Source organism: Oncorhynchus masou, chromosome 6, assembly GCF_036934945.1.
Source record: "Oncorhynchus masou masou isolate Uvic2021 chromosome 6, UVic_Omas_1.1, whole genome shotgun sequence".
Taxonomy (NCBI): Eukaryota; Metazoa; Chordata; class Actinopteri; order Salmoniformes; family Salmonidae; genus Oncorhynchus; species Oncorhynchus masou.
The window spans coordinates 63,023,859-63,168,037 of NC_088217.1; the positions used below are offsets into that span (position 1 = coordinate 63,023,859).

The 144,179-nt window shown below is 43.7% G+C and overlaps 3 protein-coding genes and 2 long non-coding RNA genes across 8 annotated transcripts in view; 2 read left to right on the forward strand and 3 right to left on the reverse strand.

The window, feature by feature from the left end:
- The window catches only part of LOC135542381 (zinc finger protein OZF-like), an 8,124-nt gene extending 7,138 nt beyond the window's left edge, over positions 1-986 (forward strand). Inside the window, exon 2 of the mRNA XM_064969307.1 lies at positions 1-986. This exon is cut by the window's left edge and continues 1,229 nt beyond it. The gene's annotated coding sequence lies outside the window, so the exon portion shown is untranslated.
- A 7,567-nt stretch (positions 987-8,553) lies between these two features.
- LOC135542416 (uncharacterized) lies at positions 8,554-16,567 on the reverse strand. 3 transcript variants are annotated; one of them, XR_010456073.1, is made up of 3 exons: positions 16,042-16,567; positions 13,651-13,840; positions 8,554-10,384 (listed from the first exon to the last, which is right to left on the reverse strand). It is a non-coding gene; the product is annotated as an uncharacterized LOC135542416 (long non-coding RNA). The 3 variants fall into 3 exon arrangements; XR_010456074.1 differs by lacking the exon at positions 13,651-13,840; XR_010456075.1 differs by lacking the exon at positions 13,651-13,840 and having other exon boundaries at positions 15,847-16,567.
- A 22,577-nt stretch (positions 16,568-39,144) lies between these two features.
- On the reverse strand, positions 39,145-56,257 carry LOC135542387 (zinc finger protein OZF-like). The gene is made up of 2 exons (XM_064969314.1): positions 55,667-56,257; positions 39,145-42,340 (listed from the first exon to the last, which is right to left on the reverse strand). The coding sequence occupies exons 1-2, from the start codon at positions 56,040-56,042 to the stop codon at positions 41,211-41,213; spliced, it is 1,506 nt and encodes a 501-aa protein (XP_064825386.1). The 5' UTR covers positions 56,043-56,257; the 3' UTR covers positions 39,145-41,210.
- Positions 56,258-87,246: 30,989 nt separating this feature from the next.
- LOC135541056 (zinc finger protein 391-like) lies at positions 87,247-91,069 on the reverse strand. Its single transcript, XM_064967188.1, has 3 exons — positions 91,047-91,069; positions 89,822-90,093; positions 87,247-87,774 (listed from the first exon to the last, which is right to left on the reverse strand). Exons 1-3 carry the CDS (start codon positions 91,067-91,069, stop codon positions 87,326-87,328), a joined length of 744 nt encoding a protein of 247 aa, XP_064823260.1. The 3' UTR covers positions 87,247-87,325.
- A 2,851-nt stretch (positions 91,070-93,920) lies between these two features.
- On the forward strand, positions 93,921-126,042 carry LOC135542418 (uncharacterized). Of its 2 annotated transcripts, none has more exons than XR_010456077.1 (3): positions 93,921-94,162; positions 124,640-124,731; positions 125,183-126,042. It is a non-coding gene; the product is annotated as an uncharacterized LOC135542418 (long non-coding RNA). The 2 variants fall into 2 exon arrangements; XR_010456078.1 differs by lacking the exon at positions 93,921-94,162 and adding an exon at positions 94,482-94,637.
- Positions 126,043-144,179: the final 18,137 nt, after the last annotated feature.

Below are 144,179 nucleotides of genomic sequence, written 5' to 3' on the forward strand. Positions count from 1 at the left end.
ATATCAATGTAATGTCACTGTCACTGTTTTTAACATTGTTGTAGGATAATTGTAATGTTTGTTCAATTGATTTGAGATTTTTGTTGTAAAGGGTTTTAACACGGTTTCCCATGCTTGTTCAATGAACCATAAACAATTAATGAACATGCACCTGTGGAACGGTCCTTAAGACACTAACAGCTTACAGACGGTAAGCAATTAAGGTCACAGTTATGAAAACTTAGGACACTAAAGCGGCCTTTCTACTGACTCTGAAAAACACCAAAAGAAAGATGCACAGGGTCCCTCACCATATGCGTGAACGTGCCTTAGGCATGCTGCAAGGAGGCATGAGGACTGCAGATCGGACCAAGGCAATACATTGCAATGTCCGTACTGTGAGACCTGTGCTGGCTTGTCCATCTCGTTAACTGGAAGGCGTTTCACCTGAGCTGGCCCATCTATTTAAGATTGGCTGGCCCAGGTGCTATTTAAGATTGGCTGGCCCAGGTGCTATTTAAGAGTGGCTGGCCCAGGTGCTATTTAAGAGTGGCTGGCCCAGGTGCTCCGGATGCTATTTAAGAGTGGCTGGCCCAGTGCTCCAGGTGCTATTTAAGATTGTCTGGCCCAGTGCTCCAGATGCTATTTAAGAGTGGCTGGCCCAGGTGCTCCAGATGCTATTTAAGAGTGGCTGGCCAAGTGCTCCTGGTGCTATTTTAGAATGTCTGTCCCAGATGCTCCAGGATCTATTTAAGAGTGGCTGGCCCCGTGCTCCAGATTATAATTAAGAGTGTCTGGCCCAGTGCATCACCCATAGAATCATATTGTTGATATTTTAATCAATGGTATTTCCTTAGGATGCTCATTAGTCTTTCAATTTCTGTTTTTTATCATCTTATGTTGTGTACTAAATATTTCTGTTTATTCTTGTTTGTTTTTTCCCTGTGAAGCCATTGTGTTGCATCCATGTCTGAAATGTACTATAGAAATAAAGCTTGATTTAAACATATTGCAAATCATATTAACCCAATGACCGACAATCAACAGATTCTTGCAAAACCAATTAACAAATATGTGCAAAAGCAACACATATCTTGGTCCATCTTAGTATGAAAAACGGTATATCTTCCACTATGTCAAAATAGTGCACGTGATGTAAGTTTAGTATCACTTTTCAACCACCCATTAAATCACACTTTTCCAGCCTGCTGAAGGCGTGGTGGGGTAATAAACACCACCCCCAGCTCTACCAGGGGCTTGAGGTGGTCTCCCACAGCTCTGCTTATGTCATGTTCTGTGGCCTTGCCATTCCATTTCTTGACTGCCCCTGCAACACATTTAGTCATACTATATAAAACACTCAAAGTAATGTATATGAAGCATCTATGGCCACAGTTACACCTGGCACTTAAATGTGACTTCTGTCATCGGATCACTCCAAGCTGCATTAGGTTCAGATCTACCGGGATGGGCCTTTGACAGTCTGGATGCAGTCAGGCCACCAAATATGCACAAGCAATGTAATGAGGTGGGGGAAAAGTAAATTCTACACATTTGACCTTCATAATATCAAAGAACAAATGTGTCTGTATGAGGGGAAATTAACTTTCATACAGCCAAAAGGGGTGAGAAATTACACCAATATCAGTGGACAATTTGCACTAATGTAAATAAACATAGATGTTACGAATCCCTTTGGCCCTACAGTCTAGGGGGAATGGAAACAAGACTCATAGCATAACTCAAGCAAATCATAATAGTGAAAAACCACAGACAACTTAAATCTACCATCAAACACTCATGGTTTATTTTAAACACACGGTAAAGGGGGGGCGGGAAAAGGGGCTAAGCTGAACCCAAGGAAAGAAATAATAAAATATCCAAAAACACCCCTAAGCTAGACTAGCCTACTCCAATACAGTTAACTAACTAACCAATAATACAGTGGGGGGTCCGCCCAGTTCTAACTAGGGTATTTAGACAAAGGTTTTCCTACAGGTAATGTATGCCCATGGGTGACTTGTCCTGGTACCCCCTTTTCCCACCAACAAACATTAAGAAAGCACAACAATACATAATAACATAATTCCAGACAAATGTGACATGTAGGAACAAAAACCAAAAGAGAGCTCAATGCAAAGAGAGTGAGAGAGATTGAGACAGAAAATTGAGCTCCAGAGAAAACAACTGACTGGGTTTTTAAACCAAGGGAAAGGGGATGTGATTTGGTAAGGGAAAAGGAGCAGGTGTATTCTGATTGCCGACTGATTGACGACACACGTGAAGGGGAAAGAGGGGAAAGAAAGGAAAGAAAATACACACAGGATACGAGTTGTCAGTGGCCGCGTTATTATGAGAATGGCTGTAACCGTTCAACCAAATCTCCTGGTGTTTGTACTTCAACACCCTCAGTGGCTTTCGAGGCATATCAGTCCCCACCGCGTCCGCGTGTGGTAACCTCTTCGGTACCTGCAAACTGAGACGAGGATATCGGTCTGTGATATCACAAAGTGTTTCACCAGTGGGAGTCATCGGGTCAGTTGCTGGACTGACGCCATTAGTGTCATTGTAAGGGTTGACTGTCCCCCACAAAGCGGAAGGTGTATCATCGGAAGCAGAGTATACACAGGGCATCAATGCTTTTCTTGCTGAGACGGCCGCAGTGCTTGCGGAAATGTCTGAAGGGCAAGAGAAGTTCATCTCAACTACCGTATTGCACGACTGGACTTCCTCCAGATGGTTCATACGGGTGGTATTCTGCTGCATTGCAGAGTCCACTTGAGCGCTTAGAGTACTGATTTTGGACACGTGAGTGTCACACTTGCTCCTATCGGTCTCAAATTTATGTCATGGTTTGCAGATAGAGGTCTTGAGTACGGAGCGAGAGATTCAGTGATGAGATTTCCTCCGCTTGCTTAGAAATCAATATTTCCATCTTCATCACCTGAGTTCTCTCATCATTCATTTGGTCATCAACTTCAATGAGTTCTGCTGATTTGTCATCCAACTTTGTCGTTATATTCATTACTGATGATCGTCTTTGGTCTGCAGCATTTTGAGTAGAACCGTGTTACTCTGAGTAACGTTCAACAAAACTGCATGCATTTTATGAAGTTGAGCTCACCTGTTTGTAGATAACTCTTCAGATTTATCTAGTTTGGCATGAAAATCATCGTATTTAGTTTTGGCTAAATCGAGTTGTTCCTGTAGCATATGATTTTGTTCCTGTAGAAGGTGATTTTGTTGAAGAGCTTGTGCTTGTTCATTGTCATACATTTTTGCAATTACATTTAATTGTTCAATTTTCAAGTGCAGTTCCATAGCTAGCAGAATTTTTCAATTTTATGCATTTGTCATTGGTTTCCCGGTTCTCTCCACCTGCCCCTTTATGTCTACCATTACCTATTCGTGCTTCAGCTGTGCACTGCGGAATTGGACCGATCTCGGATGGCAAGACATCAGGGCTAGACTGGAGAGAACCTTTACGAGGCCTGTGCCCGATGGTTGATTTTGGAAAGCGTTGTTGTCTGCTTTTCCACTAATGGCATCATTAGGGTTGGTATCGCTGCTGAGGTCAGAGATCAATCCATTTATCGGTGGAGGTTCACTAATTAGCGGGCGAGTGGGGACTCCCCCTCTGATAGCTTGCACATTATTGGAACATTTGAAAGGAAAAATGTTATTCCTAATTTTCCAAAGTTTGGTTTTGGAATATATTGGGAGCTGCAAAGACGATTTTAATCTATTTATAGACGTTAATGAACCATCAGTACTGGACAGTACTGTGGAAGTTGGACGTGAATGAATTTGCAAAAGCAAATTGAATTAATCAATGATAATGATTAATCATACCTGGATAGGCTATCTGGGAATTAAACGTTAAAATAACCTGGGAAGTTGGTTCATCTAGGTTACTATTGCAAAGCTTAAAGTGTCTCATTTAACTGGAAGAACCTAGTAAGGTATGTTCGACAATTTAAATAAATAAATTGAATGAGAAGATAATACCCAAGCAATTGAGATTGCTGGATTATCATAAAGGTAATGTTAGGTACATTTACCACTATGGTACACTTTCCCCTCAAGCCAAAGCCATATGGGATTCCCGCTGGAGGCGGGACTGATTGATTGTGATTTGCAGAAGCAGATTTTATTGATTGATCAAATATAATGAATAATCAAACCTGAATAGGCTAACTGGGAATTGAGCTTTACATTAACCTGGGAAGTTGGTTCATCTAGGTTACTATTGCAAAGCTTAAGGTGTCTCATTTAATTGGATGGTATGTCCAACAATTTAAATAAATAAATTGAATGAGACCCAAGCAATTGAGATTGCTGGATTATTTTAACGTGATCCACGTTTGGATTTCCAACACTTCTTTTAAGAGATGTACTTGCGATTCTTCACCGCCAGTGATGCAGAATGCTGAAATCAAACGGAAGTACAAAGGGGCGGGACTTCCGTCGAACGCCGAAGATCTATCCTCTAATTCCGAACCTTCCTGGCTCTATGAATTAATATTGACTGACAGAAGTAGTACCGTTTGGCCTAACGGACTAAATCTGGAATTTATCACTTATTGCTCTGACGCTCAAAACTACTACCGGAGGCGCTCTGTAGCCTCTTCAAATGGGAAAACACACACACAACCAATTTGAATGTATACAAAGCAGTCTGTTTGTACAATTCTGTTTGCACAATTGATATATAGAATTAGACTTTGCTGTGGAATTCTATCTTAGATTCCTCACACGAGGCACCATAAATGGCTTGTCTTTACTATCATTAAATTGAAAACTTATAGTTTTTATCAAAGATTCTCTGTAATTAGTATTACGAGATCAACTGATTAATCATGTAACTGTAATTAACTAGGACGTTGGGGCACCAAGGAAAAATATTCAGATTACAGTTATCATTTCCTAAAATAACTTTTCAGATATTTTATCTGATCAGTTAGTCTTCAAATTAATGAATTATTTACTTTAGTCTCATTCCAAACGTCGTAAATTATTGTTTATCTGCACGAACCCAGTCTTCACTATGAGTCATCCATACATCAATTGTCTTAAATCATTTATTTATTACTAACTAAGTAATTCACAGAAATGCATAAACAAAGAAACAAACAAGGTAAATGTGGTTACAAGAGATGATAGGGGAATGTGCCCTAGTGGGCTAAACCGGAAGTGGGGGTTGACTAAGAAGTCACTACTGAGTGATAATTATAACAATTGAAATGCTAATCCTTTGCACATGAACGCTCAATCATTTGGGAACAATTGCAATCAATATATATATATATATATATATATATATATATATATTTACGCTCAGTGTGTCGTCTTGATCGCTGGTGAAACGTTTGTTTCTTTTGGAGAGTTTCGTCCTCTCCCTCTCTCTCTCTCTCTCTCTCTCTCTCTCTCTCTCTCTCTCTCTCTCTCTGTCTTGGTCAGAGGGGATAGTTCAAAGTGACATTCATTCATTTGTTATGTCATCTACAAAATAGAAAAATAGCTTCCAATACTCTACTCAGCAAACTGGATGCAGTTTATCACAGTGCCGTCCGTTTTGTTACTTAAGCACCTTATACCACCCACCACTGCGACCTGTATGCTCTAGTCGGCTGGCCCTCGCTACATATTCATCGCCAGACCCACTGGCTCCAGGTCATCTACAAGTCCATGCTAGGTAAAGCTCCGCCTTATCTCAGTTCACTGGTCACGATGGCAAAACCCACCCATAGCACATGCTCCAGCAGGTGTATCTCACTGATCATCCCTAAAGCCAACACCTCATTTGGCCGCCTTTCGTTCCAGTTCTCTGCTGCCTGTGACTGGAACGAATTGCAAAAATCGCTGAAGTTGGAGACTTTTATCTCCCTCACCAACTTCAAACATCTGCTATCTGAGCAGCTAACCGATCGCTGCAGCTGTACATAGTCTATCGGTAAATAGCCCACCCAATTTTACCTACCTCATCCCCATACTGTTTATATTAATTTACTCTTCTGCTCTTTTGCACACCAATATCTCTACCTGTACATGACCATCTGATCATTTATCACTCCAGTGTAAATCTGCAAAATTGTAATTATTCGCCTACCTCCTCATGCCTTTTGCACACAATGTATATAGACTCTCTTTTTTTCTACTGTGTTATTGAATTGTTAATTGTTTACTCCATGTGTAACTCTGTATTGTCTGTTCACACTGCTATGCTTTATCTTGGCCAGGTCGCAGTTGCAAATTTACATTTACATTTAAGTCATTTAGCAGACGCTCTTATCCAGAGCGACTTAAAAATGAGAACTTGTTCTCAACTAGCCTACCTGTTTAAATAAAGTTGAAATAAAAAAAATAAAAAAATAGAATGGTTGTTTTGGCGGTTGTTGTTCTTCGCGTTCGATGGTACCGAATTCCTAGCTGCAGACTAGTAATTAATTTCAAAGACTTGTTCTTATTCTGTCGGTATCGATAGTCTAAGAGTTTAACCACGTGGTATGGTTAAAAGAATGGTCAGCAGCAATGGTCTACAACCTTTGTCTTCTCCTAATGGAGAGAAACATGGAGAAAAACATGGTCTGGTGATCATTTCTCAAAGTTGGGTTTTATTCGGAATTGCAGAATAAAATCCGGAATTGCAGAAAAGGGCTGTCCCAGGACCCCTGACCCTAACCGGGCTCAGGGGCGGTCCTCTAATTTAGCTAGACTCCAACGCCAAACTTTTTTCCAAATGAACTCCATAATATCGAATCAATCCTCAAGGTGTTTTTCACATATCTATTCGATGATAAATCATTCGTGGCAGTTGCCTTTCTCCTCTGAACCTAATGGAAAAGTGGACGCAGCTGGAGATTGCGCAATAATTTCGACGGAGGACCCCAAGCGGACACCTGGTAAATGACCATAAGAGACTACAATCTTCCAATGATATGCCTACAAATACGTCACAATGCTGCAGACACCTTGGGGAAACGACAGAAAGTGTAGGCTCATTCCTGGCGCATTCACAGCCGTATAAGGAGACATTGGAACACAGCGCATTCAAAATCTGGGGCATTTCCTGTATGAAATTTCATCTTGGTTTTGCCTGTAGCATTAGTTCTGGGGCACTCACAGACAATATCTTTGCAGTTTTGGAAACGTCAGAGTGTTTTCTTTCCAAAGATGTCAATTATATGCATACTCAAGCATCTTTTCATGACAAAATATCTTGTTTAAAACGGGAACGTTTTTTTATTTTTTTATCCAAAAATGAAAAGAGCGCCCTCTATATCGAAGAAGTTAATCACACTGTCATCTCAGATTTTCAAAATATGCGTTACAGCCAACACTAGACAAGTATTTGTGTAAGTTTATCATGGCATAATGCTGTGCTCGGTTCTGCTGGCAGCAGGCAACATTTTCACGAAAATAAGAAAAGCAATCAAATTAAATCATTTACCTTTGAAGAACATTGGATGTTTTCACTCAGGGGACTCCCAGTTAGATAGCAAATGTTCCTTTTTTCCAAAAATAATATTTTTGTAGGCGAAATAGCTCCCGTTTGTTCATCATGCTTGGCTGAGAAATCGACCGGAAATGCTATCACTACAACGCCAAACTTTTTTCCAAATTAGCTCCATAATATCGACAGAAACACAGCAAACGTTGTTTAGGATCAATCCTCAAGGTGTTTTTAACATATATATCCATCCAGGCAATTGGTTTCTCATAAGAAGCGATTGGAAAAATGGCTACCTCAGTATTTTACGCAAGATTTTCTACGGGAGACACCATGTGACCACTTGCTAAATATGGTCCCTTACGGCTATTCTATAACAGAAATGCGTAAAAAGACGTCACAATGCTGTAGACGCCTTGGGGAATACATAGAAAACGTAAGCTCATTCGTAGCTCATTCACAGCCATATAAGGAGTCATTGGCATGAGGCGGTTTCAAAAAATGCGGCACTTCCTGATTGGATTTTTATCTGAGTTTCACCTGTAACATCAATTATGTTGCACTCACAGACAATATCTTTGCAGTTTTGGAAATGTCAGTGTTTTCTATCCAAAGCTGTCAATTATATGCATAGTCGAGCATCTTTTCGTGACAAGATATCTCGTTTAAAACGGGAACGTTTTTCATCCAAAAATTAAAATATCGCCCCCTAGTCCCAAGAAGTTAAAGTTAATTGTTTGGTTTACAATAAATAACCTTTTTGATTGGCCTATACCTGTTGTTCGTGTCCCCTCATTTTTGCCACAGGCTTTGAGCCTGCCTGTGACAATAGGCTGCAAGTACCTTGAAATTAAGTTGTTTTAAAGTCATTGAAAAAAAAGACCCAAAACAGTATTTTCAACTTTCACATTCAACTACAACTGAACGCATATTGGACGTTGGGCATAGCCTTCTTTTCAATGTCTTTCCAATTACATGTTTTTTCTTACAAGTTTCCAAATCAATAACTGTCACAAGAATTTCTAGTTCCAATGATGTTAACTCAAAACTCACTATATACTTTGACCAATTCCCCAGGGGTTGTAAAGCCTTGGTCAATAGAAAAATTTGACAAAGTCCCAGAATTTCTGCAAAAGGTAAGTTCTTTATTCAGAGAGCTCTGAAAATCATACAAGCACATAGCCTTTTAGACCTCACATTTGGTCATATAAAATGCCCCTCTTCGCAAACACTGTCAATGCTGTTCACAAGTCTTCTCCAACACATACATTGCTTATCATATCCTGCAACATGTTACATAATCTACTGCAAGCCTAACGGTTTCTCCCCTCCCTGGGTGGGGAGACCTCCTTCCTGTTATCAGTTTCACAGTGGTCACAAGTTGTCTGTTAACAGTTCCTCTTTTCCTTGAATGTCTCACTTGAATTGCTAAATAGTAAAATCTTAATGTGTCCTATGCACACACATTAGAGAATTACAGTCTGTTAATTCTTTACAGTTATACGTTTCTGGGCGGAATCCTTTAGTCAATACCGTAAACATATAAATTCCATTCTCAATAACCAATATGCAGAAACAGTTTGTGGTATATTGAAAGCCTAAACATAAAATGTGCTATATACACAAACATCTGCCACAATAATCATATTACTTGAATTTTTCTTAAACAAGCACCTTAATGAACTGCACAAGCACCAGAAACGCTGTTGTTTTGACAAGTTGCAATAAATCACTGATATCGATTAGGGGGGAAAATCAGGTTGCATGTGATGTTGAAACGAACACAACTAAAAAAACAAATGGAAATGGGAGATATATTTCACATCACTGGTTAGAGGACAACCTGCAGAAGACAGTCAGCTACATTTTAGAGTGATGCATTTAATTTTAGGGTTTGCTAAACAAAGGAACACAACACTTATTTGTCATCACTCATCGATATCATGTTGAAATCAACTGTGCGAAAGGAGGGAGATGAGGTTGCACGTCCTGTTAAAACTAACAGCTCAAAAACCACACAGAATCTGGGAATAATGTGTACATCACTGGTTAGAGAACAACTTGTAGAAAACAGCTAGCTATATTTTGAAGTGTTGCATTTTGATTCAAGTGGATCACCAACGTGGTAAAAAGCTAGCTACATTTTGATGTGTTGCATTTTGATTCAAGTGGGTCACCAACGTGGTAAGTGTAACAAATTTGTGTTAGTCACTTTTTGTTAAATCACATAAATAGTACTCTTCCATTTCAGAGCCTGGATTTCCCCCTGAGGCTAATATCCATATCATGCTGAAATCAATAGAACAGGGGGCAAACCTTTAGGGTTCTACATTGTGACATCATTAAAATACTCCTTCAACAATGTTAAAACATTCTACATTGTGACATGATTTCATTGATATCATGAAACAACTCCTTAATGTATTTTCTGATGTTTGATCAGATAACTTTTATCAGAGTATCTATTCCCACATTGAACACAGCTAAAAGGGTTCTCTCCTGTGTGTCTCCGCTGGTGTATAGTCAGATAGCTAGATGTAGCAAAACTCTTCCCACAGTCATCACAGCTATAAGATTTAACTCCGGTGTGTGTTCTCTGGTGTACAACAAGATCGCCAGAACTAGTACAAATGTTCCCACATTGATCACAGCTGTAAGGATTCTCTCCTGTGTGCGTTCTCTGGTGTGATATCAGGCGGGTTGATAGAGTAAAACTCTTCCCACAGTTAGAACAGCAGTAAGGTTTCTCTCCCCTGTGATTTCTCAGGTGTATTTTAAGTTCTGATGAAGATTTTAAACATTTCCCACAATCAGAACAGCAGTGAGATCTCTTCCTTGTGGATCTACACCGGTGTTTCTTGAGGTGTTCTGATGTGGAGAGACTCTTCTCTAACCTGTCAACATCATGATGTTGTTGAGGCTCCCCAGAGGATCCACGGTAGTTCTGTCTCTCTCCTGTGTGAACAACAAAGTCAGACAGATGGTTAAAGGCCCACAACAGCGAAAATCCACTGGAAACGTGATGCCAACAGCGTAGCCATGATGTTGTACAACAATTGACAACCATATTGAATGTAATGATTATTTGACATTTGTCTTAAAATGAGTAAGAATAGTCATATTGTCTTGTTTTCACATTAGTAGTAACATCAAAGATTGTAGACTAGAAATAAGTTATTCATGTTGTTGAAACTCTAAGCATTGTGCCAGATGACTTTTGGTCTCCAAAATAGGCCCCTTTCTGTGTTTGCTAAAATTGCGGCATGAGAGCGATAAACACACAATTTGATTGCAGAAACACCTCCCTGCTAATGAGGAAGCCGATAGTTATGGATGTAGTGCCTGGAGCAAAAATGATGAGCAAAGATTTTAGTTTTTTTTACAATGTATTCTAAATGTGAATCGAGGAAAACTCAGGGGAGTAACCTCCATTTCCAGGTTGCTTATGAGTGCATCTCACACTACTTTGGATTATAATCGTAAGGCTCGTTTGAATGTCCTGCTTAATATAATGTTTGTGTCATCATTGCAAATCAACCGCTTCGTACTTATAAAAGGCACTTCAACCAGTAAAATGCTCTTTGGCTAGCTTTTCCTTCAGCCTGACAATGAGGGATTGTTCACGGTTTGCCAAATTGGCCCATAACTTCACCTAACAACAAAATAAAGGAAAATATACATGTGTTGTACAATAGCCTATCCATCAAGGAACAGTTCTCTACACATTATGTTGGATCCAACGTGGAGCACGGCATAACTGTCTCTACCAGAGTAATGAATGAAGAAGCACTTTGGTTGTTGTTGCATATCGTGATGTTTGTCATGCGACTGTCATTCAGAAAAGGATTTCCTGGATCAGCTGATGATAGCTGAACATGTGACTAAAATAAAGTTACAATATTTTTTTCACCTTTATTTAACCAGGCAGGCAAGTTGAGAACAAGTTCTCATTTACAAATGCGACCTGGCCAGATAAAGCAAAGCAGTGCGATAAAAACAACAGAGTTACACGTGGATTAAACAAACTAACAGTCAATAACACAATAGAATAATCTTTAGTGTGTGCAAATGGAGTACGAAGGTAAGGCAAAAAATAGGCCATAGTAGTGAAGTAATTACAATTTAGCAAATTAACACCGGAGAGATAGATGTGCAAGTAGAAGTACTGGTGTGCAAAAGAGCAAAAAAATAAACATGGGGATGAGGTAGGTAGTTGGATGGGCTATTTACAGATGGGCTGTGTACAGCTGCAGCGATCGGTAAGCTGCTCAGATAGGAGATGTTTGAAGTTGGTGAGGGAGATAAACTTCAACTTCAGCAATTTTTGCAATTCATTCCGGTCATTGGCAGCAGAGAACTGTAAGGAAAGGCGGCCAAAGGAGGTGTTGGCTTTGGGGATGACCAGTAAGATATACCTGCTGGAGCGCGTGCTATGGGTGGGTGTTGCTATGGTTACCAGTGAGCTGAGTTAAGGCGGAGCTTTACCTAGCAAATACTCATAGATGACCTGGAGCCAGTGGGTTTGGCGACGAATATGTAGCGAGGGCCAGCCGACAAGACAGGTCGCAGTGGTGGGTGGAACATGGGGCTTTAGTGAAAAAACAGACGGCACTGTGATAAACTACATCCAGTTTGCTGAGTAGAGTATTGGAAGCTATTTTGTAGATCGAGCATCGGTAGGATAGTCAGTTTTACTAGGGTAAGTTTGGCGGCGTGAGTGAAGGAGGCTTTGTTGCGGAATAGAAAGCCGACTCTGGAGATGTTTGATATGAGTCTGGAAGGAGAGTTTACAGACTAGCCAGACACTTGGGTACGTGTAGATGTCTAACTTGTTAGCGGGGTGCGTGCTAATAGCGTTTCAAACGTCACTCGCACTGAGACTTGGAGTGGTTGTTCCCTTGCTCTGCATGGGTAACGCTGCTTCGATGGTGGCTGTTGTTGTTGTGTTGCTGGTTCGTGCCCAGGTAGGGGTGAGGAGAGGGGCGGGGCGGAAGCTATACTGTTACACTGGCAATACTAAAGTGCCTATAAGAACATCCAATAGTCAAAGGTTAATGAAATACAAATGGTATAGAGGGAAATAGTCCTATAATAACTACAACCTGGGAATATTGAAGACTCGTGTTAGCTTTCTTACATAGCACCTATTACACTTTTACTTTCTTCTCCAACACTTTATTTTTGCATTATTTAAACCAAATTGAACATGTTTTATTGTATATTTGAGGCTAAATCAATTTTATTGATGTATTATATTAAGTTAAAATAAGTGTTAATTCAGTATTGTTTTAATTGTCATTATTACAATTTTTTTTTCAATTGGCCGATTAATCAGCTTTTTTCAACGCCGATATCAGTATCGGCGTTGAAAAATCACAATCGGTCAACTTCTAATTATGACATCATGGATGAATTCTATAATATACTATGTAGCCTAGAAACCTGGTTAAACTATCATTATGACATCATGGATGAATTCTATAATATACTATATAGCCTAGAAACCTGGTTAAACTATCATTATGACATCATGGATGGCCAGTCCTTGTAATCATAGTGTAGTGAATTCAGGGGGAGCCTTGAGCTGAACTCAAACCTGTGTACAGCGACTGTCAAGCTAACACCTTATAACTGTTACGCCAAGATGTCTGAACTTCTTGACGAGGTCGCTAGGTGTTGGGTTACGGTTTCTACAATAGCTTTTCCTATGATTTTGAGAGTGGTTACACTTCTCCTTCCCCCATCACTCAGCTGTTTACCAAACCAAGTATCTGGGCAGCCATTTTGTTGCTGTTTAAAAAACACAACCCAGCAATCTGCAGTTCAAACAATAATACCAAATCTGTCATTCCTCCACTGTTTTGGTAATAAGATGATTATGGGATGTGAGAAATGTAACTACAGACTGACAGGCCTATGGATGCAAGGACTGACCATCCAGGATATCAACATTATAGTTTTAACCATGTTTTGAGGCTATACAGTGTTGATTTACATTGTTTCTAGACATTGGAGTAAAAAAAGCTTATTTGGGGTTCTGATGGGGTACAACAGTTGAACTAAGCTCATGAGGCATGTGCTATATTCTTCAAGAATCAATGGCTATAAATAATTAATTTAAAAGTCACAATATGGATGTAGCAATTGCAGATTTCCGCTTTAACACCAAACATCAGTTCAACAACTGCAGAGTTTGTGCCAGTTTTTAAGACAATACTTACTAGTGTTAATCAGGGAACGGTTTTTCAAAACCATCTCATGGCTAAAATTCATCGTTAGAACCATTGGATTCCTTAAGAAGCGTTTGGGAAACTGGGCCCAGGTATCCAGTTTCCTCATCTTTTTCCTCCTCCTCTTTCACTCCAAAAACTGCATCCTCCTCCTCTTTCACTCTGAACGTATCTTCATTTTCTTTAAGGAGGAGAGTATCTTAGTGAACTCATGGTCGGGGATGTTAGCTAACTAGGCTAATGCTAACTTAACCAGTCCACTAGCTGAATAAATCAAATCAAATTTTATTTGTCACATACACATGGTTAGCAGATGTTAATGCGAGTGTAGCGAAATGCTTGTGCTTCCAGTTCCGACAATGCAGTAATAACCAACAAGTAATCTAACTAACAATTCCAAAACTAATTTCTTATACACAGTGTAAGGGGATAAAGAATATGTACATAAAGATATGAATGAGTGATGATGCAGAGCAGCATATGCAAGATACAGTAGATGGTATCGAGTACAGTATATACATATGAGATGAGTATGTAAACAAAGTGGCATAGTTAAAGTGGCTAGTGATACATGTATTACATAAAGATGCAGTAGATGATAGAGTACAGTATATACGTATACATATGAGATGAATAATGTAGGGTATGTAAACATTATATTGGGTAGCATTGTTTAAAGTGGCTAGTGATATATTTTACATCCTTTCCCATCAATTCCCATTATTGAAGTGGCTGGAGTTGAGTCAGTGTGTTGGCAGCAGCCACTCAATTTTTGTTGTCTTTCAGTGGCTGTGAACGCAAGAGGAATGAGTCTGCCCTTTCTGTCGTTTCCCCAAGGTGTCTGCAGCATTGTGACGTATTTGTAGGCAGATCATTGGAAGATTGACCATAAGAGACCACATTTACCACGTGTCCGCCCGGTGTCCTGCGCCGAAATTGGTGCGCAAAGTCACCTGCCAGTATTTTTCCATGGGGCACAGAGAGAAGCTTCCACGAACTGCATGTCAATGATGTTAGTGGTGTTTAACAGTCTGATGGCCTTGAGATAGAAGCTGTTTTTCAGTCTCTCGGTCCCAGCTTTGATGCACCTGTACTGACCTCGCCTTCTGGATGATAGCGGGGTGAACAGGCAGTGGCCCGGGTGGGTGTTGTCCTTGATGATCTTTGTGGCCTTTCTGTAACATCGGGTGGTGTAGGTGTCCTGGAGGGCAGGTAGTTTGCCCCCGGTGATACGTTGTGCAGACCTCACTACCCTCTGGAGAGCCTTACGGTTGTGGGCGGAGCAGTTGCCGTACCAGGCGGTGATACAGCCCGCCAGGATGCTCTCGATTGTGCATCTGTAGGAGTTTGTGAGTGCTTTTGGTGACAAGCCGAATTTCTTCAGCCTCCTGAGGTTGAAGAGGCGCTGCTGCGCCTTCTTCACGACGCTGTCTGTGTGAGTGGACCAATTCAGTTTGTCTGTGATGTGTATGCCGAGGAACTTAGAACTTACTACCCTCTCCACTACTGTTCCATCGATGTGGATAGGTGGGTGTTCCCTCTGCTGTTTCCTGAAGTCCACAATCATCTCCTTAGTTTTGTTGACGTTGAGTGTGAGGTTATTTTCCTGACACCACACTCCGAGGGCCCTCACCTCCTCCCTGTAGGCCGTCTCGTCGTTGTTGGTAATCAAGCCTACCACTGTTGTGTCGTCCGCAAACTTGATGATTGAGTTGGACGCGTGCGTTGCCGCGCAGTCGTAGGTGAACAGGGAGTACAGGAGAGGGCTCAGAACCCCCTTGTGGGGCCCCAGTGTTGAGGATCAGCGGGGTGGAGATGTTGTTGCCTACCCTCACCACCTGGGGGCAGCCCGTCAGGAAGTCCAGTACCCAGTTGCACAGGGCGGGGTCGAGACCCATGGTCTTGAGCTTGATGACGAGCTTGGAGGGTACCATGGTGTTAAATGCCGAGCTGTAGTCGATGAACAGCATTCTCACATAGGTATTTCTCTTGTCCAGATGGGTTAGGGCAGTGTGCAGTGTGGTTGAGATTGAGTCGTCTGTGGACCTATTTGGGCGGTAAGCAAATTGGAGTGGGTCTAGGGTGTCAGGTAGGGTGGAGGTGATATGGTCCTTGACTAGTCTCTCGGAAGTGAGTGAGTGCTACGGAAGTGAGTGCTACGGGGCGGTAGTTGTTTAGCTCAGTTACCTTAGCTTTCTTGGGAACAGGAACAATGGTGGCCCTCTTGAAGCATGTGGGAACAGCAGACTGGTATAGGGATTGATTGAATATGTCCATAAACACACCAGCCAGCTGGTCTGCGCATGCTCTGAGGGCGCGGCTGGCGATGCCGTCTGGGCCTGCAGCCTTGCGAGGGTTAACACGTTTAAATGTTTTACTCACCTCGGCTGCAGTGAAGGAGAGACCGCATGTTTCCGTTGCAGGCCGTGTCAGTGGCACTGTATTGTCCTCAAAGCGGGCAAAAAAAGTTATTTAGTCTGCCTGGGAGCAAGACATCCTGGTCCGTGACTGAGCTGGATTTATTCTTATAGTCCGTGATTGACTGTAGACCCTGCCACATACCTCTTGTGTCTGAGCCGTTGAATTGAGATTCTACATTGTCTCTATACTGACGCTTAGCTTGTTTGATAGCCTTACGGAAGGAATAATAACAACAACACCGCACATATGAAATTAAATCGGACAACTAACTAGACGACAGAAGTTGGATTAAAACACAGTGTCTAATATACACTAAAGCTGGATTAAAACACAGTGTCTAATATACACTAAAGCGTCTAAAGAGCTTTATTGGTTCGGCTATTATGTCTAGCAAGCTACCAAGGTGGCTGACTAATGGTTGCTGCTGTTGAAAGAAGCATTCCGTCCCCTAGATTATTCATCACACTAACAGCATTGCCTTAAATTCCCAAACCGCCATCTGCTGACTGGAGTGGGTAATGCAGTTGACTAAAATGTATATTCTAATGTTCAGAAAAGGTTCAAGGGTATGAAGCGTGAGTTTTTACTCACCAGTGGAACAGTACAGTGTGGTTACAGACGTATTAAGCTAGTTGTAGTCACTTTATGGTTAACTATAAGTACAAACAATTATGTTTTTGCGTTATTAAATATTTATTAATTTATTTCGGGAAATCTTCTAAACTACCCACAATGCACTATTTCATAACGTCATATGGATGATCAACTTTGTGCTACTGAGTTTGTATGCCAGTGTAACGGTGTAATGAAGTGACATTTTTAAATATATTTAACCTTTATTTAACTAGGCAAGCCAGTTAATGACAAATTCTTATTGACATTGACAGCCTACCCCGGCCAAACCCTAACCCAGACAATGCTGGGCCAATTGTGGGCTGCCCTATGAGACTCGAAATTATGACCTGTTGTGATACAGCCTGAATTTGAATAAGGGTCTGTCGTAACGCCTCTGGAGTACTGAGATGCAGTGCCTTAGACTGGTGCGCTGCTCGTGTGTTTACATTGCACTCAGTGGTATGGGATTCTGTGCAATCCACAGCAGATTTATGGAGAATTTGAAAATTGACTGGTCCTGGGATAGAAATGTATAAAGTTGACATTAGCAATTTATGTTCTAGCAACTACTGTTGTTGGGTTGGCGTCAAATAAGCCTCTCTTTATATGTTACTTGCCGAATCTCAGTTTTCCATGTGGGTTTTATGCTAAAGTTCCCTCTTTCAAGTTGGTAGCTAACTGGAAAATGCATCTTCTTTCGGAGTGCTATTTTTTACCCTGTCGACTACTGATCATTCATCCACACTGTGTGTCTCATCAATGCAGGTCATTTATGACAAATGTATAAAGTACACATTTTATAAACTCATGAACACCAGCCAGTTTTTGCCCGGTTATGTTAGTTTAGGTGTATTATACTTATTCACCCCCTGAGGGGGACATTGAGTAGTTTTTCCAGGTTAATTTGATATATGTTGATAGTAAAATGGATGACAGTTTATTATGATGTAGTGAATATGAAACACGTGGAAACAATGGATTAATTAACGAAGGAATTAGTAGGAATGGTTAAATCCACTATAGGACAATACCTTTGATAGACATTTCAATTGTTTTTTTGTTCGTATATTATACGGCAGATTTATGAAGAATTGCTGTGGGAGCGCTATTTATATCCCGTCACTACTAATCATTCATCCATACTGTGTGTGTCCCATCATTGCAGCTTTGGAAATAAATTAACTATCCATCCATTGCTCCTTCCTGTGTTGACTCACTGACTTGAGGGAGATTTGACTAGGAATTAGCTCGATATCTAGGAAGGTCACGCTAGGTTGATATCTAGCTCAAGCTTCACCTCATGCTTTTCATTAACTGTGTGATTGTGTTATCTAGTGGGAACCCGTTAGCACAGTAGGCTCTAGTGCCTTCTTGCCGTGGGCTCAAAACAAAAGACAAAATCATACCTGCTTGCTCCTTTTTGTTTTGTCAACTTTTTGGTAGGGCTGTTACGTTTGATACTGGAGCTACGAGGCATGAGTCCAAATTGCTAAACTGTAAAATTCAAAGCAGTGTGCCGATGCCTGGAAAGCCTCAATATTTCAGGAAGTCACCACTGCCTTAGCATGATACGGTGGCAACAATTGAGCAAGACAAAGGAGATGATCGTGGACGACAGGAAAAGGAGGGCCGAACAGGCCTACATTAACATTGACAGTTTAAAGTTCCTTGGTGTCCACATCATCAACAAACGTTTGTAGTCCAAAAACACCAAGACAGTCGTGCAGAGGGCATGACGACACCTTCTCTCCCTCAGGAGACTGAAAAGATTTGGCATGGGTCCCCAGATCCTCATAAAATCCCACAGCTGCACCTTCGAGAGTATACTGGAGTCGCCTCTTCACTGTTGACGTTGAGACTGGTGTTTGCGGGTAATATGAGGCCTATGTTTCTCAAACGAGACACTCTGCTTTTCCTTCAAACATGTTCGATCCTGTATTTTACATTATAGCAATTACCATATATATTATTGAATATTATCTGCTGTTGGCTTGTGTGGATGTATGTATGTGTTATGCAACATAGCTGACTTAAAACATTGTTAAAAGTTTCAGGGCCATGGGACTTTCTCATGATGGAAAAATACAGAGAAGCCTGAAGACAGGAACTTTTCAAATTAGTTGGGAGGGGGGCTCATTCAGAGCAGGGTGTTGCGAGAACAAGTGGTCTTTTGTTAGATAACAGGAGCCAGGTGCGAGATAACGGTATGGAGCATGAGAACCTGGATGTTCTTCACAAGCAAGTTACATCTATCAACAGAAGCGCCAAGAGGCGGGGACCCGCCTGAGCGCCTGCAATAGGCTGGACAAGTTTAAACCACGCCCAGTCTCTACTGTGATAGACAGTTCCAACCCGTCTGTTGGCCTATCACAGTATAAAGAATACTGTTTTACATACGTATTGTCAGTTCTCTGTTCTGCCCTGCGTGCTATTACAGAGAGCCCGTATATACGAAAGTTGCATTTGCCATTTATTACTTAGCTAATAAAAATACATAGTATAAAATCGGTGACTCATTGTTATATTTATCCTGATACCAGATTTGAATTTACGCAACTCTAACATGGTGACCACCGACGTGATCTGGTAAAAGGACTTCGCTGGACATTGGTGTGCCAGCCGATTGGCCAGTACTGTCGTCGGACGGTGTGTCTCACAAATCCTGACCGGTCAACTAAAAGAGGTAAGCAGACACCTGTTGTGAAAAACTAAAGTTCTGCACATTGGACTTATCCAAATTTAGTTTTGTGAGACACCTGTTTGATGTAAGTTACTAAATTTAAACTATTATGATGTGTGAGATTGGAAAATAGTTGAGAAAGTAATATCTCCATTGGCAACTGCAATTTTGTTATTCATCAACAATACTTAATGGTGCATTGTGTATGGGATGTACTAGTATGCCTGGCTAGTGGGTGGTAACAGAGAACACTTACTACATGTATGAGTGGTGGGTAACGGGTGACCACCAAAGCTTGAATGGATAGTCTGGGACTACATGTATGATTCATTCTAGCTGATTATAAAAGTGTGGCTGGATAGTCTGGGACTACATGTATGAGTGGTGGGTAACGAGTGACCACCAAAGTGCCAATGGAAAGCCATATGATGCGAATGTGATGTACTAGGCAGGGCCAAGTGTGAATGATGGATATTTAAATTGATTACTTGGACTTGAGACCGATTTAGCCTTAAGGAGAGGGTCTCTCTAAGGTCCTGACAAAGCATAGGTGTGTGTGAAGTACATCTGGGAGTAAAGTCGTCGCACTGACTACCAAGTTTGAATGAGGCATTAAGTTGTACTAGAAACGTGATCCGGTTGACACGTTAGTCATATGGAGTGATTGTATTTTTTATTTTGTACATTTGGTATTGAAGTAAAGGTGATAATCCGGGGGACACTAGACTACTTAATACCCTAGGGGACCTACAGTGCATAATTGAGTTCTTACTTTAGACCTAATTGGGGGCCGATTTAGCCGTAAGGAAAGGGTACCACTTGGGTTTTAGTAAAGGCATAGGTTGTTGACAGTATTGTAGTGTACATAAAATGTCGTAGGAAATAGAAAAGGTGTTAAAAACGCTGAAGTCCACTCTAGAATTGAATGGAGGCAGAGAGGGTGAGGAGTGGAAGAGACGGGGTGAGAAGCTGTACAGAGAATGGACAGAAGGCGGGGCCATTGCGTATCCCACTGGTCTGCTTGCTGGGGTGAATGAAGATTTGTGTGTGTATGGTGTAAATTGAAGCTTACTGGCGTGAATGAAGATTTGTGTGTGTATGGTGTAATTTGAAGCTTACTGGCGTAAATGAAGATTTGTGAGACTCAAATCGTGTGCATGAAATATGCTTGATATTCAGTCGGGGACTAATATCGGTATGAATGAGGTCGGGGACCAAGCGAGTGTCGTACATTAGGTATTTCAGTTGGAGCTGGTACCGGTGAGAATGTTGAAAAAGTCGTAGGCTTGCTGATGTGATGTTTGCACAGAGTTATATCATAGAATATTGAGTGGGTGTGCATGACTGTTGGAAAAAGTGTTAAACTCTATTAACGTAAAATTCTGTGTGTAGATTTATATTATGAGGTTTGAACTATACTAATATTGTAGAATTACATAATCAACATCTGAACATATTTACGTTAAACATTAATTGAGCCACTGAGTAATAGATAAGATATACACTAGGTACGGTGTGACGGGTGTGGTCAATGAAAGAAGGGAGTGGTGTTCTAACCAAGTGCTGAGAAATAAGGTAGATTTATTTTGTTCTTTTAATTAATTTACACAAGTACTTCCTGGTTATTGATTTTGGTTTGATTGTTCAGATAACACCATTGAAATTAAACAAGAGGTTAAGGTATACTAACATTAGAATCTGTTTTCATTATGGGGAACAATGAAAGGCTCGCAGAGTGGATTGCAGGCTGAGTTTTTATGTAAAAGGGACAGTATACGTTTATCACAGTTGTGTGTGTGTCTAATGGCTGGGTAGTTTAAGAATAATTTTGGGGAGACAATTTGGAGAAACACGAATAAAACATGAAACATCGAAACAAATTATTTGAGTTTGAGGGGATTATCATAATTATTAGGTTTTGTTTTTGTAGTAAACTTCTGGGTTAAGGGGATTTCCATGTTCCCAGAGACAAGATATCTTAAAGAGTGTACTGATATATGGATTATTTAGGAGTTTTAATTAGACAAGGGAATAACGTATTGGGAATAGAGTCGTAATTAAAATGCTAAGTCAAAGACGATACAGTTATTTAAATCAAAATTAATTCTACAAAATAACGAAGAGACAATTACGATTTATGCCCATCAAAATGTTTTATGAGCTTTTCCCCTGATACGTAGACATCTGTAACAGGGGCAAGTTTTGTTTGTTTTTTTCTTGAGGAACTAGCAGATGTAAACGTGATGGTCAATTTTGGGGTTTGATTTAATTTAGGTAAACATTGTGTTCTGGCGTGTTTAAGTAGGATTCTTTATTCCGGGACGGATGGAAGTTATCTAAAATAAGTAAATTAAAAGAGCCATGGGAGAATGCGACTGCATTTTTATTAAATATCTGGGATTAAATTACGGATTTCTTACACTGAGAAATGTACGACATTTGCGGCAGAGGGGAAAAGTAATACATTGGATAATAATGTTATCGGGTTAATTGTATCTAAGGGTAGCATGTTCATTGAAGTAAACATATACGTAGACGATGTTTAGTTATAGTTCACTTTTGAGTTTCTGAATCGAAGTAGCATAGTGAATGTTAGTTAGGCGTGTTGTGTCTCACTTTCAGAAGTTTCCTGGGTTTATAATCTTGGGGAGAATGGGGGAGATAAAGCCAAACAGTGAGACATTTAGTTCAAATTTGGAAACATGAGAAAAAGAGCTACAGACAGATAGGGGGAAAAGGCAGACAGAAGAGCCCCCCCCGCACAGCAGAGACCTGGAGAGCAGAGAGGAGAAGTTTTAGAAGGGGGGCCTTGATGAGCAAAGATAACAGAATGTGTAGATAACAGTTACTGAGTGGAGACAAATGGAGGAATTGGACATGGGGAGAATGAAAGGGGCGCTCCTACATGATAATGTCAGAACAGAAGGATAATATACTAATCTTACCTAAGTCATTATTTAGAGTAGGTAAGGTTGTTACCTGGGCAGAGCCAGGTATCAAAAGGGGGATGAATAAATTGTGGTCGAGGATAGGATGGGGCCTATTGGATAAGAAACTAAAGATATAATCAGATAAAACATATGAGAAACTGTTTGTTAACCAAGCCTGTATGTCCAGGATTTTATGCATTACAGGTGAACTACAGGTGAAGTCACTCAATCCAGTCCCAGAGGCTTGTTGGGGGGACCATACCAAGGACTCCTGGTGACAGCTAGCTGAAAGAGCTACCCGGATTCATATCGCACGGCGGGAGGGTAAGACATTCTGACACTGTCGAACAATAAACAGTGTTCGAGAGGAGAACTGGAATTAACAGAATTCCGGGGGCCATCTCTCGAATTAAGTATTCCTGCCTGTCCTATCACCCCTGTTTTTGTTCATAGAAGTGAAGATGTGTCTGGCTCTTGCTAAGTGATGTGTTCTCGGGGAAAGGGTGGGGCTTCACATGGAAGTTGTTCGTCTGAGCTGTCTTATCGTGGGTGACATATTCCTGATACAGCACATCCTACTTGAGTATGCGGAGAGTGGTAATTTGACCCATGGTTTAGACAATGAGGATTTTGTTCCAAAATAAGCATAAGAGATCCCTAGATCTGGGTAGACTGGAAGTTAGAGTAGAGGTTGGGAAGGATCTCTCAATGGAGTTTTATGTAGACCAAAATGGAGTCTCTAACTACATGGCAGTCTAGGACACTGAGCCATTATGGGATATGTCGGTGCAGGTTCCCATATTGATCGTGGACACAGGTCATAGCTCATTTGGAGAGAGAGGGCTATATGAATCCACTCACCCAGTATGGAAGGACAAAGTATACATTGATAACATTGGGGTTCCACGGACGTGGACTGGATTAATTATATTTATTATAATCAACAGCGCTTTAACAATTATACCAGAGATGCTATTAAAGGTTTTGCAGAACAGACTGAAGCAACCAGCCTGATGGCTTAGCAGAATAGAATTGCATTAGATATGTTAATGGCTGAAAAGGGAGAAGTATGCGTGATTATCGGGACCATGTTTGCGCTTACATCCCAAATAACACAGCTCCGGACGAATCAGTGCCCGAAGCCTCAGCTGGTTTGACCATCCTGGCTCACGGTTTGGCAGAAAACTCTGGGGTGGATACTTCTCTGACTAATTGTTTTGATAAGTATGTTCGGAGAATGGGAAAAAATATTATGATCACTGTATTATGGGCTACATTCACCTGTGTGACTGTTTAGTTTTATGGGGCTGATGTCTAATTCCCTGTGTATGAGGCCTTATTTCCAGGACTCTGGAGAAATCGATGGGAATAGATGGTGAGGTACCAGCGGATTCCGGGTTCTGACCCGTGGAGTGCTGAATGTATGTCTACAGAACAAGTGGACGAAAATTATAAATTAAATTATATTCAATTGGGAGGGTGTCCATATGGGGATTACATGATAACCGACTTGGGACAGTTCTGGGATTGGAGAAGAGGGTATCCTTATAGCATAGGGGATCCCACAAAGGTGGATAGGTTTTCCATATGGGGGAAACCTGGGAGCACTGTTGAACTTTGTAAAGGTGATGAAATCCTACTAACCATCAAAACCATTCAGCTCTCTGATGCAGGTACGTACACCCTTGGACAGGAAAGGGTTGGGGCCCGACACGATGGGTGTGTTTTCTATTAAGGTGCTGCCAAAACCAGAGGTCCCAGACGAACCAGGGCCAGACACACTCCTCTACCACCCCTGGACCGAACCTGCCACCACTGTGATAAAAATCCCATTCAGGTAATTGTTAGAGACTATTCAGCTATTGATCAATTAGGCACTGAGACTGGTTTTGATGGTAGGGACAATTTGTGGCTGTCTTATATGAGGTATACAGCTAAGACCCTGAAAAGAAAGGACTGCATGAGTTACATGAAACATTGGTCACGCTAGACCTGTTCTGGCTACATACCTATTTACTATAGGAGAAGGAGAGGGGTGGTTGTTTATTCTGAAAGGTTTTTACCAGGTTCAGCCCAATTCAACTCTCTGTTCCTCTTTGAGCCTTGTGTTTCCTACAGTACCTCCTCATCGGGCCCCTTTGGGGTGTTAAGGCATATGGGGGCAATTACAGTTGCATCACAGGTACAGGTAATAGCATTGATTATGGGAGATTGCCTGAAGCTGATTGCAGTAGTAACATAACCATTAATGCCACTTGGCCAGTTACAGGCCTTAACCAAACTAGTGGTCTGGCTGATGTGTGGTGGATCTGTGGACAAAAGAGTGCTGAGACCCATTCTTAGAGGAGACTGGCAAGGTACGTGTGCTCTGACCAGTTTGATAATTCCACTGACCATTGTTGATGTTACTGCTGAGCAGCTGTTGGGTTCTGTATCCAGGGGACCTGAAAACATTCCATCCCATGGGAGACATAGACGTAGTGCTCCATGGACAGAGGATGTAGTTGACATACACGCTAACCTGTTGGGAGTGCCAGTGGGGGTTCCTCATGAGTTTCAGGCTTTAGGTAGGAATGATGGACTCTGGCACTTACTACCTATTATAGGTCCAGTGGATGCAAGACAGACTGCATGGATTAATTATATCTACTATAATCAACAGCGTTTTGTGAATTACTCCCGTGATGCACTCACTGGTATGTCTGAACAGCTTGAGGCCACATCTAGGGTTGCCAGATAGAATAGACTTGCTTTGGATATGCTTCTTGCCAGTCAGGGGGGCGTCTGCAAGATGTTCGGTGAACAATGTTGCACGTATATTCCTAATAACACCAGTCCAGATGGTGGTATATCTCAGGCCCTTAGTGGGCTTGATGCACATCTGCTGAGATGAGGACCATGGCGGGGGTGGAGGAGTCTGGACTGTTCTCTTGGTTGGGAGCCTGGTTTGGTAAGTACACTAGTATGGTGGTAACTGGATTTCTGACCCAAATTCTTATATTTTTGTTATTGATGTGTTGTGCTGCTTGCATCATACCGTGTTTGAAGAAGTCTGTTACAGATGTGAAGGTTTCAGGCATGATGCCTTTGCTTGATGCTCCAGTTGGAGATGCTGATACTGAAGCATGCTTTCAGGGGAGGATGAGACTGACTGAGGATGACCCATGGTATGCTGTGGGTGAGGTAGTAGAATACATTTTACACTACCACAGTTCCTTGTTATAACATTTTTTATGATAGGTTCTCTTTCTAGTATGTTTGTTCTCCCTGTTGTGAAGGTTTGGAGTCCCTGGGTGGTATGGTGCCCACCTGGTGCAGGATAGGAGTAGCTGAGAGGACCAGATGGTTTATAATAATGCTTTGCTTTCCATGACCAAAGTTTTTCCTACATCTTACACGTCAATAAACAATAAAGTCTTATCCTGTTTGTCAACAGGGGGAGACATAAGCATATATTTTTTATTTAACCAGGTAGGCTAGTTGAGAACAAGTTCTCATTTGCAACTGCAACCTGGCCAAGATAAAGCATAGCAGTGTGAACAGAGAGTTACACATGGAGTAAACAATTAACAAGTCAATAACACAGTAGAAAAAAACAGAGTCTAAATACATTGTGTGTTACGAATCCCTTTTGGCCCGACAGTCTAGGGGGGATGGTAATGAGATCCGTAACATAACTCATGCAAATTATAAATGTGACAAAGTAAAAGTGAGAATGAAATAACCACGACAACTGAAATCTACCGTCAAACTCAAGGTTTATTTGAAAACACACGGTAATGGGGGGAGCAGGAAAAGGGGCTGAGCTGGACCCAAGGAAAGAAACAATAAGTATTCAAAAAAAAACCTAAGCTAGACTAGCCTACTTTAACAACAGCTAACTAACCAAAAATACAGTGGGTGGTCCGCCCAGTTCTAACTAGTGTATTTAACAAAGTCTACCTACGGGTAGTGTATGCCCATGGGCGACTTGTTTTGGTTTCCCCTTTTCCCACCAGCAATCAATCACAAACACCATAACCAAAACAATACTCACAGGTGATGACAAAGTGCTATGGAGGTGCTCAAACAAAAAGAGAGGTTAATACACACCGAGAGCGTGAAACACAGAGTCCTACAGACATGGCATTTACAGAGAGATTGAGCTCTAGAGCAAACAACTGACAGGGTTTTTAAACCAAGGGAAAGGGACTGTGATAGGGTAGGAAAAGAGGAGGAGGTGTGTCTTCTGATTGATGATTGATTGGTGACTGATTGGGGAGTGATGATTTTCACCTGTGAGGGGAGAAGGAGAGCAAACACAGGATACATACACACACACGAACACACACACACACCCCCACACACAGGATACCTGTATCCGTAACAGTGTGCAAAAGGCATGAGGAGGTAGGCAAATAATTACAATTTTGCAGATTAACACTGGAGTGATAAATGATCAGATGGTCATGTACAGGTAGAGATATTGGTGTGCAAAAGAGCAGAAAAGTAAATAAATAAAAACAGTATGGGGATGAGGTAGGTAAAATTGGGTGGGCTATTTACCTTTACTATGTACAGCTGCAGCGATCAGTTAGCTGCTCAGATAGCAGATGTTTGAAGTTGGTGAGGGAGATAAAAGTCTCCAACTTCAGCGATTTTTGCAATTCGTTCCAGTCACAGGCAGCAGAGAACTGTAACGAAAGGCGGCCAAATGAGGTGTTGGCTTTAGGGATGATCAGTGAGATACACCTGCTGGAGCGTGTGCTATGGGTGGGTGTTGCCATCGTGACCAGTGAACTGAGATAAGGCGGAGCTTTACCTAGCATGGACTTGTAGATGACCTGGAACCAGTGGGTCTGGCGACGAATATGTAGCGAGGGCCAGCCGACTAGAGCATACAAGTCGCAGTGGTGGGTGGTATTAGGTGCTTTAGTGAAAAAACGGATGGCACTGTGATAAACTGCATCCAGTTTGCTGAGTAGAGTCTTGGAAGCTATTTTGTAGATGACGTCACCGAAGTCGAGGATCGGTAGGATAGTCAGTTTTACTAGGGTAAGTTTGGCGGCGTGAGTGAAGGAGGCTTTGTTGCAGAATAGAAAGCCGACTCTAGATTTGATTTTCGATTGGAGATGTTTGATATGAGTCTGGAAGGAGGGTTTACAGTCTAGCCAGACACCTAGGTACTTATAGATGTCCACATATTCAAGGTCGGAACCATCCAGGGTGGTGATACTAGTCAGGCGTGCGGGTGCAGGCAGCGAACGGTTGAAAAGCATGCATTTGGTTTTACTAGCGTTTAAGAGCAGTTGGAGGCCACGGAAGGAGTGTTGTATGGCATTGAAGCTTGTTTGGAGGTTAGATAGCACAGTGTCCAAGGACGGGCCGGAAGTATATAGAATGGTGTCGTCTGCGTAGAGGTGGATCAGGGAATCGCCTGCAGCAAGAGCAACATCATTGATATATACAGAGAAAAGAGTCGGCCCGAGAATTGAACCCTGTGGCACCCCCATAGAGACTGCCAGAGGATCGGACAGCATGTCCTCCGATTTGACACACTGCACTCTGTCTGCAAAGTAGTTGGTGAACCAGGCAAGGCAGTCATCAGAACAACCAAGGCTACTGAGTCTGCCGATAAGAATATGGTGATTGACAGAGTCGAAAGCCTTGGCAAGGTCGACGAAGACGGCTGCACAGTACTGTCTTTTATCGATGGCCGTTATGATATCGTTTAGTACCTTGAGCGTGGCTGAGGTGCACCCGTGACCGGCTCGGAAACCAGATTGCACAGCGGAGAAGGTACGGTGTGATTCGAGATGGTCAGTGACCTGTTTGTTGACTTGGCTTTCGAAGACCTTAGATAGGCAGGGCAGGATGGATATAGGTCTGTAACAGTTTGGGTCCAGGGTGTCTCCCCCTTTGAAGAGGGGGATGACTGCGGCAGCTTTCCAATCCTTGGGGATCTCAGAAGGTATGAAAGAGAGGTTGAACAGGCTGGTAATAGGGGTTGCGACAATGGCGGCGGATAGTTTCAGAAATAGAGGGTCCAGATTGTCAAGCCCAGCTGATTTGTACGGGTCCAGGTTTTGCAGCTCTTTCAGAACATCTGCTATCTGGATTTGGGTAAAGGAGAACCTGGAGAGGCTTGGGCGAGTAGCTGCGGGGGGGGCGGAGCTGTTGGCCGAGGTTGGAGTAGCCAGGCGGAAGGCATGGCCAGCCATTGAGAAATGCTTGTTGAAGTTTTCGATAATCATGGATTTATCGGTGGTGACCGTGTTACCTAGCCTCAGTGCAGTGGGCAGCTGGGAGGAGGTGCTCTTGTTCTCCATGGACTTCACAGTGTCCCAGAACTTTTTGAAGTTGGAGCTACAGGATGCAAATTTCTGCCTGAAGAAGCTGGCCTTAGCTTTCCTGACTGACTGCGTGTATTGGTTCCTGACTTCCCTGAACAGTTGCATATCGTGAGGACTATTCGATGCTATTGCAGTCCGCCACAGGATGTTTTTGTGCTGGTTGAGGGCAGTCAGGTCTGGAGTGAACCAAGGGCTATATCTGTTCTTAGTTCTGCATTTGTTGAACGGAGCATGCTTATCTAAAATGGTGAGGAAGTTACTTTTAAAGAATGACCAGGCATCCTCAACTGACGGGATGAGGTCAATGTCCTTCCAGGATATCCGGGCCAGGTCGATTAGAAAGGCCTGCTCACAGAAGTGTTTTAGGGAGCGTTTGACAGTGATGAGGGGTGGTCGTTTGACTGCGGCTCGGTAGCGGATACAGGCAATGAGGCAGTGATCGCTGAGATCCTGGTTGAAGACGGCGGAGGTGTATTTGGAGGGCCAGTTGGTCAGGATGACGTCTATGAGGGTGCCCTTGTTTACAGATTTAGGGTTGTATCTGGTGGGTTCCTTGATGATTTGTGTGAGATTGAGGGCATCTAGCTTAGATTGTAGGACTGCCGGGGTGTTAAGCATATCCCAGTTTAGTCACCTAACAGAACAAACTCTGAAGCTAGATGGGGGGCGATCAATTCACAAATGGTGTCCAGAGCACAGCTGGGAGCAGAGGGGGGTCAGTAGCAGGCGGCAACAGGAGAGACTATTTCTGGAGAGAGTAATTTTTAAGATGAGTAGTTCGAACAGTTTGGGTATGGACCAGGAAAGTATGACATTACTTTGCAGGCTACCTCTGCAGTAGACTGCAACTCCTCCCCCTTTGGCAGTTCTATCTTGACGGAAAATGTTATAGTTGGGTATGGAAATCTCAGAATATTTGGTGGCCTTCCTGAGCCAGGATTCAGACATGGCAAGGACATCAGGGTTAGCAGAGTGTGCTTAAGGAGTGAGTAAAACAAACTTAGGGAGGAGGCTTCTGATGTTGACATGCATGAAACCAAGGCTTTTTCGATCACAGAAGTCAACAAATGAGGGTGCCTGGGGACATGCTGGGCCTGGGTTTACCTCCACATCACCCGCGGATCAGAGGAGGAGTAGTATGAGGGTGCGGCTAAAGGCTATCAAAACTGGTCGCCTAGAGCGTTGGGGACAAAGAATAAAAGGAGCAGATTTCTGGGCATGGTAGAATATATTCAGGGCATATATCACTTGATTTTTATTTTTTCTTGGTTGATTTTTATTTTCAGTTTTTCTGTAAAAAATAAAAAATAAAATTAATAATAATTATGTTTTAGTAATAATAAGTTTTTGATATTTTCATGAAATGCTATTAACACATTTCTATGTTGGGACAGCTGAAATAAGGATAATGAGTGACACCCTGGCGGGTGTCAACAGGGGGATTGTTGGATCCTGTATTTTACATTATAGCCATTACCATATATATGATTGAATATTATCTGCTGTTGGCTTGTGTGGATGTATATATGTGTTATGCAACATAGCTGACTTGAAACATTGTTAAAAGTATCGGGGCCATGGGACTTTCTCATGATGGAAAAATACAGAGAAGCATGAAAACAGGAACTGTTCAAATTAGTTGGGAGGGGGGCACATTCAGAGCCGGGTGTTGCGAGAACAAGCGGTCTTTTGTTAGATAACAGGAGCCAGGTGCGAGATAACGGTATGGAGCATGAGAACCTGGATGTTCTTCACAAGCAAGTTACATCTATCAACAGAGGCGCCAAGAGGCGGGGACCCGCCTGAGCGCCTGCAATAGGCTGGACAAGTTTAAACCGCGCCCAGTCTCTACTGTGATAGGCCAACAGATGGGTTGGAACTGTCTATCACAGTATCAAGAATACTATTTTACATACGTCTTGTCAGTTCTCTGTTCTGCCCTGCGTGGTATTATAGAGAGCCCGTATATACGAAAGTTGCATTTGCCATTTATTACTTAGCTAATAAAAAATACATAGTATAAAATCGGTGACTCATTGTTATATTTATCCTGATACCAGATTTGAATTTACGCAACTCTAACATACACAAGGACATTTTTCTATGTGACCCCAAACTTTTGAACGGTAGTATATACAGTACCGGTCAAAAGTTTGTACACACCTGCTCATTTAAGGTTTTTTCTTTATTTTTACTATTTTCTACATTGTAGAATAATAGTGAAGACATCAAAACTATGAAATAACACACACGGAATCCTGAAGTAACCAAAAAAGTGTTAAACAAATCAAAATATATGTTATATTCTTCAAAGTAGCAACCCGTTGCCTTGATGACAGCTTCGCACACACTTGGCATTCTCTCAACCAGCTTCACCTAGAATGCTTTTCCAACAGTCTTGAAGGAGTTCCCACATATGCTGAGTACTTGTTGGCTGCTTTTCCTTCACTCTGCCGTCCAACTCATCCCAAACCATCTCAATTGGATTGAGGTTGGGTGATTGTGGAGGCCAGGTCATCTGATGCAGCACCATCACTCCCCTTCTTGGTAAAATAGCCCTTACACAGCCTGGAGGTGTGTTTTGGATTGTTGTCCTGTTGAAAAACAGTGCAAACCAGATAGGATGGTGTATTGCTCCAGACTGCTGTGGTAGCCATGCTGATTAAGTGTGCCTTGAATTCTAAATAAATCACAGACAGTGTTACCATTAAAGCACCCCCACACCACCTCCTCCATGTTTCACAGTGGGAACCACACATGTGGAGATCATACGTTCACCTACTAAAAACAATAGTGTTTTTTACTCCATACATTTTCCCTGACTACCCAAGGTATCTGTTACATTTTGAATGCTTAGCAGGACAGGAAAATGGTCCAATTCATGGACCAAGAGAACACCCCTGGTTATCACTTATCAAGAGAACATCCCTGGTTATCCCTACTGCCTCTGGTCTGGTGGACTCACTAAACATAAATGCTTTGTTTGTAAATCATGCCAGAATGTTGGAGTGTACCCCTGGCTGTCTGTAAATTATGTCTGAATGTTCCCCTGGCTGTCTGTAAATTATGTCTGAATGTTGGAGTGTTCCCCAGGCTGTCTCTAAATTATGTTTGAATGTTGGAGTGTTCCCCTGGCTGTCGTTAAATTATGTCTGAATGTTGGAGTGTAGCCCTGGCTGTCTGTAAATTATGTCTGAATGTTCCCCTGACTGTCTGTAAATTATGTCTGAATGTTGGTGTGTAGCCCTGGCTGTCTGTAAATTATGTCTGAATGTTCCCCTGGCTGTCTGTTTATTATGTCTGAATGTTCCCCTGGCTGTCTGTAAATTATGTCTGAATGTTCCCCTGGCTGTCTGTAAATTATGTCTGAATGTTGGTGTGTAGCCCTGGCTGTCTGTAAATTATGTCTGAATGTTCCCCTGGCTGTCTGTAAATGATGTCTGAATGTTGGAGTGTTCCCCTGGCTGTCTGTAAATTATGTCTGAATGTTGGAGTGTTCCCCTGGCTGTCTGTAAATTATGTCTGAATGTTCCCCTGGCTGTCTGTAAATGATGTCTGAATGTTGGAGTGTTCCCCTGGCTGTCTGTAAATTATGTCTGAATGTTCCCCTGGCTGTCTGTAAATTATGTCTGAATGTTCCCCTGGCTGTCTGTAAATTATGTCTGAATGTTCCCCTGGCTGTCTGTAAATGATGTCTGAATGTTGGAGTGTTCCCCTGGCTGTCTGTAAATTATGTCTGAATGTTCCCCTGGCTGTCTGTAAATTATGTCTGAATGTTCCCTGGCTGTCTGTAAATTATGTCTGAATGTTCCCCTGGCTGTCTGTAAATTATGTCTGAATGTTGTAATGTTCCCCTGTCTGTCTGTAAATTATGTCTGAATGTTCCCCTGGCTGTCTGTAAATTATGTCTGAATGTTCCCTGGCTGTCTGTAAATGATGTCTGAATGTTCCCCTGGCTGTCTGTAAATGATGTCTGAATGTTGGAGTGTTCCCCTGGCTGTCTGTAAATTATGTCTGAATGTTCCCTGGCTGTCTGTAAATTATGTCTGAATGTTCCCTGGCTGTCTGTAAATTATGTCTGAATGTTCCCTGGCTGTCTGTAAATTATGTCTGAATGTTGTAATGTTCCCCTGTCTGTCTGTAAATTATGTCTGAATGTTCCCCTGGCTGTCTGTAAATTATGTCTGAATGTTCCCCTGGCTGTCTGTAAATGATGTCTGAATGTTGGAGTGTTCCCTGGCTGTCTGTAAATTATGTCTGAATGTTCCCCTGGCTGTCTGTAAATTATGTCTGAATGTTCCCCTGGCTGTCTGTAAATTATGTCTGAATGTTCCCCTGGCTGTCTGTAAATTATGTCTGAATGTTCCCCTGGCTGTCTGTAAATTATGTCTGAATGTTGTAATGTTCCCCTGTCTGTCTGTAAATTATGTCTGAATGTTCCCCTGGCTGTCTGTAAATTATGTCTGAATGTTCCCCTGGCTGTCTGTAAATGATGTCTGAATGTTGGAGTGTTCCCCTGGCTGTCTGTAAATTATGTCTGAATGTTCCCCTGGCTGTCTGTAAATTATGTCTGAATGTTCCCCTGGCTGTCTGTAAATTATGTCTGAATGTTCCCCTGGCTGTCTGTAAATTATGTCTGAATGTTGTAATGTTCCCCTGTCTGTCTGTAAATTATGTCTGAATGTTCCCCTGGCTGTCTGCAAATTATGTCTGAATGTTGGTGTTCCCCTGTCTGTCTGTAAATTATGTCTGAATTTTGGAGTGTACCCCATGGCTGTCTGTAAATTATGTCATAATATAAGGAATGTGGAATGATATATACTTTTATATATTTTAGCAATTATATTTACTTTTGATACTTAAGTATATTTAAAACCAAATACTTTTACTGAAGTAGTATTTTACTGGGTGACTTTCACTTTAGCAACTTTCTATTAAGGCATCTTTACTTTTACTCAAGTATGAGAATTGGGTACTTTTCCCACCACTTTTATAACGATCCCTTGCGTCATCGAGCCATACCTCTGGGTAACCCCGCTGTCTGAAACACTCATCCAGCCATTCCTCTGGGTAACCCCGCTGTCTGAAACACTCAAACAGCCATTCATCTGGGTAACCCCGCTGTCTGAAACACTCATCCAGCCATTCATCTGGGTAACCCCGCTGTCTGTAACACTCATCCAGCCATTCATCTGGGTAACCCCGCTGTCTGAAACACTCATCCAGCCATTCATCTGGGTAACCCCGCTGTCTGAAACACTCATCCAGCCATTCATCTGGGTAACCCCGCTGTCTGAAACACTCATCCAGCCATTCATCTGGGTAACCCCGCTGTCTGTAACACTCATCCAGCCATTCATCTGGGTAACCCCGCTGTCTGAAACACTCATCCAGCCATTCATCTGGGTAACCCCGCTGTCTGAAACACTCATCCAGCCATTCATCTGGGTAACCCCGCTGTCTGAAACACTCATCCAGCCATTCCTCTGGGTAACCCCGCTGTCTGTAACACTCATCCAGCCATTCATCTGGGTAACTCCGCTGCCCGAAACGCACATCCAGTCAGCATGTTTGTGTTGGTCACTCTTTGTACTTCAAATCCTGTGTATACGACTGCATTGGCTGATGGGGACTCTTTTTTAGGGGTGAAGGGTGGAAGCTGTCTCGGTGTAACAGAGAATACCTGTCCATTCATAATTAGATGCAATTGTTTTTATACTAATCTTACATTCCATTCACTACTTTGACATAGTGTAAGATATATTGAATTTATACTGTTTTTCATACTAAGATGGAGAAGGATAAGTTGGTTTAGCAAGAGTCTATTGATTGGTCAGTCATTGGGTTCATGTATTTTGCAATATGTTAAAATCAAGCTTTATTTATACAACACATTTCAGACATGGATGCAATACTGACTTCACAGGAAAATAAACAGAACAATTTAGTAGACAACAAACATGAGGATAAAATCAGAAGACTAACAACTGAAAGACTAATGAGCACCCTAAGGAAATGATATTGGATGCAATATCCAACCAAACATACAAGCTTGTTTTTTAGGAGGGGCTCTGAAAGACACTATGGGGGTGTCCACTGAAAGTTGACTCGTAACAACTGGGACGTAAAAGACACCCACCACATCTGCCCAATAAGAGGCAAATAAAAGAAAAACCCACAACAAACTTAAAGACAGGAAGCAAAACAAAAAGGTGGTTAAAATAATTTATTACCACCAATACCATTCATACTATTACAAAATCATAATTCTCATTCATTAATTAATTCTATTTACAAAAACATCAAACAAAAACAAACCTCAGGGGAGCATCGTCCCTCCCCGTCATACCTAACCAATACCTAACCCTTTCCCTATCTCCCCTTCCCTAATCTATCCCCTTACCAAACTCACTCTAACACTCCCAGCCCTAAACCCCCTTTCCACCTCTCCCGTGCCACATGCTTCCCCCACTTCCTCTCCTCCCTCTTCATCCTCCCCCTCAAATCACCTTCCACCCTTCTCACTATCCCTTCCACCCCCCAATTTCTCCCCGTCTTGACTAAATTCTTCCTGGCTTCCCACAGTCCCTTTTTAAAGAAACCTGTCCCTATCCGTTCCCTTTGCTCTCCCTACGCCTCTCTCTAGCCTAGCCCATGTCAAAACAAAATCCCTCCTAACCACACCTAGCATCACCCGTGCCCTAGCCCATACTAGTCAGGCAAAGGCACAGTCCCAGAAGGCATGGCGCACAGTTTCTTCCCTGCCACAAGCAGATCTTGGACAGGTGGGGGATCGCACCACACTATACCGGTACAAGATGGAAAGTACCGGCAAGCACTTATGGAGGCCCAACCAATTCAGGTCCTTGAGCCCGTTGTCCAGGCCCCGCGCCTGCACTCCCTCCCAGACCACTGACGAGATGCCCGCTACAGGCGCAGGACTCCCTGCCTGCCTGACCTCTTCGTACAGGTGCCTGTGATCTAAACCTACTCGGGCAACTTCAACCTCGGGGTGCACACGCAGCCACTTTGCCACATGGCCAAAGTGCCACAGCAGCTGTTCCGCCCGAGGACCCATGTTAGACCACACCATTACGCTTCTTGCCTGGTACGAGAAGAACACCCGCAGGAGGTAACCGGACAGGTGTATCACTGGCTGAGCAAGCTCCGCTAACAAGAAAGAAACAAAAATTGAGTCCAGCTTGAGTGGGAAATGTGGCACCCCCCTACCTCCCTCCCCGATGGGACAGATCATGCGTGCCCTGGCGACCCACTCGCACCTGCCACTCCACATAAACTGAAACACAAGCCTCACTAGAGGCCTCCTCAGACAAGCCGGCAACGGGTAGATGTATGCCAAATACAAAAGAGACGGCAACACATCCACCTTTAGGACCAGGACTTTGCCCATAAAAGAAAAATACCTAGCCTTCCACATTGCTAGCTTCCTCTGTACCACTGCAATACGCATGTTCCAGTTTAGCGTCGCTGAGCCAGAGGTCTCAAAATGGACCCCGAGAATCCTCAGGGCCCCTTCACAGAGAGATAACCCCCCGGGCACATCCGTCCTACCGCGCCATCTTCCGAAATACTTAACGGAAGATTTTGCATGATTCAGAACTGCCCCCGACGCTTGGGTGAAATCCCCAATGATGGCAAGGGACCTTGTCAGGCACGAGTCCTTACATAACAGCAAGGAAGTGTCTTTGGCGTCATCTTAACACGCAGCCCACCGCTCCCAGGGATCAACAAGGCTCCATGTACAGTACGAAGAGGAGGGCCGAGAGTGGGCATCCCTGCCTGAACCCAGACGAGAGGTCAAAAACGTCACCTAAGTGACTATTTACACTAACTCGACACCCCGCTCCGACATATAATGTACGGATCCATCCTATAAACTTCTCCCCAAATCCTAATCTACCTAACACCCTGAATAGAAAAGATCTATTCACGCGATCAAAGGCTTTCGCCTGATCTAGCGCTGCTACCATTAAAGGCAGCCCTCTATCTTCAACCCAGGCGATGGAGTCCCTGATCAACTGTAGGTTCCATCTTATTGAGCGGCCCTCTACCCCGCACATCTGATCCTCATGGACGACGTAGGGAAGGGCTGTGCGCAACCGGTCTGCTAAAACCTTTGCAAGAATCTTGTAGTCTACACACAGCATGGTCAACGGCCGCCAGTTGCCAAGGTCAGTTGCTTCCCCCTTCTTATAAAGAAGTGACAGCACACCAACAGCCATTGATCCCCCGGGACCCCCGTCTCAATGATGGCCTTCAAGACTTCGAGGACCACTGGACCAAGTATACCCCAAAACTTGAGGTAAAACTCAGCCGGCAGCCCATCCATCCCAGGCACCTTCCCTTTTCCCATCCTCCTAAGAGCGCTCTCAACCTCTTCTAGTGAGATCTGGGCCTCCATCACGTCTCTAATGTCCTCTGGCAACCGCCGGGACAAGTGTTCTAAAAACACGTTTCCCTGCTCTACATCTATCTCCCTTTCTTTAAAAAACCCTCGGAAAATGATCAGTTGTCTCCCTGACCATTTCCTCTGGTTTTCTAACTATACTACCATCTTCTTTTCTAATGCCATGCATTACCTTCCTACTCTGCCTGGCCCTAACCGACTTAAAGAACATAGCGGAACAGGTCTCATTATGTTCTAGAAAGCCACTATGCGCACGCTCCAGGAAAGCTCGAGCCTTCTGCTCCTGCAGCTCCCTGAGCTGCGCCTTTAGGGCTGCGAATCTCTTCCAGTCAATCGACCCGCCGAGGTTGCCTGCATCGTACTCGAGTTCAATTAACCTTTGGATACGATCCACCTCCCTCCTTTCCTCCCTTTTTTTCCTTCTACAATATCCTATTATAAAAGCCCTTATCCTCCCCTTAACTAAATCCCACCACTCTAACACCCCCTCGCACATGGACCAGAGGCCGTCAAGCCTCCGAAAGAAACAAAAAATGCGTCAACGAAAGCCTGCTCCTCCAGTATATCCCGATCTAACTTCCAGTACCCCCTACCGAAGAGGCAGACTGGCGACCCCACCTGCAGGAACACCCCGTCGTGATCCGTGAAGAAAACAGGCAACAGCCGCCCAGACAACTGACCCAAAGACCTGGATACAAAAATGTAGTCGAGCCTCCGCGCAACCCCCTGGAGTTGCGCCATGTAGGACCGACCATTGCCGGAGTAGTGTGCAGGCCACCATCAACCAGACCATGGCAAGCCATTAGCCCAGAGATGGCACCTGCACTGCTATCACCGCCTACCCCTAAATCTATATTAAAGTCTCCTCCTATCACCAAGTGCCTGTTTGTAACACACAGGGGCGCCAGACAGTCCACCATCTCCCTCCTGTCTGCCGCCACCTGTGGCCCATACACCCCAATTAACCTATATCTAGCTTCTCTAAACTTAACATCTATCCCCAAAACTCTACCCTGCATTATTACAAAAGTGTTCTCTATTTTAACCTCTCTATGCCCACACAAAATCCCTACTCCTGTTGAGTGCACCCCTCCTATGCCCCAAAAAGATTCCCCCTTATCCCACTCCCTCTTAAATCTACACACATCCCCACCATCCCTCAGGTGAACCTCCTGTAAAAAACAGAAATCAAACCCCACACCCTCTAAATAACAGAAAACCGCCCTCCTTTTAACATTATTCCTTAACCCCCTAACATTTAAACTAAAAAAAGAAACAGAACTATTCATTTAAATATTAACAACAAATAAAACCCTCAAAAACCAAAGAAAAAACAGGAGACTCACAAGATGCTCCCCTGGTCCATCTCCACCGGCGGGGACGTCCTCTCCTCTCCTGACGCCCCCCCGTCCTCCATCCCAACCCATGACCCAGGGAGTGTGTTGGGTCCTCCCTCCCCACCCACCATCCCCCCCTCCCTGTTTGCCTCGGGGCTGCATGTAGGGGACCCCATCTCCTCAAACAGGAGTTGGGATCCCTCTAACAAACAGCCCACCGACCCCTCACTGGAGTCATCCACTAAAATGCAAGGGACTGAGGCAAACCGGGAGGACAAATTACCCTCCCCCCCCCCCGCCACTCTCTTAGCCCCCCCCTCCCCCTCCCTCTCACTCCCTGCCAAGCTCCCCCTCTTCATCCCTTTCTTCTTTGGTGAAGGAGGTAGCGGGGAGACACAACGTCCCATCCCCGCTAACTCCTCCACCAAATCCCTCATTTCAACCTCGAGGAAGCCTGGCAGGCTGTCCCCCCATCTCCCCCCCTCCCACCCCCTCCCCTCCCACCTTCTCCGTCACTGTCCCCGTTCCCTCTTCCACTCCTTCTCGTACCACTGTCCCCTTCTCTTCTCCTCCACGTTCTTCCACCTTTTTAATCTCTCCTTTTTCCTTCTTTCCATCTTCTCTCCTCTTTCTTTTCGCCTCTTCCTTCTTCCCTTCTTCGTCCTTCTCCGTCCTTTCCCCTGTGCCATCCGTACAATCCGCACGCGTCCTTTCTTTTCTCCCCCATCCCCCGCTCCCCCCAGCTGCAGACGCGTATGACCTGTGACGAGCCGGGCAATCACGCCACAGGTGTTCTCTGGAGCCACACCCGTGGCAAGCCTTGGGCTCGTCACACTCCCTGGCCTCGTGCTCTTCCGACCCACGACATTTCTTGTTACTGCACGAGGTCAGGGTATGACCGTAGGCCATACAACGCCTGCAGAACGGGGGCTGATGTGCATAGTAGAGTGTTCCCCTGTCAGCCCCCAGGGAGAACATCGCCGGAGGATGGAGGTAGCCATCCACACTCTTCGGGGACTCCCTGAGTAACGCCTGGAAACCTCTCTTTCCGTTCCAGAAACCCAGGGAGTCCCTGAGGTACCTCGCTGAGGAGTCATTGTCCATATATCTCCCCAGAAAGGCCCTCACCTCTTCATCCTTCACATGCGGATTGTACATGGTTACGGTGACCACCCTGAAGTTGTTCTTCGCCAGGCTGGTCACCGCATAATGGCACAGGGGTCCCGTTTTCTCCGCTTCCTTTGCCATCTTCATCACTTCTTCATGTTTTTCTTCTTTTTGAAACGTCACATCGAAAGCCTTCTCAATCGGGTTCCCTTGAAGGCAGAGCACTTCCTTCACCTCTATCCTGAGGCATCCCATCAAAATGGTCCTTCCAAATGTCTCTCTACTCCACGGCTCCATCTCCTTTTCAGTCCAGGCAAATCGTAAGGTATTTGCCATACCAACCCCCGGAAACGATCTGTATTGATTCATTTAAAAAAATAAGCTATCTTCAAAAAGAAGCTTTAACCTGAAATTAAAAACATCTTTAATAGGAAAAGGTGGAGCAACTAAAGGTGCTGCCTCTCCACATCTATCAAGACCACTGTAGCACTGGTCCAGACACTCTTAAATAAAACCTGGACCAGCTCAGGTGAAACACCTTCCCACTAACGAGATGGACAAGCCAGCACAGGTGTAACACATACTGACTAACGAGGTGACACCAATCATTGCGTCCTACGTGCTAATGAGCTATAGGTGCTAAAGTCTTCAAAACATAAAAACCAAACTAAATTTATATATATAGATATATTTCTGTAATTATTTGATTCTCAAACTCGTCCCCTTGAAAAGAGCCCAAACAAAAATAATCTCCAACATGGAAAAACATGTCAAAATAAATTGGGATCCATGGTAACGCACTGGCTAAACGCAAATCTTTTTGACTGCCCACCCTTGAGACAATCAGCAACCAAGTTGTCCTTACTACGGACATATCTGATTTCAAAAGGAAACTCCTGCAATGTCCGTAGTAACTTTCCACCTCACTGCTTTCCACCTCACTGCTGATCTTCTCTCTCTTTTCAGGGTTCACTCGATAGGTATGTTGTTGGATCGGGGCCCTGTCCCCAATGTCATACTCTAGTACTCTCTCATTTGGGTTAGCACATCTGAGAATGAACCCTGATATTCTAAAAGCAGGGCAACAATGTCAGTATAATTATACCCAAAAATTGTCAGTTGGTTGCATAAATAATTCTGATTACTAAATGTTACATGAATTGTAAATATGATTTGGCAATAATTCACTTAATGGTGAGGCATGGAATAATAAAACATGACAATCAGCTACATTTGGGAGTGATGCATTTACATTTAGGTGTCTCTAAACAAAGGTACACAACACTTATTTGTCATCATTCATCGATATCGTGTTGAAATCCATTGTGCGAGAGGAGGGAGATGAGGTTGCACTAACAGCTCAAAAACCACACGGAATCTGGGAATAATGTGTACATCCCTGGTTAGAGGACAATTTGCAGAAAGCAGCTAGCTACATTTTGAAGTGTTACATTTTGATTCAAGTGGGTCACCAACATGGTAAGTGTAACACAGCTCTTTTAGTGTTAGTCACTTTTTATTAAATCACTCTTTCAATTCAGAGCCAGGATTTTTCCCGAGGCTAATATACATATCATGCTGAAATCAATTGAATGGGGCAAACGTTTAGGGTTCTACAGTGTGAAATTCCTTAAAATGCTCCTACTACAATGTTAAAAACATTCTACATTGTTATTTCATTGATATCATGAAATATCTCCTTCATGTATGTATTTTCTGATGTTTGATCAGAGATCTTTTACGAGAGTATCTCTTTTCACACTGATCACAGCTATAAGGTTTCTCTCCTGTGTGTGTTCTCTGGTGTACCGTCAGATCACTAGATGCAGTAAAACTCTTCCCACATTGATCACAGCTATAAGGTTTCTCTCCTGTGTGTACTCGCTGGTGTCTGGTCAGATGGCTAGATGCAGTATAACTCTTCTCACATTCATCACAGCTATACGGTTTGTCTCCTGTGTGTACTCTCTGGTGTGTAGTCAGATGACTAGATGTATTAAAACTCTTCCCACATTGATTACAGCTATAAGGTTTCTCTCCTGTGTGTGTCCGCTCGTGTATAGTCAGATTGCCAGATGTAATAAAACTCTTCCCACATTGATCACAGCTGTAAGGTTTCTCTCCTGTGTGTGTTTTCTGGTGCAGCTTCAAAGTCTGTGATGTTGAGAAGCTTTTCCCACAATTTGAACAGTGGTAAAGTTTCTCTCCTGTGTGTACTCGCTGGTGTGAAGTCAGCTGGCTAGATGTAATAAAACTCTTCCCACATTGATTACAGCTATAAGGCTTCTCTCCTGTGTGTGTCCGCTGGTGTATAGTCAGATTGCTAGATGCAATAAAAGTCTTCCCACATTGATCACAGCTAAAAGGTTTCTCTCCTGTGTGTGTTCTCTGGTGTACTGTCAGATCACTAGATTGAACAAAACTCTTTCCACATTGATCACAGCTGTAAGGTTTCTCTCCAGTGTGAATTCTCATATGTACTTTTAGTGATTTTAACCTTAAGTAACTATTCCCACATTGATTACAACTAAATGATTTCTCTCCTGTGTGTGTTCTCTGGTGTATAGCCAGATTGCTAGATGTAGTAAAACTCTTCCCACATTGATCACACCTATGAGATTTCTCTCCTGTGTGTGTTCTCTGGTGCAGCTTCAAAATATGTGATGTTGAAAAGCTTTTCCCACAGTCAGAGCAGCAGTGAGATTTCTTTCCTGTGGGTCTACACTGGTTTTTCTTGAGGTGTTCTGATTTGGAGAGACTCTCTTCTGCCTCATCAGCATCATGTTGTTGTTGAGGCTCCCCAGAGGATCCACGATAGTCACATCTCTCTCCTGTGTGAACAACAAAGTCAGACAGATGGTTAAAGGCCCACAACAGCAGAAATCTACTGTTTATTTGAGGTAAAAGATGATGCCCAGAGCAGGGCCATGAAGTTGTACAACAATTGACGTTTGTTAAATTATTTGACAACTATTTGCCGCCGTATGAAAATCAACCCAGAGGACCCCTGGGTGACTATACAGAGATCTACCCTCTGACAGAAGAAAATGGAGATGTTACCACAATTATCCTCAAGGGGACTCCAATGGAGGAAGTGGAAGACAACAGCAGCAACAAGCAGCATGAGAACAATAGAATTGGATGAGAAAAGAAAGCACAGTTCCTGGAGCGAGTTTTCCCTCGCCACCCCAAATCACTCCACAAAAAGGAACAGACTGGAAGATCCTAGACATATGGCCACCTGTAGAAAACACAAACTACTACAGAAGCAAAAGAAAAGTACAATGTGCCACCATCCATGGGTGAACTATTCAGAGAGCAGGAAAAGGAGGACACGACACTGCACTGTAGAAGGCCCAGCTCGCACAGATGGAGACAGGAAGTGGTGGTTTTACTCAGAACATGATGGTAGCTCAAAGTTGTTTCTACAGGCTCACCACAACCACAGCCTGCAGCTCCCGCACAGTCACATCAGTCACACCCATGAACCTGGTGCCTGCAGGGTATGTGCTTTTCAGCTTGTGAATTGGGGGAAGGCCCTTACTGTCTACTCAGACTCAGCATATGCTAGTGTGGTTTGGAAGAGGGTTTACAAATAGGTCTGGCTTATGGCTACATATTTTGTCTGGCATGCCCTATTTACCATCAATTATGACCTCTACTGTTTGCTGATTAGCTCATGGTGTGAGCCATTCGTCAATGGGGGATATGGTGGAGAAGATTTCAGTCCAATGGTTTTGCCAAAATCAGCACGTGAAAAAAAAAATATATAAAGTTAATATATTTTTGCACGACATATTTGTTATATAACATAGACAAGGGAACTCCACTGCAACCAGGGAAGTTCCCCACTCCAAAATGACCTCTTGCCCACCTTGCTATGGATTTCATAGACATGGTAGAGCAAAAAAAAGAAAGCGATACTGCCTGGTGATAATTGACAGGTTCACCGGGTTGGTGGAAGCATTTCCCTCCACCAACTGCGATGCGAAGTGTTGCAAAATTGCTAGTCAGGGAAATTATACTCAGGTTGAGAGTGCCTGTGAGGTTTTGTATGCAGACAATGGGACCCATCTCATAGAAGATGTGGTTGCCCAAATGATGGGTGTTGACCAGATGTTTGTGTCCATCTATCACCCGTGGAGTAATGGGATTAGAGAGAGGGTTCATTAAATGATCAAAGGGGGGGCTTGCAAAAGCCTGCCATTCCACAAAAATGATCTGGGTGGAATGCTTGCCTATTGTCCTCATGAAATTGCGCAGCAGCATTAACAAAGGTATTGGGTGTACACCTTATGAGATATTAACAAGATGACCAATGAACACTCCAGGGGTGAAACCTATGACTGACCAACAGATAGAAATAACTGAGACACAGTGTGACCCTCTTGAGTACATGAAGGAACTAACCTCTGTTGTAAGTTTTCACCACTCTCACACTTGCAAAGCAAACGAGGTTCCCCCAGGTGAAGACCCTGATGAGCTTTCCATAAACGTTGGAGACTAGGTGAAACTACGAGTCCATTCGAGAAAATGGAACCAGCCAAGATGGATTGGACCCTTCCAGGTGACCATGGCAATAAGAGGCTGAGGAGCCAGAGGAGAAACGGGGAAGCCCAAAGGCCAGAAGAACCAACAGAGGGTTCAGCCACAGAACCCAAAGAGTCATCAGATGTCGAGGACACCATCATACACACACTATGATTGTGAAACAAGAAAACCACAACCATGGAAACACACATGTAGGGTATTTATTGCTCTCCAAATCCTACTCATTCCCTTTGTGGACGGGGATGTGGAGAATAATAAATGGGTGAAAGCAGTGACATACATAGGATTACAGGGGAAGGGGAACACATCTGGAACACGGGTAATGCAACAGGTGACAGGTGTAAACTTTTCCTGGATGGAGGAAGGCATGGGAGCACCTTTTGGATGGATGTGGGTATGCAGTGACAGGGGGCACCTCACTTTACCTCCTGGATGGGGGGGGGGGGGGGGTGTTGTACATTTCTGTTCACCTCAAATAACATGTTAAGAATTCTGGTCACCGATCTTTTCAATAAAACAGGTAAAAACCAACTCTGGGGTACTGAAGCGTGCCAAACGACTCATCCCAGGCAATCAGGAAGCCTATGGTCATGTCCTACGCCCCGGGTGAGATTTTTGGTACGTCAGTCATACCCTCCCGGGGTGTGGCTGTCCGGGGAAAGTGGGTAAACAATTTAACCAATTCTTTACTGGGTTTAACGATACCAGGATTTAGCCAACTCTCATTAGATGTCGTCAGCCGCCATGAGTTGGCTTTAGATTATCTTTTGGCGAAGGAAGGACGACACTGTAACGTACCAGGTGTTATTGGTCCTGATAATTGTGTTATGCTCCTCCCTGACTCCTCTGAGAATATGACTGCGATAATTGATAAGATTACTGATCTTAGAAAACTCTCTCAATCTGAAAAATCTGTCTTTCAAAATTGGTGATTGGTTAATTGTTAAATTTGGAACTGTAATGGGGAAAGTTATGTTAACTTTGTTTTCATTGTTTACTCCTGTACTTGTAGTGGGATTGGTGATTTTGGCTACTGTTTGTATTTATAAGAGAATGACGAACTGCTCTTGAACATGCTGGAGTGATGGTGTTGGTGGAAGCTGATGCAAATCATTCTGGTTTCTCTTAATCCCATTGTCCTGTAGTAAAACACCAAAGGGATCTACCTCCTGGTCCTCTTTACCTGTCTTACCCACCAAGGGTAGCGACAGAGATGACCTCGCCTACTGAAATACCGGATTGGGCAAAACCACCAGAAGACGACTCAAGCCAACCAACTATTGAACCTGACTGGTGTCAGGAAGAATCACCCTCTGCTTCAAGTGACACCTCTGAATGGGAACAGCTGTTAGACTTATTGCTGGTAGAGTAAGGGCACTGTCATAAACAGAGGCCCATATGCGCACTGTAAGAAAAGTATTTCCTCATTGTTGCTAGAGTAATAGGCTCTGTCATAACCAGAGGCCCATATATGCACTGTAAGAAAGGTATTTCCTGTTGTAAGATATGTCATCACCCTCTCTGCTCTGAGGGAATGGGAGGAGCAGCGGATCGGGTGCAGAGAATCAAAAGGTATATAAAGAGACATTTGCCATTACTTTGGCGCTGACTTCTTGAATTCTGAATTCATTTAGACAACCATTTGACTTCGGGTAAATTGCCACCTGACTCAGATTACTTAAAAGATTCTAACTTGTTGGATCTGAGAACTGACTCTCCGATATACCGTTTAACTATTGAACAGTTGTTTTGTCGCCTTGCGCCAGGTACGTGGGTGCTGATGCAAATATATCCAGAGAGTTCTCAGTAGCCTCTCGATTGAGCTCAGTATCTCGACCTCGTTGCGGGCCACGGACGCTGCGGTAGTTCAACGGGACTGAGAGGCACTCTAACCCTTAAGGTTATCCCTTGCTTTCTCTTATGGATGTCTGAATTGACCCTGTAGCCTTGCGCCAGGTACGTGGGTGCTGATGCAAATATATCCAGAGAGTTCTCTGTAGCCTCTCGATTGAGCGCAGTACCTCGACGGGCGCCACTGACTTTTTGATATTCCATTTGGGGCAGGAATCACCAGTGGGTTCTCTCATCCAGTTCAAACTTGAATCTCTAAATTTAGTAGAGGGGAGTCGCTACTTAACTAAAACTTAACTAAATTCTAAAAAGAACTCTGACCGATTGAAACTCTGCTCCTGATCTCGTGGGTCTCCTCGTCATCTCTCAAATGTAATTAAATAACTATTATAAGCATTTAATATAGAGATAAGTGTTGTCATTCTACCAGGCATTTTATAGGGCATTAAGGCATTTGCATGTTTTTGATTAACGCTGTGTGACCGAGTAACAAATTGTGTATTTTGAAGTGTATTTGATTGTAAAAGACAAAAAACAGAGTGTTTTCAAAAATAAACGGTAGTCTTATTTTGTCTCGAGTAAAAGGTTCTCTCAAAGACAGTTAACGGCACAGGAGATAACAACTCTGACACTCCCCGCTACCGGGACACTGGAAACGGGGATCAATGATCTATGACAGAATGAGTTACCATTAAAAGACAAGGAGGAAGGTGTGTCCAGTAGTGATTCATTTAATTGTCTTATCGATCTATCTAAGTTTTATTTTCCAAGCGATACATAGCCGACAGGCGGAGTAGTCAGACTAAGTTGACTAAAGGTCTTCACACTTTAAACTAGATACATCACAGAGGGGAAACACTCAACCACAGGGAAATCATAGAGACTGGTAGGACTAGTGCTTAATAATAACTCAAGGACCAATTAGTGGTGAAGCAAAGAGTCTAGAGGATAAAGGTGGGGTTCACACATCCCAGCTGGAGAAAGACCGTTGAGAGTGACAAGGCAAAAGACCTCTCTACACGGACAACGCTTCGATATAGAAAGAGAGGCAGGGCTACGCGAGCGGTCCTGGTTATACCGAGATAACCTGAAGTATCTATAGTGCCCTGTCCAATCCAGGGAACGGGACGCTAACCACCTCTAGCACCCCGCTGCCGGCCAAGGGGCGGGGCTGAAGGTTTTGTATCGCGACAGTCCATCCAACTCATGATGTTCTTCCCAGGACTCAGGAAGAATGGGAATATAAACAGACTCACCCCACCACCATTCCAGGAACCTCCGGTGTGGTTTCTCCCTTTAGCAGGCCATCCCTGGGATCAAATGGATCCTGGGGTTTTGCCAACTCTGTTTGATTTCAGAGGAGAATATAATGATTGAACCTGTGAGACTTATTAGTCTCAGAGGGGGGAATGTAGGGGTGGAAGACCCTCCCCATTATTGATTAAGGGGACTTTAAGATCCATATGTTTTGCTGCAGGTCTTATAATAAGATACTGTTGCTATGTGTCTAAAAAACTGCCACTATACGTTGCACAAGCATCTATATTAGTCTTTGTGGTTAAGCCCTGGCTGTTGTGAGTGTGTGCTTGCAGGCTGGGTCTGAGTCAGACCGAAACTAGATAAAGAGAAGTAACCACTGTCTGGTTTTGACATTTTGATCTTGTGTGACAGTGATCAATCCTAAGAAATTCAGAGAAGCTACTGTACCAGGATACCTTACAATGTAACCTCAGCTTATTGATAGACACATACATTGACGTAGGTGATCAGACCACCAGGGGGTGATCACATGTATAAAATCAGCTGTGCCCTTAGGTGGGGTGCAGAACTTACTGGGAAACATACGTTATGTTCCTGTTGTCAACTTCTGTCTGCAATTACATTAAATAAAGTTTTGATTGATTAACTTAAAGAAGATATTGTCAGACTGCTGATTTCACCAATAAGCAAAACAGGGACAAGGTACCTACCCGGCAACGCTAATGAGGAAACCGGGTTTTCGTTTTTTTTAAACAATGTGTTCTGAATATTACAACTTTGGATTATAATTGTAAAGGCTCGTTTGAATCTCCTGCTTAATATAATGTTTGTGTTATTGCCGCAAATCAACTGCTTTATACTTCAACAAGTAAAATGCTCTTTGGCTAGTTTTCCCATCAGCCTGACAATGAGTGTTTGTACACTTTGTGTAAGCCAAATTGACCCATAACTTCACTTAACAACAAAATAAACCAACTGTAGGACCCATAACCTAACAACAGACCTAGGACTATAAATCATTTAATATTTCAGGTGAATGAAACAAGGAAACTAAAATGTCTTTGTCATTACATTTCATAACCTGATCACCAGATAATTTTGGAAATAATCCCACTAGGCTACTCTGTAATATGTTGTCATTCTAAATGTCCCGAATAAAGGAAAATAGCTCTGTCTGTCGTACAATAGCTTATACATCAAGGAACAGTTCTCTACACATTATGAGCTAAGTATCTCTGTGTCCAAACTGACTAACGAGACGCTACTGTAAATCAAGTAGACAATAACACATTATAAACATCAATTTGTTTATGGAGGTTGGATCTAACATGGAGCACGGCATAATTGTCTTTAAGACGAAGAGCAAGGCTGAAGTTTTACTTATTTCCAACCAATTGTTTTTTATAGGTTCTTTGCATTGTTTAGAACCTCTTTTTTACTTATTTTGTACATAATGTTGTCGCTACCATCTCTTATGGCCGAAAAGAACTTCAGGACATCAGAACTGCGATTACTCACTACGTACTGGCAGAATCCTTTTTTTCCATTAACGAGTCCGACGAGCCCGATGTGAACGATATACTAATTATCCGGGAACAGGCCAGATCCCCATTAATTGCGTGAAGAGAAGGCGGAGAAATAGGGGCCAAAGGGCAGGCTGCGTTCTGAAAATGTGTAGGCGATCAAATAAACCCCCACTTCCCTACATTCTGCTAGCAAACGTGCAATCTTTGGAAAATAAAATCGATGACCTACGCGAAATACTAAACTACCAACAGAACATTCAACACTGTAATAGCTTATGCTTCACAGCGTCGTGGCTAAACAACGACATTATCAACATACAGCTGGCTGGTTATACGCTGCACCGGCAGGATGGGACAGCGGCGTCTGGTAAGACAAGGGATGGCGGACTATGTATTTTGTAAATAACATCTTGTGCACGATATCTAAGGAAGCCTCGAGCTATTGCTCGCCTGAGGTAGAGTATCTCATGATAAGCTGTAGACCACACAATCTACCTAGAGGGTTTATCCGCATTTTTCGTAGCTGTTTACATACCACCACAGACTGAGGCTGGCACTAAGACCACATTGAATGAGCTGTATTCCGCCATAAACAAACAGGAAAACGCTCACCCAGAGGCAGTGTTCCTAATAGCCGGGGACTTTAATGCAGGGAAACTTAAATCCGCCAAAACAAATTTCTAGCAGCATGTTAAATGTGCAACCAGAGGGAAAACAACTCTAGACCACCTTTACTCCAAACACAGAGATGCATACAAAGCTCTCCCTCACCATCCATTTGGCAAATCTGACCATAATTCTATCCTCCTGATTTCTGCTTACAAGCAAAAATTAAAGCAAGAAGCACCCGTGACTAGATCAATAAAAAAGTGCAGATGCTAAGATGCAGGACTGGAAGATGTTCTGGGATTCCTCCGATGGCATTGAGGAGTACACCACATCAGTCATTGGATTTATCAATAAGTGCATTGAGGACGTTGTCCCAACAGTGACCGTACGTACATACTAGAGGTCGACTGATTAATGGTAATGGCTGATTAATTAGGGACAATTTTAAGTTTTCATAACAATCGGAAAACGGTATTTTTGGGCGACGATTTGCCAATTTTTTAACATTTATTTTTTATACCTTTATTTATCTAGGCAAGTCAGTTAAGAACACATTCTTATTTTCAATGACGGCCTAGGAAAGGTGGGTTAACTGCTTTGTTCAGGGGCAGAAAGACAGATTTCACCTAGTTGGCTCGGGGTATCCAATCTTGTAACCGTACAGTTAACTCGTCCAACGCAATAACGACCTGCCTCTCTCTCATTGCACCCCACAAGGAGACTGTTACGTGAATGCAGTAAGCCAAGATAAGTTGCTAGCTAGCATTAAACTTATCTTATAAAAAACAATCAATCATAATCACTAGTTAACTACACATGGTTGATGATATTACTAGATATTATCTAGCGTGTCCTGCGTTGCATATAATCTGACTGAGCATACAAGCATACAAGTATCTAAGTATCTGACTGAACGGTGGTAGGCAGAAGCAGGCGCATAAACATTCATTCAAACAGCACTTTTGTGCGTTTTGCCAGCAGCTCTTCCTTGTGCATCAAGCATGGCTCTGTTTATGACTTCAAGCCTATCAACTCCCGAGATGAGGCTGGTGTAACCGAAGTGAAATGGCTAGCTAGTTAGCGCGCGCTAATAGTGTTTCAAACGCCACTCGCTCTGAGCCTTCTAGTAGTTGTTCCCCTTGCTCTGCATGGGTAACGCTGCTTCAATGGTGGCTGTTGTTGTTGTGTTGCTGGTTCGAGCCCAGGTAGAGGTGAGGAGAGGGGCAGAAGCTATACTGTTACACTGGCAATACTAAAGTGCCTATAAGAACATCCAATAGTCAAAGGTTAATGAAATACAAATGGTATAGAGGGAAATAGTTCTATAATAACTACAACCTACAACTTCTTACCTGGGAATATTGAAGACTCGTGTTAAAAGGAATCGCCAGCCATGTTCTGAGCAAGGAACTGAAACGTTAGCTTTCTTACATAGCACCTATTGCACTTTTACTTTCTTCTCCAACACTTTGTTTTTGCATTATTTAAACCAAATTGAGCATGTTTCATTATTTACTTGAGGCTAAATTGATTTTATTGATGTATTATATTTAGTTAAAATAAGTGTTCATTCAGTATTGTTTTAATTGGCATTATTACAAATACATTTAAAAATATATATATATTTAATTTGCAGTATTATTATTATTATTATTTTTTGTGTATTTTTTTTATTTATTTTTTTATAAAATCGGCCGATTAATCGGTCGCGGCTTTTTTGGTCCTCCAATAAACGGTATCGGCGTTGAAAAATCATAATCGGTCGACCTTTTGTACATACCCCAACCAGAAGCCAAGGATTACAGGCAACATCCACACTGAGCTAAAGGCTAGAGCTGCCGCTTTCAAGGAGCGGGACTCTAACCCGGAAGCCTTTAAGAAATCCCGCTATGCCCGCTAACGAACCATCAAACAGGGAAAGTGTCAATACAGGACTAAGATCAAATCGTACTACAAAGGCTTTGACACTCTTTGGGTGTGGCAGGGCTTGCAAACCATTACAGACTACAAAGGGAAGCACAGCCGATAGATTCCCAGTGACAGAAGAGCTAAACTACGGCAAAAAAAAACACAGAAACATGCATGAGAACACCAGTTGTTCCGGAAGACTGTGTGATCACTCTACGCAGCCAATGTGAGTAAGACCTTTAAACAGGTCAACATTCACAAGGCCGCAGGGACAGACGGATTACCAGGATGTGTACTGCAAGCATGCGCTGACCAACCGGCAAGTGTCTTCACTGATATTTTCAACCTCTCCCTGTCCGAGTCTGTAATACCAACACGTTTTAAGTAGACCACCATAGTCCCTGTGCCCAAGAACAAGGTGACCTGCCTAAATGACTACCGAACTGTAGCACTCATGTCTGTAGCCATGAAGTGCTTTGAAAGGATGGTCAAGGTTCACATCAACACCATTATCCAAGAAACCTGAGACCCACTCCAATTTGCATAGCGCCCTAACAGATCCACAGATGATGCAATCTCTATTGCACTCCACACTGCCCTTTCCCACCTGGACAAAATGTCAGAATGCTATTCATTGAATACAGCTCAGCGTTCAACATCATTGTGCGCTCAAAGCTCATCAATAAACTAAAGAACCTGGGACTAAACACCTCCCTCTGCAACTGGATCCTGACAGGCCGCCACCATGTTGTAAGCGTATATAACAACACATCCGCAACGCTGATGCTCAACACAGGGGCCCCTAAGGGTTGCATGTCCAGTCCCCTCCTGTACTCCCTGTTCACTCATGACTGCACAGCCAGGCACGACTCCAACACCATCATTAAGTTTGCCGATAACATAACAGTGGTAGGCCTGATCAACGACAAGACAGCCTATAGGGTGGTCAGAGACCTGGCCGTGTGGTGCAGGGACAACAACCTCTCCCTCAAAGTGATCAAGACTAAGGTGATGATTGTGGACTACAGGAAAAAGAGGACCGAGCACACCCCCATTCTCATCTATGGGGCTGTAGTGGAGCAGGTCACCACATCACCAACAAACTAACATGGTCTAAGCACACCTAGACAGTTGTGAAAAAGGCATAACAAAACGTATTACAGAGGGTAGTGCAAATGGCTCAGTACATCACTGGGGTAAAGCTTCCTGCCATCCAGTACCTCTATATCAGGCTGTGTCAGAGGAAGGCCCTAAAAATTGTCAAAGACTCCAGCCACCCTAGTTATAGACTGCTCTCCCTGCTACCGCACGGCAAGCGGCTTCTAAACAGCTTCTACCCCCAAGCCATAAGACTCCTGAACATCTAATCAAATGGCTACCCAGACTATTTTCATCCCCCCCTACCTTTTTACACAGCTGCTACTCTCTGTTGTTATCATCTATGCATAGTCACTTTAACTCTACCTACATGTACATATTACCTCAACTAACCGGTTCCCCCGCACATGGACTCTGTACAGTTGCTGAGACTGATTGGACGATGGTGAAGAACAGTGGAGTGAAAAAGGCTAAAGTTGGTAATGAACAGCAGTTTATGGTCAGAGTGGGAATCATCAGCAAGGATGTTTTTGTGGGTGACCCGGTCTCAAAGATGGTGAAGGATGAATTGGGTAAAGTGGAATCGGTTCGAGTGACCATGATACTGATTGTGTGTCAACAGTGCAAAAGGGGAAAGCTTTGTTTGGTTTAGGTTAAACATTTCAGGTAGACGCACGTAGACTAAAACGAATGATAGGCGGAAGGTTTTACTGTGGTTTGGTGAAGTGGTTCTCCCATCTTATGTAAAACCTGGGTAAGTGAGATACACAGAAGCCACTGAAGTGTTACAATGATAAAAAGTTTGGACACGTGGCAAGTGTTTGCCGAAGGAATAAATATGTCAGATGAAGCATGTTGTAATTGTGATGGGAATCACGTTCCCGAGTTCCCAGTGCCCTGGACAGATGAAGGATGTCACAGTAGCTAGGATCAGGCCCAACCTGCAGGTGTCCTTTGTGGAAGCAGTGAAAATAGCTGGAGGAGTGAGTAGAGAGGAGATGGTGGTGGATGTCCCTCAGTCTGCAGTGAAGCCATGAGAAGGATCTCAACACACTAATAGTGAAGAAGGTGGACTTTGTAGTGTTTATAGCGCAAGTGAGAAATTGCACGAGTCACTGTTTATTTTTTGTAATTAGTATGATTTGTTCATCCAAAACATTACTTGATTTGGGGGTATTTTTTACAACCCTGTACAGTAGGTGGCAGCAATACACCGGATGAGTGTAGTCTGACAATAAACCTCAGAGAAGAAGAAGACATGGTAGGAACCAAAGTGTTGGTCAGTGTTTCAAAGTGACCCTAATTAGATGTAACATTACAAGTTTTTTTACTTCATGTAGCATGTTAGCTAGATAACATATTCATACTTGGCCTATTCCAAGCATGCTTATCTAAGCCTACAACAACACTGGTACCAGGCAGTATTAGCTAGAATGTTTGCGCTGACTCTTAATACATTTAGCAAGCTAGCTAGCCCGCTAACTAGCGATTAGCGGCTAACATTATTTTAGCAACACCTTGCTAAGAAAAGACAAACTTTGGCCTTCAATGTAATGGCATGAAAAGAATTGCCAGAATATTACACAATGACTTATCAACAGCTCTAACAATTTGACCCCCACAAGAAATCTTCACTGGCAATTCTAGAATATACTATATATCCTAGAAACCTGGTTAAACTATCATTATGACATCATGGATGGATTATAGATGGATTACTATAACCAATAAGCATACTATATACTCAATTAACATCACAAATAGTACGGTTTGTATGAGTATTCTAACACAGCTAATGACTTAACAGCAGCTCTAACAATTTGACCCCACAGGAAATCTACACTGCCAGTTATAGAAAGACCCATTTACTATATAACCATTGCTTATTGAAGAATATAACTTATAAATGCCTCAAATGTTTCAACTGTATTACTCCACCGGAAACCAAAACATGAGCTCGTATAAGGCCACTGTTTGTAAACCAATACTATATGGCTGAGGAGTAGGGTCGATCCAAGCGTTCTGACCTCACAACGACAGTAAAGCACCCAAGCTAACTGGCTAATGTCGGATAGCTTGCTAGACACAAATGAGAGAAAACCTCACTCTGACCATTTTACTTGCCCGAGCAGAGCTGGTAAATCAACAATGATTTACCAGTTTCATGTTATTCAGAACGTTGGAGACTAACTGTGCTGCTGGCAAGAATTTAATTTGAGCTTTTTCTGCCTACGTTTACTGACACCTGGACATATTCAACGGGTGTTGAGCGCTAGTAAATTAATTATTCTGCACTCTGGTACACTCAGACGAGAGTTCTCTGAAATCGGAGTTGTTCATTCGACCCCGAATGAACAATGTCCATTGAGAACGCACACGACCCCTTGGCTAAGAATGACGTGAATAATCAAGTCAATAAACGTTGGCTAGTTAGTTAGAATATAGTTAATATACTGGCAAGTTTGATGTATTAGTAGCCAACTAACATTATGTAGCAAGCTGACATACTGGTACATATGGCTATAAAGATATGCTATGCGGTGTGTAAGGATAGTGTAGCTAACCATGTGTAACATAACTTATTTGAAAAGTAATTACATTGCTCAACATTTTCTTAACATAAGGCATAATTATTTAAAGCAGTTCATTTGTATCCACTCTATCGTCGAACTTCAGCTGCATTTTTTCCGCCATTTTCTTCAAATCTGAAAATAGTTGAAGCCACGCCCATTTCCAGAAGAAATGCATTTTAGGCCCTAAAAACACCGAAATTAGAGTCCTCTGCATGGCGATTGTAGTATGACTTCCGGGAACTTTTGGCAAACTAACTATATCCATACTTTGACCAATAAGCATCACAAATAGTATGGTTAGAATAAGTATTCGAACACAGCTCTGGTCTCTGGGCTGCCATTTTTTTTCTGTTAAAAAACTATGTTGTCCCTTTAAAAAAAGCCACACAACAATCAATCAACCAATCTGCAGTTCAAACAATAACAAAGCTGTAATTCCACCACTGTTTTGCTAATAAGATGATGGATGGGGCTGGAGAAATGTAACTACTCTCAAATTCATAGACAGCCCTATGGATGCAAGGACTGAACATCCATGATATCAACATTATAGTTTTAACCGGCTATACAGTGTTGATTTACATTGTTTCTTATTTGGGGTTCTGATGGGGTACAGTTGAACTAAGCTCATGAGGCATGTGTTATATTCTTCAATAATTAATGGATATAAATAAATAAAACATTTAAATATTGATGTAGCAATTGCACATTTCCCCTTTAACACCACACATAAGTTCAACAACTGTAGAGCTTGTGTCTCTGCTTTTAAGACAGTACTTACTCGTGTTAACCAGGGCACGTTCATCGTTAGAGCCACTGGATGCCTTAAGATGCCCTTGGGAAACCGGGCCCAGATATCCAGTTTCCTCCTCTTCTTCCTTTTTCAATGTGACAGTCCCCCTCTCCCCCTCTTCCACTCCAAAAAATGCATCCTCCTTCACTCTGAAATACTTTTCTTCCTCTTTTACTGTAACATCCTCCTCTTCTTTCAATCTGAAAGCGTATTTCTCTTCTTCTTTCACTGTAACAGCCTCACCCTCTACTTCTTGTTTTACTGTGCTATCCTCCTCTTCCTTCTCCTCTTTAACGAGAGATTCTTTCTCCGTCCAGCAGACCGCCTCTTCTTTAGCAGAACGAGAGTAGCTTAGTGAACTCATGGTCGGGGATGTTAGCTAGCTGGGCTATTGCTAACTTAACCAGGCCGCTAGCTGAAATATAAAATTAAATCGGAGAACTAACTAGACGACAGAAGTGGGTTTAAAACACAGTGGCCAATAAACACTAAAGCGTGTAAAGAGCTTTATTGTTTCGGCTAGTTTGTCTAGCAAGCTACCGAGGTGGCTGACTTACTGTTGCTGCTGTTGAAAGAAGCGTTCCGTCCACAAGATTATACGTCACACTAACAGCACTGCCTTAAATTCCTACACCGCCATCTGCTGACTGGAGTGAGTAACGCAGTTGACTAAAATGTATATTACTGTATAATGTTCAGAAAAAGTTAAAGGGTAGGAAGGTTTTACTCACCAGTGTAACAGTACAGTGTGGTTAAAGACGTAGTAAGCTAGTTGTAGTCACTTTATGGTTACCTATAAGTACAAACAGTTATGTTTTTGCGTTATTACATATTTATTAATTTATTTCGGGAAATCATATAAACTATCCACAATGCACTATTTCTTAACGTCATATGTATGATCAACTCTGTGCCCCTCGGTTTGTATGCCAGTGTAACGGTGTAATGAAGTTATATATTTTTAACTATATTTAACCTTTTTTTCTTTTGGAAAAGTTTTATTGGCACAATTCCTTTAAAAACAGCTCATACATTTTTTACATCATTTATACACGTAAAAACGGCAGCAAAGCATAAAACACAGCATTTGAAAGTTACATTTAAATTTGTTAAAAAGTACATGTTGTTAAAACCAATGAAAACAACCATGAATAAAAGTACTATCCTTGTAAAACATCAAATCTGTAATAGCCATTTAAAATGTGTACTAATGATCTAACAAAGGTAAAACATTTTTAAGACATGAAAAACATGTTAAAAAGCCACTTTGTTAAAAGGCTGTCTTCAGTCCCTTGTACAGGAGCGGGGTGAGTCTTTATCAAGCTCACCTCATCCTGCTCTTCTGAATGGATCATCGTCCCGTCCTTCGGGGCCCAGGGAGGGTCCCTCCGGGGGGGAGGCCTCCGGGGGGGGTCCCTCCCCTAGGCGCATCGCCCTAGGCGCCGCAGCGCTGTCAGGCCGTGGCCGCCGGGACCTAGGGTGTTGTGGGGGACCCTTCGCTTGGGGTCGAGGCCCCCTTTCTTCCGTACCACCCCAGGGCTTCCGTGGCTACCATGGCCACTGCCTGGGGGGTGGTCTCTACATTTTTCGCTACCAGCAGGTTACGGGAGGACCACAGTGCTTCCTTCAGGCACGTGAGGGTGGGCCAGAGCTTGGTGAAAGTCTTCAATGGAATGGGCCTTCGGCCCACCCCATACAGCATGAGCTGAGGTGTTAGGTCCTCCCCTGCTGGCAGACACGAGGTGATCAGGGGGCCTGCTTCCTTCCACAGGTCCCTGGCGGCTCTGCACTCCCAGAGCATGTGCCTCACCGACTCTTCTTGGCCGCAGCCTGGTCGGGGGCACGCGGATATCCTCGCCATGCCCCGTGAGTGCATAACGGCCCTGACCGGGAGGATCTCGTGGGCGACCATCCAGGACAGGTCCCGATGTCGATTCAGGAGAGCAGGATGGGCCACGTTGCGCCAAACCGTTGTGGGCTCACCTATAGCGAGCCCGCGCACTGGACATACTGGTTCCCGATCCTGCACAAGAGAGAGAAGAGAGCGGTGTTTTGTTAAAACCGTGACTGTTTCTTTTTCCAGTTTAAAATGTCTTAAAAACTTCTGGAGCTGGACGTAGGGCGGGGGTAGCAGGAAAGAGACTGGGGCTCGCAGGTCGACTGGGATCAGTCTCAGAGTCCTGAGGTAAGATCCCAGCCAGAACCGTGCGAGGGCCTGAGTCTTGTTGTTGACCGGGGAGGTGACGAGAGTCAGATGTAACGCTGTGTAGCGGCTGCCCAGGAACAAGTAGAGGTCAGGCAAGCCTTTCCCCCTATATTTAACCTTTATTTGACTAGGCAGGTCAGTTAAGAACAAATTCTTATTTACATTAACGGTTAAACCCTAACCCAGACGATGCTGGGCCAATCACGGCTTGTTATGATACAGCCTGGATTTCAGTAGTGACGCCACTAGTACTGAGATGCAGTGGCTTAGACCGCTGCGCTGCTCGTGTGTTTGCATTACACTAGATGTAATACACTTAGTGATAATGGTATGGGATTCTGGGTAATCCACAGCAGGTTTATGGAGAATTTGAAAATTGAGTGGTCCAGGGATAGAAATGTATAAAGTTGACATTACATCATACATTAGCAATTTATGTTCTAGTAACTACTGTTGTTGGTTTGGCGTCAAATAAGCCTCTCTTTATATGTTATTTCCCGAATCTCAGTTTTCCATATAGGTTTTATGCTAAAGTTCCCTCTTTCAAGTTGGTAGCTAACTGGAAAATGCATCTTCTTTAGGAGTGCTATTTTTATCCTGTCGATTACTGATCATTCATCCACACTGTGTGTCTCATACATGCAGGTAATTTATGAAAAATGTATAAAGTACACGTTTTATAACATCATGAACACCAGACAGTTTATTAGCCCGGTTTTGTTAGTTTAGGTGTATTATACTTATTCACCACCAGATCGAGTATTTTTTTCAGGTTAATTTGATATATTTTGATAGTCCTTTTTGTTTTGTCAACTTTTCGATATGGATGTTATTCAGCTCACTGGTCACGATAACAACACTCACCCGTAGCACGTGTGTTACATTTAATATAGGAGCTACGAGGCATGCGCCGAAATCGCTAAGCACTATACTTCAAAGCAGTATGTCACTTTTATCAGCAGTGATCAATGACGTCTGAAGCTTCATTTCGTCCATCATTCTGTCTCTTTTGATCTGCAGTCATGATTTAGTTGGGTTCTAACTCTGGTAGTTGGGCTCCATTAGTCTCTCCCCTCTCAAACAAATGGCATAAGTTTTGTGTTCCTTTGTTAAACGACCCCTACATTTAAAATGTAGCTGTCTTCTGCATGTTGTTCTCTAACCAGTGAGGTGAATTTTCATGTGAATTCCAATTTCCATGTGTTTTTTCCCTGCCATCATTCTGTATGTCTCTTCTTTTTTGATCTGCAGTTATGTTTTAGTTGGGCTCCAGCTCACTTACCATAACAGTGCTGGTTGGCTACGCTGGTTAGGTTAATAGCTAGTTGGATAAATAGCTAAGGTTGGCTGGCTAAGATAACTGCATATAGCTAACATTCTTTGATATATGGTTAGATGGTGTTATGTATTTCCAAAACTGTGGTTTACTTTAATCACTCAAGTCATGACTGAAAACGATTGGTTTAATATGAAGTTATACATTTGAAGTTATTTCTGTTGTAGTTTACATCATAGGGAACAGGCTGGTCCTCCATATTACTTCACACCGGACTTTGGCATTCTTCTGAAATCTGATTGGTTTAATGTAATAACTCCAAAAATAGAACAGTGAGGTGTAACTTTGAATTATTGATATTTTATAAACAATACAAAACATACACATACAAACAAGGACATCATTCAAACATTAACTACATCACATCTGCCCAGACCCACTTGAACACACCTCCATCTCCATTAACTGCATCACACCTGCCCAGACCCACTAGAACACACCTCCATCTCCATTAACTACATCAACTGCCCAGACCCACTAGACCACACCCCCATCTCCAGTGCCCGCATCAGCACCATTTTATTTCTCTGTCACTTTCAACTTTCAGATAATAAAGCATTTGACCTTTCTATTGAATTAACAACAGAGGATTGGTTGATTTCCAGGTTTTAATTATGTATCTTTTTTAAGATGATTGATGAGAAAAGTATCATCCAACTCTGGGGCATCTCATTGCACCCTCAAATACCATGTCTTGCAATATGCAGACAGACAGATTAAAAGTAATTTTACATTGTATAATTGTACTTCTGACAGCCAACTTTCTAACTACGCCCATAACTTTATGACATCATAACATTCCCAAAAGGATTATTGAGTCATTGTTAGTTTTACACTGAAGACATGACTCTGCCATTGTGCTGTAAAATATGGTCTCTTGTATAATAAGTGACTATCATTTGTCCCAACATCACAGGCCACAGACTTAAGGAATTCCAACAGTGTTTCTGCAGTTTGACTAAAAAAATGTAATGGGGTTTCTCCATGTTCACCTGCCAATGTAAATCCATTAAATGAGACAATTTACCAGACAGGAGTTGTTGCTAATGCTTTTCCCATTGAAAACCCGAATGAAAATTAACTTGTGGGCGGTGGTCATGATGACGGCCTATTTGATGACGTAGTCCATCGCGATTCCCCCAAAAAGAAGATGCTCTGGATTGATCACTGGAGTCAGATGTGAAGGAGGAGGTTGATCATCAGGAGTCAGATGTGAAGGAGGTGGTTGATCATCAGGAGTCAGATGTGAAGGAGGAGGTTGATCATCAGGAGTCAGATGTGAAGGAGGAGGTTGATCATCAGGAGTCAGATGTGAAGGAGGTGGTTGATCATCAGGAGTCAGATGTGAAGGAGGTGGTTGATCATCAGGAGTCAGATGTGAAGGAGGAGGTTGATCATCAGTGAACCTTGAGGATTGTGTCAAGGCTGGCGTTTACACACATTATATATATATATATATATATATATATACACACACACACACACACACACAGTGCATTTGGAAAGTATTCAGACCCCTTCACTTTTTTCACATTTTGTTCCGTTATTCTAAAATGGATTAAATCAATATTTCCCTCTCAATCAACACACGATACCCCATAATAACAACACAATACCCCATAACGACAAAGCAAAAACAGGTTTTTATAAATGTTTCAAATGTAACAAAAACAACAACCGAAGTATCACATTTACATACAGTACCAGTCAAAAGTTTGGACACACCTACTCATTCAAGGGTTTTTCCTTTATTTCTACATTGTAGAATAATAGTGAATACATCAAAACAATGAAATAACACATATGGAATCATGTAGCAACCAAAAAAAGGTTAATCAAATCAAAATATATTTTATATTTGAGACTCTTCAAAGCAGTCACCCTTTGCCTTGACAGCTTTGCACACTTGGCATTATCTCAACCAGCTTCATGAGGTAGTCACCTGGAATTCATTTAAATTAACAGGTGTGCCTTGTTAAATGTTAATTTGTGAAATTTCTTTCCTTCTTGATACGTTTGAGCCAATCAGTTGTGTTGTGACAAGGAATGGGTAGCTCTCATGAGGATTGCCACCGGAAAGGAAGACCCAGAGTTAACTCTAATGAATGTATCTTCTGCAGCAGAGGTAACTGCACCTCAGATTGCAGCCCAAATAAATGCATCACAGAGTTCAAGTAACAGACATCTCAACATCAACTGTTCAGAGACTGTGTTGTCCTTAAGCCATTTTGCCTCATCTTAAGGAAGTATGCTTGGGGTCATTGTCCATTTGGAAGACCCATTAGCGACCAGCCTGTAACTTCCTGACTGATGTCTTGAGATGATGCTTCAATATATCCATATAATTTTCCTTCCTCATGGTCCTATCTATTTTGTGAAGTGCACCAGTCCCTCACGCAGCAAAGCACCCACACAACATGATGATGCTACCCCCGTGCTTCAAGGTTAGGATGCTGTTCTTCATCTCCCCTTTGCTTCTCCAAACATAACGATGGTCATTATGGCCAAATAGTTCTATTTTTGTTTCATCAGACCAGAGGACATTTCTCCAAAGAGTACGATCTTTGTCCCCATGTGCAGTTGCAAACTGTAGTCTGGCTTTTTTATGGCGGTTATGGAGCAGTGGCTTCTTCCTTTCTGAGCGGCCTTTCAAGTTATGTCGATATAGGACTTGTTTTAATGTAGATACTTTTGTAAATGTTTACTCCAACATCTTCACATGGTCCTTTGCTGTTGTTCTGGGATTGATTTGCCCTTTTCACACCAAAGTACGTTCATCTCTAGGAGACAGAACACGTCTCCATCCTGAGTGGTATGATGGCTTCGTGGTCCCATGGTGTTTTTAATTGCGTACTATTGTTTGTACAGATGAACGTGGTACCTTCAGGCGTTTGGTAACTGCTCCCAAGGATGAACCAGACTTGTGAAGGTCTACACTTTTTTTCTGAGGTCTTGACTGATTTCCTTTGATGTCAAGCAGAGAGGTACTGAGTTTGAAGGTAGGCCTTGAAATACATCCACACGTACACCTACAAAGGACTCAAATTATGTCAATTAGCCTATCAGAATCTTCTAAAGCCATGACATAATTTTCTGGAATTTTCCAAGCTGTTCAAAGGCACAGTCAACTTAGTGTATGTAAACGTTTGACCCACAGGAATTGTGATCAAATCAAATTTTATTTGTCACATACTCATGGTTAGCAGATGTTAATGCGAGTGTAGCGAAATGCTTGTGCTTCCGACAATGCAGTAATAACCAACAAGTAATCTAACTAACAATTCCAAAACTAATTTCTTATACACAGTGTAAGGGGATAAAGAATATGTACATAAATATATGAATGAGTGATGGTGCAGAGCAGCATAGGCAAGATACAGTAGATGGTATCAAGTACAGTATATACATATGAGATGAGTATGTAAACAAAGTGGCATAGTTAAAGTGGCTAGTGATACATGTATTACATAAGGATGCAGTAGATGATAGAGTACAGTATATACGTATACATATGAGATGAATAATGTAGGGTATGTAAACATTATATTAGGTAGCATTGTTTAAAGTGGCTAGTGATATATTTTGCATCCTTTCCCATCAATTCCCATTATTAAAGTGGCTGGAGTTGAGTCAGTGTGTTGGCAGCAGCCACTCAATGTTAGTGGTTGCTGTTTAACAGTCTGATGGCCTTGAAATAGAAGCTGTTTTTCAGTCTCTCGGTCCCAGCTTTAATGCACCTGTACTGACCTCGCCTTCTGGATGATAGCGGGGTGAACAGGCAGTGGCTCGGGTGAGTGTTGTCCTTGATGATCTTTGTGGCCTTCCTGTAACATCGGGTGGTGTAGGTGTCCTGGAGGGCAGGTAGTTTGCCCCCGGTGATACGTTGTGCAGACCTCACTACCCTCTGGAGAGCCTTACGGTTGTGGACGGAGCAGTTGCCGTACCAGGCGGTGATACAGCCCGCCAGGATGCTCTCGATTGTGCATCTGTAGAAGTTGGTGAGTGCTTTTGGTGACAAGCCAAATTTCTTCAGCCTCCTGAGGTTGAAGAGGCGCTGCTGCGCCTTCTTCACGATGCTGTCTGTGTGAGTGGACCAATTCAGTTTGTCTGTGATGTGTATGCCGAGGAACTTAAAACGTACTACCCTCTCCACTACTGTTCCATCGATGTGGATTGGGGGGTGTTCCCTCTGCTGTTCCACAATCATCTCCTTTGTTTTGTTGAGTGTGAGGTTATTGTCGTGACACCACACTCAGAGGGCCCTCACCTCCTCCCTGTAGGCCGTCTCGTCGTTGTTGGTAATCAAGCCTACCACTGTTGTGTCGTCCGCAAACTTGATGATTGAGTTGGAGGCGTGCGTTGCCGCGCAGTCGTGGGTGAACAGGGAGTACAGGAGAGGGCTCAGAACGCACCCTTGTGGGGCCCCAGGGTTGAGGATCAGCGGGGTGGAGATGGTGTTGCCTACCCTCACCACCTGGGGGCGGACCGTCAGGAAGTCCAGTACCCAGTTGCACAGGGCGGGGTCGAGACCCAGGGTCTCGAGCTTGATGACGAGCTTGGAGGGTACTATGGTGTTAAATGCCAAGCTGTAGTCGATGAACAGCATTCTCACATAGGTATTCCTCTTGTCCAGATGGGTTAGGGCAGTGTGCAGTGTGGTTGAGATTGCGTCGTCTGTGGACCTATTTGGGCGGTAAGCAAATTGGAGTGGGTCTAGGGTGTCAGGTAGGGTGGAGGTGATATGGTCCTTGACTAGTCTCTCAAAGCACTTCATGATGACGGAAGTGAGTGCTACGGGGCGGTCGTCGTTTAGCTCAGTTACCTTAGATTTCTTGGGAACAGGAACAATGGTGGCCCTCTTGAATCATGTGGGAACAGCAGACTGGTATAGGGATTGATTGAATATGTCCGTAAACACACCAGCCAGCTGGTCTGCGCATGCTCTGAGGGCGCGGCTGGGGATGCCGTCTGGGCCTGCAGCCTTGCGAGGGTTAACACGTTTAAATGTTTTACTCACCTCGGCTGTGAACAATTGTGAATTTTAAGTGAAATAATATTCCTGTAAACAATTGTTGGAAAAATTACTTGTGTCATGCACCAAGTAGATGTCCTAACCGACTTGCCAAAACTATAGTTTGTTAACAAGACATTTGTGGAGTGGTTGAAAAATGAGTTTTAATGACTCCAACCGAAGTGTATGTAAACTTCCGACTTCAACTGTAGATATTCCATTTAAAAAGTCTGCTGTTTTTCCAGCTACAATAGTAATTTACAACATTAACGATGTCTACACTGTATTTCGGATCAATTTGATGTTATTTTAATGGACAAAAAAAACGTGCTTTTCTTTAAAAAACAAGGACATTTTTAAGTGACCCCAAACTTTTGAATGGTAGTGTATATATAATGAACAGACAAGGTCTATACTGCTCCTACATGGTGTAACAATACATCATGTCGATGTATATAATGAACACACTAGGTCTATACTGCTCCTACCTGGTGTAACAATTTTTATTTATTTCACCTTTATTTAACCAGGTAGGCAAGTTGAGAACAAGTTCTCATTTACAATTGCGACCTGGCCAGGATTAAGCAAAGCAGTTCGACACATACAACGACACAGAGTTACACATGGAGTAAAACAAACATACAGTCAATAATACAGTATAAACAAGTCTATATACGATGTGAGCAAATGAGGTGAGATAAGGGAGGTAAAGGCAAAAAAAGGCCATGGTGGCAAAGTAAATACAATATAGCAAGTAAAACACTGGAATGGTAGATTTGCAATGGAAGAATGTGCAAAGTAGAAATAAAAATAATGGGGTGCAAAGGAGCAAAATAAATAAATTAATTAAATACAGTAGGGAAAGAGGTAGTAGTTTGGGCTAAAATATAGGTGGGCTATGTACAGGTGCAGTAATCTGTGAGCTGCTCTGACAGTTGGTGCTTAAAGCTAGTGAGGGAGATAAGTGTTTCCAGTTTCAGAGAGAAGCAGAGAACTGGTAGGAGAGGCGGCCAAAGAAAGAATTGGTTTTGGGGGTAACTAGAGAGATATACCTGCTGGAGCGTGTGCTACAGGTGGGAGATGCTATGGTGACCAGCGAGCTGAGATAAGGGGGGACTTTACCTAGCAGGGTCTTGTAGATGACATGGAGCCAGTGGGTTTGGCGACGAGTATGAAGCGAGGGCCAGTCAACGAGAGCGTACAGGTCACAATGGTGGGTAGTACATGGGGCTTTGGTGACAAAACAGATTGCAGTGTGATAGACTGCATCCAATTTGTTGAGTAGGGTATTGGAGGCTATTTTGTAAATGACATCGCCAAAGTCGAGGATTGGTAGGATGGTCAGTATGTTTGGCAGCATGAGTGAAGGATGCTTTGTTGCGAAATAGGAAGCCAATTCTAAATTTAACTTTGGATTGGAGATGTTTGATATGGGTCTGGAAGGAGAGTTTACAGTCTAACCAGACACCTAAGTATTTGTAGTTGTCCACGTATTCTAAGTCAAAGCCGTCCAGAGTAGTGATGTTGGACAGGCGGGCAGGTGTAGGTAGCGATCGGTTGAAGAGCATGCATTTAGTTTTACTTGTATTTAAGAGCAATTGGAGGCCACGGAAGGAGAGTTGTATGGCATTGAAGCTTGCCTGGAGGGTTGTTAACACAGTGTCCAAAGAAGGGCCAGAAGTATACAGAATGGTGTCGTCTGCGTAGAGGTGGATCAGAGACTCACCAGCAGCAAGAGCGACCTCATTGATGTATACAGAGAAGAGAGTCGGTCCAAGAATTGAACCCTGTGGCACCCCCATAGAGACTGCCAGAGGTCCGGACAGCAGACCCTCCGATTTGACACACTGAACTCTATCATAGAAGTAGTTGGTGAACCAGGCTAGGCAATCATTTGAGAAACCAAGGCTGTCGAGTCTGCCGATGAGGATGTGGTTATTGACAGAGTCGAAAGCCTTGGCCAGATCAATGAACACGGCTGCACAGTAATGTTTCTTATCGATGGCGGTTAAGATATCGTTTAGGACCTTGAGCGTGGCTGAGGTGCACCCATGACCAGCTCTGAAACCAGATTGCATAGCAGAGAAGGTATGGTGAGATTCGAAATGGTCGGTAATCTGTTTGTTGACTTGGCTTTCGAAGACCTTAGAAAGGCATGGTAGGATAGATATAGGTCTGTAGCAGTTTGGGTCAAGAGTGTCCCCCCCTTTGAAGAGGGGGATGACCGCAGCTGCTTTCCAATCTTTGGGAATCTCAGACGACACGAAAGAGAGGTTGAACAGGCTTGTAATAGGGGTGGCAACAATTTTGTCAGATAATTTTAGAAAGAAAGGGTCCAGAATGTCTAGCCCGGCTGATTTGTAGGGGTCCAGATTTTGCAGCTCTTTCAGAACATCAGCTGAACGGATATGGGGAAGGCTTGGGCGAGTTGCTGTGGGGGGTGCAGTGCTGTTTACCGGGGTAGGAGTAGCCAGGTGGAAAGCATGGCCAGCCGTAGAAAAATGCTTATTGAAATTCTCAATTATGGTGGATTTATCAGTGGTGACAGTGTTACCTATCTTCAGCGCAGTGGGCAGCTGGGAGAAGGTGTTCTTATTCTCCATGGACTTTACAGTGTCCCAGAACTTTGAGTTAGTGTTGCAGGAAGCAAATTTCTGCTTGAAAAAGCTAGCCTTGGCTTTTCTAACTGCCTGTGTATAATGGTTTCTAGCTTCCCTGAACAGCTGCATATCACGGGGGCTGTTCGATGCTAATGCAGAACGCCATAGGATGTTTTTGTGTTGGTTAAGGGCAGTCAGGTCTGGGGAGAACCAAGGGCTATATCTGTTCCTGGTTCTAAATTTCTTGAATGGGGCATGGTTATTTAAGATGGTTAGGAAGGCATTTAAAAAAAATATCCAGGCATCCTCTACTGACGGGATGAGATCAATATCCTTCCAGGATACCCCGGCCAGGTCGATTAGAAAGGCCTGCTCGCTGAAGTGTTTCAGGGAGCGTTTTACAGTGATGAGTGGAGGTCGTTTGACCGCTGACCCATTACGGATGCAGGCAATGAGGCAGTGATCGCTGAGATCTTGGTTGAAGACAGCAGAGGTGCATTTAGAGGGCAAGTTGGTTTGGATGATATCTATGAGGGTGCCCGTGTTTAAGGCTTTGGGGAGGTACCTGGTAGGTTCATTGATAATTTGTGTGAGTTTGAGGGCATCAAGTTTAGATTGTAGGATGGCTGGGGTGTTAAGCATGTTCCAGTTTAGGTCGCCTAGCAGCACGAGCTCTGAAGATAGATGGGGGGCAATCAGTTCACATATGGTGTCCAGAGCACAGCTGGGGGCAGAGGGTGGTCTATAGCAGGTGGCAACAGTGAGAGACATGTTTTTAGAGAGGTGGATTTTTAAAAGTAGAAGTTCAAATTGTTTGGGTACAGACCTGGATAGTAGGACAGAACTCTGCAGGCTATCTTTGCAGTAGATTGCAACACCGCCCCCTTTGGCAGTTCTATCTTGTCTGAAAATGTTGTAGTCTGGAATTAAAATTTCAGAATTTTTGGTAGTCTTCCTAAGCCAGGATTCAGACACAGCTAGAACATCCGGGTTGGCAGAGTGTGCTAAAGCAGTGAATAGAACAAACTTAGGGAGGAGGCTTCTAATGTTAACATGCATGAAACCAAGGCTATTACGGTTACAGAAGTCGTCAAAAGAGAGCGCCTGGGGAATAGGAGTGGAGCTAGGCACTGCAGGGCCTGGATTAGCCTCTACATCGCCAGAGGAACAGAGGAGGAGTAGAATAAGGGTGCGGCTAAAAGCAATAAGAATTGGTCGTCTAGAACATCTGGAACAGAGAGTAAAAGGAGGTTTCTGGGAGCGATAAAATAGCATCAAGGTATAATGTACAGACAAAGGTATGGTAGGATGTAAACCTAGGTATTGAGTGATGAAGAGAGAGATATTGTCTCTAGAAACATCATTGAAACCAGGAGATGTCATTGCATGTGTGGGTGGTGGAACTAATAGGTTGGATAAGGTTTAGTGAGCAGGACTAGAGGCTCTACAGTGAAATAAGCCAATAAACACTAACCAGAACAGCAATTGACAAGGCATATTGACATTAAGGAGAGGCATGCTTAGTCGAGTGATCAAAAGGGTCCGGTGAGTGGAGAGGTTGGTTGGGGGTCACGGCGATTTAGACAGCTAGCCAGGCCATCGGTAGCAAGCTAGCGTAGGATGGACGTGTTATTAGCCATCTCTTGCGTTCCGTCAGTAGATTAGTGGGCTTCCGTGTGGTAGAGGGGATTAATCCAAATCACACAACAACAAAAATAAAAACAATAGATATAGTTAGAGGCCCAAGAAGAAAAAATAAATTATAAAAATAAATAAGATGTCCGATTGTCTATTCAGATAGCAGCCGATAAGACAGCTAACGGTTAGCAGGCCGCAGATGGGCATTCAGGTAACGTCGCAACGGAGGAGCCAGCCGGATAACTCCTTCGGGTAGATAACTTCGGCAGTCCAGTTGTGAAGGCCCGGGGGGGCTCCGCGTAGGCAGTAAAACGGGTCCGGATAGGTGACTGCAGCCCAGGAGTGTTTGATGGAACTCTTCAGCTGGCTAGCTCCGGAATAATTGATGTTCGCTCCGGAATCGACGAAAGCCGATAGTCACACGGATAGCAGCTAGCTAGCTGTGAGATCCAGGTATGAATGTCCAGAGTTAGTGGTAGAAATCCAGGGACATGGAGAGAAAAATTGGTCCGGTATGTTCCGTTCTGAGCCGCGCTGCGCCGTACAAAACTGGCGATAGATTTTCGAGCTAAAGGATAAAGCTAAAGGATGACCACAAACCGTGGTTCGCTGAATACTAACGATGTGGATAGGGGGGTGTTCCCCCCTGAACTGCTATGCCATCTTGGATAAGAATGCCAACAATACATCATGTAGATGTATATAATGAACACACTAGGTGTATACTGCTCCTACATGGTGAACAAGACAGTGCATTCGGAAAGTATTCAAACCCTTTCACTTTTTCCACATTTTGTTACGTTACCATGGCAGCCTTATTCTAAAATGGATCTACACACATGGTGACCCTATAACGACAAACCAAAAACATGTTTTTAGATTTTTTTGCTAATTTATTAAAATAAACTGGAAAATCTACATAAGAATTCAGACCGCTTATTTGTACTCCGTTGAAACACCTTTGGCAGCGATTACAGCCTTGAGTCTTCTTGGGTTTGACGCTACAAGCTTGGCACACCTGTATTTGGGGAGTTTCTCCCATTCTTCTCTGCAGATCCTCTCAAGCTCTGTCAGGTTGGATGGAGAGCGTCGCTGCACAGCTATTTTCAGGTCTCTGATCGGGTTCAAGTCCGGGCTCTGGCTGGGCCACTCAAGGTTATTCAGAGACTTCTTCCGAAGCAACTCCTGCGTTGTCTTGGTTGTGGGCTTAGGATCATTGTCCCTTTGGTAGGTGAACCTTCACCCCAGTCTGAGGTCCTGAGCTCTCTGTAGCAGGTTTTTATCAAGGATCTCTCCGCACTCTGTTCACCTTTCCCTCAACCCTGACTAGTCTCCCAGTCCCTGCCGCTAAAAAATAGTTACTGAGGAGTGGCTTCCGCCTGGCCTCTACCATAAAGGCCTGATTGGTGAAGTGCTGCAGAGAGATGGTTGTCCTTCTGGAAGGTTCTCCCATCTCCACAGTGGAACTCTGGAGCTCTGTCAGAGTGAACATTGGGTTCTTGGTCACCTCCCTAACCAAGGTCCTTCTCCCCCGATTGTTCAGATTGGCCAGGCGGCCAGCTCTAGGAAGAGTCTTGGTGGTTCCAAACTTCTTCCATTTAAGAATGATGGCAGCCACTGTGTTCTTGGGGACCTTCAATGCTGCAGACATTTTTTGGTAACCTTCCCCAGAGCTGTGCCTCGACACAATCCCGTCTCTGAGCTCCACAGACAATTTCTTCAACCTCATGGCTTGGAATTTGCTCTGGCATGCATTGCCAACTGTGGAACCTTATATAGACAGGTATAAACAATATGATTTCATGTGGCACAAAACAAAAACATATTCTCAGTCAAAAATATAAGTCAGAATATAGCCTTTCTTTTCTCTCATGTGATTTCAGGTTCTCTGACTGGGAAAATGTCCTTCCACACAGAGAGAGCAGTGGTTGGACTTTTTTTTATTGTGTGTTTCCTCTTATGCTCCTTCAGACTCCTTAACCAGGTAAAACTCCTTCCACACTGGGAACATTGGAAAGGCTTTTCTCCTGTGTGTCCTCATGAGCTTTTAGGTCCCCTCCTACTCTTGAAAATCAGTTTTTACACTGGGAGCAGTGGTAAGGCAATTCTCCTGTGTTTGCTCACTCATGCTCCTTCAGACTCCCTAACTGAATAAAACTGTAGCAGGTTTCGAACAGACAACGTTTCCACTCCGAGAATGACAACGGTAAATGACTGTAATTAATACATGCATTAACAGAAATTAATGTAACCAAATGACAGGAAGTAACGGTACATTTACTACTGGTGACATTTGTAAAGGGGAATTGATATAATAAACTCAAACTAGGGGCAATCAATTCACACAATGAAACAATGACGGAGCAAGAATTGGTGGAAGCCAGCGGAGGACATTCTGAAGGGAGACTCACCTATATCTTCACCACACAACCCTCCCCTTCTCCTCGTCTCAACATTTTAAATTATACTCAAGAGACATTATCTTCACACCTATTTCAGATGCTTTTCACTGACAGCCGCAACTCAATCAGCGAGGTCTATTGCCACACGCACTACCCAAATAGGCATAAGCCTACAAGCTTATGATTTGAAACCATACACAGCGACATTTTTTTTTAAAGAAGCTAATTACCCCAGATTCCTCATTTGGGCAAATTCATTTTCATTTACCTCCGTATTGTACACACCACTATGCCATTTATCTCCTGTTCTATTGGACCCACCACTATGCCATTTATCTCCTGTTCTATTGGACCCACCACTATGCCATTTATCTCCTGTTCTATTGGACCCACCATTATGTCATTTCCCTCCTGTTCTATTGGACCCACCACTATATAATTTCTCTCCTGTTCTATTGGACCCACAACGATATAATTTCTCTCCTGTTCTATTGGACACACCACTATGTCATTTCCCTCCTGTTCTATTGGTTTTCATATCAACTTTATTTCGTTGTCCAGAAGCCAAAAGAAACAAGCCTAGTTGTTGCAGCTTTAGACTCCCCCTCTTTCTAAGTTTCTAACAGAGATTTTCATCTCTGTCAGATATGAACCTCTACCAGGTGGACTGTATAGAACAGTGTGTTCTTCTCTGTCAGATATGAACCTCTACCAGGTGGACTGTTTAGAATGGTGTTTTCTAATAAAAACACTATAGGAGTTGTCTTGAGATAGTTGTGAATATTCATGTCATGAGGCTAGTAGCTTAGCATTCCTCTCCATTGAATACAGGCGGTTGATGTCAACAACCCTCATAGAATATATAAAAAAATAGATTCCAATAATAAGAAGTATCCACCAATCCAAAGAAAGGGGTAGGAGGGAGCTAGAGCACCAGCATTGCCGCTTTGTGGACAAAAACTCCCCTTGTTTGGGCGGAGAGTCATCTTGTCAGTATATCCATAATCTTTGGTGTAGCCAACCCAACTCTCTCATGGCACTATTGAGGGGTAAAACATCATTACACAAAAATCACAACATGCCGTGCCCCCCAGACAGCGATCAGCAGATAGACCCTTCACAAATATATATGTTAAGTCACTTTTTGGAAACGGAACGAAGAAAACAAAGGGGTAGCTTGCGCTCTACGTCGTCTGATTCTAGACATATCAGTCATCATACTAGGGCCCTCCGTTGAAGAGGTATTGACGAGCCAACTCTGAATACCCAATGTTAGAAAAACAATTTAAGGCGGTACTTACTGGTGTTAGTCAGATCTCCCATCTCCTCCTCTTCTTCCTCCAATGTGACAGTATTCTCCCCCTCTTTCACTCCAAAAACTGTATCCTCCTCTTATTTTACTGTAACATCCTTCTCTTTCACTCTGAACGTCTTTCTCTTCTTCTTTCACTGTAACAGCCACACATTCTACTTGTTTTACTGTAACATCCTCCTCTTCCTTCTCCTCTTTCACAACAATGTTCTGCCACAAACCCTCTTTCTCCGTCCAGCAGACCTCTTCTTCAACAGGAGGGGAGTAGTTTAGGGAGCTCATGTTCGGCTAGCTAGCTATCATTAGCAACTAGGCTAGTGCTAACTTAACCAGCCAGCTACTTTTGCTGACTAATACAAAATAACGTAATATTAAATAGGTTAACAAGTAGATACGACAGAAGTGTGTCTAAAACACAGTAGCTAATATACACCGAATTCGTATTAATAGCTTGAATCTTTCGGCTATGTTGGCTAGCAAGCTACCGAGGTGGTTGACCAGCTGTTTCAGAAGAACCGTCCACTAGATCATACGTCACGCTGGCAGCATCGCCTAAAAGACACACATCGCCGTCTGCTGACTGGAGGGGAAACGCAGTTGAGGATCATATTTTATTTTCAGACAAAGATTATTTTAAATGGATTTAATTAAATAATAGTATTATATTGAGACATACAAAGACAGAATGTGATTATTGATTAGTGTGAATACAAAACGTTTAGTACAGCACATTTAAGGCAGTTTCATTGTCATACTAAATCTAAATAAGTAGCCAGCTACTGTAGGTTAATACTGTAATGACCTGACTAGATCATAAAGGAACAATTGTCCAGACAGAGGCTTGAGTTTGCGAATTGACGGTTTATTAAACCAACTTTACACAGGCTACTGTTTGGGCCGTAGCACACGCCAAAAAGATAACAGATAACCCATAAGCCAATCGTGACCTTCTCTTGGGAAGCCCAGACGTAAGAGAGAATAAAGGCTGAACCTGGTCTTAACTTCCAATGCTCACCCCCTGCCCAACCCCCTCCACGCCACTCCGCCAACCACCAGGATGCCCGGCATCAGAACATTCCAGGCATTCCCGTGATTGGCAGATAGCAGGTTGACTGACATGTCGGACCCCGCGAACACCGGGTACTGGTCAGTACAACACAACCACATCCTAGCCTAAGACATAACACACAGCTGTCTGTGCGGGTCGCTACACAGCCCCCCACCACAAAGTCCCTCGTCCCCGAGGGAACAAACAAAGTCTCTGAAGCGACCCGGAGGTCTCCTTTGCCTGCGTGGCCGTGATGGTCGCAGAGTGCCCCCTGGGAACCAGGGGATGAAGGCAGGGATATGGGGGACAAGGAAGCGGGAACGGGTAATACAGTCCGTGGCTCTGGGGAACCACGCGGTGACACAGGGGGGGAAACAGGGGGAGTGGGCTGTCTGGAGCCTTGTCTGCGGCACCTGAGGGTGGGTGCCTGGAGAATGTCATTGCCAGAGAGGGGAATTGTGGGGGTTCCTGGGGTTTGGGGCTAACCTGTCCCGGTGCAGTGCCACCTTTCTCCCCCTGGGAGGAAGCTGCACCCGGTACACAACCTCCCCTACCCTCTCCAGGACACTGCAGGGTCCCACCCAGTGACTGTCCAACTTGGGGCATCTGCCTTTTTTCCTTAGGGGGCTGTAGACCCAGACCAGCTCCCCAGCCACAAAGTGCCTTCCCCGGGTGTGCACGTCATAGTTCCTTTCTGCCTCACACCTGCATTCACCAGCTGCTCTCTGGCGAAGGTGTGGGCTGTCTCCAGGCGGTCCTGGAGTCTCCGGGCATACTCCGGCCCCGGAGGAACATGAGGGCTATCCAGGGGCCGACCAAACGCCATCTCCGCAGGGGTGCGGATCTCTCCCCAGCATGAGGAGGGCAGGCGTGCAGGAGGTGGAGTCTTGGACAGCGGAGCGGCATGCCATGAGGACCATAGGCAGGTGCTTGTCCCAGTCACGCTGGTGTTTGGAAGAGACGATGGCCAGCTGCTGTCCAAGCGTTTTGTTGAAGCGCTCCACAAGGCCATCACTTTGAGGATGGAGAGGAGTAGTGCGGGTCTTGTGCATACCCAGCCTCTCACACATGGTGGCGAACACACGGGACTCAAAGTTTCTGCCTTGGTCGCTGTGGATGGACTCTGCAGCTCCAAACCTGCTGAACATCCCCGCTGTCAGGGCGTCGACGATGGTCTCTGCCTCCTGGTCAGGCAGAGCATAGGCCTCGGGCCATTTTGTGAAATAGTCCATGGCCGTGAGCACCCAGCGGTTTCCACTGTCTGTGGTGGGGAACGGCCCAACTACATCCACTCCCACCCTCTCCATGGGAGCCCCCACTGGGAACTGTTGGAGCTGAGCATGAGAGCGGCCTGGGGCCCTTTCTCGCTGTGCAGTTGTCACAGCGGCGACAAAGTCCTCCACATCCCTCTTGTGCTGCCCCCAGTAGAAGCCCTGACGGAGACGGCGCAGTGTTTTTGTGACCCCAAAGTGTCCAGTCCCCACCCCCATGAGTACTCTGGAGCACAGCCTCCCGCAATGCTTTTGGGACCACCACCTGCCACCTCTCCTCTCCCGTAGCTGACTCCTTCCATGCCCGCTGTAGCACGCCATCAGCCAGCCGCAGTCTCTCAAACTTCGACCACAACCCTTTGGTCGCGAGTGAGAGCGCTGTCACCTCTTCCCATGGTGGCCTCACCTGCACCTCTACCCACTGTAGCACTGGCTGTAGGTCTGTGTCCCGTCCCTGCTGCTGCCGCCATTCAGCCACGTCGACAGTCTGCAGCTCGCAGCAGACAGGCCCGCTCGCCCGACACACTGTGGCACAGACACCCTCCTCTGCCCGCAGCTCTCTCTCCCGTCCCTCTCTCCGTTCACAGTGGCGGCAGCCGTCTGCAGTACAGGGCCGACGGGACATGGCGTCGGCGTTGGAGTGGCGTGCCCCTGCCCTGTGCACCACCGTGAAGTCATACGGCTGAAGCTCCTCCAACCAGCGTGCCACCTGCCCCTCAGGCTCTCTGAAAGACATGAGCCACTGGAGAGCAGAGTGGTCAGTCCTTACAGTAAAGGGCAGACCACCCAGGTAGTACTTGAAGTGTTTGACGGAAGCCACAACAGCCAAGAGCTCCCGCCGGGTGACACAGTAGCGGCGCTCATGTTTGTCAAATGTTTTGCTGAAGTACGCCACCACTCTCTCCCCTCTGGCCCCACCTGGGCCAGCACCCCACCCATGCCCACATTGCTCGCGTCTGTGTCCAGGATAAAGGGCAAGGTGAGGTCAGGGGGCGAGCACGGGGCCTCGATCAGTGCACGTTTGAGGGTGTTGAACGCCTCCTCACACTCCACTGTCCAAGTGAAAGCCTTGTCCTTCGGCAGCAGGCGGTTCAGTGGAGCAGCAACGCTTGAGAAGCCCCGTACAAACCTCCTGTAGTACGAGGCCAGGCCCAGGAAGCTCTTCAGCTGACGCTGGTCGGTGGGGGTGGGCCAGTCTCTGACAGCCCCTACCTTGTCCTCCATGGTGCTGATCCCCTCCTTCCCCACTCGGTGGCCCAAGAAGGACACCTCTCTCCTCATGAAGTGGCACTTCTCGGGGTGGAGCTTCAGACCTGCGGCAGCCACCCTCTCCAGCACACGCCGTAGCGCCTCCAGGGCTGACTGGAAGGAGCTGCCATGGGCCAGGATGTCATCAAGGTATACCAGACACTGCTGTCGGGGATGCCATCCAGCACCCTGTCCATCAAACGCTCAAAAGTAGCTGGAGCGTTGCACAGGCCAAAGCACAGGACCTTGAACTGCCAGTGTCCTCTGTTAGTGGAGAACGCAGTTTTGGCTCTGGCCTCTGGGGAGAGGGGCACCTGCCAGTAGCCACTTCGGAGGTCTAGTGAGGAGAACCAGGAGGACCCCCTAACCAGGTCCAGCGACTCATCGATACGTGGTATGGGGTATGAGTCCTTCCTGGTTACCTCATTCAGCCGCCTGTAGTCCGCACAGAACCTCAGCTTGCCCCCTTCTTCGGAACCATGACGACTGGCGCCGCCCAGGGGCTGTCTGAGGGCTCAATGAAGTCTGCCCGCTGCATCTCCAACACAGCCTTGTCTGCCGCCTCCTGGCGTGCCAGCGGGATACGGCGGGGACGCATCTTGATGGGTCGAGCATCACCTGTGTCGATCTCATGCTGCACCAGATGAGTCTGACCCACCTCTCCCTCAATCAACGCAAAACTGTCTCTGAATTCAAACAGCAACTGCCACAACCGTTCCTGCTGCTCGGGGTCAAGACCAACACAGTTCCTCCCCCATATCTCCCTCACTGCAGACAGTGTCCTCTCCTCTCCCATCTGGGGTAGCTGGGCTGGGGGTTGCGGCCCGGGCTCACAGAGGGCTGTGTCATGGAGGTAGCTGGGGGAATGTAACACACCGCCGTAGGTGACAGGGGGACTGGGGAAAAGTCACACACAGCTGTGGGGGAGGGGCGCAGCCATGAGTCTCTGCTGCTTTAACTGTTGGAGTAAAGGGTTTGTTGGGTTGAGTGAATGTGACATTAGGGGGGCCATGGTGACTTCCGTCCCTCCCTGGAAGCTCAGTGTGCCCCTATTTAGGTCTAACTGGCAGCCTGTGCTCCTAAGAAAGTCCAACCCCAGGATACAAGGGTCCTGCACAGCCGCCACCCACACAGGATGACGCACAGTCCTGCCCCCTACTGTCAGAGTCATTATTCCCTTCCCTTTCATGGGTGCCAGCTCACCTGTGACTGTGCGGAGCTGCACAGTTGTAGGCTCACACTGAGTCCAACCTGGCACAATATCTGGCCTCACCAGGGTTACTGTGGACCCAGTGTCCACCAGGGCGGAGCAGGGCACCCCCTCCACAGTGACAGGGACATGACAAAAGTCCCCAACACAGGTCCGGCCCACCACAACAACAGGCTCCATCCGCTTGCCCTCGTCTGCTTCTGGGGGAAGTGGAGCCTTGCTTCCCGTCTGTGCAGGTGGGCTCCTCCTGAAGATGATGGTGGTTGGGATAGAAAGCCAGGGTCCGCACTACCCGGTCTATGCGGACCCCGAGCCGTTTCCCTGAGCTCTGGGGGGACATGGGGCAATCTCGGCGCAGATGGCCTGGCTGGCCACAACCCCAGCAGACCCTGGGACCAGGGCTTGTGTTTCGTGCCGCCTGTAGCGACACAGCCCGAATGAGTTTTGTCATTTCGGCCACCCAAGCAGGCTTTTCCGGCTCTGGGCTGCTCTGCCCCCAGCTCGCACAGAGGGTGTGTCTCCCTGCACCCCCACCAAAGCCCCAGCTGAAGCCCCAGCCCACACCAGCTCCCTCTCCAAAGCCATCTCCAAGGCTGTCTGCAATGACTCAGGATGAGCCAGCTGGGTCTGTATGCGCAGCTCCGTAGGAGAGAGCGCCCGTATGAACTGGTCCCGTGCTAGCTCGCTCTTCACGGAGGGGGGCATGTGAGCATATGCCCGCCGAGAGAGGCTCTCAATGTCATTAGCTAGCACCCGTAGAGGCTCTCCAGGCTGCCTGCGTCTATTACTCAGTTCGGAGCGCAGTAGCCCGGGCTGTACACACTGTCCATAGCGCCTCCTCAGTGCTCCCACTAAAGCACCATAATCATGCCTGTCCTCGGGGCTAATCAATATCAAACAGGCCAGAGCTTCATCCGTGAGGCATAAAGCCAACTGCAGTGCCCTTTCTTCATCCGACCACCCCTAAAATGAGCTAACAGTTCAAACTGAGCATGAAAAGCTTCCCAATCCGCCTTACCGGAATACTTCGGGGTCTTAACAGATACGGACGCAGCCGGGAACTGGGCGCCGCCATGTTTGTTTACATCCTGAGCCCCAGATTCCTCGTCACGCCGCGTCGACGTCGCCACTTCGGTCCGCCCACCAGAATCCGCGCGAAATACAGTCGACGAAGCACTCATGCCTGCTTCAGCCGCCATCGCTCTAACGTCCTCCCTCAAGCGGCCTCTGCGCTCCGACGCCCTGGCGATCTCCTCAGACAGAACCCCGACGTCCATTCACACGCACCTCCTTGGCCATAATCGTCCCCTACCTCCACCTTCGGATTCCCTCGACGCATTTTCAACCCCCGTTCTCACCTACGGTAGCTAGCGACATAAGTCAGCTAGCTAGCTGGCTAACTTGTATCAACGTTTTTACTTCTGACACCAATGTAATGACCTGACTAGATCATAAAGGAACAATTGTCCAGACAGAGGCTTGAGTTTGCGAATTGACGGTTTATTAAACCAACTTTACACAGGCTACTGTTTGGGCCGTAGCACACGCCAAAAAGATAACAGATAACCCATAAGCCAATCGTGACCTTCTCTTGGGAAGCCCAGACGTAAGAGAGAGAATAAAGGCTGAACCTGGTCTTAACTTCCAATGCTCACCCCCTGCCCAACCCCCTCCACGCCACTCCGCCAACCACCAGGATGCCCGGCATCAGAACATTCCAGGCATTCCCGTGATTGGCAGATAGCAGGTTGACTGACATGTCGGACCCCGCGAACACCGGGTACTGGTCAGTACAACACAACCACATCCTAGCCTAAGACATAACACACAGCTGTCTGTGCGGGTCGCTACACAGCCCCCCACCACAAAGTCCCTCGTCCCCGAGGGAACAAACAAAGTCTCTGAAGCGACCCGGAGGTCTCCTTTGCCTGCGTGGCCGTGATGGTCGCAGAGTGCCCCCTGGGAACCAGGGGATGAAGGCAGGGATATGGGGGACAAGGAAGCGGGAACGGGTAATACAGTCCGTGGCTCTGGGGAACCACGCGGTGACACAGGGGGGGAAACAGGGGGAGTGGGCTGTCTGGAGCCTTGTCTGCGGCACCTGAGGGTGGGTGCCTGGAGAATGTCATTGCCAGAGAGGGGAATTGTGGGGGTTCCTGGGGTTTGGGGAAAAGAGGCCCCTCTGTATGGGGCTAACCTGTCCCGATGCAGTGCCACCTTTCTCCCCCTGGGAGGAAGCTGCACCCGGTACACAACCTCCCCTACCCTCTCCAGGACACTGCAGGGTCCCACCCAGTGACTGTCCAACTTGGGGCATCTGCCTTTTTTCCTTAGGGGGCTGTAGACCCAGACCAGCTCCCCAGCCACAAAGTGCCTTCCCCGGGTGTGCACGTCATAGTTCCTTTTCTGCCTCACACCTGCATTCACCAGCTGCTCTCTGGCGAAGGTGTGGGCTGTCTCCAGGCGGTCCTGGAGTCTCCGGGCATACTCCGGCCCCGGAGGAACATGAGGGCTATCCAGGGGCCGACCAAACGCCATCTCCGCAGGGGTGCGGATCTCTCCCCCAGCATGAGGAGGGCAGGCGTGCAGGAGGTGGAGTCTTGGACAGCGGAGCGGCATGCCATGAGGACCATAGGCAGGTGCTTGTCCCAGTCACGCTGGTGTTTGGAAGAGACGATGGCCAGCTGCTGTCCAAGCGTTTTGTTGAAGCGCTCCACAAGGCCATCACTTTGAGGATGGAGAGGAGTAGTGCGGGTCTTGTGCATACCCAGCCTCTCACACATGGTGGCGAACACACGGGACTCAAAGTTTCTGCCTTGGTCGCTGTGGATGGACTCTGCAGCTCCAAACCTGCTGAACATCCCCGCTGTCAGGGCGTCGACGATGGTCTCTGCCTCCTGGTCAGGCAGAGCATAGGCCTCGGGCCATTTTGTGAAATAGTCCATGGCCGTGAGCACCCAGCGGTTTCCACTGTCTGTGGTGGGGAACGGCCCAACTACATCCACTCCCACCCTCTCCATGGGAGCCCCCACTGGGAACTGTTGGAGCTGAGCATGAGAGCGGCCTGGGGGGCCCTTTCTCGCTGTGCAGTTGTCACAGCGGCGACAAAAGTCCTCCACATCCCTCTTGTGCTGCCCCCAGTAGAAGCCCTGACGGAGACGGCGCAGTGTTTTTGTGACCCCAAAGTGTCCAGTCCCCACCCCCATGAGTACTCTGGAGCACAGCCTCCCGCAATGCTTTTGGGACCACCACCTGCCACCTCTCCTCTCCCGTAGCTGACTCCTTCCATGCCCGCTGTAGCACGCCATCAGCCAGCCGCAGTCTCTCAAACTTCGACCACAACCCTTTGGTCGCGAGTGAGAGCGCTGTCACCTCTTCCCATGGTGGCCTCACCTGCACCTCTACCCACTGTAGCACTGGCTGTAGGTCTGTGTCCCGTCCCTGCTGCTGCCGCCATTCAGCCACGTCGACAGTCTGCAGCTCGCAGCAGACAGGCCCGCTCGCCCGACACACTGTTGCACAGACACCCTCCTCTGCCCGCAGCTCTCTCTCCCGTCCCTCTCTCCGTTCACAGTGGCGGCAGCCGTCTGCAGTACAGGGCCGACGGGACATGGCGTCGGCGTTGGAGTGGCGTGCACCTGCCCTGTGCACCACCGTGAAGTCATACGGCTGAAGCTCCTCCAACCAGCGTGCCACCTGCCCCTCAGGCTCTCTGAAAGACATGAGCCACTGGAGAGCAGAGTGGTCAGTCCTTACAGTAAAGGGCAGACCACCCAGGTAGTACTTGAAGTGTTTGACGGAAGCCACAACAGCCAAGAGCTCCCGCCGGGTGACACAGTAGCGGCGCTCATGTTTGTCAAATGTTTTGCTGAAGTACGCCACCACTCTCTCCCCTCTGGCCCCACCTGGGCCAGCACCCCACCCATGCCCACATTGCTCGCGTCTGTGTCCAGGATAAAGGGCAAGGTGAGGTCAGGGGGCGAGCACGGGGGCCTCGATCAGTGCACGTTTGAGGGTGTTGAACGCCTCCTCACACTCCACTGTCCAAGTGAAAGCCTTGTCCTTCGGCAGCAGGCGGTTCAGTGGAGCAGCAACGCTTGAGAAGCCCCGTACAAACCTCCTGTAGTACGAGGCCAGGCCCAGGAAGCTCTTCAGCTGACGCTGGTCGGTGGGGGTGGGCCAGTCTCTGACAGCCCCTACCTTGTCCTCCATGGTGCTGATCCCCTCCTTCCCCACTCGGTGGCCCAAGAAGGACACCTCTCTCCTCATGAAGTGGCACTTCTCGGGGTGGAGCTTCAGACCTGCGGCAGCCACCCTCTCCAGCACACGCCGTAGCGCCTCCAGGGCTGACTGGAAGGAGCTGCCATGGGCCAGGATGTCATCAAGGTATACCAGACACTGCTGTCGGGGATGCCATCCAGCACCCTGTCCATCAAACGCTCAAAAGTAGCTGGAGCGTTGCACAGGCCAAAGCACAGGACCTTGAACTGCCAGTGTCCTCTGTTAGTGGAGAACGCAGTTTTGGCTCTGGCCTCTGGGGAGAGGGGCACCTGCCAGTAGCCACTTCGGAGGTCTAGTGAGGAGAACCAGGAGGACCCCTAACCAGGTCCAGCGACTCATCGATACGTGGTATGGGGTATGAGTCCTTCCTGGTTACCTCATTCAGCCGCCTGTAGTCCGCACAGAACCTCAGCTTGCCCCCTTCTTCGGAACCATGACGACTGGCGCCGCCCAGGGGCTGTCTGAGGGCTCAATGAAGTCTGCCCGCTGCATCTCCAACACAGCCTTGTCTGCCGCCTCCTGGCGTGCCAGCAGGATACGGCGGGGACGCATCTTGATGGGTCGAGCATCACCTGTGTCGATCTCATGCTGCACCAGATGAGTCTGACCCACCTCTCCCTCAATCAACGCAAAACTGTCTCTGAATTCAAACAGCAACTGCCACAACCGTTCCTGCTGCTCGGGGTCAAGACCAACACAGTTCCTCCCCCATATCTCCCTCACTGCAGACAGTGTCCTCTCCTCTCCCATCTGGGGTAGCTGGGCTGGGGGGTTGCGGCCCGGGCTCACAGAGGGCTGTGTCATGGAGGTAGCTGGGGGAATGTAACACACCGCCGTAGGTGACAGGGGGACTGGGGAAAAGTCACACACAGCTGTGGGGGAGGGGGCGCAGCCATGAGTCTCTGCTGCTTTAACTGTTGGAGTAAAGGGTTTGTTGGGTTGAGTGAATGTGACATTAGGGGGGGCCATGGTGACTTCCGTCCCTCCCTGGAAGCTCAGTGTGCCCCTATTTAGGTCTAACTGGCAGCCTGTGCTCCTAAGAAAGTCCAACCCCAGGATACAAGGGTCCTGCACAGCCGCCACCCACACAGGATGACGCACAGTCCTGCCCCCTACTGTCAGAGTCATTATTCCCTTCCCTTTCATGGGTGCCAGCTCACCTGTGACTGTGCGGAGCTGCACAGTTGTAGGCTCACACTGAGTCCAACCTGGCACAATATCTGGCCTCACCAGGGTTACTGTGGACCCAGTGTCCACCAGGGCGGAGCAGGGCACCCCCTCCACAGTGACAGGGACATGACAAAAGTCCCCAACACAGGTCCGGCCCACCACAACAACAGGCTCCATCCGCTTGCCCTCGTCTGCTTCTGGGGGAAGTGGAGCCTTGCTTCCCGTCTGTGCAGGTGGGCTCCTCCTGAAGATGATGGTGGTTGGGATAGAAAGCCAGGGTCCGCACTACCCGGTCTATGCGGACCCCGAGCCGTTTCCCTGAGCTCTGGGGGGACATGGGGCAATCTCGGCGCAGATGGCCTGGCTGGCCACAACCCCAGCAGACCCTGGGACCAGGGCTTGTGTTTCGTGCCGCCTGTAGCGACACAGCCCGAATGAGTTTTGTCATTTCGGCCACCCAAGCAGGCTTTTCCGGCTCTGGGCTGCTCTGCCCCCAGCTCGCACAGAGGGTGTGTCTCCCTGCACCCCCACCAAAGCCCCAGCTGAAGCCCCAGCCCACACCAGCTCCCTCTCCAAAGCCATCTCCAAGGCTGTCTGCAATGACTCAGGATGAGCCAGCTGGGTCTGTATGCGCAGCTCCGTAGGAGAGAGCGCCCGTATGAACTGGTCCCGTGCTAGCTCGCTCTTCACGGAGGGGGCATGTGAGCATATGCCCGCCGAGAGAGGCTCTCAATGTCATTAGCTAGCACCCGTAGAGGCTCTCCAGGCTGCCTGCGTCTATTACTCAGTTCGGAGCGCAGTAGCCCGGGCTGTACACACTGTCCATAGCGCCTCCTCAGTGCTCCCACTAAAGCACCATAATCATGCCTGTCCTCGGGGCTAATCAATATCAAACAGGCCAGAGCTTCATCCGTGAGGCATAAAGCCAACTGCAGTGCCCTTTCTTCATCCGACCACCCCTAAAATGAGCTAACAGTTCAAACTGAGCATGAAAAGCTTCCCAATCCGCCTTACCGGAATACTTCGGGTCTTAACAGATACGGACGCAGCCGGGAACTGGGCGCCGCCATGTTTGTTTACATCCTGAGCCCCAGATTCCTCGTCACGCCGCGTCGACGTCGCCACTTCGGTCCGCCCACCAGAATCCGCGCGAAATACAGTCGACGAAGCACTCATGCCTGCTTCAGCCGCCATCGCTCCTAACGTCCTCCCTCAAGCGGCCTCTGCGCTCCGACGCCCTGGCGATCTCCTCAGACAGAACCCCCGACGTCCATTCACACGCACCTCCTTGGCCATAATCGTCCCCTACCTCCACCTTCGGATTCCCTCGACGCATTTTCAACCCCGTTCTCACCTACGGTAGCTAGCGACATAAGTCAGCTAGCTAGCTGGCTAACTTGTATCAACGTTTTTACTTCTGACACCAATGTAATGACCTGACTAGATCATAAAGGAACAATTGTCCAGACAGAGGCTCGAGTTTGCGAATTGACGGTTTATTAAACCAACTTTACACAGGCTACTGTTTGGGCCGTAGCACACGCCAAAAAGATAACAGATAACCCATAAGCCAATCGTGACCTTCTCTTGGGAAGCCCAGACGTAAGAGAGAGAATAAAGGCTGAACCTGGTCTTAACTTCCAATGCTCACCCCCTGCCCAACCCCCTCCACGCCACTCCGCCAACCACCAGGATGCCCGGCATCAGAACATTCCAGGCATTCCCGTGATTGGCAGATAGCAGGTTGACTGACATGTCGGACCCCGCGAACACCGGGTACTGGTCAGTACAACACAACCACATCCTAGCCTAAGACATAACACACAGCTGTCTGTGCGGGTCGCTACAATACTGCTCCTACAAGGTGTAACAATACATGATGTAGATGTATATAATGAACAGACTAGGTCTGCACTGCTCCTACAAGGTGTAACAATACATGATGTAGATGTATATAATGAACAGACTTGGTCTATACTGCTCCTACATGGTGTAACAATACATCAGTTGAAGTCGGACGTTTACATACACTTAGGTTGGAGTCATTAAAACAACACATTTCTTGTTATCAAACTATAGTTTTGGAAAGTCGGTTAGGACATCTGATTTGTGCATGACACAAGTCACTCACCCTCTACTTGTTGATTTACTGTGACATCCTCCTCTTCCACGACAATGTTCAAATCCAGAGCTTCTTTCTACGTCCAGCAGACCACCTCTTCTTTTTAACAGGAGGGGAGAAGTTTAGCGACTAGCCTCGCGCGATGCAAATTTATGACATCTGCCTAAGGAACAACGTAAATATTAAAATAAATGGGGCAAATAGCTATAAAACAGAAGTATGTCTAAAACACATAGGGAAATATGCACTGAAACAGTCTAAAAAAGCTTGAATGTTTAGGCCATGTCGCCACGCAAGCTACCGAGGTTTCTGACTTGCTGTTGTTATTGAAGGAGCGTCTCGTCCACTAGATTTTACGTCACACTGGCAGGATCGTCATCAACTGACTGGAGTGGGTAACGCGGAAAAGGAAATGTTTATTTAATTTCTTGACAAAAAGGGGTATTTTTAAAATGTATTTCATTAAATAATATTATGTTGATACGTACAAAGGAAAGCATGTGTTGATTGATTAGTGAAGATTTGTAATGAATGAGAATGTATACTTTACATCTAACGCTGCATTGTCAGATTAATTCAGTCAAACAAAGCTCTGCAGCCTCGTTTAAAAGTTCTCCGTTCTATGAAAGCTGCTGGGAGCAAACTGGAGAATAGCTAGAGGAAAACAAAGCTAACTGTGCATCCTCAGGCCCTGGTATATCACCAGACTGCATACAAAGAGGCACTGAACACTGCACACAAGTTATACTTTACCAATCTCATTGCAAATGGTGACGGGAACCCCATAATTATATTTTCTGTAGTAAAGAAATTAGTTCAACCACTAAATAACTCCTTCTTTACCCACTCCATTGAATAAAGTACCATTTTTCAAATCCCCAAATCCAAAATAAATGCATTTACTTCACTGTACAATCTACCCCTTGATTCAGACCTGTCTCTCTGCTTCACACCGAGCCTCCCAGCTGCAGTTTCACTGTACAATCTACCCCTAGACTCAGACCTGTCTCTCTGCTTCACACTGAGCCTCCCAGCTGCAGTTTCACCACATTCTCATTGACAACCCCAACATCTGCCTCTGAAATGGTCCATAATATGAGGTCAACTACCTGCCCCTTGGACCGTTTTCCCACAGGACTCATACAATCATGAATCACTTTCTTAATTCAGGCACTGTGCCTAATTTCCTTAAAACGGCCTCCATCAAACCAACCTTGAGAAAATGTGCATGAACCCTTCCAGTCTGACTAGATACTACAGAACTACCTATCTACCAACAATCTGCATGAACCCTTCCAGTCTGGCTGTACACAACTACAGAACTACCTCTCAACTACAGGCGGCTGGTTGAACCTTAATTGGGGAGCCACCGTGCTTCTACATCTGCATTGATGTTTGGGGTTTTAGGCTGAGTTTCTGTATATCACTTTGTGACATCGGCTGATGTAAAAAGGGCTTTATAGAAAATACATTTGATTACAAGGTGTGGAGACCATCATATTAGGGTAGTGGTACTAGTAGTGGAGCTAGTACAATAACAAGGTGTGGAGACCATCATAGTATAGTAGTGGTATTAGTACAATAACAAGGTGTGGAGACCATCATAGTAGGTTAGTGGTACTAATACAATAACAAGGTGTGGTGACCATCATAGTATAGTAGTGGTACTAGTACAATAACAAGGTGTGGTGACCATCATAGTAGGGAAGTGGTACTAGTAGTGGAGCTAGTGCAATAACAAGGTGTGGAGACCATCATAGTATAGTAGTGGCACTAGTAGTGGAGCTATATTTGGCTGCAGCTGTATCCAATCAAAGTAATTTAACAATATCCAAATCAAATATCAAATCTAATTCAAGGTTGGAGTGAAGAATAGCAAAATTCAATTAATATATGTAATAACTTAATAGACTAGAGTCCTGTCCAGGAAGTACTTGTACATCAAGCTGCCTCATAATACAGAAACAGCTACAAGCCAAGGCTATTTACTTCCTTATATAATAATTTACATTTATCAATATCCAAATCATATCATGAACAACATCAGAGGGTTTATACTTGTACACAATTAATCAAAGCTCATAATGAAAACAAAATATTTATAATGAAAACGAAAATATTTCATTTGATTTTAGACATGACAGGCCTATTTTTTTGTCATATTTTCATTTAAACAATATGATTTTGCTGTGTCAAACAAAAACACAAATTCTCAGTCAAAAAACACAAGTCAGAACACAGTCTCTCTATTCTCTCATGTGATTTCAGGTCCTCTGACTGGGAAAATATCTTTCCACATTGAGAGCAGTGGTATGTCTTCTCCTCCTGTGTATGTATTCTTTCATGCTTATTCAGATGCCTCAACAGGTTAAATCTCTTTCCACAGTGGGAGCAGTGGTAGGTCTTATCCCTTCCTGTGTGTGTCCTCTCATGCCTTGTCAGACCCCCTAACTTGGTAAAACTCTTTCCACACAGGGAGCAGTGGTAGGGCTTATCCCCTCCTGAGTGTGTCCTCTCATGCCTCGTCAGGCCCTCTAACTTGGTAAAACTCTTTCCACACAGGGAGCATTGGTAGGGCTTTTCTTGTGGGTGTGTCCTCTCATGCTGTTTCAGGTTCACTAAACCCTAAAATTCTTTCCACACTGGGAACAGTGATAAGGCTTCTCTCCTGTGTGTATTCCTCCATGTAATTTCATGGACTTTAACTGGGTAAATCTCTTTCCACATATGGTGCATTGGTAAGGCTTTTTTCCTGTGTGTGTCCTCTCATGCTGTTTCAGGCTCACTAAACCCTAAAACTCTTTCCACACTGGGAACAGTGATAAGGCTTCTCTCCTGTGTGTGTCCTCTTGTGCCGATTTAGGTTCCCTAACTGGGTAAAATTCTTTCCACAGTGGGAACATAGGAAAGGATTTTCTCCCGTGTGTATTCTCGTGTGTTTTCAAGCTCCCTAACCAGGTAAAAGTCATTCCACATTTGGAACAGTGGTAAGGCTTCTCTCCAGAGTGTATTCTCTTGTGTATTAATAGGTACCCTAGTTCGTTAAAACTCTTTCCACACTGGGAGCATTGGAAAGGTTTTTCTCCTGTGTGTGTCCTCTCATGCCTATTCAGGTTCCCTAACTTGGTAAAAGTCTTTCCACAGTGGGAGCAGTGATGTCCTCCTTTTTCTTTGGGCATCTCTGGGTCTGATTGCCCTGAAGGACTCTTCCCGTTGTCAGAGGGAGATTCTGGTCTCTCTCCTGTCAAAGACAAACAGATTATCTAGTTACTTAGGTGTCTACTGTGCTGTACTGTGTGGCCAAACTTGTGAAACATATAAGTCTATGATTGTTTCAGATTTGGTCTTGTTTGGGGGAGTTCATTAAAATAAAAGCCAGTGTGAAAAACAGTGGTCACCAAGTCAATCATCAAACATTTCTGTAAAAATGTGTTTTCCGTTTGCTCCAGCAGTATTCTTAAAGTGTATAAGAATTTAGTGAATATTTAGCAAAGTTTTAGTGAATTTTGAATTTGAAATATATATATATATATATATTCAAATATTAGTTTGATGAGCCCGGCCTACAAGACCCAGTTCCATCTCCTGAGGCTGAAAGCCCAGAGACTTGCACTTTGCCTGGGTGTGCGCTTTTGTCTGGGGGCGCAAAAATGAACATTAGTGGCCATCAAGCTACTATCCTGAGACCGATATTACATTTTTGGCCAATACCGATATCCAATATTTTCCATGCCCCCAAAAAACGATACCGATAACCAATATTTAAAAATGTAGCGGCCTTTAAAGCATTCTAGTACAGTTAAATAGTTCACACACACAAGGATGCAGCGGTCTAAGCCACTGCACCTCAGTGCAAGAGGCGTCACTACAGTCCCTGGTTCAAATCCCGGCTGTATCCAGGCTGTATGATTGGGAGTCCCACAGTAGTTGTCTGTTATTGGTGTAGAGAGGATGACGAAAGAGAGGGATCCCACATGTGGATAGGAAGATACAAATTATAATTATTATGGGAAATATTAATTTAAAATCCAGGAATTTTAAAACTTTAGCTCTCGAGGATATGCCAGTAGGCTACAGTAGGTTGTATCTCTAGATCATGTCAGTAGGTTACAGTAGGTTATGGTAAGTTGTATCTCTCTAGGTCATGCCAGTAGGTCACAGTAGGTTACAGTAGGTTGTAACTCCCAAGGTCATGCCAGTAGGCTACAGTAGGTTGTAACTCTCTAGGTCATGGCAGCAAGCTAGAGTAGGTTTTATCCAAGTGGAAACAATGATCACAAACAACTTGCACAATCAAGTTCGACTTTAAATTAATTCCCCATAGCCAGCAACTTTCTTAGTGCAAAGGTTGCATGTTCAGATCTCATCACAGACAACTTTAGCATTTTAGCTAACTTTGCAACTACCTACTATTTTTCCAATGTGGAATGTGTCAAATTTGTTCAACAACAAAATGAATGGCATATTTGCTACGTGAGGTTTACTTGATCCAAAAGAAGTTTAGTAATGCTTAAGTGACATTTTTGTTAAAACCTTTATTTTACTCGGCAAGTCAGTTCAGAACATTAAGAACAAATTCTCATTTTCAATGAAGACCTAGGAACAATGGGTTAACTACCTAGTTCAGGGGCAGAACGACAGATTTTTACCTTGCCAGGTAAATCGTGCAACCTTTCGGTTACTAGTCCAACGCTCTAACCACTAGTCTACCCTACAGCTCCGGCAACTTTGATAAAAACACTAAAGGAGTTGTCTCCAGATCGCTATGCATATTCATGCGAGTCGCTTTGCATCCCTGTCCATTGAATACAAGCGGTTGACGTCAACAACCCTCATAGAATATAAACAATATATTATAATAATAAGAAGTATCCACCAATCCAAAGAAAGGATAGGCGGGAGCTAGACAACGCGCCGTTCCGCTTTGTGGAAACAACTCCCCTTGTTTGGGCGGAGAGACATCTTGTCAGTATATCCATAATCTTTGGTGTAGCCAACACAACTCTCACATGGCACTATTGGGGGGCACGGTGTGTACTAAAACATCACTACATGAAAACCTCTACATGCCGTACCCCACAGTCTGCGGTCAGCAGATAGACCCTTCTCAAATATATATATTAAGTCACTTTTTGGAAACGGCACGGATAAAACAAGGGGTGGCTTGTTATCTACATCGTCTGATTCTAGACATATCAGTCATCATCCTATTGCCCCTCCGTTGAAGAGGTATTGACGAGCCAACTCCGAATATCCAAAGTTAAAAACACATTTAAGGCGGTACTTACTGGTGTTAATCAGATCTCCCACCTCATCCTCTTCATCTTTCAATGTGACAGTAATCTCCCCTTCCTTCTTCACTCCAAAAACTGCATCCTCCTCTTCTTTCACTCTGAACTCGTCTTCCTCTTCTTTCACTGAAACGTCTTTCTCTTCTTCTTTCACTGTAACAGTCTCACCCTCTACTTCTTGTTTAACTGTGACATCCTCCTCTTCCTTCTCTCTTTCACGACAATGTTCAGCCCCAGAGCTTCTTCCTCCGTCCAGCAGACCTCCTCTTCTTTAACAGGAGAGTAGTTTAGGGAGCTCATGTTCGGGGATGTTAACTAGCTAGCTATCATTAGCGACTAGGCTAGTGCTAACTTAATCAGCCAGCTACTTTTGCTGACTAATACAAAATAACGTAATATTAAATAGGTTAACAAGTAGATACGACAGAAGTGTGTCTAAAACACAGTAGCTAATATACACCGAATTCGTATTAATAGCTTGAATCTTTCGGCTATGTTGGCTAGCAAGCTACCGAGGTGGTTGACCAGCTGTTTCAGAAGAACCGTCCACTAGATCATACGTCACGCTGGCAGCATCGCCTAAAAGACACACATCGCCGTCTGCTGACTGGAGGGGAAACGCAGTTGAGGATCATATTTTATTTTCAGACAAAGATTATTTTAAATGGATTTAATTAAATAATAATAATATATTGAGACATACAAAGACCTGATTGTGTTGATTGATTAGTGCGAATAAAAAAAGGTTTACTACAGCACATTTAAGGCAGTTTCATTGAGTAAATCTAAGTAAGTAGCTAGCTACTGTAGGTCTATACTGCTCCTACAAGGTGTAACAATACACCATGTAGATGTATATAATGAACAGACTAGGTCTATACTGCTCCTACAAGGTGTAACAATACATCATGTAGATGTATATAATGAACAGACTAGGTCTATACTGCTCCTACAAGGTGTAACAATACATCATGTAGATGTATATAATGAACAGACTAGGTCTATACTGCTCCTACATGGTATAGCAATACATCATGTAGATGTACACGACCTTACAAAAGTTTGGGGTAACCTAGAAATGTCCTTGCTCAAAGATCAACATTTTGGTCCATTAAAATAACATCAAATTGATCAGAAATACAGTGTAGACATTGTTAATGTTGTAAATGACTTTTGTAGCTGGAAACAGCTGATTTATTATGAAATATCTACAAAGGCATACAGAGGCACATTATCAGCAACCATTACTCCTGTGTTCCAATGGCACGTTGTGTTAGCTAATCCAAAATAATAATTTTAAAAGGCTAATTGATCATTAGAAAACCCCATTGTAATTATGTTAGCACAGCTGAAAACTGTTGTGCTGATTTAACAAAAGCTTTTGTAAACAGTGTGTGGTCCTTCTTGTTCTTTAACAAAGCTTTTGTAAACAGTGTTGTTGCACAACAATCAGGCAGTAGAACAACCATAATCATCACCCTGTTGACCAATCTTCCCTCCCCTGAACATTGGGTTTGATTCAGATCCTGCCAGTGTACCAGGTGGACATTAGGTTTGATTCAGACCCTGCCAGCATGGCCAGAAATGTATTCTAAGGTCAGTAACTTATAACCACAGAACTTTCATGCATGACTAAAAACACCTAAGTTTTAGATTTACTGCCATGGTCTAGTATATCACTGCCTAAGACACCATTCACAATGCTGGTTGAGGTATAAGTAAAATATGAAATATTATTTCCTAATTGTGAAAAATTCCCTACTCCTTTAAAAAAATATTACAAATAATTTCAGACTCATATGTCATTTTAAATATCTCAATTCAATCCAGCTGGGCCTTTTTAACACAGACAGTTGTTCCTGCTGTAGATGTTATGCCTTTGTACAGATCTAGGATCAGTTCTCCTCCACAATGCATACACAGAACCAGTCAATTGTTTGGACACACCTACAAATTCAATGTTTTTTCTTTATTTTAACTATTGTCTACATTGTAGAATGATAGTGAAGACATCAAAACTATTAAAAAAAACTAATATGGAATCATGTAGTAACCAAAAAAAGTGTTAAACAAATCAAAATATATTCTATATTTTAATGTTTTATATTCTTCACGTCTATAATTTTTAAAGGCTAATTGATCATTAGAAAACCCTTTTGCAATTATGTTAGCACAGCTGAAAACTGTTGTTCTAATTAAAGAAGCAATAAAACTATTCTTCTTTAAACTACTTTAGTATCTGGAGCATCAGCATTTGTGGGTTCAATTACAGGCTCAAAATGGCCAGACACAAATAACTTTATTTTGAAATTCGTTAGTCTATTGTTTTTCTGAGAAATTAAGGCTATTCCATGCGAGAAATTGCCAAGAAACTGAAGATCTCTGTCACAACTTCCACCGAAGTTGGCTCCCCTGCCTGTTCGAGTGGTGCTCGGCGGTCGTTGTATAGTAGGTTGTCGCGGGATTGTTTTTTTTTCAGTTATTCTGTTATTTGGTGGTTCTCCTGTATGTATTCTCCGGACTATTTTAGTCCTGTGTTTGGGCTGGTCAAATGTTATGCGCTCTGTGTGTTGGCGTGACCGTTTTTTGTGAACCGGAGAATAAATTTACAATCTACTGAACCCTGCTCTCTGCGCCTGATTCCACCCACCACTCCTAGTAATTCGTGACAATCTCGTACAATAATGTGTAATACTCCCTTCACAGAACAGCACAAAATGGCACTAACCAGAATAGGAGGCCCCAGTGCACAACTGAGTAAGAGGACAAGTACATTAGTGTCTAATTTGAGAAACAGGCGCCTCACAAGTTTTCAACTGGAAGCTTTGTCAAATAGTACCTGCAAAACACCAGTCTCAACGTCAACAGTGAATATGCGACTCCGGGATGTTGGCATTCTAGGCAGAGTTGCAAAGAAACATCCATATTTCATATTTCACATCCACATGTTTTAAAGAAAATAAAAGATTAAGATGGGCAAAATAACACAGACATTGGGCAGTGGAAGATTGGAAAAAAGTTATGGACAGATGAATCTAAGTTTGAGGTGTTCAGATCACGAACAAGAACATTCGTGAGATGCAGAAAAGATGGAGTGCTTGATGACGTCTGTCAAGCATGGTGGAGGCAATGTGATGGTCTGGGGTGCTTTGGTGGTGGTAAAGTGGGAGATTTGTACAGGGTAAAAGAGTCTTCCTTCTTCAAGATCCATCACTCCATTTTGCAACGCAATGCATACCCTGTGCACGGTGCTTAATTGGAGCCAATTTCCTCCTACAACAGGACAATGACCCAAAGCACAGCTCCAAACTATGCAAGAACTATTTAGGGAAGAAGCAGTCAGCTGGTATTCTGTCTATAATGGAGTGGTCAGCACGGTCACCGGACCTCAACCCTATTGAGCTGTTGTGGCAGCATCTTGACCGTATGATACGTAAGAAGTGCCCATCAAGCCAATCCAATTTGTGGGAGGTGCTTCAGGATGCATGGGGTGAAATCTCTTTAGATTACCTCAACAAATTGACAACTAGAATGCCAAAGGTCTGCAAGGCTGTAATTGCTGCAAATGGAGGATTCTTTGATGAAAGCAAAGTTTGAAGGACACAATTATTATTCCAATTCTAAATCATTATTTATAACCTTGTCAACGCCTTGACTATATTTCCTATTCGTTTTGCATAAAATCCATGCTGCATTGTAGGTAAATGGTGACTTGCTGACTGATTTATAAATAATAATGAGTAGTTATTTATGATGCAAGGTGATGTGTAGATCAGTCAGTTGGCAGTCGCCTGCAGTGTCGAACAAGTCCAATACCAAATCAATCAGGTGGTTGTTTGATGAAATTAAGCTTCAGACGTCATTGATCACGTATAAAGTGATACAGGCTTCAGGAACACTGCGTTGAAGTTTACTGCTTAGCGATTTTGACGCATGCCTCGTAACTCTGGTATCAAACGTAACATCCATATCGACAAGTTGACAAAACAAAAAGGAGCAAGCGCGTATGATTTTCTCTTTCGTTTTGTGCCCACAGCAAGAAGGCACCAGAGCCTACCATGCTAACGGGTTCCCACTAGATAACACAACCACACAGTGCATGGAAAGCATAAGGCGTGGCTAACATTTGAAAGCTTGAGCAAGATACCGAGCAAGCATACAAACTCTGTAGATCCTCCATATGACGTTGAGAAAAAGTGCATTAGTAGTTTAGAAGATATCCGGAAATACGTGAATCAATATGTAATGACGCAAAACCACAACTGTTTGTGCTTATAGGAAACCAGATCGTGACTACAACTCAGTTACTAAGTCTAATCACACTGTGTTGTTACACTGGTGAGTAAAAACTCATGCTTCCTACACTTTTACTTTTTGACTGAAAATTAAATATACATTTTACTCAACTGCGTTACCCACTCCAGTCAGCAGATGTGCGACGTTAAGGCAATGCTGTTAGTGTGACGTATAAACGAGTGGACGGAACGCTTCTTTCAACAGCAGCAACAGTTAGTCAGACACCTCGGTAGCTTCCTCGACACTCTCCTCCTAAAGAACAGGAGGATATCACAGAAAACGAGAAGTAGAGGGCGAGGCCGTTACTGTGAAAGAAGGGGAAGATGCGTTCAGAGTGAAAGAGAAGGAGGATGCAGTTTATGAAGAGGAGGAGGGGGAGATGACTGTTACATCGAAAAAGGAGGAGGAGGAAGAAGTGGAGGAAACTGGATATCTGGGCCCGGTTTCCCATCCAATGGTTCTAACGGTGAACTTAACCGTTAGATGGTTTTGAAAAACCTTTCCCGGATTAACACTAGTCTTAAATACAGAGGCACAAACTCTGCAGTTGTTTAACTAGTTTTTGGTGTTAAAGCGGAAATCTGCAATTGTTACATCCATATTGTGACCTTTAAATTATTTATATATAGTCATTGATTCTTGAAGAATATAACACATGCCTCATGAGCGTAATTCAACTGTTGTACTCCATCAGAACCCAAAATAAGTTGTTTTTTTCTCCAATGTTTAGAAACTATATAAATCAACACTATAGCCTCAACGTGGTTAAAACTATAATGTTGATATCATGGATGGTCAGTCCTTGCATCCATAGGTCGGTCTGTCTGTAGTTACATTTCTCCAACCCCATCATCATCTTATATCCAAAACAGTGGTGGAATTACAGCTCTGATATTGTTTCAACTGCAGATTGCTGGGTTGTGTGTGTGTTTTTAAACCGCAACAAAATGGCTGCCCAGAGGCTTGGTTTGGTAAACAGCTGAGGGATTGGGGAAGGAGAAGTGTAACCACTCAAATTCATAGAGAAAGCTATTGTGGCAACCGTAACCCAACACATAGTGACCTCGTCAAGAAATTCAGACATCTTGGCTTAACAGATATAAGGTGTTGGCTTAACAGTCGCTGGACTCAGGTTTGAGTTCAGCTCAGGGCTACCCCCTGAATTCACTACACTATGAATACAAGGACTGGGCATCCATGAGGTCAAAATTATCGTTTTAAACAGATTTTGATGCTATATCGTATATTCTATAATTGCCAGTAAAGATTTCCTGTGGGGGCAAATTATTAGAGCTGTTGATAAGTCATTGTATAATATTCAGCCAATTTTATTTCATGCCATTACATTAATGGTAAGACATACCTATATTCAATTACATTCATGAATTGGTTTGAAACCTTTGTTTTAAACCCTTCTCAAAGTTGGTGCCTTGATGGATTTGTAAAAAATGGTTTGTCATAACACTTATTTATATATTTAAATGTAACCTTTATTTAACTAGGTAAGTCAGTTTAAGAACAAATTCTTATTTACAATGACTGCCTACCCTGGACGGCGTGCGCCGCCCTATGGAACTCCCAATCATGGCCGGTTGTGATACAGCCTGGATTTGAACCAGGGTGTCTGTATTGAAGCCTCAAGCACTGAGATGGTGAGATGGTGTCCGGAGCACCAAAATCATGTTCTAGTGCTGTCCACAACTAAAATACATCTTGGTCAACCAGGAGTCATCTTTTCTTTATACCAATCGCTGCATGTGTTTTCATAAAATCTATATGTACTGAACTTGTTTGATTAAATAAGACACACAAATGACTAGAGGGAGCCAGTCATCAATATGACCTGACTAGAGGGAGCATCAATATGACCTGACTAGAGGGAGCATCAATATGACCTGACTAGAGGGAGCATCAATATGACCTGACTCAGAGGGGGAGCCAGACCTGACTCAATATGACCTGACCTGAGAGGGAGTCATCAATATGACATCAATCAATATGACCTGACTAGAGGGAGCATCAATATGACCTGACTAGAGGGAGCATCAATATGACCTGACTAGAGGGAGCCAGTCATCAATAAGACCTGACTAGAGGGAGCCAGTCATCAATAAGACCTGACTAGAGGGAGCCAGTCATCAATAAGACCTGACTAGAGGGAGCCAGTCATCAATAAGACCTGAATAACCTGACCTCATCAATATGACCTGACCAGAGGGAGCCAGTCATCAATAAGACCTGACCTGACCAGAGGCCAGTCATCAATATGACCAGTCATCAATAAGACCTGACCTGAGAGGGAGACCAGTCATCAATAAGACCTGACTAGACCTGACTAGGGAGCCAGTCATCAATAAGACCTGACTAGAGGGAGCATCAATATGACCTGACTAGAGGGAGCATCAATATGACCTGACTAGAGGGAGCATCAATATGACCTGACTAGAGGGAGCCAGTCATCAATATGACCTGACTAGAGGGAGCCAGTCATCAATATGACCTGACTAGAGGGAGCCAGTCATCAATAAGACCTGACTAGAGGGAGCCAGTCATCAATAAGACCTGAGTCATCAATATGACCTGACTAGAGGGAGCCAGTCATCAATATGACCTGACTAGAGGGAGCCAGTCATCAATATGACCTGACTAGAGGGAGCCAGTCATCAATATGACCTGACTAGAGGGAGCCAGTCATCAATATGACCTGACCAGAGGGAGCCAGTCATCAATATGACCTGACTAGAGGGAGCCAGTCATCAATATGACCTGACTAGAGGGAGCCAGTCATCAATATGACCTGACCAGAAGAACCTCCCCCCTCCGCTGCTGTACTAAATTCTGCCGTTCTGCTCCTGAAGTTTTCAGTAATAGACTAACAGACTACAGATCGATAGACTAATAGACTAGTAATAGACTGCAGCAGTAGTCGGCAACCTTTTCCATTTGTAGTGCCAAATTATCTGACCATTTCTACCAATCTGGGTGCCAGTTATGATTTTCATATGCACATTTTCGTGGAACAGTTTCATTTAATTTATAATAGTATCTCAAAATTATTGTCTGTGATTAATCTACATTATATCTACATTAAAATTATACAAATCTAAAAGTAACTTTTATTGCCATTGCCAACTATGTAAAAAAAAAAAATAGCCTACATAAAGCCAACAACTAAAAACATTGTTCTGCAGGTAGGAAATATCATGATAAAAATAAATATCCTAGAAACCACATTGGTTGCACTTGGCCTGTTTACAACAAACTTGAAACATTGTATCAACTGGCCTCCAAAACTTGCAACATTGTATGAAGTATTCTAGGCCCTCAGAGTTTCCGGGCACCAGTGAGTTCAGGACAGACACAGCTGTCGACTATTTGTGCAAAGGATAAGAAGTAATCAGTTATTTCATGACATTTCCACTGGATCAGAGCATTACATTTTTGCCTTTCATCCCGAGTGGTTATCGAAAGGGTGAGAGCTGGAAATCTTTTACGAAAATACTTTGAGGAACTATTGTCATTCGCAATTGATTTTGATTAGACTTTGTTTACTTGCTGTTTGAGGTGAAGAATTTTTTTTATTTAAGAAGCTCCACAACTCATTAGTGGTGGTGCGTTAAGACAATCAGAAATACTATCAGACATCCCCAAATAGGCCCATTTTTATAGGCCTACATTTGCGCGCAGGCCAGGTAGACTAGTCCTACTTCTATATGCGTAATCAGGTGTGCATCCTTACTCAACATTGACAGGAGTGTTTCAAACAAAAGACAATGAATAAATTGACAACTGACGCATCTTGTGTGGTCAGGTCTGGGTGATCTGCCATGCGCCATTTCATTTAGTTTTCGTTTGGGTCGGCTTGGGGAATGATTGTATTTCCCCATAGTATGTTTTATCGAAGTTGACCGACTGAAAGGGAGTGTAACTTTATGACTATTGTTGGATTCGGGCTAAACTTTGAACATTGAGATATTAAAGACATGATTGGTCAGACGCAGAGTATATGAAAGAGTGAGATCTGTAGAAAGACAGAGTGCCTGTGGAATGTGCTGGGTGGATGGGAGGGGATAACAGGATTGCTATAGGGGAAGCGGATGGACATCTGTGGATTAGGTGAAGGAGGGGTTGAGGTCAGGATGTCAGGTCAGATCACCGAAGGGAGTAGTAAGGGTTTAGTATCCTGTTTCCCTCTTCCTGTCGAACCAGAAGATGTAAGGATTGGAGAGAATAAGTGTCCAAAGTGGGGTATATATACTTGTGAGAACATGTTTGTGTCTGAATTACAGCTGTAACGACCCTTAACCAATATTTACATTTGGTTAAGCTTCTCTAGTGTCCGTGAGTTATTTACTCTGAAAAATTAGAACCTAATTAGAACCTAACTATAATTACTGTTCCCTGAAAGAAGGAAACGAGGTAAAACATCTGTTTGGCCCCACCCCTTCCTGGGTCGGTGAAGTGCGGTATTAAATTTAAGGAATAAATCTATGTCTCGCGCTCATCACCAGTAGAAGGCGGGGTTTCCAGCATGGTGTGAATTTAATGGTATGTTGTACCTAGTTTCTCTCCTATAGTCATAACGTTACGCTTGTCAACTTAAATACGGGATCTTGCTGTTTGACAGTTTTTTTTGTATTCTGAAATGCACTCGACCTACGTATCATTTAGTTGCTCCTTATGTTACGCTGGAAAAACAGTTTTGGTGGGCACAGAAATACTAAGTAATGTCAGAGTTAGCTAAATCCAATGGTTTTTAACTGAGTCATCTTGTAATCCAAGATGGTGTTGCAGTAAGACGTGCTTGCTGTTGTAAATATTATGTTTTTTTTGTCTTTGAAATATATTGCAGTATATTTCAATCTCTTTTTCCATTTTTAAATTAAATATACCTTCCGGCAACCCGCCTCACCCAATGTGATACGAATCTGCTATTTTTTTAGTCCTTATAGCTAGAACCTAGCCATCAGAACCTAGCCATCAGAACCTAGCCATCAGAACCTAGCCATCAGAAACTAAACAATTACATACTAGCTATTTAGTCATTGTTAGCCACTGCTAGCAGCTTTTACCTTTTTAGCTCAGACACTAGCCGGCTTTTGGCCTGGATAATACCTGCCAATCTGCACAGCGCAATATCAACCCTGAGCATATCGGCTAATAGCTAATGCCCTTGTCCCGAAGCTAGCACCAGTTAGCCTCAAGCCAGGTGCATCTCCCGGCTAGCAAACAAAGTTAGTCCAGCCACAATACCTCTTTTGCCAATTGGCCTGGACCCTTTGTCAACAAGGAGCCCCTTCGATCCATCACGACTGGTCTGCCGTCATAATTCCGTCTGTAATTCCTTCCTGTGCAGGACGTCGGTGACACCCTTGTCCCGAAGCTAGCACCAGTTAGTCTCAAGCCAGGTGCATCTCCTGGCTAGCGTAGTAACGACTACCTAACGTCTTCCCTGTTTCATACAATTGAAGTCTAAAGTTTACATACAGTTAGGTTGGAGTCATTAAAACTCGTTCTTCAACCACTCCACACATTTCTTTTTAACAAACTAGTTTTGGCATGTCGGTTAGGACATCTACTTGGTGCATGACACAAGTAATAGTTTGCAGACAGATTATTTCACTTATAATTCACTGTTTCACAATTCCAGTGGGTCAGAAGTTTAAATACACTATGCTAACTGTGCCTTTTAACAGCTTGGAAAATTCCAGAAAATTAGGTCATGACTTTAGAAGCTTCTGATAGGCTAATTGACATAATTTGAGTCAATTGGAAGTGTACCTGTGGATGTATTTGAAGGCCTACCTTCAAACTCAGTGCCTCTTTGCTTGACATGGGAAAATCAAAAGAAATCAGCCAATCAGCCAAAAATTGTAGACCTCCAAAAGTCTGGTTTATCCTTGGGAGCAATTTCCAAACACCTGAAGGTACCACGTTCATCTGTACAAACAATAGTACGCAAGTATAAACACCATGGGACCACACAGCCATCATTCCACTGAGGAAGGAGACGCGTTTTGTCTCCTAGAGATTAACGTACTTTGGTGCAAAAATTGCAAATCAATACCAGAACAGCAGCAAAGGTCCTTGTGAAGTTGCTGGAGGAAACGTGTACAAAAGTATCTATTAGAGGTCGACCGATTATGATTTTTTTTAACACCGATACCGATTATTGGAGGACCATTATAGCCAATACCGATTAAATCGGCCAATTTATTATTATTATTATTATTTTTTTATAATGACAATTACAACAATACTGAATGAACACTTATTTTAACTTAATATAATACATCAATAAAATGAATTTAGCCTCAAGTAAATAATGAAACATGTTCAATTTGGTTTAAATATGGCAAAAACAAAGTGTTGGAGAAGAAAGTAAAAGTGCAATATGTGCTGTGTAAGAAAGCTAACGTTTCAGTTCCTTGCTCAGAACATGAGAACATATGAAAGCTGGTGGTTCCTTTTATCATGAGACTTCAATATTCCAAGGTAAGAGGTTGTAGTTAATATAGGACTTACAGGACTATTTCCCTCTCTACCATTTGTATTTCATTTACCTTTGACTATTGGATGTTATTATAGGCACTTTAGTATTGCCAGTGTAACAGTATAGTTTCCGCCCCTCTCCTCGCTCCTCCCTGGGCTCGAACCAGCAACACAACGACAACAGCCACCATCGAAGCAGCGTTACCCATGCAGCGCAAAGGGAACAACTACTTGAAGGCTCAGAGCGAGTGGTGTTTAAAACTCTATTAGCGAGCGCTAACTAGCTAGCCATTTCACTTCGGTTACACCAGCCTCATCTCGGGAGTTGATAGGCTTGAAGTCATAAACAGTGCAATGCGTGATGCACAACGAAGAGCTGCTGGCAAAACTCACGAAAGTGCTGTTTGAATGAATGTTTACGCGCCTGCTTCTGCCTACCACCGCTCAGTCAGATACTTAGATACTTGTATCCTTGTATGCTCAGGCAGATTATATGCAACGCAGGACACGCTAGATAATATCTAGTAATATCATCAACCATGTGTAGTTAACTAGTGATGATGATTGTTTTCATAAGATAAGTTTAATGCTAGCTCGGAACTTACCTTGGCTTACTGCATTCGTGTAACAGGCAGTCTCCTTGTGGAGTGCAACGAGAGAGGCAGGTCGTTATTGCGTTGGACGAGTTAACTGTAAGGTTGCAAAATTGGATCCCCGAGCTGACAAGGTGAAAATCTGTCGTTCTGCCCCTGAACAAGGCAGTTAACTCATCGTTCCTAGGCCGTCATTGACAATAAGAATGTGTTTTTAATCTCTCTAGGGTAGGGTGCAGCATTTGGAATTTTGAATGCAAAGCATGCCCAAATTCAACGGCCTGCTACTCGGGCCCAGAAGATAAGATATGCATATAACTGGTAGATTTGTATAGATTACACTCCAAAGTTTAAACTGATTTAGCAGGTGAAAACCTGAGAAAAATCCAGTCAGGAAGTAGGTTTTTTTTGTTGGTTTTGTAGTTTTCTATTCAATGCCATTACAGTATCCATTGATTCGGACTCAATTTGCAGTTCCTATACCTTCCACTAGATGACAACAGTCTTGTATTCTTATAAATGAGGGAGTAAGACCAGTCTGAACGAGTGGACCCTAACTTGTTTACCTTTTATATTGACGACGTTGTTGTCCGGTTGAAATATTATAGATCATTTATGCTAAAAAACTAAATAGGCAAAAAAATTGAATATAAACATCGTTTGACATGTTTCTATGAACTTTACGGATACAGTTTTGATTTTTTTTGGTGTGATTGTTTTGACTGAGTTTGAGCCTGTGTATTACTGAAGAAAACGCGCTAACAAAACTGAGGTTTTTGGATATAAAGAGACTTCATCGAACAAAAGAAACATTTATTAAGTAAATGAATGTCTTCTGATTGCCACCATATGAAGATCATCAAAGGAAAGGGATTAATTTTATCTCTATTTCTGAGTTTTGTAACGCTTCTGCTTGGCTGGTTACTGTTTGTAATAATTTGTCAACTGGGCTATGTTCTGGGCTAGGTATGTTCTGGGCCAGGTATGCTTTCGCCGAAAAGCATTTTATAAATATGACACTGGTTGGTTTAACAAGAAGTTCATCTTTAAACATATGTAAAATATGTCTTGTTTTCTGAATTTTTATAATGAGCATTTCTGTAACTGAATTTGGCGCTCTGCAACCTCACTGGATGTTGGCCAGATGAGAGGTTAAATAAAGATATATATATATATTTATTTTTTATTGTTTTATCGGCACTTCGGGGCCCAAAAATACAGAATTATTTATTTTATTTTTCTGAATGTTATGAACTTGAAATCGGCCCTAATTAATCGGCCATTCCGATTAATCGGTCGACCTCTAGTATCTATATCCACAGTAAAACGAGTCCTATATCGATATAATCTGAAAGGCCGCTCAGCAAGGAAGAAGCCACTGTTACAAAACCGCCATAAAAAGCCAGACTACGGTTTGCAACTTGTACTTTTTTGGAAAAATGTCCTCTGGTCTGATGAACAAAAATAGAACTGTTTGGCCATAATGACCATCATTATGTTTGGAGGAGAAAGGGGAGGCTTGCAAGCCAAAGAACAACATCCCAACAGTGATGCATGGGGGTTGGGGTATCATGTTGTGGGGGTGCTTTGCTTCAGGAGGGACTGGTGCCCTTATCAAAAAAGTTAGCATCACGAGGAATTAAAATGACGTGGATATCTTGAAGCAACATCTCAAGACATCAGTCAGGAATTTAAAGCTTGGTCACAAATGGGTCTTCAAGGCCTTTCTAATCGACCTAGCCCGGGTATCCTGGAAGGATATTGACCTCAGCCCATCAGTAGAGGATGCCTGGTTGTACTTTAAAAGTAATTTCCTAACCATCTTAAATAAGTAGGCCTTTCAAAAAATGTAGAACTTAGAACAGATATAGCCCTTAGTTCACTCCAGACCTGACTGCCCTCGACCAGCACAAAAACATCCTGTGGCGTACTACACTAGCATCGAATAGTCCCCGCGATATACATATTTTCAGAGAAGTCGGCAACTAATACACACAGTCAGTGAGGAAAGCAAAGGCTAGCTCTTTCAAACAAATTTGCATCCTGTAGCTCTAACTCCAAAAAGTTCTGGGACACTAAAGTCCATGGAGAATAAGAACACCTCATCCCAGCAGCCCACTGCACTGAGGCTAGGAAACACTGTCACCACCGATAAATCCACAATAATCGAGATTTTCAATTAGCTTTTCTCTACGGCTGGCCATGCTTTCTTCCTGGCTACCCCAACCCTGGCCAACAGCTCCGCACCAGCCGCAGCTACTTGCCCAAGCCTCCCCAGCTTCTCCTTCACCCAAATCCAGATAGCTGATCTGAAATAGCTGTAAAACCTGGACCTGTACAAATCAGCTGGGCTAGACAATCTGGACCCTCTCTTTCTAAAATTATCCGCCACCATTGTTGCAACCCCTATTACTAGTCTGTTCAACCTCTCTTTCATATCTTCCGAGATTCCTAAAGATTGGAAAGCTTCCCCCTCATCAAAGGGGGTGACACTCTAGACCAAAACTGTTAGACCTATATCCATCCTGTCCTGCCTTTCTAAAGTCTTCGAGCTGGCCAAGTTAATTAACAGATCACTGACCATTTCGAATCCCACCGTACCTTCTCTGCTGTGCAATCCGGTTTCCGAGCTGGTCATGGGTGCACCTCAGCCACGCTCAAGGTACTAAAGGATATCATAACCGCCTTCGATAAAAGACAGTACTGTGCAGCAGTCTTCATCGACCTGGCCTGTTGGACTGTAAACTCTCCTTCCAGACTCAAATTAAGCATCTCCAATCCAAAATTAAATCTAGAGTTGGCTTTCTATTCCGCAACAAAGCCTCCTTCACTCACACCGCCAAACTTACCCGAGTAAAACTGACTATCCTACCGATCCTCGACTTCGGCGATGTCATCTACAAAATAGCTTCCAATACTCTACTCAGCAAACTGGATGCAGTTTATCACACAGCCATCCGTTTTGTTACTAAAGCACCTTATACCACCCACCGCTGCGACCTGTATGCTCTAGTCGGCTTGCCCTCGCTACATATTCGTCGCCAGACCCACTGGCTCCAGGTCATCTACAAGTCCATGCTAGGTAAAGCTCCTCCTTATCTCAGTTCACTGGTCACGATGGCACGCTCTCCAGCAGGTGTATCTCACTGATCATCCCTAAAGCCAACACCTCATTTGGCCGCCTTTTCGTTCGAGTTCTCTGCTGCCTGTGACTGGAACGAATTGCAAAAATCGCTGAAGTTGGAGACTTTTATCTCCCTCACCAACTTCAAGCATCTCCTATCTGAGCAGCTAACCGATCGCTGCAGTCTATCGATAAATAGCCCACCCAATTTACCTACCTCATCCCCATACTGTTTATATTTATTTACTTTTCTGCTCTTTTGCACACCAGTATCTCTACCTGTACATGACCATCTGATCATTTATCACTCCAGTGTTAATCTGCAAAATTGTAATTATTCGCCTACCTCCTCATGACTTTTGCACACAATGTATATAGACACTCTTTTTTCTTTTTTTTCTACTGTGTTATTGACTTGTTAATTGTTTACTCCATGTGTAACCCTGTGTTGTCTGTTCACACTGCTATGCTTTATCTTGGCCAGGTCGCAGTTGTAAATGAGAACTTGTTCTCAACTAGCCTACCTGGTTAAATAAAGGTGGAATAAAAAAATAAAAATCGGAACTTATTAAGGTTAAAAAAGGGTTCTATAGAACCGTCGACAGGATCTTCTCCGAGGTTAAATGAACTCCTAACACTGAACAATATGGAAATATTCCTGATCTACAACCCTATACATAAACGTGTACAAATCTCAGGAGATGCTGCTGGAGGAATAAAGACCAGCGTAATTTAGCCTACATGTTGGGGATGGGTCCCAATAAATGGACGTATGTGAAAGATAAATTATTCCCATTCCCTGCGGATATACTTGCAGGATTTTACAATTTACATATTTGTGTATACCGACATCAAATCCTATCAAAGGGTCGGAGACAGCTGTGTGCCACTCCTGAGAACAGTTCATATAGACGAAAAGGATGGGGACATAGTCACTGTCACCTACGACAAGCCACACTACGTACCTGTAAGCAAGAAATATATTGAAAACATTCGTGTTGAGCTTAAAACGGATCAGAACGAAAACATTAATTACCCAGTGGCCACCATCTTCTCCCAAGTGGATGTAACTTTGGGTGAACGTCTAATCAGTCAAAGCAGTGCCACATACCCATATAGGGCCATCCTGGAGTGCTTACTCAACTACTCTGAAGACACTCTCAAGACACAATTCAGCGCCGGGCTGTTTAGCAAGGATACTGCAGGAGTCTCTATGGAATCGACAGACCCATCTACCGGTGAAAAGAAAGGACTGGAGGCACGCGCTCGCTACTGTGCCGAATCTCGAGAGTTTCATCTGCTAGGCCCTATACACTCTAACATTTTCTTTCAAGAACGTTTACTCTTACATGCGGGTGATTTAAGACTAAAATTAACCAGGGCCAAGGATGAGTTTTGCCTAATGTCTGCCCAGGACGGGGACTTTAGTTTAAAAGTGTTGGGAGCCACGCCTTTTATTAAAAAAGTGTATCTCCGGCAGTTCGTCTGAGTCACTCACAGACTTTGATGAAAGGAAATGCCCTTTAACCTCTCCAAAGAATTACCATGAAAACCTGTGGGCAGTAGAATCTGCAGTCAAGAAAACCTATTTCTAGGCCCTTTACCACGATACATGGTTATAGGTTTGGTTGATCATGCCTCTAATATGGGCAGCTTAAATAAAAACCCATTTAATTTTCATCACTTCAATGCAGAGTATTTAGCTCTGTGTCAGGACGGACGTCAGGTCCCTGCTAAGGCTTTCCAACCTCAATTTAATAACAAATCTGTGCGAGAATTTTACAATCTATTCCTGGCTATCGGGAGGCATCTAAAAGATTTCTCTTTACCTATTGACAGAAATTATTTTGCAGAGGGTTACACATTGTATGCTTTCAATTTATCACCTGATGATGACAGCTCAGAATCTTTCGGTGGTGTCCCAAGGTAACCTCAGGCTGGAAATGCGTTTCCGTACACCTTTAGCCTGTACCGTTAGCATGATTGTTTATGCATGCTCTGATTCAATCTTGGAAGTGAATACCCGAAGACAGGTCTTAGTGGATTATTATTAAGGATCGTTGAGCAAAGACATGAATACCCAAGAGTTGGAAGGGCTCATGAACCGACTGATTGGAAAACAATTTTGTGGAGTGTTGTGATGAATTACATATTGAGAAATGCCCGGAGCGGCCTGCCATGTTTATTGTCAATACCCATCCTAAACACATGCCGGGTGAACATTGGCTAGCTGTGACATTAGAAGAGGAAGGAGGAAGAAAAATCTCAACTTATTTTGATTCCTACGGCTTTCCCCCCGGTTTTTCACATTTCCCCAAATCTATTAAAGAATTATTTACAAAAAACGGCTCAAAGATATACTACAGCATCAAACAAGTGCAAGATAACCTTTCCACTACATGCGGTCAACACTGTGTATTCTACCTATGCCAAAGAGCCCGGGGAGTTTCTTTTGAAGATGTTACGTCTCTTCATAAGGATGATTTAAGAAGTAATGATAACGTTGTAGCTTGTTTTGTTAGAAAATATCAAAAGTGTTCAAATGTGTGTCCTTTAAGACCGTGTAATCAAGGCGTATGCTCACGTCAAATGTTTCAAGAATGCCACAAATGTTAAATTGCTTAATTTTTCAAATAAAATGTATTGAATTTAATCAGTCGTTCTAAAAAGTCTAACCACCCAGAGAGATCGGGATTAGGAAAAGGTCCGGAGGCGTTCAGGGGGGTAAATGAGTTATCATCATTCATTTCATAGGGAGGCGGGGTTGTTGGAGCATCTTTAGGGGTGCTGTATCTCGTTGAAGGTTTTTGTTTTAAAGAGTGAATCTGTTGACGAAGCTTATAGTTTGGTTCACCCGAGAGGGGAATGTTGAGGATGGCCAGGGCCTTAAGAAACTGAAGCCACCCTGGAGGTCTTCTGTCATCAGCAACCTTGTGGGCCGATGTGGTACTTTTAAGCAAGTCAAGCATATGTGAACCCCTGACAACAGAGCCCTGAAGGATAAACTCTCCTTTGTCGTTCCATGTAGCTGCCCCATTTGAGTCTTTTATCTTGTTCATAATGTATCTAACATTTTTCCTGTTACGTGCCGGAACATGGGTTAACATTGTAATGGTTTTGACTTGAGGTTATTATTTATAGGGGTGCCAGGTAGGTTTTGCCTACCAGAGAAAACATTGGTTTCTCCTTTTGGTTTGGGAGGGAATGAGTCCCATCTGGTCCGTCAAATCTACACCAATACAAAGGACTTATGCAAAAGTCAGGATGGAAATAAACTTTTCATAAACCCTTAAAACATTGGCTAAGAACTTCAAAACAACTATATTCTTTTGCGTGTGTTGTATTAGCAACATCAATGATTACACACACATATTATTATATCACAATGAGTTCTGGTTCTTCTAGAAATGTCCTGTACCTCGGGTTTAAAAAGAGTCCAGCCCGGTAAAGGAGTTCAGGGAACTCCCGTGACCTTAGTCACGCAATGTTTATCCGTTCATTCAAGTGTAGCGTAAACCCAGTATTAATCATACACTTATTTTACCACAGAACTTTAAAGCGTATCAACTCTTACTAAGTCCTCAACTACAACTAACTACATAAATCATCACCGTATACATGACATCAAAACAAATGAAATACCGTATACAAAAAGGTGGTGGTCAGTCGGTCAGTCAGACAATCCAATCCGCCAATAGATCTCCAGCGGAGAAAGGCCACGAAGAACGGAGAGGTGTAGTCCACGGACGCAAAGAGTGGATCCGATCCTGGGTAAACTCTATTAGGCTACAAAACACACGTTTAACGGCAACAAAACAACGGAATAGCGAAGGGTCGGGAACTGAGGGTTGAACACATCCTCATTCACGTCTCCATCACAACCCCACCTTTGCGCAGCTGATGCTGGCTATTTAATTGGGAATTAAAGGGAAAGCGCCCTATTGGAAGGAGCTGCACTGAGACGGTTCAGAAAAATTCAGGGCCGTCACAACATGTCATGCATAACTTTCTCTTCAACAGGCATTTGATCTTCAGACGGTAAGCTCGCAGGTACAGGCATTACAGGGGCTTGGCTCTGTAAATAGTTAAATGGCCGGTCTCTCTCTCCCCTTGTTTCACCAAGGCCAAATACCTTAGCAAGAGGTTTGTGTATTTTTGGACCTTATCATAGGGGTTCAATCCTTTTGGATTCAAAATATCCTTCATGGCCGTATCCAAATCATTTTCCGCTGTTTGTCTGATATTTTCAGGACCCTGCACTTGTTTTTTAAGTCTATCCAACTCTTGTTGTGGCACCAGATACATTGTATTGGCCATCACACTCTGTGTTCAACACCCACATCTGGCAGCAATAAGGCTGGTGAAGAAGGGCACGGCTATACTTAGTAAAGGTAGAATAAAAACCCCAGACTGTTGTATGCTATATCTTTACTTTTGAAGACTGGCCCTTTTATTGGCAAAGAGTTCCATCGCGGTCTTTTGTATCTTTAATTTTTTCAATTGGGTCAGGGTGAGTGGAATGCGTCCTTTGCTTTGAATCTTCTCAATCTCACATAGGGATAATATGAGCTCTGAAGAACAGTGACCCAAGATGGCCTTTCGTTCATTAGCTGTGGCCCCAACTAGGCTTCTCAAGTGGGGCAGGTTTCTTTTTAAACGCAGCCGGCCACTCCCACGGGAACAGACCTGTTCGTAGCCTCAGGTGTTCTGGAGTATTTTCTTTTAAATCCACGATTAAATAAGAAAATGGTGCTTTGGTAGCGTCCTCATAGCTCTTCATAAAGTAGGATTTCCTGCCCGGGTACATCTGCTGAGTGTTAATTTGTAGTTTGTCTCTAGGATTTTTGAACAAAACCATGTAATTGGCGTTCAAACTGATGGTGCGGCTATTTTTACCTTGGTGAAAGACATTCTACACCAAGTAAAGCACGGACAGGTTTCTATGATGAGTATATTGGGTAAAAGCTCGAGCAATTTCGGGATGTTTGCTACCTGCAAATAGCATATCGTCCAAAACCAGCAGATTATTTTTATGAGGAGGGAGTAGTTCATCATCAGACAGGGATTCAGGTATTCCTTCAAAAAACTAATTTTTATCGTCTTCAACAAGTCATCATACAGAGGTTGATAACAAGAATAACCCCACACAACATTATCAGCCTTTTGAGATAACACATGTTCGGAATTCTCTAAAATACTTTTTACAAAATAAGTTTTACCACTATTAGACGGCCCTGCGATTAAGGCCAAAAATGGTAGTTGCAACCGGGGGTCAAAACCTTCTACAGCAGTCATTATATCTTAAGCTTTAAGACACACTGCGGCTTGGAGCATAAGTCAGTAGCCAAAGGGCAATGTGGTCCCGTCAGGCAAAAGCAGTCTCTTATCATAGACTACCCTGAATCTTTTAGCAAGTGGGGCATTCCTTAGATGGAAGCCCTTTTTATCCCTAACCATTTTTTTGTAGGAGCTCAATCTCCAAGTCACTATTCCTGTCATTTATGAACCCCTCGACCAAGCGTGTGATTGATTCCAAGTTTACACGCGGGGCATTTTCATAGCTTTGAGTCACGCCTTTGGCTTTCAACACCACATGATTGTCTTTAGTCCTAAAAGCATAGCTTTTGGGACCCCAGGAGGACCATTCTGTGATATGGTCACCCTCTTCGAGTTCAAGTTGGCCATAGGTCGTGGTAAATGCGGCAAGAAACACATTTACATTACCCAGAGGTAGAACCCACTTCTTGTTACGTCGCCATTGCACCAGGGCAATGTCTTGACTCAAGAATGAAAAAATTGAAATTTCGTATTGGTCCGAAAAAACAAATTCCAAAAATTATTCTGGGTCTTTAATAATCGACATTGTTAGCATATTACATCTCTGTGATAATTTGCCCCAAAGCGAATTTAAGTACAATTTCGACACATTTCGTTTGGTGTTGTTGACCTCTATTCTGTCAGGGTCAAGAAGTATGCCTTCTCTGTTGTGATAGTCTTGAATGTACCTGTCTTTGCTCTCTTGATCTGTGACCGATGCAGGATAGCCTGAAGCCATTTGCTTGCATCTCAAGAAGGTCTTGATGTACTCTTGAAAAAGAGTGTCTGATTTCTTGGAAAACTTCCACACTTCAAAGATTTTGGCCACACGATACCCCATCTCTAAATCCTTAGAGAATTCAACTGTGACCCAAACCCCGGTCAGGGCTCTTTCTTGAGCTGAGTGATCACATGGGGTTTGCTGTTTGTTTTCACTGCAGGTGCGACAAAGGGGAAAGAAAAGTTTTCCTTGAGGGCCCCTGTAAGGCAACACTGGTATAAACAAACCCCTAGAAGGGTTGACAATTGCTTTGATCAGACCAAAACGTTTTGAGGTAAGTCAAAATCGAGATGAATAATTTCTGGATACCCCATAGGATAGCATGAGGAACTCATTACATGAGGATAAAGGGATGTAAAACCTACATATCCTTTTGTCTCGTCGGGTTGTGATAAACACCGCAAGGTCAAAGCATTGGTGCAGCCTCCATACAAGGCCTGTCATGGTTCCAGAGGTTCTGGTGTGTCATAGCTGGAAAGGAAGGCTTGAACATGAGGATCAGACTTTTTGAGGGCGGCCCATTCGTGCTCCCACAAAGCCTCCACTTTTAGCCCATAAGTAGCCTGTAAAGAATCCAATTTGTCTTGGAACTCTTGGTACATTTCCCCAAAAGTATTTTGGGTTATGACACATAGGGCCTGTGCCACAAAGCAAGATTTACAACCGTGGAAGAAACAGCCGTTGTACTCATACACGGTCTCAACACCGTCAATCTGTGTGTATCCATCTACATGGTAAGAGCCAAATGCCTTCTCCCCCCAATTCAAAGCATGTTGAATAAAAATGTCTTTATCCTGGGCCAAATACTCCAACCATTGAATGGACCCACTAGAGTATGACTTGAATTGGCGTCGGTAGTTGTCAGGCGAGGGGATTGCTATAGATGATGTAGGCAGAAAGTGTGTACGATAGGTTTTCATGCATGCCGATGCAATAGTTGTACAACTCCAGGGGTCAATGCCTGCATCTTTGATTACCTCTTCTCTGAATCTGAGGCATCCACAAAGTATAACCACATCATTGTCACAGTATGATTCCATCTCTTTATGGAAATCAAAGGTGCCATGTCTTACTGTCTCGTACCACGTCAGGAATCTCTCACGCTCTTTGGGAGACATTTGATCATACCCGTACATTTCTGGGCTGGGGATATGATCCGACATAATGTAGATTCTCCTCAGATGTGAAGAAGTGGGGGAACCAGCCTTTCACAGAGTTTTCAAAACCTAAGGCCTCTGGCATTTGAGCCAATCTCATGGGTAAGAAGCTTAAACTGTCAATGTATCTCTGGTTGAAGGCTGGGTCTACAAAACACAAGATTTTACTACCTTGAGCTATGACACTGGGTGCCATGCCTTGCTGTATCAAGGGGTTCAGAAGAAGGTAAAAGTCGTAGGCTCTAGCATTGTGCGCTATAAACGTGAAGTTTCTGTCCTGTTCTAAAGTGTTTTAGAAAGAGCAGTGCACAATTGGGTCCCTCTGCTGACCACTTTTCACCCTTGAAAGTCATGGTAGATACAAAAATAGGTAAAAGAACCCCCGATTGATGATTTGTCTCAAAATCATAGAACACATATTTCTCTGAATGTTCATCTTCAGCCAAGGGCTGAATATAACATACCTTAAGGGAACTTTTCGACAATCACCGTATGGTTAGTGAGAAAGTCCATATTGCAAATGTAACGTCCCTTACTAGACGTCCGAAAACATTTTTAAAATTCGGGGACGGCGTCGGGCCGAGCGGCAGGGCCAGACCTACCGGGAAGTCATCAAATGAACTTTGTCGGACATTCGGTTTTCGTTTTATAAAATAATCAAATTTTGGTCCATTTTTCCGCTATGCCGGAAAATCCCACAAGAGGGCATAAGTAATCATATTGGAATTGGACAAAACATCCCGAATCACGACGGCCATATCTCGAAAACTGAAAATATTTCGAAGCCGAAACTTGGTGAGCATAGGTTTGGCATAATGGGCAGTTGGCCCCGAACAAGATGGCGTCTAGGCCTCAACGGTTTTTGAGTTATGGCCATATTTCTGGGATTAAAGGTCCAAAATGAAAATAGAGAAATGATTTTTTCACTTCACGTCAAAGTCAAGGAGCCTCCGGTGTCAATAAAAAAATCAGCCATTTATCTATCGTCATTTAAGAGAAATCGTCAGACAGGTTTGTGATGTTCAGATATAGGTGGGTTTTTTTTCAAAGGTTACAGATCCAGTTGCAGGGTGTTCATACGAATATTTTTAAAGTGTGCTGCGGAGCTCTGCGACATTTCTGTGATTTTCTATGATTTTCTGAAATGACCACACTCACTAAACCCTCCGTAAATAACTCAGTTCTTAACGTAAAGACTTAAAACTCAGGATTCTGTAAAGGCATACCCCAATGAGGATATGAGTTTATTTATAGCTTCCTGTGCCAACAGGAAGTGCCTTAAATGGTGTCATAGTGGCTGTATCCAAGGGTTAAAAGGTCAGATCTTTTCAAAACTTCATATGTGATTAGGCAACCCTCCTGAACTGTAAAATCAGTCATTTCTCCCAACAGATGTCAAAGAAAAGCTCTCACACACACACACACACACAGCAAGGATGGAGTGACAAAACGTGGTGTTTAAAGACACAGAGAGCAGGCAATGGCATAAACATAATCCCAAGGCCGTGCCGAGTTCAACGAGATATCCCGCTTGACCGTAGCTCGCTCGGTCTGAGCGCAGCGACCATGAGAAAAATAGGCCCACAATGAAGCCTGCACCACAATGTCATTTGATTTTGGGTGACAGCGGCGGAACCGTTAGGTTTAGAAAGATAATTCAACCACAGGAATGTTCCTAAGGTCCTCCTGATCTGTGCAAGCCTAACCTTGACCGTGTGACATTAACCCTTCACAGTTAAAAGGTGTTTACATAAAAACAGTGTGCATTGACTTCTCTCCCCATAGGAATACATTGGCTGCTCCACTAAATACAACCTGGAGTCTATATGGGTTATGAATGCTGTATGAACCTGTCTTCGGCACCAGTCCATCAGGCCATTATAAGGTCTACCTGTGTCGATTCTATGCTTCCTGGACCAACCGGAAGTGGTTACAATCGCCCTAAAAGTGTTTACCAATAACCTGCCTGCAGTTTGATAGACATAGTACATTCAACCCTGTGTAAATCAGTCAGTTTTCATGGTAAAGACTCTAAAAACTCAGGATTTTAGATATGAGGATGTATGTTGAGTTACAGCTTCCTGTGCCAACCGGAAGTGCCATAATTGGTGTCTCATGGGCTGTTTGGAGGGGTTAAAAAATCAGATCTTTCCAAAACTTCATATATATGATTAGGCAACCCCCATGAACTGTAAATCAGTCATTTTTCCCATAAAAATTCAAGGAAAACTAAATCACACAGATACACAACTTGGATGGAGGGACGTATTATTGGGGTGCGTAGAGACTGACAGTGCCTCCAATAGTTAGCTTAATGATATCAAATTGACTGATGGACGGTGAATTGCAATGACTCTTGTCCATTTGCAATATGTTTAAGCGGTGAGGTACCATCACCAAAAGCGACATTCTGGAATCAACCCTAACGAGCGATGGAGAGGTACCAGAATCACTGCTAGCCATCCCGAGTTCATCGGGCCAGTCAATTTGGCATTCCTGTTTGAATTTTCAGTGACTTTGCAAAAAATGAAAAAAACATTTGCAATATGTTTTAACAGTGAGGTACCATCACCAAAAGTGACATTCTGAAATCAACCCAAACGACCGATGGAGAGGTTGACCAGCATCACTGCCCAGCCATCCCGAGTTCATCGGGCCAGTCAATTTGGCATTCCTGCATGATTTTTATAGCATGACAAATTGGTGATGGTGAATGCCCAGTTAACCATATTGCAAATGCACAGTGACTTTGCAAAAGTGAGAAAACATAAACAAATGGACATTCTGGAATCAACCCTAACGAAACTGCCAAGCCATCCCGAGTTCATCGGGCCAGTCAATTTGGCATTCCTGCACGAATTTTCAGTGACTTTGCAAAAGTGAGAAAACATTTGCAATATGTTTTAACAGTGAGGTACCATCACCAAAAGTGACATTCTGAAATCAACCCAAACGAGCGATGGAGAGGTACCAAAATCACTGCCCAGCCATCCCGAGTTCATCGGGCCAGTCAATTTGGCATTCCTGCACGATTTTTATAGCATGACAAATTGGTGATGGTGAATGCCCATTAACCATATTGCAAATGCACAGTGACTTTGCAAAAGTGAGAAAACATAAACAAATGGACATGATGAAATCAACACCACGATGATTGAAAGGAACAACAATCACTGCCCGGCCATCCCGAGTTCATCAGGCCAGTCAATTTTGCATTTCTGAAGGATTTTTGAGCATGTCAAATTTCTTATGACATTTGGCCCCCACAAAACATATGCCTTATGCACAAGTAAAAAAAAAAAAAAAAAAACATTATGATAATAAAATATGACTAAAGTATGTTGATACAGTTCTTATACGTGTGTAATTGACACAAAATCCGAAAAAATTTCGAAAAACGGTCCAGAAAGCACTTTTTTAGGGGTGTGTGAAGTTTTTTATGAAATTTTGCAATTATTGACTTTTGACTTCTGACTTCCTATGAAATCATATTGCAAATGGAGAAAACACATGAAATAATGCGCAAGTAAAAAAAAATAATAATAATTATGATAATAAAATTGGACAAAAGTATAATCATACAGTTCTTACACATGTGTAATTGACAAAAAAATCTGAAAGAATTTCGCAGGGAGTGGGATGGTCCAGAAAGCACTTTTTAAGGGGTGATAAGTTTTTGACAAAAAATCAATTTTTTCAAATTTTGGCTTTTGGATGTTGACTTGGAGTCCATTTTCAATATGAAAAACCACGGTGGAGCGCACACGCCACCTGTTGGATTTTTGAAGTGTTACAACTGGCAATAGCCATATGGCATTTGAAGTACATTTTGCATGAATCAACGCCGATTTGGGTGGTATTGACCAATGTGTACATGGTTTGTACTCTGCCAATAGTTTGCCATTCATTTTTTTCCAATACAGGGGGGAATTCCCTTACACTCGTAAGGCACTTCTTGAACCACTTCAGCGTCTCTGCTTTTCAAAGATTGGACAACATATGATTCCACACACATGCGGTTTAGGGCTGTCTATTTTAAGGTTGTAATTGCAATGGCATTTTGGGCATTTCTTGTTAATGTCACAACTGCTTACAGATTTACAGGCCTTGGGGTGCCATGTTCCAATTTTGTGTTTTTCGTAACAGTAGGTCGAACGACATGTTCGGTGGCAATCCACACAGCGTGTCAAGTTTAAGGGTTGCATTGGGCAATTTGCATCCTGACATACTGAACAGTTATAACGGCACGAGTGCCTCCCCCTTTCGGGTGTAGCCAGTATGGCAGGATGGACACACATATATGGTGCGCCTAAAAATGCAGTGATGTTAGTAACGGCATAGTAATGTAAAGTAAAGAGAGCTGCATTAGCTCTACTGTAGTACAAAACCACAATCTTGATATTCAGAAAGTTTTCAAATTTGACTATGTCAGAGAAAGCCACAGCATCCTGTGTTCCGAGACCCACGGCCGTTTGGAGCTCTGTAGCCTTTTGCAATCCTGTCAGATCAGTACATCCAGGGTTAAGTAAATGTGCTAGGCCTATTGCAAAGCATAGCTTATTACCAGGATTGTGAACATTTCTGAGGTAGGCCCTTTTATTGCTTATGATTTCTGACTGCATTAGGCTATCAAGTGTCCTTCGCTGACCCCCACCACCCTGGGGTTGCCGTATTATTTGCACTACAAGCTCAAGGGTCCGATCTGCTATGACGGCTAAATTTGACTGAACAAGGCGTACGAGCAGTGCGATAAATTGTTCAAGATCTGCTTCGCCATTGGGTAAAATTAGAGATACCGTGTTATGCAGGCTATCTCCACAAATGTCCAACTGTAAGACATCACGTGGTTCGCCATAATCTCTTGCCCTGTCTAACAGATCGTTCAGAGTGTCCAATATCATTACGTAAAACACAGCATAGTCAAGATTCTGATTCACCCATATGAAATTGAAAAACTGTCGACTCTCTGTATTGTTGAATTTATTTCGGTACACAACCCGGACACGTCTATCAATACCATCTCCCTCCTGATTTATTAGACAATTTTCCAATTCCGCAAAAACATTGTGTAGCGTTTCAGACTCTACGGACATGGGCGTTAACGGTTGGGATGCCGAAGATGTCTGTTTCTCGTTCATCCGATTAATTAGGGTTATGAGGGCTTCGGGAATCTGTCATAACAGGTTTTCATCGGGCGTCCCTGACTCGGTCATACGATTAATAATTTCTCGGAGTTCGGCTGGAATCTGTGATAATGTGCTTTCATCTATCAGTATTATGTCTGTTACCCCCGCCTCGTTCATACGATTAATCATTTCTACGAGTTCTGGCGGTATCTGTGATAAGAGGCTTTCAACTATCTCAACTTGTTCCTGTGGTTCTGCCATTTGGATAATTAAGGATGTGCGTTCTTGGGTATTTCTGGAATGATCCGTGTTGTGTGTGTATATATGATTTTATCGCCCGTATTTGTGTTTTTTTAATCGGTTTGCTGTTTAACATGCGTGGAATTGTTCTATGCCAGAATGACAGATAGTCTCGGTACTGTCTCTCAAGTAGAACTCCCAGTCGTTTGTGTAGCAAAACCTTCCTCGATTTCAAAGCCCTGGAAAAGACTGTGAAAACCTTGCTTGTTCTATTTCAGATCCGGATGTTGACGCCATAGAATTGTTGACGCCATAGGGGTCTAGAAGGTTGGCCGCATCACAGAATAACCGGTCGTCAACCTCTGAAATGTCATGAAAAACAAGGATATCCTCCACTTTGGTTGTTTCATTGGGAATGTTCGGTGAGACGGAATTCCCCAGCTCTAGCTGTATGTGGCCTTCTGTGCCGTTTTTCGCAGGGGAGGATAGAAAATATTACATAGAACATAAATATAAAAATATGTTAGATACATAAAATGTCAAATACATTTCAGGTATAATATTAAGTTAAAATACCTCAGCTTTTTTGGTGCTGGATGTTCTGACGAATCGCAGAAACCGGGGGGGTGTGACTTTTTTCATCTAGTGTTCCCGATTCTGCAGGGCCGGTCTCGTGGGAGTCATTATTTGTCCTTGTTTTAACATATTCAAGCCTAAAAATGTATACATTTTATATATATATATATATAATGACTTCATACCGTTTCGATGGAGCACCGGATTGTGAAGCCGAAAGTTCCTAGCACAGTAGTACCTTTCTGGTGGGGTTGATTCAGAGCAATGTACAAGAGCCCTCGTTATGCATTGCTTGTTGGGGCCTGGAATGTATAGCGAGTGGGTGGAGGTTTCCGGGGGAGTTGTAGGGACGTTTAAATTCTCTGTTCTCGGTGTGCTGGATAAAAACGTTGGTGCAGAACGGGAGAATTGCATCCAAATCACCCGTTGTGCCAGTTGTCCCAACGAAGTCGTTCAGGGTCCTGGCCTTTATCCTTCTTGGCTGTATGTCGGCTGTAAATACAAAAATAGCTTTTAATATATATATAACACTTTGTTTTTTTATTTCTAAATATTCTTGGGTATGTGATTTTTTTGGGGGGACTTGCGTCAAAAATAGGTTGATGGCGATTGGCTGCAGGTGTTTTGCGTCTGAGAATCACCGTCTAACGCGACCTGTTCCAGATCATTTAAACCTCTTTAAAAGCTGCGTAAATGATGGTGACCCTAACAAACGTTAGATAATATTAACAGTTATACGAAATATATATGCATTTGGCCTAAAATACACACCTAAAAAAATCGTTCTCCCCCCGTTTAAAACACAAATAACTCGTGTTTAATATTACAATAATATCACGGTAATATTCAAACAAATCTTAAAATATATTTTTCACTTACTCACCTTCAGAAATATCCATTAGGAGGGATTCACAGACTATCTTTTTTTATCTGTCCTGGCCGCTAAATATTCTGGGGCTATTGGTCTGTGGGCTTGAAGCTAAAGTTGTGCTAACATTAGTGTTAAAGTATGCTCCACTAGACTCGCTCCGCGTTCGTGTCCCTAACTAGAGAAAGTACGGAATGAGTTTACAGGGCCGTGGTGGGCATTTTTTGGGGGGATATCATGTATGCAACACCCTGTATATTTGGTTTAGAGAACAAAGGCAGTGAATTCAAACAACAGGAGGGGATGTCGACATTTTGTCTACAACCGGCGTGGGGGCATCGGGCGCTGATTAGAAATATCAATGTTTAACCCCGGGGGTCGGCAGATATCTGGACATGCTGTCTGCAATGCAAACCTTGGTTTCAAAGGATCCCCTACAGAGAGAAAGGGCCTGTGCATTGTTGAACACACACCCCTCCCCTTTTTGTTTTTGAAACACACACTCCTACTGGCCCGTCACACGCACACTCACGCACACACCCTGATTTTCCGTAACTCTTTTTTTCTTCGCGACAGACAGGGGTGATGATGTAAAATACTTTTTCCTATCGTTAAAGGGTGAGATACTGTTTTAAATTCCTTTTAATTACAAAATATTTAGTACAAACTTTTTAAAGACATTAGAATTAATTACCCACTTTTACTAATATTTAAACATGCATCACTAGTGTTTTATGTAAAAACATTGGAGGCCTACAGTTGTACATCATTACAAACTTTAATAACCAGTAATGTTTATAACACCATTGTAGGAAATACTATTTTTAAGACATTGCATTTCTCTGCGACAAGACCAGGGCGTGAGAGAAAAGACAGTTTCCCCTTTTGTTAATAAAGGGTGAGATACATTTTTAAAACCAATGATTTAATTCAAAATATTTAGTACATACATTTTAACACACGTTATATTTCAACATTTTTACTATTTCTTACAGATAAAGGGGCTGGTTAGCCCTGACCATTATCCATTTCCAATTCACCATCGCAAAGACTCTTGCCCGCTCCATCAAAGCTCCGGACGTTTTCACTCCAGGGAAAGATCCTCCTTCTGGTTTGTGAGTCCTGTGTTTGTCTCAACGATAACCTCGGCCATCACCGTAATTGTTTACGATTTTGAAAAAGACTGTCCAGCTTATTCATAAGTGTCCTGAATATATGATAATCACGCCATTTAAAACTTAACACAGGCATAAAAAATTTACATCCTTGCATGCTTTGGAAAATACATATGAACTGACCGATTTCGTCACATTTGCACTATCAAATTGTTCACATGCTAAAATTGTCACTTTGGAGTCAGGGGTATACGCCATTGAAGCTATTCTTAGGGCCATCAGATCACTTCGTCCGCAGACCAGTTCTTCCAACGCATATCCGGGTAAAATTGAAGCGCTCAAGCCCTATTCAATTTGACACAGCGCGAGTCTTATCTTAAGCCATTCTCTCATCCTTAGCGCTGGAGAAAAACTCCCGGGTTCTGCCCGATAAAGGGGTTTGGGGCCTCTGTCTGTGAATATCTTAACCATAGATTCCTCAGGTTGGAATATGTAAGACATATGTCCCTCACTAGTACCCAAAACTCCTTCAAAACATTCTGGGGCCTCACGTAAAACATCCTCCAGGCTTTTGTCATTGGGTTCATGACATGAGCGGCATAGCACCCCGAGAATTGGCCTAGAAGACATATTTTTATGTTTTAATATTCTGGGCTTTATTTTTAAAATCTTGTTTACTGTTCTGGGGTCACATGCCTTGTTCTGGACTTTATTTATAATGTGTCTGCCACAGCCATTACCCCGGACATTCCTGCTTCATAGATAGCAACCATAAGGGCAATAAAACAGGGGGTGTGGGGCCATACTCTTTCAAAAGTTCAAACACAGAACCCCCCAGTTCAACCAGGTCCCTAGACATCAATCAGCATGACAACTTCAAAGGAGTAGATGCAATATAGATATAAAATAACACACCCTCTAACATGTGACAACAGGAACAGGATGTCCTGACCAGATGCCCATATTTGGACACAGGGCCATAAATCTAAAATTTGACCCGTGCCGTCTACTTTATTCTCTCACCGTTTCACCTCATACTGTATTGGAGCAGCAGCAGCTGACTTGATCGTTGATGCTAATCATCATGTTTTGAATATGAGAGTAAATAGAGCCGACAACAACTCTAAAAATAAAGAGTTCAACTGGAGTTGTTTTCAGATCCTTAAGAACCGTAGGGTACGTTCGTCTATACAGTGGGGCAAAAAGTATTTAGTCAGCCACCAATTGTGCAAGTTCTCCTACTTAAAAAGACGAGAGAGGCCTGTAATTTTCATCATAGGTACATCATAGGTACTATGATAGACAAAATGAGAACAAATCCAGAAAATCACATTGTAGGATTTTTTATGAATTTATTCATGAATCAACCCTCCTGAGTCCATCTTCATGAAGTTACGCAGGACACAGGTAGCCTTCACACACCTGAAATCCTCCAGGAGGCAGTCCCAGATGACCGTGTAGGGCACCTTGCAGAGAATACTCTTATTACAATGTGAATGGCTCTTAAAAGAGACTTTGGTTGTGCATAGTGTAGTCTATGGTGTTGCCAGGGAACAGCACCCTTGTTGAAGAAGTAGGAGGTGAAGATCTCATGCACCCGGATTTCCTCTTGCTGCGTTGCTGGACCCCATCCTTGAAACATCCTGCAGAGTAGTAGACTTCTCCTCTGGCACACGGCGGCGAGCAGCAGATCCCCTCCTGGTCCTTGTGTCCATCCTCATGAAGTTATGCAGGACACAGGTAGCCTTCACACACCTGAATTCCTCCAGGAGGCAGTCCCAGATGACCATGGTCACCCAACCTTCCAGTGCCCTACCTGGTAACCGTAGACAATCGTTTTGAAGGAATCTCCAGTTACAAGGTATCTGTAGGAATATGGAAGACAATGAAATTACTAGACTGTTACATCACCAGGTCATTGTGGATTACTAAAGTGTGATATCCCTGATAACAAATAATGATAACATTGGATTGATAGATACATGGGCACACATGTGCATGTGTAGCATGTGACAATAACAAGATCATATCAAGGACGGCATTACAAATGAATACAGAAATACCACTTGAAGCTTGATAATGAGTTGATCATTTGAATCAGCTGTGCAGTGCTGAGGCAAAAACAACAATGTGCCCCTCTTTGAGTCCCCAGGACTGAGAACCACTGCTCTTCATTGACACCTCTTCATATGTAGACTGGCTTTCATAGCGCTCTTTATCTGAGGACAGAAAACCTCACAAGAAACAGACTTCATTATAGTACAATTATCCCACACTGAATATTATGTTACTATTATCTCAGTCCTCACTTGTAGGGACAGTAACTATACAAAAGTACCTGCCATATTCAGAATAGCCTCCTCTATCACTGACAGTTGGGGCTGCTATCCTTTCATCCTCCATGGCTGTTAGCTAGCTACCTACAAATGCATTTGGAGTTTGTTTTTTACAGTGATAAATAGATAACTAGCTAGTATGAAGTTAAGTAGCAGGTGATATTTAATTAACTTAGCTAGCTATCTATCTATACAGTATTTGAAGTTGGTTAGATAGCTCATTTGAGTTAGCCTGCACTGTAGCCAGTTAGCTAATAATACATTGTTTTTTTTTTACATTTTCAAAATCTATTTACTTACTTACTTGAATAGGTTCTCCCAGCCAAGTGGACAACTGGAAATAGGGCAGCAAAGTTTGTCACCAGAGCGTTTTAGAGGATATTACTATTGAACTATGTACCCATCTAATAACCAGACCTTCATACAAACTTGTTCTGCTGAATTCTTGATGGAGTCATAACGGGCGGCCTAAGCGGCACACAGCTATTTATCTAGTGTACATTCACCCTCAGTCACCTTGTCCTAGAGATATTTACATGGTTATCAAAACATCACACCACGGTGAGCCTAAACAAAACACAGCCCTGTGGGAAAAATTAATGGTGGAAAAACGATGTGAACCATTTCCCTGTTTGACCTGTAGTTGTTATGGATATTATGACTCTACAGTGCCCCACAGTGGACGGGTCACAATATGTTACATTGATAAAGCACACTTTATTTAACCTCCATGGCGGGTCACAATATGTTACACTGATAAAGCACACTTTATTTAACCTCAATGTCATCTTGTTTTTACATGGCGTTGTAGATTGCAGCGGTAAACAGGATGTATTTTGTGTTTTCAATGTGTTTTTAACCCTTTCAGACAAAATGGATTCATCACAATGATAAAATAGTGCACTAACATTACAAAAAGGTCAAGTCTGACAGTCCAAACAAACACACACATTCTCAGTCAACAACACAAGTCAGAACACAGCCTCTCGATTCTCTCAACCTGCTTGCTCCTTTCTGTTTTGTCAACTTCATTCATTTGGGGGGTTAAGTTTGAGACCGGAGCTACAAGGCATGCTTCCAAATCGCTAAACAGTAAACGTCAAAGCAGTGTGCTGATGCCTGTGTCACTTGATCAGCAGCACGTCATCAATGACGTCGGAAGATTAATTTCATCAAACAACCACCTGATTGGTTTGGTTTTGGGCTCGTTCGACACTGCAGGAGACACTGCGGGTGACTGCTGACTGACTTATCTACAAATCACCTTGCATCATAAATAACTACTCATTATTATTTATAAATCAGTCAGCCAGTCACCATCTACCCACAATGCAGCATGGATTTGATGCTCTCGAACATGGCCAGTGGTTTAATATATGACATAATGGCTACGCTGCTACGTTGTGGGACGTCATATATAAAAATGAGGCTGTTCTAAATTCTGTGTTGCTCAAAGCCTTGAGTAATGAACCTATTTTTGACACAATTAGCTGGAAAGCGTCAATGCTTGAGGAAGCTTTGTTTCCCATCACTACTTTTCAGCATGTTTTCTGTGAAGTAGACTATGTGAGTTTTGGAACGTTTTCCACCTTGGCTAACTAGTGGGTTCTAACTTAGTGGGTTCTAACTGGTCTCCTGTAGTTGGGCTCCAGCTCGCTGACCATAGATAGTTGGCTGAATAGCTAATGTTAGCTGGCTGACTAAGATAGCTATATGCAGTTAACATTCTTTGATATTTTGTTAGATGGCGTTATGTATTTCCAAAACGTTGGTTTACTTTAATCACTCAAGTCATGAGCGCAAACGATTGGTTTAATTTGAAGATATACATGTCAACTACAACAGAAATAACTTCACATCATAGGGAATAGGCTGGTCCTCCATATTACATCACACCTGACTTTGGCATTCTTCTGAATTCTGATTGGTTTTATGTATTAACTTCAAAAATAGAACAGTGGTGTGTAACTTTGCAATGGAATTTAAAACATTTTAGGGGAAAAATATTTAATTTGATCTTTTATATACTTTACCGTAACTTAACCATTTTATTACCCTCCATCACTCACTTTACATTTTTCGATTAATAAAGCATTTGACCTTTCCATTGCGTTAACAATGGAGGATTGGTTGATTTCCAGTTGAAGTATTTAAGTTGATTGAGGAGAAAAGTATCGTCCAACCATCGGGTAACTTGTTTCATGCACATCAAAGGTGAGGGTGAATTTCAGATGTTCACTGCTTGTATTGATGAAGGAGTGGAATCGATGAAGTTCCTCTGCTGTCCTCTGGAATAGAAGGAACACGTTAAAATGAAGTATTTTTTAGAGCCTGATGAGCTGCTAGAATGGATTGTTAGGGCTGACAATCACATTCTTCTCAAACAACCCCGCATACAGATTGGCATAATTAGATGCTATTTTTAAAACTGCAATTACCATAATCCATTGCGCATTTTAAACGTTTTCTTTACTCCAGTATGACAATTGGGTACTTTTTACATCACTGTTTTATTTTACACCTGCTATGTAGAAGAATGCATGATGGTCAATGCTATCTGGTACCCTAACCACTACCGTAACCATTTTAAATGTCAACTTCAAAGGGCTAGGTAGGTCCCAAGGATGTATCTCTACCTGTAAATACATGATCTAAGTGATTGATAGTTGGTATTCAGCAGTCATAAAGCCTAATTTACTTTAATGAACTACTAAAATAGTGATTTCGTCAGACAGCATAGACTGTACCTCTACACTTTGACTGACTGACCCATTCATTCTTCCATCCCTCTTCAGCCTTCCTCTCCTCTGAAAACCCAGTGAGGGTGGCGCTCAGCCAGAGAGCTGTTGAGGGGCTGGTTAGGAAGAACACGTCTACAGCCAGAGAGGTAAGAGGTCACACATGGTTTAGATGGTAAATATTTATGTCTCCTTAGCGGTTCATCATGTAAGCAAAAGGGAGTATGTATCATCATCTATGTTTATTCACATTAGTGCAAAATGTCCACTGATATTGGTGTAATTTCTCACCCCTTTTGGCTGTATTACAGTTAATTTCCCCTCAGACACAATTTTTCTTTGATTATTATGAAGGTAATTTGTGTAGAATGTACTTTTCCCCACATCTCTTTACATTGCTTATTTATATGCGGTGGCCTGACTGCATCCAGACTATGTCAAGGCCCATCCTGGTAGATCTGAACCTAATGCAGCTTGGAGTGGTCAGATGACGGAAGTCACATTTAGGTGCCTTGTGTAACTGAGGCCATAGATGCTCCACATCCATTACTTTGAATGTGTTATATAATATGACTCAATGTGTTTCTTTCTGTGTTGCAGTGGCAGTCAAGAACTGGAACGGCAAGGCCACAGAACATGACATAAGCAGAGCTGTGGGAGACCACCTCAAGCCCCTGGTAGAGCCGGGGGTGGTGTTTACCACTCCACCACACCTTCAGCAGGCTGGAAAAGTGGGATTGATCTGTTTTGATCCATTTGTTTGTTTCAGTTTTCAGTAGTTGAATATTTTGACGTAATGTTGATTTCAACATTTTTCATATTCAACAAATGGGTGGTTGAAAAGTGATACTAAACATACATACCATTGTGGAAGATTTACTGAATTTACACTAAGATGGACCAAGATGTGTGTTGCTTTTGCACATATTTGTTCATTGGTTTAGCAAGAGTCTGTTGGTCAGTCATCCAGTTCATTTGTTTTGCAATATGTTCAAATCAAGTAAAGCTTTATTTATACAGCAAATGTCAGACAGAGCGTTTTAGAGGATATTAGAGGATATTACTATTGAACTATGTACCCATTTAATAACCAGACCTTCATACAAACTTGCTCTGCTGAATTCATGCCGGAGTCACAACGGGCGGCCTAAGCGGCATACAGCTATTTATCTAGTGTACATTCACCCTCAGTCACCTTGTCCTACAGATATTTACATGTTTATCAAAACATCACACCACGGTGAGCCTAAACAAAACACAGCCCTGTGGGAATAATGAATGGTGGAAAAACAATGTGAGCCATTTCCGTTTGACCTGTAGTTGTTATGGATATTATGACTACAGATTCCCACAGTGGACAGGTCACAATATGTTACATTGATAAAGCAGACTTTATTTAACCTCAATGTCATCTTGTTTTTACATGGTGTTGTAGATTGCAGCGGTATACAGGATGTATTTTGGATGTTTTCAGTGTATTTTTAACCCTTTCAGACAAAATGGATTCATCACAATGATAAAATAGTGCACTAACATTACAAAAAGGTCAAGTCTGACAGTCCAAACAAACACACACATTCTCAGTCAACACAAGTCAGAACACAGCCTCTCGATTCTCTCAACCTGTTTGCTCCTTTTTGTTTTGTCAACTTTTCATTTGGGGGGTTAAGTTTGAGACCAGACCTACGAGGGATGCTTCCAAATCGCTAAGCAGTAAACTTCAAAGCAGTGTGCTGATGCCTGTGTCACTTTATCAGCAGCACGTCTGAAGATTAATTTTGTCGAACGAGCCCAATACCAAACCAATCAGGTGGTTGTTCGACAAAATTACTCTTCAGATCTTCAGACACTCTAGGTGACTGCTGACTGACTGATTTACAAAACACCTTGCATCATAAATAACTACTATTATTATTATTTATAAATTAGTCAGCCAGTCACCGTTTACCCACAATGCAGCATGGATTTGATGCTCTCAAACACGGCCAGTTGTTTAATATATGACATAAATGCTACGCTGCTACGTTGTGGGACGTCATCTATAGAAATGTGGCTGTTCTAAATTCTTTGTTGCTCAAAGCCTTAATAAGTAATGAACCTATTTTTGACACAATTGGCTGGAAAGAGCCAATGCTTCAGGAATCTTTGTTTCCCCATCACTACTTTTCAGCATGTTCTCTGTGAATTAAATGACAGGAGATTTGTAACTTTTACAACCTTGGCTTACTGTTAGTCGGGCTCCAGCTCGCTGACCATAGCTAGTTTGCTCAATAGCTAATGTTAGCTGGCTGGCTAAGATAACTGCATATAGCTAACATTGTTTGATTTTTGTTTAGATGGCGTTATGTATTCCCAAAACTGTGGTTTACTTTAGTCACTCAAGTCATGAGCCCAAACGATTGGTTTAATTTAAAGTTATACATTTTAAGTTATTTATGCTGTAATTTACATCATAGGAAATAGGCTGGTCCTCCATATTACATTACACCTGACTTTAGCATTCTTCTGAATTCTGACTGGTTTAATGTAATAACTCCAAAAATAGAACAGTGAGGTGTAACTTTGCATTGGGACTTTTTAAATATTTTATTTGATATTTTATAAACAATACAAAACATAAACATACAAACAACATCATACAAACATTAATTACATCACACCTGCCCAGACCCACTAGAACACACCCGCATCTTAATTAATCTGGGAGCAAGCTGTACATATAGGGACAAACATAATACTGTATCACAAGAGGAAGATACACTTAGAGGGCATTTGCCATTCTGGTAAAATGCACGGTCTATTGTATAGGACAGGAAACCAAAGTAAGGCCATTAGAGCATAGGACAGCTGGACATACCAAGGTCAGAGGGACATCCAAAGGAGGTGGTCAGCCAAATGACCAGCTGATGGACTGATGGACTATAGACATAGGGCATATATTTTAAGGACATGAAGAGAAGAGACACATAGTCTACTAGTCCTAATAAGGACAGACATAACAACGAACACACCAAGCTAAACATAAGATAAGATGGGCATGTATTATTTTTGGGACATGAAGAGGTCCTGTCACCATTATAACTTAACTGAAAGCAGATAGGCGTTATTGGGCGTGAACAAGCAGGAAGCACAGATTGAAAGATAATGGTGGCAGATGAACTGAGGGAAGTAACTTCATTTGCATGTGGGCTGGACTCATGTGTTGTATGTGTATAAATACAGAGCGAGTGCTTTGGAAGTGGGGGTGTTCCGCGGACCATCTAGGCTTCTGATATGTTTGTATTAAAAGCCTATATTGAATTCACAAATTCTTGTAAGTGTTATATTTTGTAACGATCCTTCACGGAGTGACGTTCCGGGCTGTTGACTGTTTCTTTGGACAATCTTGCAAACAAAGACGGCCGCCTAACTATAAAAAGGTAAGCATGTTCTTACATAGTTAAAATATTTGTATATATTGCTTCAGAGATCCTGTCTCAGCGAGAGGGGCGTCACGTAGGTCTCTCTTTAAATTTTCTAAACCCAGTAGAATGCAAAGAACTTTTGAATTCAATGAATTGTATGCATGTGTGATTTTTGGGGGTTGTTAAATATATATTTGCATTTGTAAGGACTAAGTATGGGGGGACGGGTAGACCTTGCTGGAGTCAGGCGTTTAGCGGAGGGGGCTTGCACTCGTTCTGGTCGGACGGTTCGAACGGACCCACGTGTCTGGGTTGATTGGGGGAGTTGTTCCGTCTGATTCTGCTTGGCCGAGCTCGACTGTCTCAGGATCTGTTTTGGGATGTGCGTAAACACAGCCCAATCAACCTGAGCGGGCGACTTGTGTCGAGTGTGTATGATTCGGACTGCCCCTCTCGTTGGGCCATTCAAGTGGGGACCTGGTGTGGGCTGACTATTGCGGCTGTTCGCACTCTGGCTGAGCTGCTTGGCCCGGTGTGGGGCTGTTGCTGTCTGCCCATATGGTCAAAACAAATCAATTAGTAGTTAAAAATCCTGTGATACTGCTTCAATAAAGTTAGTAGAAGGACTGAATGGACAGGTTACTTATGAATCAGCTCTAAAATAATGGAGATCTGCATAAATAAGTAGTTAGAAAGTCCACGAATACCGCCCTTTAAAAAGAAAAAGATTAGAAAGGGGTCTGCTTGGGTGGCGTTTTCACGGTTACCGCCGTTTAGAAGAGAAGGGACTGCTCGGGTGAATAGATAGGGAGAAGAAGAACTCTGACCCGATTTGGCTGGGTTCAACTGCTAAATAAATCCTGCGGATAAAACGCTCCGTCTGGCTAAACAGGGGTCTGTAAATCGGTAGGTCACGCTAATTAAAAATCCTGTAATAACGCTTCAATAAAGTTAGTAGAAGGACTGAATGAACAGGTTACTCATGAATACAGCTCTAAAATAATGGAGATCTGCATAAATAAGTAGTTAGAAAAATCCACGAATACCGCCCTTTAAAAGAGATTAGAAAAGGGGTCTGCTTGGATGGTGTATTCACAGTTACCGCCTTTAGAAGAGAGAGCGAGGGACTGCTCGGCTCGGGTGAATAGATAGGGAGCGGAATAACTCTGACCCGATTTGGCTGGGTTCAACTGCAAAATAAATCCTGCTGATAAAATGCTTCGCTTTGTATTTATTTTGGAAGGGGTTTTTTCAAATCAGTTTCAAATTGGGTATGCAGAAGGATGGAAATGTTTTTGAAAATGTATTTAGGTTGTTTCGAAAGAAAAGGGAGTGGAAACATTTTAATGGTGTCAAATGCCCAGAATCCTAAGAATTTCCCGTGAAGATTGATCAACTTCACTAGAAATTGTTGCAAGAGGTGGGATTTAATTATAAAATGATTGAGAAACGCCAGGCTCTATTCAAAGTGTACAATCACTTTGAAATTCTATTATTTCCTTGGGAAAATGATGAAGAGTTGTAATCTTAAATTTACTAGTTACTCAAATAGGTTTATTTTTTTATTTAACATGGGTTCATAGGAGAAATGATCAGTTCCCTGGTGTTATGGTCTTTGGGTAAATACACAAATGTGCTTTGTTCATTCTGCATATATAAGGGAAATATATGTTAACAAGGGATGACAGTTACTCCAAATGGTTTATCGGAGTGGGGGTCTCTGCGAGGGTTATGTTGATAACCACATAATCTATAACTTGTCTGAGAGTTCGCCAGTAGAATAAGGGAGTTATCATGGAAGGTGACGTCAGAATGCTTTAATGCATGGGAGAGATTATCACCACAACAAGTGTGTGTGAAACTCAAACTTACCCTACTGGCTGAATAGTGAGGGACAACTGTGTCTGATGACCTGTGAACTGTATCTAAAATAGACATGCGGGAATGATATGTGCTGTGTGGAGAAAGACTAAAGGGGAATGAGGTACTGACCTTTTATTACCAGGCCACTCATGACAGAAAAACAGAGACAAAAGGGCGTATTGGAAAATAGATATTACTGGTTCTAAAAGTTTTTAGTATAATGTTAATTATTAAAGGGATGATGTGTATTGAATTGAGAAGGTCAAATTTGAGTTAAAGTAAGCACTAAGGACTGTTATCCTGAATATTGGGTTGGACAATTTATAAACAACGTTTAGTTATGATTTGGATATAGGTGTCACGAATATTACCGAAGGTGGCTCCCCTTCTTGTTCAGGTGGCGCTCGGCGGTCGTCGTCGACCGGTCTACTAGCTGCCACTGATCCTTTGTTCTGTGTTTGTTTGGTTTTGTCTAATTGGTTTCACCTGTTCATTGTTTGGTTGTTAGGGTGGGGTTATTTAAGTTTGTTTAGCCCGCTTCTGTTTGTGCAGGCTTGTTCTTCTGTATTTGTGAGAGTCGTTAGTGTTTTGTTGGGTTTTCTCGCTGTCCTCTCGCTGTCCTAGTGTTTCACAATAGGGTACTATTTTGTTTTATAGTTAAACCTGTGTTGGGTATACTATTTTGTTCCTGTGATTTTTTTTTGGGGACATTAAAGTGTGTTTTTCCCGCATCCTTTGCTCTCTGCGCCTGACTCCACACCCATTCACTCATTGAGCGTTGAAGAAGCCCGCACCTTATTATGGAGTCAGCAGGAGCAGCGACCACCCCTCTCCCCACGATGGAGGAGAGACTCCTTCATCACACGTCCATCCTCCGTCGCATCGGATCAGCGATGGATCAAATGATGGCAAGGATGGACCGTTGGGAGAGGGGTGGTCTCCCTACTACCCCACCTACCCTCCCACCAGCAACTACCATCTCCCTCAGCGGAATCCGGTACCAGCACTCTGCGCATTACGCCTCCGAGGGAGTACGAAGGAGCGGCGGCGGGGTGCCAGGGATTCCTGCTTCAACTAGATCTCTACTTGACCACCGTTCGGCCGGCTCCCTCGGACGAGGAGAGCGTGAGTGTCCTCATCTCTTGCCTTACGGGTAGAGCCCTGGAGTGGGCCAATTCTGTCTGGAACGGGCCCGACTCAGCGAGGGGCGACTACCCGGAGTTCACCCGCCGTTTTCCGGGCCGTGTTCGATCACCCTCCGGAGGGCCGAGCTGCGGGTGAGAGGTTGTTCCATCTCCGGCAGGGGACAAGGAGCGTGCAGGACTTCACGCTGGATTTCCGGACCTTGGCCGCTGGAGCAGGGTGGAATGACAGGGCCCTGATAGACCATTGCAGGTGTAGCCTGAGAGAGGACGTCCGCAGGGAGCTGGCTTGTCGGGACACTACGCTCAGCCTGGATGAACTGATAGACCTGTCAATCCGGTTAGACCATCTGCTAGCTGCTCGCGGACGTTCTGAAAGGGAACTGTTAGTTCCACCTCCTGACCCTCCCGCTCCTATCCCGATGGAGCTAGGAGGGGCAGCATCTAGGGAGATCAGAGGAGGAGGCTCCTCCTGTACAAGTTGTGGCCGGAGAGGGCACACTTCAAGTCGGTGCTGGAGGAGTTCATCTGGGAGTCGAGAGGGCAGGCAGAACACTCCTCGGTTACCCCAGGTGAATCAGCACCACACTCTCCCAGAGTTTCCTGTTGGTCACATGTTTTTATTAATTTGTTTCCTTACATTTTTTCCCTCTCTCCAGCATGAGGCGCTAGTCGATTCAGGTGCAGCTGGGAACTTTATAGATCGCGGACTCGCTCAGAGGTTGAGGATTCCGCTAGTTAAGGTAGACCCCCCTTTTCCCGTGCACTCTTTAGATAGTCGACCATTAGGCTCAGGGCTGGTAAGGGAGGCTAAAATTCCTTTGGAGATGATTACGCAGGGGAATCATAAGGAGCGGATTAGTCTGTTCTTTATCGATTCACCTGCGTTTCCGGTGGTGCTGGGGATTCACTGGCTGGCTATTCACAATCCGACGATTTCGTGGAAATGGGGAACTCTCCAGGGGTGGTCTGATGAGTGTTCAGGCAGGTGTGTAGGAGTTTCCATCGGTGCGACAATGGTGGAGAGGCCAGACCAGGTTTCCACCGTGCGCATTCCCGCTGAGTATGCCGATTTGGCTATCGCTTTCAGTAAAAAGAAAGCGATCCAATTACCCCCCCATCGACAGGGGGATTGCGTGATGAACCTCCAGGTAAACGCTGCACTCTCCAGGAGTCATGTGCATCCCTTTATCCCAGGAGGAGACGTTGGCTATGGAGACATATGTCACGGAAGCTCTGGGACAGGGGTACATTCGGCCCTCCATGTCACCCGTCTCCTCAAGTTTCTTTTTTGTGAAGAAAAAGGATGGTGGTTTGCGTCCGTGTATTGATTATCGAGGTTTCAATTCCATCACGGTGGGTTTTAGTTAGTTCACGGAGCGCAGTTCTTCACGAAACTGGATCTCAGGAGTGTGTATAATCTGGTGCGTATTCGGGAGGGAGATGAGTGGAAAACCGCGTTTAGTACCACATCTGGCCATTATGAGTACCTCGTCATGCCGTACGGGTTAAAGAATGCTCCAGCTATCTTTCAATCCTTCGTTGACAAGATTCTCAGAGACCTGCACGGACAGGGTGTGGTGTTGTATATTGATGATATATTGATCTACTCCGCTACAAGCACCGCGCATGTGTCTCTGGTGCGCAAGGTTCTTGGGCGACTGCTGGAGCATGACCTGTACGTGAAGGCGGAGAAATGCGAGTTTTCCAAACGAGCTGTTTCCTTCCTGGGTAATCGCATTTCCAGCTCGGGGTTGGTAATGGAGGGTGACCGCGTCAAGGCCGTGTGTAATTGGCCGACTCCGACCACGGTAAAGGAGGTGCAGCGGTTCTTAGGGTTTGCCAATTACTACCGGAGGTTTATCCGGGGTTTTTGTCAGGTATCAGCTCCTATTACCTCACTGCTGAAGGGGGGGCTGATGCGTTTGCAGTGGTCAGCAGAGGCGGACGGAGCTTTCCGTAGGTTGAAGGCGCTGTTCACTGAGGCGCTGGTGTTGGCGCATCCGGACCCTTCTTTGGCGTTCATAGTAGAGGTGGACGCATCCGAGGCTGGGTTTGGAGCGGTGCTCTCACTGCGCTCGGGTACGCCACCGAAGCTCCGCCCCTGTGCTTTTTTTCCCGAAGAAGCTCGGGCTAGTGGAGCAGAATTATGATGTGGGGGACAGGGAGTTGTTGGCTATGGTTAAGGCCCTGAAGGTGTGGAGACACTGGCTTGAGGGGGCTAAGCACCCTTTCCTCATCTGGCCTGACCACCTAAACCTGGAGTGTATCCGATCAGCTAGGAGACTGAATCCTCGTCAGGCAAGGTGGCCATGTATTTCACCAGATTTTCGTTTTACAATCTCGTATCGACCAGGTTCCCTCAACACTAAGGCCGACGCGCTGTCCCGCCTCTATGACACCGAGGACCGGTCCATCGATCCTACTCCCATCATTCCAGCGGCTAAGCTGGTGGCACCAGTAGTATGGGAGGTGGACGCGGACATCGAGCGGGCGCTAAGGGAGGAACCTGCGCCTCCACAGTGTCCGGAGGGTCGTAGGTACGTGCCGCTCGCTGTTCGTGATCAATTGATTCGATGGGCTCATAGTCTACCCTCATCAGGTCACCCGGGTATTTCAAGGACAGTGCGAGGTCTTAGGGGGAAGTACTGGTGGCCCACCTTGGTGAGGGATGTGCGATTCTATATCTCCGCCTGTTTGGTGTGCGCCCTGGTCATTGTGGATCGATTCTCTAAGTCCTGCCGTCTTATCCCTTTGCCCGGTCTCCTTACGGCCCTATAGACTGCGGAGGCTCTTTTCACCCATGTCTTCCGGCACTACGGGGTGTCCGGGGATATTGTTTCTGATCGGGGTCCCTAGTTTACCTCCCGTGTGTGGAGGGCATTTATGGAACGTCTGGGGGTCTCGGTCAGCCTGACCTCAGGGTATCACCCGGAGAGTAATGGGCAAGTGGAGAGAGTGAACCAGGAGGTGGGTAGGTTTCTGCGGTCGTATTGCCAGGACCGGCCAGGGGAGTGGGCAGATACATCCCCTGGGCAGAAATGGCCCAGAACTCACTAAGCCACTCCTCTACCAACATGTCACCATTTGAGTGTGTGTTGGGGTACCAGCCGGTTCTGGCACCATGGCATCAGAGCCAGACTGAGGCTCCTGCGGTGGAGGAGTGGGTGCAGCGCTCTAAGGAGACCTGGAGGGCCGTCCAGGAGTCATTACGCCAGGCGAGTGGACGGCAGAAGAAGAGCGCTGACCGTCACCGCAGTGAGGCCCCCAAGTTTGCACCGGGGGACAGGGTCTGGCTCTCGACCCGAAACCTGCCCCTCCGCTTGCCCTGCCGGAAGCTGGGTCCGCAGTGTGTAGGGCCATTTAAAGTCCTGAAGAGAATAAACAAGGTTTGTTATCGATTATTACTTCCTTCGTATTATCGCATTAACCCCTCGTTTCATGTGTCTCTCCTCAGGCCGGTGGTAGCTCGTCCCATGCAGGAAGGTGAGGTTCCGGAGGTCCCTCCGCCCCCTCTGGACATCGAGGGGTCCCCTGCGTACACGATACGAGCTATTCTGGACTCAAGATGCCGGGTGAGGGGCCTGCAGTACCTTGTTGACTGGGAGGGTTACGGTCCGGAGGAGAGGTGCTGGGTCCCGGTGGGGGATATTCTGGATCCATCTATGTTGAGAGTTCCATCGCCTCAATCCGGATCGACCTGCGCCTCGGCCCCCGGGTCGTCCCCGAGGCCGGCGTCGGCACGCTGCGGGAGCGGGGGGGGGGGGGAGGAGGGGTACTGTCACGAATATTACCGAAGGTGGCTCCCCTTCTTGTTCGGGTGGCGCTTGGCGGTCTACTAGCTGCCACCAATCCTTTGTTCTGTGTTCATTTGGTTTTGTCTAATTGGTTTCACCTGTTCATTGTTTGGTTGTTAGGGTGGGGTTCTTTAAGTTCGTTTAGCCCGCTTCTGTTTGTGCGGGCTTGTTCTTCTGTATTTGTGAGAGTGGTGTTGTTGGGTTTTCTCGCTGTCCTAGTATTTCACAATAGGGTACTATTTTGTTTTATAGTTACACCTGTGTTGGGTATACTATTTTGTTCCTGTGATTTTCTTTGGACATTAAATCGTGTTTTTTCCCGCATCCTTTGCTCTCTGCGCCTGACTCCACACCCATTCACTCATTGAGCGTTACAATAGGACTGTTTAAATGTACTAGGCCTAGGGAAGCTCTGGAAACTAATCCTGAGACAGGGTGATTGACAGAATTGACAGAATATTAGATTAAAGGTTTTTGTTTCTTTTGTTTTACAATGTCATTGTAATTGTAATGATATGATATAAGTCATTGAATAAAAGGTATAGTCTGTGCGATAACACCCAAGGATGAAGAAGAAAGAGACCAACATAACATGGGCATAGAATGAAACGGATGGACGTTTTCCCCAGGTTAATTTACATTACAAATAGTGGTAATTTATTGAAAATATGCAGTTATTATAATTGACTTTTCTATTTTTTCTTGTTTGGACAATTTATTTTTGTTTTGAGGAAAATAAGTGTGTATATTGTTCCTGGGGAGGGACTGATATAAATTGACTAAAAATGATTTGAGAATGGTTAAGTATGTATCAAACTATCGAAGGAAATTAGGAGTAGTGACTTATGTGTTATGGGTTAGAAAAACTGTAACTACATTGGGGCTCATACATGAAGGTTATGGTAGTGGAGGGGTGTTATTTCTACAAACAATGTATATTAATAGACGAGAACTCACAGAAAAGGAAGGACAGTTGGCCTTGTAAAAATATAGGGATATAAAATATAGGGACAATTCTAAAAGTAAATAGAACATTACACATACCTAGATTATGGTAAAAGTAATAAGTAGTGGCATTTTGAACACGAGCAAAAGTTTAAGAAACGTTTGACTTAGTTTTGTTAGGATTGGATATTCTTCCAACTGGAAGACACTTGACTGATTACATGTTATTCTTACAGCAGTTGTTGTAGGGACCATAATTTGGCTATCATTATGAATAGTTTTGTGGCAGGAGGCCAGGTATTTGAGACAGAATGTTTACATAAGGCTGTTATTTAAAAATTAAGATTTAGTCATCTTGCTATAAGAAGAAAGTCTGTTGTCAGGAAATAATCCATGTGTTAGTGTGTATGTCCTCAGGAAAAAAACAGCACATAAGAGGCCAGATGGAAGGGCATGGGCTGAATTCTGGAGACTGAGTGTACATCAAGATACACCAGGCTGGGGGTATACTTCTTACAGCACCTGCAGTGGTAAAGATCATCATGTCTCTCTTTGGTGGGTGCATAAGTCTCACAAGAAGTAAGGTCCAGCTGAATAATGGGTGAGCTTAAAAACACCATGACAGAGGACGTGGAACCAGAGAGCGAGAGAGAGAGAGAGAGAGAGAGAGAAAGACTAGATTCCACTGTAGACATACTGGGTTGAGTTTGGGGGCCAGTTGTTTTATTTGTTAACAGACACTTGAAGTTAGAACCACAGAAGAACAATGACATTGACATAACAGAGGTAACAGTGAACGCTAGTATAGCAACAACAGACTCACGCACAATCAAGATGTAGGGTGGAAACAGGAAGAGAAGAGAGGAACCAGCCAAACAATCTAAAATGAATGACAGGGTTAGAATCTCTGTTCCACCTCAACTCATAACAGGAGCAGGAGAACAGAAGTCTATCTCAATCATAAGGATCAAACCCTTACCGGAGATTGCACTCTGTGGATGGACACATCAAACAGGGAGAAGTCGTTTGGGACCAGAAAGGATTTGACCTGACATGAATCAAAGAAGAAGACGAGTGGGTGCTCATCATGAACAAGATTGAACCAGTGGAAGGTGAGGAACATATCGTTGAAATAACAAGAACAATAGTGACAGAAGGGAGTAGCACCACGGTCATTAAGATTGATCCCACCCCTGCACCTGAACAGGAAGAACCTTTGACAACTAGAACAACAATGGTGGCAGCTGCTGTGAAGACCACAGAAGCTACCACTAAGATAACATCAACTGCCCTTACCTTGCTGTCCACTGTACCCACAAAGAAACCTGAAGCATCAGAACCAGGAGGGTTCTTTAATGACATTTGGAACTTTTTGACAAACTCTAATGATATACCTCAAGACAAAAACATTGTAAAAGCGACAGATATCTCAGAATCAGAACCACTCAAGGACACCACACGAGAAGGAGTAGTGAAGAACGAGTGGTACGAATGGGCTAAGTATACAGCAAATAAACATAGGATGGACAATTGTATTTTGTGTAGCAAATCACCTTTGTCTGATCTTTTGATAGTACCTGAACTTGCATCATTTGAAGAATGTGTTAAATGTAAAATGTTCAATGTATTCAGAGAAAACACTACATTCCTTTGTGTAACATAGAATGCAGTTTGGCACTAGGTAACACTAAAGGCAGAAGTGAATTAAATAAAAAATATGTTGGGAGAACATGAATGTGCAACATAAGAACTGAATTGAATGATCCTCATAATGATGGGTTTACTATTGTAAAAAGAAAAGAAAGGGAAAAAATGAATGTTTCTACAACTATGGAGATAATGGGATGGATGTGGGAAACACTATAGTTAATTGAATAAACTATTTGGGTGTTAGAAACTGCAGGAGTTAGTAAATTTGATAAAGTAATGATTGTAAAACACAAAGGTAAAATGTGGTAATATAACTCAAGTAACATTATTTCTTGAAATGTTAAAGAATCAGGATTAAGGAATAGCTGATAGTTTCTGGATGTGTGGGCATACTACATGCTCATTGATTCTTCACAATATACTGATTGATTATAAGTGTATTATTCTTTACAGACTAGATCTTTTACTCCTATCTATGTTATTGTTTGGAGATATTTGGTCTAGTTGGGTTTTGTAAGTGTTTTATGTTTCAAATTGGATCTGGAGATGTTTGGTCCAGGTGATTTGTAAGCTTTATTTTTGTTAATGTTTTTGTCAACTGTTGGTATTGGCCTCCACCCTATATGTCCTTTTAGTGTAGTTTTTAGTGCTAAATTAGCCCCAGAGGAGGGATTTGTGGGAGCAAGCTGTACATATAGGGACAAACATAATACTCTATCACAAGTCTCAAGAGGTTTTAACTTCTTGCGTCGAGCAATCCCGGATCCGGGATCCTATTTATAGCCTCAAGCTCATTAGCATAATGCAACGTTAACTATTCATGAAAATCGCAAATGAAATGAAATAAATATATTTGCTCTCAAGCTTAGACTTTTGTTAACAACACTGTCATCTCAGATTTTCAAAATATGCCTTTCAACCATAGCTAAACAAGCATTTGTGTAAGAGTATTGATAGCTAGCATAGCTATAAGCCTAGAATTCAGCCAGCATAATTTTCACAAAAACAAGAAAATCATTCAAATAAAATCATTTAACTTTGAAGAACTTCAGATGTTTTCAATGAGGAGACTCTCAGTTAGATAGCAAATGTTCAGTTTTTCAAAAAAATATTATTTGTGTAGGACAAATCGCTACGTTTTGTTCACGTTTGGCTATGAAAAAAACCTGTATCCAGTTATAGCCTCAAACTCATGAGCATAACTTAACGTTAACTATTTATGAAAATCGCAAATGAAATGAAATAAATATGCTATCTCTCAAGCTTAGCCTTTTCTTAACAACACTGTCATCTCAGATTTTCAAAATATGCTTTTCAACCATAGCAAAACAAGCATTTGTGTAAGAGTATTGATAGCTAGCGTAGCATTTAGCGGACAACATTTTCACAAAAACCAGAAAAGCATTCAAATAAAATCATTTACCTTTGAAGAACTTCGGATGTTTTCAATGAGGAGACTCTCAAATTACATAGCAAATGTTCAGTTTTTCCTGAAAGATTCTTTGTGTAGGAGAAATTGCTCCGTTTTGTACATCACGTTTGGGTACCAAGAAAACACGAAAATTCAGTCATCAAAACGGCAAACTTTTTCCCAAATTAACTCCATAATATCGACTGAAACACGGCAAACGCTGTTTAGAATCAATCCTCAAGGTATTTTTCACATATCTCTTCATTGATATATCGTTCGTGGAAGCCTGCTTTCTTCTCTGAATCCCATGGAAAAATACTTGCAGCTGAGGTTTGCGCACCAATTTCGGCGCAGGACATCGGTCGGACACCTGGTAAATGTGGTCTCTTATGGTCAATCTTCCAATGATATGCCTACAAATACGTCACAATGCTGCAGACACCTTGGGGAAACGATAGATCGGGCAGGCTCATTCCTTGCGCATTCACAGCCACAAAGGAGACAATGAAAAACAGAGCCTCAAAAATCCTGCTCATTTCCTGTTTGAAGTTTCATCATGGTTTCGCCTGTAGCATCAGTTCTGGGGCACTCACAGATAATATCTTTGCAGTTTTGGAAAAGTCAGAGTGTTTTCTTTCCAAAGCTGTCAATTATATGCATAGTCGAGCGTCTTTTTGTGACAAAATATTGCACTTAAAACGGGCATGTTTTTTTTATCCAATAATGAAATAGCGCCCCTATAGATTCAAGAGGTTAATGGGCTTTCTCCCTGTGCATCTGCCAATTTAAATCCATTAAATGAGACAAGTTACCAGACAGGACATATTGCTAATGCTCTTCCCATTGATAACCTGAATGAAAATTAACTTGTTGGTGGTTGTGGTGATGACGGCCTATTGGATGACATCGTCCATCGGGATTCCTCAAAAAAGAAGACGCTCTGGATTGATCACTGGAGTCAGATGTGAAGGAGGAGGTTGATCATCAGGAGTCAGATGTGAAGGAGGAGGTTGATCATCCGGAATCAGACGTGAAGGAGGAGGTTGATCATCAGGAGTCAGATGTGAAGTAGGAGGTTGATCACCAGGAGTCAGATGTGAAGGAGGAGGTTGATCATCAGGAGTCAGATGTGAAGGAGGAGGTTGATCATCAGTGAACCTCTAGGATTGTGGCTGGGCTGGCATTTACACTTCCAGCTTGGTCATATATTTTGATACATTGAATGTTGATATTGTGAACTTATGCTATATATTGGTACCTCCTGTTTCCGGAAGTGATGTAACTAAGTACTGCCCCTATATATACAGTGCAGTCGGAAAGTATTAAGACCCCTTCACTTTTTCTACATTTTGTTACGTTACAGCCTTATTCTCTAATTTATTAAATTGATTTTTCTTCATCAATCTACACATCAATCTATACCCCATGATGGCAAAGCAAAAACAGTTTTTTTGAAATTACTGGCAGAAATGTCATGTTTCTCCAAAGATGTTCGATTGGTTTCAAGTCCGGGCTCTGGCTGGGCCACTCAAGGACATTCAGAGACTTGTCCCGATGCCACCTTTTTTTTGCCTTGGCTGTGTTCTTCGTGTCGTTGTCCTGTTGGAAGGTGAACCTTCGCCCCAGTCTAATGTCCTGAGCACTCTGGAGCAGGTTTTCATCAAGGATATCTCTGTACTTTCCCGTGATCCTGACTAGTCTCCCAGTACCTGTCACTGAAAACATCTCCACAGCATGATGCTGCCACCACCATGCTTCACCGTAAGGGATGGTGCCAGGTTTCCTCCAATACTGGTTTCATCAGACCAGAGAATCTTGTTTCTCATGGTCTGAGAGTCCTTCAGGTGCCTTTTGGCAAACACCAAGCGGGCTGCCATGTACCTTTTACTGAGGAGTGGCTTCAACCATAAACTCAACCATAAAGGCCTGATTGGTGGAGTGCTGCAGAGATGGTTGTCCTTCTGTAAGGTTCTCCCATCTCCACAGAGGAACTCTAGAGCTCTGTCAGAGTGACCATCGGGTTCTCGGTCACCTCCCTGACCAATGCCGTCCTCCCCCGATTGCTCAGTTTGGCTGGGTGGTCAGCTCTAGGAAGAGTCTTGGTGGTTTCAAACTTCTTCCATTTAAGAATGATGGAGGCCACTGTATTCTTGGGGACCTTCAATGCTGCAGAAATGTTTTGGTTAGCTATCCCCAGATCTGTGCCTCGACTCAATCCTGTCTCAGAGCTCTATGGACAATTCCTTTGACCTCATGACTTGGTTTTTGCTCTGACATGCACTGTGAACTGTGGGACCTTATATAGAGAGGTGTGTGCCTTTCCAAATAATGTCTTATCAATTGAATTTACCACAAGTGGACTCCAATCAAGTTGTAGAAACATCTCAAGGATGATCAATTGAACCAGGATGCATCTAAGCTCAATTTCGAGTATCATAGCAAAGGGTCTGAATACTTTTATTTTATTTTATTTCACCTTTATTTAACCAGGTAGGCAAGTTGATGAGGTGAGATAAGGGAGGTAAAGGCAAAAAAAGGCCATGGTGGCGACGTAAATACAATATAGCAAGTAAAACATTGGAATGGTAGATTTGCAGTGGAAGAATGGGCAAGTAGAAATAGAAATAATGGGGTGCAAAGGAGCAAAATAAATAAATAAATACAGTAGGGGAAGAAGTAGTTTTTTGGGCTAAATTACAGATTATGTACAGGTTATGTACAGGTGCAGTAATCTGTGAGCTGCTCTGACAGCTGGTGCTTAAAGATAGTGAGGGAGATAAGTGTTTCCAGTTTCAGAGATTTTTGTAGTCCGTTCCAGTCATTGGCAGCAGAGAACTGGAAGGAGAGGCGGCCAAAGGAGGAATTGGCCCTGGGTGTGATCAGAGAGATATACCTGTTGGAGCGCGTGCTATGGGTGGGTGCTGCTATGGTAACCAGCGAGCTGAGATAAGGCGGGACTTTAGCTAGCAGGGTCTTGTAGATGACCTGGAACCAGTGGGTTTGGCGACGAGTATGAAGAGAGGGCCAGCCTACGAGAGCGTACAGGTTGCAGTGGTGGGTAGTATATGGAGCGTGGTGACAAAATGGATGGCACTGTGATAGACTGCATCCAGTTGGTTGAGTAGGGTGTTGGAGGCTATTTTGTAAATGACATTGTCGAAGTCGAGGATCGGTAGGATGGTCAGTTTTACGAGGGTATGTTTGGCAGCATGAGTGAAGGATGCTTTGTTGTGAAATAGGAAGCCAATTCTAGATTTAACTTTGGATTGTTTGTCCTCTGACAAATCAACTGTAAATTTCGGTGTTCCTCAAGGTTCCGTTTTAGGACCACTATTGTTTTCACTATATATTTTACCTCTTGGGGATGTCATTCGAAAACTTAATGTTAACTTTCACTGCTATGTGGATGACTCGCAGCTGTACATTTCAATGAAACATGGTGAAGCCCCAAAATTGCCCTCGCTAGAAGCATGTGTTTCTGACATATGGAAGTGGATGGCTGCAAAGTTTAGAATCCAACAATAGTCATAAAGTAACACTCCCTTTCAGTTGGTCAACTTCGGTACAACACACTATGGGAAAAGACAATCCTTCCCCATACCGGCGCAAATGGATACTAAATGAAACGGCCAATGGCCACCCAGACCTTACCCCACAAGATGCGTCAGTTTTGCCAATTTATTCATTGTCTTTTGTTTGAAACACTCCTGTCAATGTTGAGCAAGGACGTACACCTGATTACGCATATACAGTGGTGCAAAAAAGTATTTAATTTGCAAATAAATTCATTAAAAATCCTGCAATGTGATTTTCTGGATTTTTTTTTCTCATTTTGTCTGTCATAGTTGAAGTGTACCTATGATGACAATTACAGGCCTCTCTCATCTTTTTAAGCAGGAGTACTTGCACAATTGGTTGCTGACTAAATACGTTTTGCCCCACTGTAGAAGTAAGACTAGTCTACCTGACCTGCTCGCCAATGTAAACAAATGATGTCTGATAGTATTTCTGATTGTCTTAATGCTGCACCACTAATGAGTTGTGGAGCTTCTCAATAAAAAAAATATTCCGCTTCTCTGACTAAACTAAGAGTTTTTCTCAGTTATATTGATGACTGGCTCACTCAAGTAACTTGTGTATCTGTAATTATTTAATCAAACAGCATGCTTAAAGCATCAGACAGGTTACGTACATATAATTGATTTTATTTAAACACATGGAGCAATTGATAGAAAGAACAGATGACTCTTGGTTGACCAAGATTTATTTTAGTTGGGGACAGCACCAGAACATGATTTTGGAGCTCCCGAGTGGCACAACAGTCTAAGACACTGCATCTCTGTACTTGACGCGTCACTACAGGCTTTATCACAACCGGCCATGATTGGGAGTCCCATAGGGTGTTGCACAATTGTCTCAGCGTCGTCCGGGGTAGGCCATCATTGGAAATAAGAATTTGTTCTTAATCTTAACTGACTTGCCTATTTAAATAAAGGTTACATTTAAATAAATAAAATCGTGTTTTTTGACAAACCGTTTTTTACAAATCCATCAAGGCACCAACTTTGAGAAGGGTTTAAAACAAAGGTTTCAAACCAATTCATGAATATTATTGAATCTAGGTATGTTTTGCCTTTCATGTAATGGCATGAAAAGAATTGGCTGAATATTATACAATGACTTATAAGCAGCTCTAATAACCTGACCCCCACAGGAAATCTTCACTGGCCATTCTAGAGTATACTATATATCCTAGGAACCTGGTTAAACTATCATTATGACATCATGGATGGCCAGTCCTTGTATTCATAGTGTAGTGAATTCAGAGGATAGCCCTGAGCTGAACTCAAACCTGGGTCCAGCGGCTGTCAAGTCAAAACCTTATAACTGTTATGCCAAGAAGTCTGAACTTCTTGACGGGGTCACTAGGTGTTGGGTTGCGGTTGCTACAATAGCTTTTTCTATGAATTTGAGAGTGGTTACATTTCTCCAGCCCCGATCCCTCAGCTGTTTACCAAACCAAGTCTATGGGCAGCCATTTTGTTGCTGTTTAAAAAAACCATACATCAATCAACCAATCTGCAGTTCAAACACTGTTTTGGTAATAAGATGATAGGGTTGGGGAAATGTCACTACTTTCAAATTCATAGACAGACCTATGGATGCAAGGACTGACCATCCATGATATCAACATTATAGTTTTAACCATGTTTTGAGGCTATACAGTGTTGATTTACATTGTTTCTAAACATTGGAATAAAAAAAGCTTATTTGGGGTTCTGATGAGGTACATCAGTTGAACTAAGCTCATGAGGCATGTGTTATATTCTTCAAGAATCAATGGCTATAAATAAGTAATTAAAAAGTCAAAATATGGATGTAGCT

Excerpts from the sequence above, each read along its gene's own strand:
- LOC135542387 (XM_064969314.1), bottom strand. The coding sequence starts at position 56,042 with ATGAGTTCACTAAGCTACTCTCGTTCTGCTAAAGAAGAGGCGGTCTGC. Across the intron at positions 42,341-55,666 it reads ACGTGCCCTGGTTAACACGA|GAGAGAGATGTGACTATCGT; the intron begins GTAAGTACTGTC and ends TTGTTCACACAG.
- LOC135541056 (XM_064967188.1), bottom strand. The coding sequence starts at position 91,069 with ATGGTTGCTGATAATGTGCCTCT. Across the intron at positions 90,094-91,046 it reads GTTGCTGATAATGTGCCTCT|AAGAGGAGGTCTGCTGGACG; the intron begins GTATGCCTTTGT and ends CTCCTGTTAAAG. Across the intron at positions 87,775-89,821 it reads GGGAGATCTGATTAACACCA|GAGAGAGACCAGAATCTCCC; the intron begins GTAAGTACCGCC and ends TGTCTTTGACAG.